General features: G+C 44.6%; 1 protein-coding gene across 1 annotated transcript; it reads right to left on the reverse strand.

The window, feature by feature from the left end:
* Positions 1-6,299: 6,299 nt before the first annotated feature.
* Positions 6,300-114,840, reverse strand: npffr2a (neuropeptide FF receptor 2a). The gene is made up of 4 exons (XM_048526562.2): positions 114,578-114,840; positions 18,727-19,064; positions 12,981-13,080; positions 6,300-7,158 (listed from the first exon to the last, which is right to left on the reverse strand). The coding sequence occupies exons 2-4, from the start codon at positions 19,052-19,054 to the stop codon at positions 6,300-6,302; spliced, it is 1,287 nt and encodes a 428-aa protein (XP_048382519.2). The 5' UTR covers positions 19,055-19,064; positions 114,578-114,840.
* Between the last annotated feature and the right edge of the window lie 29,339 nt (positions 114,841-144,179).

A 144,179-nucleotide genomic window follows, 5' to 3' on the forward strand; every position in this document is an offset into this window, starting at 1 on the left:
TTACAGTGCCTGATAATGAAAACAAAAACAGAAATTGGATAGGTCCAACACATGATGGCCACCAGACAGCAATGCAGAGGGTCATTGGAGCCTCTGTCTAAACACCTAATGACGGTACCTCAAGCCTTAAATTGGCAACAGCCATCACTCTGAAGAAAAGTTGCTCCTCCATACATGGCTTTACATTGGAGGTGATGGAAATGGCATCAAATTATTTGTTGAACAAGGTGGCTGGTGAGTCACTGTTAAGGACATGGGAACCCAATCATGGTTCTGGAGGGCAAGGGAAAGGAATGAAAGCAGGCAATAGAATGGCTGGAGTTCTTCCCCTCCCCCCACCGCATCACACAACCAGCCCAGCTCGTCCCCTCCCCCCACTGCATCCCAAAACCAGTCCAGCCTGTCTCTGCCTCCCTAACCTGTTCTTCCTCTCACCCATCCCTTCCTCCCACCCCACGCTGCAACTCCATTTCCTGCCTACCACCTCATCCCGCCTCCTTGACCTGTCCATCTTCCCTGGACTGACCTATCCCCTCCCTACCTCCCCACCTATACTCTCCTCTCTACCTATCTTCTTTTCTCCCCATCTTTGGTCCGCCTCCCCCCCTCTCCCTATTTATTCCAGTTCCCTCTCCCCATCCCCCTCTCTGATGAAGGGTCTAGGCCCGAAATGTCAGCTTTTGTGCTCCTGAGATGCTGCTTGGCCTGCTGTGTTCATCCAGCTCCACACTTTGTTTTCTTAGAATGGCTGGAGTTAAGGATCCTACAAAAACGTATCTGAAATGTTGGTATGGAAGGTTACATTGTCAAGACAGTTGCAACAGAGATGGAAGTACTTGGAGAATTAAATCAATTCCTTACAGATGTGCCATGTAATTTTTTTTAACTGGAGGCTTTCCTTCTCCTCTGGGCCATTAGAGGTCAATGATACATAATGGACACCTTTAAAATCGGGGAGCAGGGTTTAGGAGTCAAACAGCAAAAAGAGATTTTGTCAGCTGGTGCATTGGCAGTACAGCGTACAGGCTGAGGGTAATTAATAAAAGTGTATGGGGGGGATGGAAGATTATTTTCATGGCTTAATGGAACAAGGAATGATTTAGCACAAGACCTTCCTGGCCTAAATGTGACGCCAGTTCCATGGCAGTGTGAGTGACTTAACAGCCCTCTGAAATGACCGAGTAAGCTGCTCAGTTCACAGGACAATTGAGAATGTACAGCACAAGCTGGCTCTGCCAGGCACAACAATAGCCCATAGAAAAATAAAGAAAAAACCAAACTGAAAGGCAACCACATAATTATTAGAGTCTTTGATCAGTTGATCAAACCTCAATGGAATGTAAAACGATGATGCGTAGTGATGTAATGGAGCTGCTGTGTCTCATGATCATGTCAAGCAATCTGAAAGGGATGAGAAAAATACACCAGGGTTTTGAGAGAACGTGTGCATCTTCTATGCTGAATTCTTATAGTAAGTGCCTTGGATTCAAGAAGCAGTAATTGGAGAATGAATAACAGCGACACCATATCTGTATGATGAAACAAAAATTTGTGGATTAGTAGAATTTAAACAATTGTTCTGGCTGAGTACCAGTTACTAGCATAAATTGCAAGAACTGAATGGATTCCTTCTGTGCTGAGCGTGTCCAGCGGAGATTCACACAGATGATCCCTGGAATGGTAGGCCTAACATATGAAGAATGGCTGAGGATCCTGGGATTGTACTCATTAGAGTTTAGAAGGTTGAGGGGAGATCTAATAGAAACACACAAGATAATGCAAGGCTTAGAAATGGTGGGCGCTGGGAGGTTGTTTCCGCTAGGCGGGGAGACTAGGACCCGTGGGCACAGCCTTAGAATTAGAGTGGGTCAATTTAGAACGGAAATGAGGAGACATTTCTTCAGCCAGAGAGTCGTGGGCCTGTGGAATTCATTGTCTTGGAGCACAGTGGATGCCGGGATGTTAAATGTCTTCAAGGTAGAGATTGATAAGTTCTTGATCTCGCAAGGAATTAAGGGCTATGGGGAGAGTGCAGGGAAGTGGAGTTGAAATGCCCATCAGCCATGATTAAATGGTGGAGTGGACTCGATTGGCTGAGTGGTCTTACTTCCACGCCTATGTTGTATGGTCTTATGGTCTTATAATCTCAATGAACTGATAAATAAATTTGAGTGTATACTGAGTGGATAAATATGTTCAAAACCAAACTGGACTGAGAAAATGAAAAGGGAAAGAAAGAGAAAGAGAGATGGAAGTGAAACAAATAAATGGCTTTTCACTGTTCAAACTCTTGGAGTTCCATCCTTAGGAGCCCTGGGTAAACTATTAATCTACATCATGAAGCATTGCAGTGGTTCAAGAAGGCAGCTCATAAGCATCATTTCAATTTCAACTCCACTTACCTGGACAATAAATGCTCACCAAGCCACTAATGCCCACAACCCATGAAGTGCTAAACACATGTATAAAAAGGGATGACAAAGTGCAGAGCTGGACGAACACAGCAGGCCAAGAAGCATCTTAGGAGCACAGAAGCTGACGTTTTGGGCCAAGACCCTTCTGAAACGTCAGCTTTTGTGCTCCTAAGATGCTGCTTTGCCTGCTGTGATCATCCAGTTCCACACTTTGTTATCTTGGATCCTCCGGCATCTGCAGTTCCCATTATCTCTTATAAAAAGGGACATGTAATGTGCCATGCAGTATGCTTGTCATGCAGTTTTCATAGCTGTCCGCTGCCAGAACCATTGTCAGCTTAGGATGAAGGTTGCTGTAGACATTGTAGGTTGGAGACATAGTGGAATCTTGTCAGGAAGGCACAGCAGTAATTATGGGAGATTTTCATCTACATATAGACTGGAAAAATCAGATGGGCAGAGGAAGCCTAGATAAGAAGTTCACAGAATGTTTTTTAGGATAGTTTCTGAAAATTGCATGGACTGTAATCGATCAGAGACAGGCTGGAATCGTATAATAGGATAAGATTAATGAATGATCTCAGTGAAAGTGTCAGAGGAGCAGCGACCATAATATGATTAAAATTTACATACTGTTTAAGGGAGAGCAGAGTTGGGTGAAGACTCGTTCTTGAAAAAATAACTGAAGTAAGGGCAGTAATGAAAGCAGACTAGACTAAAGTGAATTGACAACCTAGGTTATAGGATAGGTTGAGATGCAGTATTGGATATTTAGGGGATATTTCAGAACACACAGTCTAGATTTATTCCAATTAATAAGAAAAAATTCAAGGCATGGACCCAGTGCCTGTGGTGAATGAAAAAAGTTCAGGATAGTATTAAGCTTGAAGGGAAACCAGATAATTAAGCAAAGACGGCTGATAATAGAAGATTAGACAGAATATTAAAACTAAATCAAAAGAATGACTGAAAATCATCAATAAGGACTGAAAAGTATAAAGGAAATTAGCCTGAAATATAAAAACATAAAAAACAAAGTACCTCATCAAAGTTTATTGCAGCAATAAAAGTTCATTGGGTAGTGGGCAGCGTATTGGCATGAATAGAAGATTTGCTACTAACAGGAAGCAAACAGCTGGCAGATATTGAGTATTTCTCTGGCAAGAAGTTGTGAGTAGCATTCCACAGGGACCAGTGCTTGACCTCAACATATAAGATCCTGAAGGGATTTGACAGTGTAGATGTGGAGAGGTTATTTCCTCTTAAGGAAGAAACTAGAATCAATGGGACACTCTATAACAACAATGTGTCACTCATTTAAAACAGAGATTCTTTTTTTCTCAAAGAAGGTGGTGAGACTTCTGAATCACTCTTCCTGAGTTGTAGAGTCTTTGAACATTTTTCAGACAGTAATGGTCTCCAAGAGGTGCAAGGCTATAATGGATAGGTGGGAATACAGATTTGAGGTTACAGTCAGAGCAACCAAAATCTTACCAAATGGTGGAGGAGTGACAAGGCGTCAAACATCTATTCCTGCTCTTGCTTCATACGGTTATAAATAAATTGTAGAGAAGTACAGAAAATAGAGTCTGAGAGTCATGCTGAGAAAAAGAAGACATAGGAAGATAAAATGTGAGAAAAAAGGTCAAGAATAAGCATCAGGAAAGAGGCTTTCACGCATATGAGTACATTACAGACAGGAAGTCGAACCTCTCTCATAACTATAACAGAAACACCCAGAATAGCTCACCTCACCTTATAATCTGTTAAAGGAAATGTGAAAAGTGGTATAACCCACCTCTCACTTCCCAATCTGCCAAAAAGGAAATGTGAAATAAAATGAACAAAAACCAAAAGAACTGCGGATGCTCTACAACAAGAACAAAAGCTAAGTTGCTGGAAAAGCTCAGCAGGTCTGGCAGCATCTGTGGAGGAGAGAACAATGTTAATGTTTCCGGTCCTCAGTTCTGAGGAAGGGTCTCTCGAAAAGTTAACTCTGTTTTCTCTTCCACAGATGCTGCCAGACCTGCTGAGCTTCTCCAGCAACTTTGTTTTTTTGTTCCTGAAATAAAATGAACTCCTGACAGTCAATCTACAGTCAATAAACAGTCAACAATTTCTTTATCTAACTGGAACAGTGATCAAATTAACTGAACAACTAACAAACTAAAGAATTCCCCCCAAACTACTAACTATTGTTGAATAAAACAAAATTCTAACAGTGTGAGTTCCAATAAATACAAGTCCCACTTATATAAACCTAAGTAATAAGTAAAAAAAATTAAAACTTAGAGTGTCAAAACTACAAGATGATAAAATGTGAGGCTGGATGAACACAGCAGGCCAAGCAGCATCTCAGGAGCACAAAAGCTGACGTTTCGGGCCTAGACCCTTCATTTATCTCTGATACTATTTTAACCTCACTGCGAACATTATCTCTGTGTCAAAACTACAGACAGGATTGGTCTTCAGGAATGTTCTGGGCCTTTTTCACTATTCATCAGTTAGTAATTCTTTCTCTGTCAAATCCTAGTGTCAGGAATATTACCTAAGTGTGCCATGCTACCTTTCAGATTGTGCTTAATCAGAAAGCTTGATGATTTCAATGAGAGCCAGAGTTTTACTCTTCTGATGATGGTTTGCTTTCACACTAATTTTCAAAAACCCTCATCTTGTATACCTTTGAAGGCCTATCAATTTTCCTATGAAAGGATTGGTCCTAGGTTGTGAAAACCATCAGATTTAGATGCAATTGGTTTTCAGTCTCTAAGTGCCTGGTTGAAATTAATATTCAAGCCGGTTGCCTTAGCACAAAAACAAGCTCAGGATGCCAACCACACAGCCAATTGATACATGCTTTTCAATTTCAGAACTGTCTGTGCATCTGCAGCTGTTTGCAGACTTCCTTTTATCCACAAGCTTAGAAAGGCACATCACCTTTTAAAGGGACCACACAATCGTTTCCCCCCTTTCATTTTTACACATAAGTTCTAACATCCTTCCTTCTAATTCACAAGTACTCTACCAAACTTTGCAACAAGCAATATTGAAAGGAATTGACAATCAGGTTACAAATCATAGGATTAATATTCTTCAGGCTTTCTGTATCTTTCCTCAAAATAGGGACTACAGGGATGACTGATCAAATCATTGTGGTGGTACTTTATCCATATTTGGTACTTTATTCTGTCAATTTCTTTCCATTTGATATATAATGTATAAAATCTTGCATTTTTTGCACTTCTGGGGTAAGAAAGGAGATCAAGAGGATGGCGATCATCAAGGGGGTGGAATGTTGGAAGCAAGGGACAAGCAGATGGTGAGCAGGAGAGAGTTAGGCAGAGACAAGTGGGAGGAGAGAGAGGGAGGGAACGTTAACCTCTTTAGTCTTGTTAGATAGGTGAATGTCAACACCTAGAGCGATATTTATCAGATCAAAATCTCAAACATTGGCTTCGTATTGATTCATCTCTAATTCATACAATTGTAACAATATTCCATCCATACCCAACCGTCCACTTATCCACAATGTGGTAGAGGAAAGGTATTTCTCTCTGGTCACTGCAGTCCTCCTTCTATCCTGGTTCTGACGATGCCCATTCACCTGGTCCTTCTTCAATTTGGCCTGTTCTTTCCTCATGTGTCACTTTCAGGGTTTGTCAAATCTAGACTCTCACCCCGACCTTTTCAGTGTTCATACTTTGTAAATAACAATCAGAGCCCCATGAATGTAACAGTGAAGTGCAGTGTTATTATTTAGTTACGCTTAACTCACTGTACACACTTACAAGTTGTGCTTTTTTGCCTAGCAGGGCTTCCTTTGTTCAACAAGGAGGAAAAAACATCATACACTCATAGTAATGATTTTAACTTTGTACAATTGTTTTAGAGTGAAGCTTTATGGGCACTGTTATTTACTCCTTTGTCTAGCACTCGAAGGGCTAGGTTTTCACTGTGCCTGGATGTGTTTTTGTCTGCTCGGCTTGTACTACAATTGTCTCCAGCCTCCGAGTTGATCGTTACTGGATCTTGCCCAATTTTGTTCTGCCCTGTTAAAGTGAACTTGTTGGATTTCCGATGAGAGTAAGTCTCTTGGTGCTTGACTTCGGCAGAGCATAACTGAAACTTGAAGGCTGCCTGAAACCCTCGTCGAAAATTCTTGTTGAAATAACCGTAGATGATGGGGTTGACACTACTATTGCAGAAGGCTAACCAGTGGGCAAAGGGGTAGATATACAAGTTGATTATTCTCAACCGATTGTGGGATAGCTTTGTGTAATCGGACAGCATCATTAGAGTCCAGAGTGGGAGCCATGATAAGGTGAACAGTAGGGCTACCGTCGCCAACATCTTGATCACCCGTTGCTTTCTTTTAGACACAGTGCTGCCATTTTCTTGGTGAGAGCCTTTGCCGATGGGTATGCTGGTTTTAAACAATGCAATTCCTATCCTTGCATACATGATAACCATGAGTGACAGAGGGGCCAAGTAAATGTTGGAAAATAAAACAGTGGTGTAAATCTTTCTCATTTTCAGATTTGGCCAGTCCTCATAACATTGGTAGCAAGGATACATTTTCTCACTACTTTGGATAATCTTTATGTTGTCAGGCAGTTTGATTACTCGTAGCATAATTGCGGAAGGGCAGATTATTGAGATAGCAAGAACCCATATGACAGCGATAATGATGGTTGCAACAGTCATGTTAAGTTTTTGTTTGAAAGGATAGACGATGCATCTGAATCTGCAAAATAAATGACAAAAAATGATTTATCTAATATTCAAATGCTTTCTATGATTTGTACATTTGGGGTAACACAGGTATGTCGAAGAAAGCAAAACAATCGCTATGGCTAATACTAAAGCTGGATTGGGCCACTAGGAGAAGGCTGCACGGTGGCTCAGTGATTAGGACAGCTGCCTCCCAGCAGCAGGGACCTGGGTTCAATTCCATCCTCAGGTTACTGTCTGTGTGGAGTTTGCACGTTCTCCCCGTCTCTGTATGGATTTCCTCCAAGTCCTCCAGTTTCCTCACACACTCCAAAGTTATGAAAGCTGAGTGGATTGGTCATGCTAAAGTATCCATAGTGTACAGGGATGTGCAAACTAGGAGGATTAGCCATAGGAAATGCAGGGTTGCAGGCATAGGGTAGTGGGTCTTGGTGGGATGCTCTTCAGAAGATTGGTGTGGACTCAATAGGCCGAATGGCCTGCTTCTGCACTGTAGGGATTCTATGAGGGTTGCCCCTGTGATAACACAGAGATATCCAATCATTTATAAGGCAACTTATTTATGGCAAGTAATTTTCAGGGTCCATTTTCAGCACAACTATCTAGCATTAGTTTTTATAAGCAGCCCTAGTAATTTCAGAGTAAGCACAACAGTGAACTCAATTAACAATGAATAAAAAGGAGAAACCTTCTAAGGTATTACGAGTTGGTCTGGAATGGAGTTTTGATTGCAAGGAGTGCACAGGAGAAGTCCGATTGTCAGGATTATTAAATTCAAGTAGCATACATAAGTCAGCTCCCAAACTCTGCTCCCCAGGCTCCCCATGTACAGAAAAATACAAAGAACTGTGAATGCTGGAAATCAGAAACAAAAACAGAAATTGCTGGAAAAATTCAGCAGGTCTTGCAGCATCTGTGGACAGAGAAAGCAGAGTTAATATTTTGGCCTGGTGACACTTTTTCAGAACTTCTTCTGTTGTGAAGAAGGGCCACTGGACCCAAAACATTAAATTTGCTTCCTCTGCACAGATGCTGCCAGGTCTGCTGAGATATTTTTACCAATATCTGTTCTCCATGAACAGATGTATGTAAAGCTTCCTCTGTAAGTAAATCCAAACTTATTGGAATCTGAAAAAGCCCAAACTGGAATGGTTCTACTCCAGTTGTTAATTATCAGTCGGGATGATTAAGTTGTCAATCAGAATGACCTAAACTGTCGGTATAAGATTTCCAAAGGACACATTCATTATGTCACAAAATGAAACTTTGTTTTCAAAAATCAAATTCTACAGTCATTTCTTCAGTCTGTGCTAGTCACTCTGGTACCACGGGAGAGACATTTTTGTGCAGACAATACTTTTACAGAGAATTTTATGATCCGCAGTGAAAAAGTGATATTTCAGTAGAGCTTTATGTGGCAGCAATCAGAAGGCACTTTCTTAAAAGACATCTGAAGGGTTGAAATATATTCACCGAAGAATGAAATCTTAAATTGCAGAGGAGAATGATGATAAATTACTGTTTGAACATTGAAAATTGAAGGTGCAGCTCTATTATTCCCAAAAGCTTTTCATGGTTCATTGTGACCCTGCACTTATTTTAAAAACTTTGGACTGAGTTTTCTGTTTTTGATTTAGAGTTAAGGTGTGTTGAGTTCTTTTTTGGAGGGAATCTCACTGTGAGACCCAATGGGTTTCTCACTCTATCTTACCAGACTCACCAGACTAATTGTCAAATCTGTCCCTAAGAACGCCCTCACATCTGATTTCGATCCCATCTTACCGTACACTATTCCTAAAACAACCCACCACTCAGGATATCTAACCTAAGGCCAGATCCCTTGCCTCTGCACTATCTTTGAACAGGAAGAGGGCTGGCACCTGGCAGTGTCCTGGATTTTAGGAGACTACCAGGAGAGCTGGCTTAGGAGGGGAGGTTGGCATTTGATTTCTTTGACAGGGGCATGAAGCTTTTGGTCAATGGGATGGTGCAATAAAGAAGTGTCCTGTTCCTGCAGAACTATTGGATGAGTTTGCACTACTGGGCCATGCCAATCTGGTCAGGGTTGGCTACTTGGGTGAATGTCATTTGACAGTGCGGAGGACTGGGCTACAGTGTTGTCAGTATAAGATTTCCAGCAGAAAAAGTGCTGGGCTCTGCATTCTGCTACTTCACACTTACCCTATCTCTGCCACCACACCCATCTCCCTTCATGGCTCATGCACTGGCATTCTCTCTGTTGAATGCAACTCCTTCTCTTGCCATTAATCCTGCTCCTCCTCTGCTTTGTTTCTTCACTCAAATGGAGCAACTCAACACCTAATTCCCAAAGGCACCACACTAACAGCCACACCATTCACTTGTGTCTTACTCATTCTCCCCTAGGATGAAGACTGATATGAGATGCTGCTATACTAATTCCCCTGAATGTTGGATGTTCCCTTAGCCTTCACTGAGGAGTAGTCTGCCAACACATTGAGGTGCTACAGGAGCAGTGTGTTTGGTGTGAATGTTGCTGCCATGTGGTTCAGATGTGGCACTGATATGGTACAGGTGTGACACTGGCATGGTACACTCCTGTGTGGCAAACTGTATGGGTCCTTGTCTGAGGACTGCTAAACAGCATGGCAAGCTGCTTCTTTGTGTGACTATGCCAATTACCACTGTGATGCATGACAAAGCCAGGCATGTATGCTGCAGGAATGCAACTCTACAAGACCAAACTAGCAGTCCTGGTAGACAGCCCTGTACAAATGTGGGCTGGGTGCCTATCCCTGTGTGGTAACTGTGTAATGCTTACTGCTGCTATGCTCTGTCATGCAAGTTTATGTTTCCAGGGTGCACTGACAGCCCATTGGGAAACTGCCAGAACAGTGGTGGGGGTTACCAATATCTGTGGTAGAAAGCATATGTGCAGCTATTGCCCTAGAATTGCTCCCTGGGCTGCAGTTTGGGTGAAGTCAGCTTGGGGGTTATTTTGACGAAGCTACAAGCTGAATCCATTGGCTACCTGCCCTAGTTTCCATCTCTGGTTGTCCTGATGGCTAGTTTGTCGGGCAAGTTCAGCGAGATTGGGAGTAGAATATCGATGAGGCGAGTCAGGCTGTCAGGAAGGAGATGGCATGCCTTTGCTGTGCTGAACGCTGCCAGTGCATGGCTGCTGTCAATGCCTGAATTCACTGAGGTTAGTGCACCGGAGGGGCACCTAGGGACGGTGATGCCAACATGCTGCTTCAAATCTTTCATAGAACAAATTGTGTGTTGGTTCAGTCCCTGGAACATCTTAGCATTGATCCTGCCATACTGGTTTGAAAGCTTTTGAAACTGTCTCATGCGGGATCACAATATTTCATGAGAAATATCTGCATAAGCTTTCTGGGCAGTTGACGCCCCAGACTTTTTCGAAAAGACATGGCATTTCTGTGAGCTCATTGTTGACATTATTGCTCCAAATGGACAGTTAATGAGCACTATGGACCTGTTCCCTACCCAACTCTTGTGAAGTGCATTAAAACACCTTACTGCTTTAAAAGTGCTGGGAAATGCAACTTGTTGGTCTTGGTAGGGGTATAAGTGAAGGTGTATCACCTTGCAAAAATGGCCTTTATTACATCTTCTTCTGATGTTTTGTAACCTCAGCCATTCCCTTGCAGACTTCTGCAGAACATTTTGGACACAGGAACATCAGAATTAGGAACAGGAGTAGGGAACTCAGCCCTTCGAGCCCTCTCCACCATTTAACAAGATCATGGCTGGTCTTATCCTGGTCTCAACTCCACTTGCCTGCCAACTCGCCACAGCCCTTTATCTGGCTTTTTATCAAAAACATATCCTTTTCTTTCTTGAATCTGTTGATTTATTCTGCCTCCACTGCACTCTTGGTGCAGTGAGCTCTACAGATTCACAATGCTCTGAGAGGAATAGTTTCTCCTCATCTCAATTTTGAACCTACCTCCTCTCACTCTATATCTATGGTCTCTTGTTTGAGGCTGTCCCACAAGAGGGAACATCTGTTCAACATCCACCTTGTCAACCTCCTTTAGCATTTTATACACCTTAATCAGATGCCCCCACATTCTTCTGAACTTCAAGCCCAAGCTATTCAACTGCTCCTCATATGACAATCTTTTCATTCCTGGAATCAACCTGGTGAACCTCCACTGAACTACCTTCAGTGTCACCACATCCTTCCTCATGTAAGGATTTCTGAACTGGACACAATATTCCAGGTGTTGGGTCTCACCACCGCCTCATGTAATTGTAACAACATTTCACACATTGGTATACAATGCAAACTGTACATGCAGCCCACCTCGTTTCTGTCACAAAATCGATTTCCAAGAGCAGAGTGTCCATATTCCTTGTGCACAATCAGGTACGGCTCTGTTGGTAGTGTTTTTAACCCTCAATCAAAACATAAGGGAACAGACCGCTAGGGATTTGAGTTGGGAACATGAGGTGATTCGGACAGGGTGAAGAAGTGAGGTGTGGAAAGTGATGGAGGCAGAAGAAGAGCACATTGTCATCATAAAGGTCCAACATTCTTAATAACTCTATAGAAGATCTGTGCCTCATCTTACTAATGGCACACCTCCTAAGAAAACAAAACACAAGTCTGTTAGGTCTTGTAAATAAGGCTTCTCTCACTTTTTCCATACACCTGTGGGTAGATGATTGACTGGCTTGGCAGGCATTGCTGACAGTAGCTTGGATAGGACACTGGTGAACTTGACAGCCATGGGAGGAGCTGTCTCTGTAACAGGAATTGTTTGCACCAATCCCATTAAGGTATGTCATAGTTCGAAGTCAGCTTCCAATGTAAACCTGAGCTAGTGAAGTGATGGCTGTCTGAGCTGTGCATGCACTGGGTTTTCAAATGTGGTAAATATGAAAGAAAAAGATTATGTTTTTATAACACATTTCACAACTGTGACCCCAAAGACACATCACAGCGCATTAATGACTTTTTCTTGAAGCAAAGCCATTGTTATCATGCTACCATGACTTTACAAAGAGCAAGCTTTCACAAATGGAAATGGGATTGTGATTAGATAACATGCTGTAGTCACACTGATTGAAAATCATGGGGCTGGTGCTCTTACAACGTCGTGGGTTTAAATTTCATTCTGGGGACCTGAGCAGAAATTCTAAGCTGATGGGCCTCTGCAATGCTGAGGGAGAGCTGCCTTACAAATGAGGGAGCAAATTACGGCAGATGCTGGAATCTGTACTGCAAACAACAAATGTTGGCAATCACAGTGGGTCAGACAGCATCCATACAGAGACAGCAAGCTAATGTTTCGAGTCCAGATGGTTGTTCATCAGAGATTTTCATCTCTGCTGAAGAGTAATCTAGACTCAAAACTTGCTGTCTCTCTCCGTGGATGCTGCCTACCTGCTGTGATCTCCAGCATTTGTTGTTTCAAGTGTCTTAAAAATGAGATGTGTAATTGAGGCTCCCTCTGCCTTCTTGGTTGATTTAAAGATCACCTGGTACTATTGGAAGAAGATTATGGAGTTGTTCTCATCAATACTTTATCCGCAATCGACTCTAATTGATTATGTGATCGTTATTTCACTGTTGTGCCCAAACCATTCATCAAATTTCTCCTTCTCCAATGGTAATCACAATTCATAAGTGCTTAATTGGCAGTAAAGGACTTAGGACTTCAAAGGCTAAGATTGGGCCAAAGTGCTAAATCAATGCAAGCACTCCTTTCAACTTCAGGACCCAGTTCTACATTGTGCACACTATTCTCAATGTGCCTCAGTACTGGTGCTAGCAGTAGGTCATAGAAATCAAATTTTCCATGCTACTTTCCCATGTTCACCTACCTGTCCACTGCAATAGCTACTAGGGTAAAAACTGAGGCTGAAACGGAGATTCCTTGAACCAAGCCACTTATCTTGCAGACAAAGCTTCCAAACGGCCATCCTGTAAAACAGAGTACACTTCATGTCATTCATTCTGGTGAAATATAGCAAAGATGATTGAAGGGTTCTGAGGAAGGGCCAGCAGACCCAAAACATTAACTCTGATTTGTCATCACAGAATCTGTCAGAACTGCTGAGCTTTTCCAGCAACTTCTGTTTTTTTGTAGCCAAGATGATCGCTTTCAGATTAGTTTTCTGCGTAAATAAAGCTGCTCTTAATTTACTTTCTGCCCAAAAATGTTATCACAATAAAGACAGAAGTTGCACCAATTCTTTAAAATACTGAATGCTAATCTGAGAAGGATGATTCCTACATGGCCCAGACTTGTACAAGTAAGTGATCCTAGACAGGAGTTGACACCCAATGGTCCAGATTGCCTGGGAATCTACCACCATGACTGCCATAAACTATATCCAGCCTCCTACTCCATAGAACCTACCACTGGGCAGCCACAGCACTGGATGGTGGGTCCATCTAAACAGCAAATTAGAGCCCTTAGGGGAACTCACTTGCCAGGTTTCAATATTACTGATAGGGCCTGTGTAATATATCTTTTGGCAGCTCAGACAAAGGAGTGCTGATCTAGGCTATATTAGGCTAACCCGGGCCATTACTTCATCATCCAGAGATGAGGAATCTCTATTTTCTACTAAAACTACATTACTCAGTCCCTAAAGCAAGCATTCCTGCTTTTTAGCAGGCTACTATTATGAACTCATTCAAATAAGCAATTAAATATTGCGAGGCCCAGCAGTCCTGGACATGTATGGGATATCCTGCCTGGACCATTGGATGTCCAGCCACCCTGACATTACCGCTGTGGAGAAATTACCTTGCAGCATCAGTGAAAGGACAAGGGCACTTGTAAGTAGGAAAACATGCTGGAAATAGCATTGAGCAAATATTGTCACTCATAAAGAATGCTGAATGGGCATTCTAGGGAGTGAGGGTTTAGATAGATTTTAAGCCCAGTATTTCTGATGTTGGCTAATTTGTACACAGTTATAATGTACCTTTGCAATTGGAAATTATTGCAAACAAAAATACCAAAAGCACCAACTGGAACGATTACACATTATTTATAGTGAGTTTTCTGAGGCATTGAAATGAATACATTAGTTCCATGCTTAGTATTCTGTGCCAGGGATCTCAGGATTGAGACTTCTTCAGTAGACCTTACAAGAATGAAACTGCACCACACCATAGTGATCACACTGCATTAGCAGTGGAGACACATTATCAAGGCTGTAGATAGTGATATAAATGTTGAACAATTCGATGGTGCAACATATGTAGGTGAGGCATGATATGCTAGAGGCTCTGCCAATGGGCTATGGAGTGCAGGATGGAGTTAAATTTACATACATGTGAGGTGCTGCATTTTGGAAAGGCAAATCAGGGCAGGACTTCTGCGCTCAGTGGTAAGGTCCTGGAGAGTGTTGCTGAACAGAGACCTTGGAGTGCAGGTTCCTAGTTCCTTGATAGTGGAGTCTCACATACATAGGTTAGTGACGAAGGCATTTAGTATGCTTGCCTTTATTGGTCAGTGCATTGAGTATAGGATTTAGGAGGCCATGTTGAGGCTGGTCAATGGTCAAGTGGCCATTGGTTAGGCCACTTTTGGAACACTGCATTTAATTCTGGCCTCTCTGCTGTAGGAAGGCTGGTGTGAAACTTGAAAGGTTTCAGCAAAGATTTACAAGGATGTTGCCAGTGTTGGAGGATTTGAGCTACAAGGAGATACTGACTAGGCTGGGGCTATTTTCCCTGCAGTGTCAGATGCTGAGGGGTGACCTTGTAGAGGCTTATACAATCATGAGGGGCATAGACAGGGTGAATAGCCAAGGTCTTTTCGCTGGGGTGAGTGAGTCCAAAAGTGGAGGGCATAGGTTTAAGGTGAGGGGTGAAAGGTTTATAAGGGGCCTATGTGGAAACGTTTCCACACAGAGGGTGGTGTGTGCATGGAATGAACTGCCAGAAGAAGGGGTGGAGACTGGTACAATTACGCCATTTAAAAGGCAGCTGGATGGACTTAAGGGAAGGAAGAGTTTAGAGGGGTATGGACCAATAGCTGGAAAACGGGACTAGAGTGATTTAGGATATCTGGTTGGCACAGATGAGTTGGACTGAAGGGTCTGTTTCCATGCTGTAGAGATCCATGACTCCGGAAAGACTTGAATTCATTGTGTAGAAATACTGTTTGGTAACTATCAGAACAGGAGAGCTTTAAGGCTTAAGCTTCACTGAGCTTCTTTCAAAAGGAAAACATTGCAACAGATCAACAATTCACTCGCAGCAAGCTAACCTAGATAACATAAAAGAATCTGCCACTGGGCAGCAGTAAGCAATAAGAGTAGTGAATATAAAGATGACTCGTTTGGCCTGAACACGATTAATAATTACCTGAGTAATTTGTCATTCTGGGAAACCACTTCAGTCTACCTCTTGGTATTGCTGAGTCTGTCGTTATAATGTGTAGTTAATTTTGCAGTGCGTTCAATGGGCTTTGGATTAGTCATAAATTAGTCATTTAATTAGAGACACGAGTGATTTGGTGGTGGAGGAGAAAGGGGAAGAAAAGCTAACATAGATGATTTGGTGGTGCATAAAGATATCTGTGGAAAATCAAAAGCTCTTAACTCACAGGGGCTCTTGTGGCAGAATGGTAATCTCCCTACCTTTGAGCCAGTGTTTCAAAGTTCAAGTCCACCTGCTCTAGATGGCCACCATTGAATCGATGAACAAGCTGCTTAGGAAAGTGTCTATAAATGTGTTAGAACATACTCAAGGCATTTAAATGCTACAGAACAGAGGGATTTTCAAGTCCTCTCCATGAATTGTAAAAAGCTAGTATTCAAGTTCAGCAGGTAATTGAGAAGATAAATGGAGTATTGACATTTATTTCAAAGGTAATGAAATATAAAAGTAGGAGGTTTTGCTAAAATTATACAAGGGACTAGTTAGACCACAGCTGGAATACTGTGAACAATTTTGGATCCTGTATCTAAAGAAAGCTGTATAGGGATTGGATGCAGTCCAGAGAAGGTTTACTAGGCTGATAACATGTATGGAGGGATGGTATCATGAGACGAGGTTGAGTAGATTGAACCTGTACTCACTGGAATATAGAAGAATGCGAGGAACCTTATTATTGAAACATAGGCTTCTTAGAGCGCTTAATGAGTTAGATGCAGAAAGGTTGTTTCTCCTTGCGGGAGGGTCTAGAGCCAGAAGGAGTAATCTCAGAATGATGGGTCACACATGAAAGGTAGCGATGATGAGGAATTTCTTCTCTCAGAGGGTAGTGAATCTATAGAAATCTTTATGATAGAAAGCTGTTGAAGCTGGGTCATACAGTATATTCAAGACTGAGATATTTTGTTTAAATCTGTAAGGAAATCAATAGTTATGAGGAAAATGTAGGAAATTGGAGTTAAGAGCAGTGCTCTGTTGTGGGTCTCTTAGGTGACATTGTTGAACTGAAATTATACATGCCTTCTAAGATGAATGTTTAAGATCCCGAAACCCTGTTTGAAGAAGATCTGGTCATTGTTATGTAGTTCTCTTTGGAACATTTTGTCTGTAAATTGGCTGCTGTTTGCCTACTTTCCAAAACTGACTATACATTGAAAACGTTTCATTGATTGCTAAGTGATTGGGACATCTTCAGAATGAGAACGGGACCACCTGTTTCCTTTCTTAACAGTATGATTATCCCAGCAGAAATGTGCTGCTCACAAAATAATTATTGCTGAAATTGGCTCAGAAAGTTTATCAATCTGCTGGTTATGCTGTTATGAATAAATTTGCCTTTGAAGAACTTAAGAATTTGGAACAATATTATGGGGACTAAATGAAAAGAAATCACAAACATCTCTGAGATTTAAGTTTGCATCCATCTCAGAATGAAGCATTGAATTTGTTTCTTCTTTACAGTATAAAGTGGCAAATGCAATGAATTTGACCAATTACAACACGCCAACATCCTGCTGAAATTGCCACTTTTAGAGTGTTGGCATAGATTATTGGAGTTGAAAACAGCAATTTGTTGCGAATTCAAATAAATTGTCTTGCAATTAGCATTAAGGTTCATTTGGATAGATGTTGATGCTGGGTGACTGATGTTTTTGAATCAGCAACCTGTTCTATATTCTCCTACTCATCTTTAAAGGAAACAAAAAGGCAGGAGAGACATAAAACAGGATGCTGATTTGCTATTGTCTGCTTTGCACTGTCATCCAAAGTGTAGATCTATCCCATTCCGAGGGTGAAGAACAGAAGGTTGTTCTATATATTATCTGGGTTGAGATTTTCCATTTGTCAGACAGTTATTTTTTCAACCTAGGTGGGAATTACACATGCAGACCCTGTGTATTCTCCCTTTCGGCACATTCCAAAGGAAATTACCCAGGAAATTAAATTGTACTCCTCTACATTTGGAACTGTTTGGGATTCTCCATTTAAACTAACTCCTGCGTAATTACCAAACATAACCTATATGTAACCTCACACACCCACAACTCCACCTTGCCCAGACTCCTTACATCTGCCAGAACTTATCGTGACTCCGTTCCGGGACCCGAACCTGCTTAGCTTCAGGCAAGATCTTCCCCACTCTCTCACCCCACCTGCTGCTAGACCTGCCTCAAATCCTCCATTGTTACCTAACCTAATTTCTCTCGCTCAAACCGACTTGCTCAAAAACAATGCATCACTTAGCTTGTGCCATGCATCTTGGCACAATACCCATTTGGCATACCACCCACATCTCACCTGGCACCCTATCCTCTACTCACCAGGTACCCTACTAACCTAAATCCCTAGCCCCGTCACATGTTACATTCTACCCTGGGGCTCTGCCCCTTCCCCAGCTGCCTCCCTTCTTACCTGGCAGCCTACCTCCTCACGCATCTGGCTCACTACCCTCCCAGCACTCTAACATCAGACTTACCTCACAAACTTACAGTTTGTCAGCAGCTGCCTAAGTGGTTATCAGGTCCTTTGCATTTCAGAATACAGCGAGCTGACTGCTGTGAAAAGCGGGAAAGCAGTTTGCCTTCCTCCAACAGCTCTGTGCTACAGAAGAACTTCCAGATGGAAGCACAGTGCTGCATTTTCTGAAGGATCAGAAGTCAGATCCTTTCAAAAATGCACAGCTCCCTCCTTTCGGGTAAAAAAGAATAGAAACGTGTGTGAGATTGCCACTCGTAGGAAAACACAGCCCAAAAAGTTACTTTCGAAAAGTAACACATAATGCCTTTAAGTCAATTTGATAATCACAATTTACCTCCTAAAATTTAAAGAAACATTTCTAACTTTTCTTTCAAAGTTGGAATTTATATGCGCCGCATGATCAATATTACAGAGCTCTATATCAGTTTATACGACACGTACTCTCTCTCTCCCCTGGAATTGCCAAAATGATACTCCCAATAACCTCACACACCCAACAAAAACTAAGTTGCCGGAAAAGCTCAGCAGGTCTGGCAGCCTCTGTAAAGGAAAAGACGGAATTAATGTTTCAGATCCGATGACCCTTCCTCAGAACTGATGGTCACTGGGAAAACATCAGTTTCTATGCAGGGTGTTTATATGTTTTTACTCCCAATAACCTATTGACTAAATACCCAGTACCAATCCACCTACCTGTCAGGATGTTGTCCATAAGAGTTGTAGGCATGCAGAATATCCCAACAAGAAGGTCACTAATGGCAAGGTTAAGAATGAAAAGGTTGGTGACTGTCCTCATGTGTTGGTTCCGCACCACAACGAAACAAACCAACGCATTCCCGAGCATGCATAGCAGGAAGATAAGAAGGTATGATACAATGAAGACCGTGGCAACTGAAGAGGTGTGTTGGTAAAAGGGAAGATATGTAATGTTGCTCTGAAGATGAAAATATGAAGTTGTTCCATTTGTAAAGAGTGAATGATAGTCTTGGTCTGAGATGTTCTGATCCAATTCTTTGTTCATCGTTGTGACTCTATAACATGAGAAGGCAACACAGTTAGAGATATCATTCATAATCTCACAGCTGAATAAATTCATCAACAATTTCAGCATTGTCACTCTAACCTGTGACACAGTAACGTTCAGGACTTTAATAACTGCTCATGGAATAAAAAAAGCAGCCATAACTCTTTCCAGAATAAACGATTTCTTGAGAAGAAAGGGACAAACTATTGTAAAAGAATTGAAGAACAATTAACAATCCCTGAGGAAAAGGAGTTGAAACAACATAAACAACTGTTTTAACATAAGCTTGATAACTAGCTGCCTCGTGACAAATAGTCAATTAAGATTGCCTGCAGAAGAATTTAAGGAGTTAATGACAGGACAGAGGCAACACAGTGTGGAGCTGGGGTAACATAGCAGGCCAGGCTGCTCGGCTCCAGCTCTGCACTGTGTTGTCTCTGACTCCAGCGTTTGCAGTTCTTGCTACCTCCTAACGATGGGACAGGCTGTGTTTTGAGCAGACGGCAAAAGTCCAATCTAATGAGGAACAGAGAAGCGCCACCTGAAAAAGAAGCAAGCTCCAGACATGGTGACTTCAAAGGTGAGGTCACGCTGTTTGTCAACTCCACAGGCATTCAGGCAAAACTACAAAATCACCTTCAAAGAACTGCAGATTTTGTTTGGTTGGCCAGAATATACGTCCCACCAGTTTCTGTTCTCTCAGACCTTCAAAAGTCAATGTTCTAGTGTAGGAAATGTTCTAGCCAATCCAAAACTCTCATTGAAGTGTTGCAGTATTGATATGGATGAATGAGAGGAGCTTGCTGCTGATTGTTCAATGTGACCTGTTCATCAAACTACATCATGATCTGAGTCCAACACTTTACTGATAAGATGAAGAAGTGGTAGGGAAGAGAAAAAAGGAAGAAAATCCTATTCTCCAGATCCTGCCACATGGTGCGATGTCCCTCCTCATGTGTTCTATGAACTATGGGTTCATAGTTGTTTCGTCACATAAAGGAGCCCAGCAGCAACACAGGAGGCACCATCTTTGGATCATGGTACAGCCGACACATTCTGATTCCATTGAGAAAGGCTAACAATCCAATCGCTGGTTTATTACTTTTTGTTTTTGACCAAGTATAGACCTCGAAGTCTATATGTTCCTCCATAATTCCTAGTTACTAAAAGCACCTTTCTTGTACAAAATGAATGACTGTGGACTACCCCAATATTGAACTCAATCTACCTGAGTTATTTCCAGTTTATTTGTCAGCACACCAGTCTTGCCTCTTCCAACCTTCACCTATGATCTCAGGCCATATAGATGTCAATGTAGATTCAAATCTCATTCTGGAGTCTTGAGCACATGATCCAAGTCCACAATTAAGCCCAGAGTAGACACAGATCTCCACTATTCATATCAGTTCTGAAGAGGAGTCATTTAGACTTGCAATGTTAGCATGCTTTGTCTCCATGGATACTGTTTCACCTGCTGTGATCTCCAGCATTTTTTGTCTTCTCCACTGTTTAGATTAGATTAGATTAGATTTCCCTACAGTGTGGAAACAGGCCCTTCAGCCCAACAAGTCTACACTGCCCCCTGGAGCATCCCACCCAGACCCACTCCCCTATAACCCACACACCTCTGAACACTATGGACAATATAGCATGGCCGATCCACCTAGCCTGCACATCTTTGGACTGTGGGAGGAAACCGGAGCACCCGGAGGAAACCCATGCAGACATGGGGAGAACGTGCAAACTGCGTAGACAGTTGCCTGAGGCTGGAATCGAACCTGGGTCCCTGGTGCTGTGAGGCTGCAGTGCTAACCACTAAGCCACCGTGCCATCCCATATGCTGTTTTTCAGACATGGGATTGAGGATGTGTTTGATTTCTCAGGTGATTATAAAAGAATCAAAGCAGAACAATAAATCCCTAATTGCCCAGAGAGTTGTTAAGAGTCAATCACATTGTTGTGGGTCTGGAGTCACATGCAGAGGTCAGACCAGGTAAGGATGGCAACTTTATTTCCCTAAAGGACAGTAGTGAAACTGACGGACTTTTCCTGATAGCTGGCAATAGATTCATGATCATCATTGGATTGTTAAATCCAGATTTTTATTGAATTCACGTTCCACCATCTGCTGTGGCAGGATTTGAACTTGGGTCCCCAGAACATTATCTGGGTCCCTGGATTATCAGTACAGTAATATAACCATTAGGCCACTACCTCCCTGCTTTGTGTAAATTGGGTGTTATTTTCATACAATTACAATATTTCAAAAGTATTTTGTTGGCCTGAAATGCTTTGGGATGTCAGATAATCAGATAATAAATGCAAATCATTTTTTGCACAGTTGCAAGCAAAGTTCCCTGAAGTTCTGAAATTTACAGTATGTGTCAGATGAAGTATGTAAGGCTCATTATCGCAGGAGCTGCTGACAAGTTTGTATCTCTCACATGTTGCCAATTAAACATCGAGTTTGAAATGGACATTTGTGAATCTATTAAATGTTGGAAAATCTTATTTCTCATTTTTTCAAAATGAGGAATATCAGTAAGTGAACCATCATTCGTCATGTAGTGTCAGAGGACAGGGTTGGCAGATCTCATATTAAATTGCAGTTTTTTTTCTGAGGAGCAATTTCATGACAGAATGCAAGGCCTCAGAGACACTACAAAGACAGATGTAGAATCCTAGGTAACAAAGTGTGGGGCTGGATGAACACAGCAGGCCAAGTAGCATCTTAGGAGCACAAAAGCTGATGTTTTGGGCTCCAGCTCCACACTTTGTTATCTAGGATTCTCCAGCATCTGCATGTCCCATTATCTCAGATGTAGAATCCTACTCCTTTCGCTTCTCCATGACAATGGTTTCCAACATCAAGTCCTGGATTTTACTGGTAGACGTTTTATTAAGGTATGGACAGCAGCTGCATGACTCCCTCTTCCCAGGCACTTTGAAATGGCTCCTTTTTGCACTGAGCTGTCATGTTGGCTGCATGCTGGTGATCTTCAAGAGAAGCCTCCTGTAGGAGGTGCTGTTGCATCCATGACCAATGGAGGGGGATCCCTGTTGCCAAGGCTTTCTCCATGACCCCAGTGTCACAGATGGAGGAGTTTTCTAACTAGACTCAGAATCCCTACAGTGTGGGAACAAGCCATTCAGCCCATCAAGTCCATAATGACCTTCTGAAGAGCATGACACCCAGCCTCACACCCCCTACCTTATTCCTGCGGCTTATCCACCTTACCTGAACATCTTCGGACTGTGGGAGAAAACCACAGCACCCAGATGAGAGAGACGTAGAATGTGAAAATTCGAAACCAGCAGTCATCCGAGGCTGGATTCAAACCCAGGTCCCTGGCATTGTGAGGCTATATTGCTAACCATTGAGCCACCATGCCACCCACTGGGAATGGAAGCAATTGTGGATTTGAAATTCCCTGGACTGTATCTCCCCAGATCCCGGAAAGCGCAGGGCATATTAATAAGGTGCGAAAGAAGGCATATGGAATGTCTCCTTTCATTGGCTGAGATACTGAATGCAAGTATCACAAACTTGACCAAACCCTCTCAAAATATATTCATCTTTCCTCATTTTTAAAAAAAGGAAAAAATACACCCATAAATGCCATAGTATCGTCACTAGAGCAGGGATGTAAACATACTGTAAACATACATTGAAATGTTAACACACCTGCAAAACATACTCTGTGCCATTGTGACATTTCATTCTACACAGGCCTTAAAACAAGTTACAAGTTTCTATCATAGTCTTAATGGTTGTAATCTCCAATAATTTGATTCCAAAATCTTTATTGAGCCAAATCATGTCCTAAATTCCCACTGTACAAGACCCTACTGGAGATGCATTTTGTGACAATATGCCTGGCAAGATTTCATCAGTCAAAATATGTCGGTCTAAGAAGTTATAGTTTTGTTCCTTTTGCAAACCATTTTTAATTATTGTTGCATGAAAAATAATTTTGTTATAAGTTTAAAATGATTTTTTTCCAACCAATTTACAAAGTTTTCAACCTTTTGGCTAGAAATTTGACTTACTTTGGCTAAAGGTCTGAAAATGAAGATAGGGATGTGATAATGACAAAGCTTAATCAGAAAAGTTGCAATTGAAGTTTCACATAATTTAGACATATCCTTTAGCCTTAAAGCTGATAACTCACGCGTTACCTCGATGGTCACAGTTAGGTCAAGAAGCTATGTCTGTAGACTGCAGAAGAATTAAGATTTTAGCAACAGTCATTTACTGAACAAGAAAAACATCCTACTTTAAAACTATTCTTACAGGTCCGCATATTGATTGAGAGGCACATGTAGGATCACCTCATCTCAATGCAACACAGATCTACTCACTAAAGGGACAGTATATAGCATTCGTTTCAACATTATCATGTTCACTAAAGGGCCAGTGCAAAGCATCAATTAGAGAGAAATTATTATAATTAATTCTGACACAAACATATTCAGTAAATAATATAATAGAGTCTTTTGAAGAAAGTTCCATAGGCTCTCAGCCTGCTTTGAGAAAAAAAATCTCATCTCTGTCATAATGGAGAGCCTTTTTTTATTATAATGGCCCTTTGTTCTAGAGTCTCCCATAAGAGGAAATATTCTTTGAACATCTGCCCTAGAAAGGCCTGTCAGGATATGTTTCCATCACATCACCTCTGGTCCCTCTAAACCCCAGTATATACAAACCTATCCTGTCCAATCCTTTCTCATGAGACAACCTGCCTATTCCAAGACAAAAACAGAATTTACCAGTGAAACTCAGCAGCAGCTGAGGGAAGAAAGCAGAGTTAATGTTTTAAGCCCACTGACTATTCATCAGAACTGAGGCTAACTGAGAATGGGTAGTTTGTGCTGAAAGTAAACCATATAAAGTAGTAATAGGCCTGAGTATGGGTGAGAACGGGTGGGTTATGTTTAAAGCAAGCCATGTCATGACAGGGCTGGGTGTGGGCATTGGCACAGTACATGGAAGGATGGAATCATGCTCTCAAGTTATTGAACCTGATGTTGAGTGTTTGAGTCTGCAATCTCCCTAAGTGGAAAATGAGATGTTGTTCTTCCAGTTTGTGCTGAACTTCACTGGAGCACTGCAGCAAGCCCAAGACAGAGATCTTGGGCAGGGAGCAAGGTGGTGTGTTGAAGTGGCAGGCAACCAGAAGCTCGATTTATAAAGAAGGGTCCCGAACCGAACCATCAGTTTCCCTGTTACTCTGATGCTGTCTGGCCTGGTGTGTTCCTCCACCTCCACACTGTGTTATATCAGAAGCTCAGGTTCTCTTTTTACAGACAGAATGTAGGCTTTCTGCAAAGTGGTCACCCGGTCTGTGTTTCATATCCCCAGAGTAGAGGGGGCCACATTGTGAATAGTGAATACAGGGGACCAGATTGAGTGCAGTGCAGGTAAATTGTTGCTTCACCTGGAAGGTGTGTTTGGGCCCTTGGATACTGAGGAGGGAGGATGTAAATACATAGGTGTTACACCTTCTGCAATTGTATGGGAAGGTGCTGTTGAGTTCTGGGCTAGTGTTAGGAGTGGAGGAGTGGACCAGGGTATCCTGCAGGGAATGGAGATGGCTGACAATAGAGGGGAGGGGAATATGTGTCTGGTGGTTCCATCCCACTGGAGGTTGTGGAAATGGCAGCTAGTGATGCTTTGGATGAAGATGCTGGTGGGGTGGTAGGTGAGGACCTGGGGAAAACTATTGGTGTTGTGGGTGGGAAGAGATGGGTTAAGGCCAGAAGTAGTCAGAAGTGGGTCAGATACAGCTAACGGCTGTGTTGACTACAGTAGTGGGAATCCTTGGCTGAGGGAAAAGGTGGACATTTCGGATGGCCCCCTGCAGAAGGTGGCATCTTCAGGACAGATGCAATTGGGATGAAGAAACTGGGAGAACTTAATGGTGTTCTTTCATGACCAGGGTGTGAGGATGTACAGTCAAGGTAACTGTCGGAGTCAGTGGGTTTGAAATGGATGTCGGTGGTCAGCCTATTTCCAGAAATGGAAACAAAGATGTTGAGGAAGGGAAGGAAGGAGTTAGAGATGGACCAGGTGAAAGTGAGAGCAGACTGGATTTTGGAAGTGAAATTGCTAAATGTTTACAGTTAAGAATGAGTTAATGAACAGGTCGAGCCCAGGTAAAGTCCAGAGGGACGGGTCCAGATGGACGGAAGGTATGGGAAGTTGGTGAAGGGGTTTGTGAGATTGGGAGAGGACTCCTGTCCAAAGAAATGGGCACAGAGGCAGAGGTGGCCAAAGAAAAGTTCAAAGGCATGCTGTGCCTGAAATTTGTTGTTGTTGGGGCACAGAGGAATAAAATTGCTGAGTTCAGACATTCAGCATCAAAATGTCAAAGGCCAGAAAGGATAGTAAAGGCTTGACAGGAGGTGAGGTCAGGAGAAAGGATGAAGTCATAGAGAAGTGGGAAGGATGGGTTCCAGAGGGCTGTGGGTATCTCTGAGTAGCTGTAGCCTGTGTTCCTTAATGCCTGAAAGGACGAGAATAAAAATTCTTGTTAGAACATTGAGTGAGTCGGAGGATGAATTGGAACTGGGCACAGGAAATCTCTGAGTCGATGTGAGGCAGTGTTGATGGAGAGAGAGAAGTCAAGAGTGCGCATGTAGTGGTGCAGGACACTAAGCGTAGATCTCAGGATGTGGTGAGAACAGCTGTCTGAGGTGCGTTGTACATCACCGAGATACCTGTGATCCCCGGTGGGTTTGAAACACAAAGGATGAAACTTCAGTTGGTATCCACGTGGGGTGAATCTGAACCAGTGGTAGCCATTCAGGAATGTGATATGACTGTGAAAAGGCTGTGGAAAAGATTAAGTCAAATACAAGGGGAGAAAATGAAAGTTATGATGGAGAACAAGAAGAAAGGCTCAAACGGAAATCCCTTTGTAGAGAGCAGCAGAACTCCTTCGAGGAGAGCATACCTTGAAGAGATGTGGCAGTGAGTTAAACACTAAAATTAAAAACAAAAACTGCTGATACTGGAGATCTGAAGCAAAAGCAGAAATCTTTGTGCAAAATTCGATAGGCCTGCAATATCTGTGGGAAGAAAGCTGAGTTAATGTTTTGAGTCTGGTGACTTCATTAGAACAGAACTGCCTACTCTAGATATCAATCCAGTAGAAATATTTACCTTCTTCCTTAAATTAGGAGACCAATAATGTACGCAACACTCCATATGTGGTACTGTCATTATGCCGACAAGTGAAGGGTAAACTCCCTACATTTGCTTCCAATCTGTTTGCAGTAAACAGTAACTTTCTATTAGCTTTCCTAATTACTTTTTGTTCTGAACACAACTGTCTGCAACTCATGCATGAGGCTACCCCGATCATATTATCTCTCAGAGCTTTGTAATCTCTCACTGTTTAGATATTATGGTTTTTTAAAAAAAATGTCTTCTTACGAAATTGGATGATTTCAGATTTTCCAGACCCTACTCCATTTACCACATCTTTGTCCACTTATCTAACCCATGTACATATTTTTGTAACGTCTTATTGTTCTTTTCACAAGCACTTTCTGACCGCTCTTTGTGTCATCAACGGATTTGACAACCGTAACTTTCGTCCCTTTAGTCAGTTGTATGAATGGAAAAATGGTGAGATGCCAGCAGATAGCCCTGTGCCACACCACATGTTACATCTTGCCAAGCAGAAACTCACCCATTTGTATCTATTCTGTTTGCTGTTTGGGCTATTTTACTAGCTGCTTCTTTTAAGACCTTGGATGAAGTCCATTGGGCACCGGGCACTTGTCAGCATGCAGCTCAGCAATTTACCTCAGTAACAGCTCCCTGGGTGATCGCAGCTTTCCTGAGTCCCCCTCACCTTGATTTACAGATCCTGCTGGGGCTGTTACTTGTATCCTCTATTATGAATGCTGAGTACAGGAAGGAGGAGGAGATGGTGTGGCAGCACAGTGATAATATCACTGGACACAAATCTATACGCCAAGGATATTCTCTGTGGCCTTTGGTTCATGGGACTCTGGTTCAAATTTTGGCAGCTTGTAGAATTTGATTTAAATTAAAAATATTAAGCCAGTCAAAAAAATCCATGTGGCTCACCAATGTCCTTTAAGGTAGGAAGCCTGGGGTCTTTAGCTTCACCCAAATGCTATTCCAGATTCACAGCAATGTGATTTATCCTTGACTGAAATGGTCTGCTCTGTGCATGGGCAATTTGGGATGGTCTACAAATGCCGGCCTGCTGCTGACACCCACATCCCGAGAAGGAATTAGAGAAAGCTCCTGACTGAAACATCGGGTTGTGATACATAGATAACAAGATGTACAGCAGGATTAACACAGCAGGCCAAGCAGCATCAGAGGAGCAGGAAGGCTGATGGCTGACGTTTCAGGTCTGGACCCTTCTTCAAGATTTTCTGAAGAAGGACCCAGACCCGAAACGTCAGCCTTCCTGCTCCTCTGATGCTGCTTGGCCTGATGCGTTCATCCAGCTCGACACCTTGTTATCTCAAATTCCTCAGCATCAGCAGTTCCTACTATCTCTGGTTGTCATACATGTTCTTTCCTGACCAGCTTCCTTCTCAAGTCTCCATCTTCAAAAGACAACACTCACACTTATCCTACTGTTCCTTGACACTCATTGTTCATATTCACCATCCTCAGATATTCTCAATCTTTCTGCAAGGCACATCCCACTTCTCCTATTCATAGTCAACAGCTTTTCCCCAGGGTGGGGGAATCCAAAGGCATATGTTTAAGGTGGGAATCTTGAAGGCATAGGTTTAAGGTGAATGGAGGGAGATACAAAAAGGCCTAGAAGGGCATTTTTTATCACTCAGAGGGTGGTGGACATCTGGATGGGCTGTCAGAGGTAGTGGTGGAGGCGAGTACAATGTTGTCATTTAAGAAACATTTGGACACATACATGGATGGGATTGGTATACAGGGATATCGACCAAGCGCAGGCAAATGGGATTAGATCAGTTGTGAAAACTGGGTGACATGGACAAGTTGGCTTGAAGGGCCTATTTCCATGCTGTAAGCTTCTCTGATTCTATAACTTTCCACATTCTCTCACATTCCCAGTGAGAGGCAGTGAATCAGGTTCATCACTGAAAAGGGGGCCTCCAGCTTTGGACAGGCGTCAGAAACATGTCTTGATCAACTCATTTCTTGATCTCCTGTTGCCCTAGTAATAATATGGTTCTTGTTTTAACTGTCATCTGGCTCATTAGTGGGGCTCTTCCTACAAGTCAGAAGCAAGGTCCTCAGAATCATTGTCTACCAGTACCTGTTGATGTGTGTGGAGGAACGAAAGCCCACTGGAAATGTCACAGCCCACAATGAATGAAGCTTGGCTATTTTATGTGAAAGATCACTTGGCAGTGGATGCAAGCTGACTGGACATTAAGGGATTTGAATCCATTCTAATGCATGAGCCTAGCTGATTTTTTGTGAATAAAGCGTGAAGCTGGATGAACACAGCAGGCCAAGCAACATCTCAGGAGCACAGAAGCTGATGTTTCGGGCTTAGACCCTTGTTCCCTTTGATTGTTACATGCTGATAGTCTGTCAGTTCCTGAAGTTTTGGAAGTTCAGTCAACTCAGCAAAGCAGATGATTTTCCAATAAACTCTTTCACAGGCTCAAGAACATTGATCCGAGTTGGTCAGAAGTGTTTATCTGGGCATTGTGCAACTTCCTGCAAGCTGACATGCAGAGAGCCTCAATCAAAGGGACAGAAATTTGAGTGCTAATCAAAGTCACAACAATCCAAGATAACAAAGCGTGAAGCTGGATGAACACAGCAGGCCAAGCAGCATCTCAGGAGCACAAAAGCTGACGTTTCGGGCCTAGACCCTTCATCAGAGAGGAGGATGGGGAGGGGATTCTACAATAAAAGGGAGAGAGGAGTAGGCAGACTGAAGATGGATAGAGGAGAAGATAGGTGGAGAGGAGAGTATGGGTGGGGAGGTAGGGAGGGGATAGGTCAGTCCAGGGAGGACGGATGGGTCAAGGGGGCGGGATGAGGTTAGTAGGTAGGAAATGGAGGTGCAGCTTGAGGTGGGAGGAGGCGATAGGTGAGAGGAAGAACAGGTTAGGCAGGCGGGGACGTGCTGGGCTGGTTTTGGGATGTAGTGGGTGGGGGGGAGATTTTGAAGCTGGTGAAGTCCACATTGGTATCATTGGGCTGCAGGGTTCCCAAGCAGAATATGAGTTGCTGTTCCTGCAACCTTCGGGTGGCATCATTATGGCACTACAGGAGGCCCAGGATGGACATGTCATCTAAAGAATGGGAGGGGGAGTGGAAATGGTTCATGACTGGGAGGTGCAGTTGTTTATTGCCAACCAAGCGGAGGTGTTCTGCAAAGCTGTCCCCAAGCCACCACTTGGTTTCCCCAATGTAGAGGAAGCCAAACCGGGTACAGTGGATACAGTACACCACATTGGCAGATGTGCAGGTGAACATCTGCTTGATGTGGAAAGTCATCTTGGGGCCTGGGATGGGGGTGAGGGAGGAGGTGTGGGGGCAAGTGTAGCACTTCCTGCGGTTGCGGGGGAAGGTGCTGGGTGTGGTGGGGTTGGAGGGGAGTGTGGAGCAGACAAGGGAGTCGCGGAGAGAGTGGTTTCTCTGGAAGGCAGACTAGGGTGGGGTTGGAAAAATGTCTTTAGTGGTGGGATTGGATTGTAGATGGCGGAAGTGTCGGACGATGATGCGTTGTATCCAGAGGTTGGTGGGGTGATATGTGAGGACTAGGGGATTCTCTTTTGACGGTTATTGCGAGGGCGGGGTGTGAGGGATGATGTGCGCGACATGCGAGAGATATGGTCGAGGGCATTCTCGACCACTGCAGGGAGCAAGTTGCGGCCCTTGAAGAACGAGGGCATCTGGGATGTGCCAATGTGGTATACTGCATCCACTGTACCCGGTGTGGCTTCCTCTACATTGGGGAAACCAAGCGGAGGCTTGGGGACCGCTTTGCAGAGCACCTACGCTCGGTTCGCAATAAACAACTGCACCTCCCAGTCGCGAACCATTTTAACAGCCCCTCCCATTCTTTGGACGACATGTCCATCATGGGCCTCCTGCAGTGCCATAATGATGCCACCCATAGGTTGCAGGAACAGCAACTCATATTCCACTTGGGAACCCTGCAGCCCAATGGTATCAATGTGGATTTCACCAGCTTCAAAATCTCCCCTCCCCCCACTGCATCCCAAAACCAGCCCAGCACATCCCCGCCTGCCTAACCTGTTCTTCCTCTCACCTATACCCTCCTCCCACCTCAAGCCGCACCTCCATTTCCTATCTACTAACCTCATCCCGCGCCCTTGATCTCTGTGTTCTCTCCGGACTGACCTATCCCCTCCCTACTCCCCACCCACACTCTCCTCTCCACCTATCTTCTCCTCTATCCATCATCGGTCCGCCTCCCCGTCTCTCCCTATTTATTTCAGTTCCCTCTCCCCATCCCCCTTTTCTGATAAAGGGTGCAGGCCCGAAAGGTCAGCTTTTGTGGTCCTAAGATGCTGCTTGGCCTGCTGTGTTCATCCAGCTCCACACATTGTCATCTTGGATTCTCCAGCATCTGCAGTTCTCATTATCTCTAACCACAACAATCCAGGATGTTTATGCCTGAGTGCTGTGAGGGATATTAAGACTGGAGAATAAAGTAGGTCAGTGTGAAAAGGGTAACAAAGTGTGAAGCTGGATGAACACAGCAGGCCAAGCAGCATCTCAGAAGCACAAAAGCTGACGTTTCGGGCCTAGACCCTTCATCAGAGAGGGGTATGGGGAGAGGGTTCTGGAATAAATAGTGAGAGAGGGGGAGGCAGACCGAAGATGGAGAGAAAAGAAGATAGGTGGAGAGGGGAGTATAGGTGGGGAGATAGGGAGGGGACAGGTCAGTCCAGGGAAGACGGGCAGGTCCAGGAGGCAGGATGAGGTAGTAGGTAGGAAATGGAGGTGCGGCTTAAGGTGGGAGGAAGGGATGGGTGAGAGGAAGAACAGGTTAGGGAAGTGGAGACTGGCTGGGCTGGTTTTGGGATGCGGTGGGGGAAGGGGAGATTGTGAAGCTGGTGAAGTCCACATTGATACCATTGGGCTACAGGGTTCCCAAGTGGAATATGAGTTGCTGTTCCTGCAACCTTCGGGTGGCATCATTGTGGCACTGCAGGAGGCCCATGATGGACATGTCGTCCAAAGAATGGGAGGGGCTGTTAAAATGGTTTGCGACTGGGAGGTGCAGTTGTTTATTGCGAACCGAGCGGAGGTGTTCTGCAAAGCGGTCCCCAAGCCTCCGCTTGGTTTCCCCAATGTAGAGGTAGCCACACCGGGTACAATGGATACAATGTGGTATACTGGCCTTTAGGATACACTGCTGGAATAGGTAGGACCTGAACCAGGCCCTCTTGACTCAGAGGTAGGGACACTACTGCTGCACGGCAAGAGCCCTTGTGGAAGTGAATATGACCTTTTACTAGTTTGAGGTTACTTTCAAAAATGCTTTTTATTAATCAATTTTTCCTAATCAACTGGTTCAGAGATATTAGTACACACCTCCGGAGCATTTGAGATGTGAACCCAACATCTCAGTCCACAGGCAGAGGCACGACCATTGCACCACAAGAGCCCTTAGTACCTGCTATCATTAAATAAACTTTAATCAGAAACCTACTTGTTAGGAATTCAACCCATTTACTGTGCCACTGATTATGCATTGGTCAGTTTCTTAATTTCCCCTTATGTTGGGAGAAATTAATCAATTATCGATTTGATTAAATCATTTATTTTCATGTATATTCAATACAAAATACAGTGAAAAGTGTTAACTGTAGCTATACATAGGTGCCATTCAATTAACTTAAAAAAAAATAAAAAATAAAAATAACTTAAAGAGAGTCCAGTTTTTCTTTTTCCTCTGCTCCAGTCTCACTCCAGTCTTCGCAGTCCATGTTGTGTCACTAGCAGAGTCCCGCTCTGGGCTGCACCAGCCCACTCTGTGCCGCTGCCAGTGTCCTGCTCTGGGATATACCAGCCCACTCTGTTGCTGCCAGTGTACTGCTGTAGGCTATACCAGCCAACACTGTACCGCTGCCAGAGTCCTGCTCTGGGCTACACCAGCCCACTCTGTACTGCTGCCAGAGTCCTGCTCTAGGCTATATCAGCCCACTCTGTGCCGCTGCCAGAGTCCTGCTCTAGGCTATAACAGCCCACAATGTGCCACTGCCAGTGTCCTGCTGTAGGCTATACCAGCCCACACCGTGCCACTGCCAGTGTACTGCTGTAGGCTATACCAGCCCACACTGTACCGCTGCCAGAGTCCTGCTCTGGGCTACACCAGCCCACTCTGTACTGCTGCCAGAGTCCTGCTGTAGGCTATACTAGCCCACTCTGTGCCGCTGCCAGTGTCCCGCTGTACACTATACCAGCCCACTCTGTGCCACTGCCAGTGTCCTGCTGTAGACTATACCAGCCCACTCTGTGCCACTGCCAGTGTCCTGCTGTAGGCTATACCAGCCCCCACTGTGCCACTGCCAGTGTCCTGCTGTAGGCTATACCAGCCTACACCGTGCCACTGCCAGTGTCCTGCTGTAGGCTATACCAGCCCACACCGTGCCACTGCCAGTGTACTGCTGCAGGCTACACCAGCCCACACTGTGCTGCTGCCAGAGTCCTGCTCCAGGCCATACCAGCCTGTACCATGCTGCTGCCAGAGTTCTGCTCTCGGCTATACCAGCCCACTCTGTGTCGCTGCCAGTGCCCTGCTCTCGGCTAAACCAGCCTGTGCTGTGCTGCTGCCAGTGTCCTGCTCTAAGTTCCCAGCCTACACTGTGCAGCCATAATTATCCCGAATAGAGAAGACTGTACATATCATTGGATGAACAAAACCGCTTCTTCCGTAATGAACCTGGACATAGCTTCAGGGTGCCCATCAGTCCATCACTATTTCTCTGCACTGTATTCCCATGTTGCCTCCACATTCCCTGAACAATACAGTCACTTGGGCTGTGTCTCACTCTAGATGTGATCTCTCCTGCCTGACTGCGTGAAGCTTATTGATCTTGTGCTTTCCACTGGCCCTTTCTTAAATACGGTTCTCGTGTACTGCTCAAACAACTAAATAAATGGAGAAATTAAGAAGCTAAGTTTTAACAGGATTAAGATTTCTTTACCACCACTCTGATATAATATTTAGTAATGTTGAAATGCCATTAGTTATGTACCATTGCTAAGGAAGGGGTCAGGCCTATGGAAGGATCTTGAATGGAAGTCAAGAGAACGTGAAAGGAAGAGAGGGCAGAGAACACAATCTCCTGCTCAAGAGTGTATGACTGTAAATCAGGACCATTTTTAGGTAGTAAAATGTGAGGCTGGATGAACACAGCAGGCCCAGCAGCATCTCAGGAGCACAAAAGCTGACGTTTCGGGCCTAGACCCTTCATCAGAGAGGGGGATGGGGTGAGGGCTCTGGAATAAATAGGGAGAGGGGGAGGCGGACCGAAGATGGACAGAAAAGAAGATAGGTGGAGAGGAGAGTATAGGTGGGGAGGTAGGGAGGGGATAGGTCAGTCCAGGGAAGACGGACAGGTCAAGGAGGTGGGATGAGGTTAGTAGGTACGAGATGGAGGTGCGGCTTGGGGTGGGAGGAAGGGATGGGTGAGAGGAAGAACAGGTTAGGGAGGCAGAGACAGGTTGGACTGGCCTCCTGCAGTGCCACAATGATGCCACCTAAAGGTTGCAGGAACAGCAACTCATATTCCACTTGGGAACCCTGCAGCCCAATCGTATCAATGTGGACTTCACCAGCTTCAAAATCTCCCCTTCCCTCACCGCATCCCAAAACCAGCCCAGTTTGTCCCCTCCCCCAACTGCACCACACAACCAGCCCAGTTCTTCCCCTCCACCCACTGCATCCCAAAACCAGTCCAACCTGTCTCTGCCTCCCTAACCTGTTCTTCCTCTCACCCATCCCTTCCTCCCACCCCAGCCGCACCTCCATCACCTACCTACTAACCTCATCCCACCTCCTTGACCTGTCCATCTTCCCTGGACTGACCTATCCCCTCCCTACCTCCCCACCTATACTCTCCTCTCCACCTATCTTCTTTTCTGTCCATCTTCGGTCTGCCTCCCCCACTCTCCCTATTTATTCCAGAACCCTCACCCCATCCCCCTCTCTGATGAAGGGTCTAGGCCCGAAACGTCAGCTTTTGTGCTCCTGAGATGCTGCTGTGATCATCCAGCCTCACATTTCATTATCTCAACTATTCATCAGTCAGGTTACAGCCAATTTGCATTAACAAAACACACATTTATAGAGAAACTATCTGTAATTGCACAAGTGGCCAAGATACATGCCATAAAATGTGAGTAAAGAACGATAGTCTGGTATTTGCACAGCATTTTTCACAACCACTAATGCCTTGTAAGTGCTTTACAACAATTACAGACTTTTCGAAATGAAGGTCCGATTTTCCAGTGGTTTGATAGGGGCTTGTGCACTGCAGATGGGTGTTATACATTTCTGAAGGATTTAGCAAGCAGTCAAAATTTCTCTTAGAAAGTGACTTTAATGACATAGCTATTTCCTCGGAAATTGCATAGTACGCTTTAGCAGCAGGGTCCCCTACATGCTGAGTATTAGAATATAATGATTGCTGCTGTTAAACAATGATGCCATATTGGAAAATCTATATTTACTTTATTTTGCTAGGCATTTATCATACAATTTCTTTCACCTTGTATTTGTATATGACATTCTTTCACCACAGCTACCTGTTGCTTACAACTAAAATTGTAGGCTTGCTACAAAGAAATACAAAATTAATTTTGCTAATTCAAGTGCACACCAGCAGAGAACAGTAAAACATTTGCGTCGGTACATTTCTTCCAACAGTCATTCTGTAAATAAAGGATTTCTAGCTATTCTTTCAGTGAAGATTTTGAACAGAACTTCTCACTTTGGAAAAGTCCACACAAAGCTGTCCATGTGTGAAAACAGACCGAGGAGCATGAGTCATGCAATGAGGGAGTCTACTTAGAAATTGCTCTTTTCTTGGATTGAAAGTGTGGATTTTCATCATCTGAGTGCAATATTATTTGAGGAGCTAACACACTGGGCTGTATTTTATCAGAAATTGGCTGTCATTGTTACTGTCTTTATTCAGGCTGTTGGCCCAAGCTCACTTCATTAACCCTTTACCATGCTCTCATGGCATCACACTCATCTGATCCTAGCATGATTCTCCCACTCACCATAGGTGGAAGTATTCGCCACTCCCCGATATCCCACATCCCTCACCTTCCTGGACCTCTCAGTCTCCATCTCAGGCAACCAGCTTGTAACTGATGTCCATTTCAAGCCCACCGACTCCCACAGCTACCTAGAATACACCTCCTCCCACCCACCCTCCTGCAAAAATTCCATCCCCTATTCCCAATTCCTCTGCCTCCGCCGCATCTGCTCCCACGACAAGACATTCCACTCCCGCACATCCCAGATGTCCAAGTTCTTTAAGGACCGCAACTTTCCCCCCACGGTGATCGAGAACGCCCTTGACCGCGTCTCCCGCATTTCCTGCGACACATCTCTCACACCCCGCCCCCGCCACAACCGCCCCAAGAGGATCCCCCTCGTTCTCACACACCACCCTACCAACCTCCGGATACAACGCATTATCCTCCGACACTTCCGCCATTTACAATCCGACCCCACCACCCAAGACATTTTTCCATCCCCTCCCCTGTCTGCTTTCCGGAGAGACCACTCTCTCCGTGACTCCCTTGTTCGCTCCACACTGCCCTCCAACCCCACAACACCCGGCACCTTCCCCTGCAACCGCAGGAAATGCTACACTTGTCCCCACACCTCCTCCCTCACCCCCATCCCAGGCCCCAAGATGACATTCCACATCAAGCAGAGGTTCACCTGCACATCTGCCAATGTGGTATACTGCATCCACTGTACCCGGTGCGGCTTCCTCTACATTGGGGAAACCAAGCGGAGGCTTGGAGACCGCTTTGCAGAACACCTCCGCTCAGTTCGCAAAAAACAACTGCACCTCCCAGTCGCAAACCATTTCCACTCCCCCTCCCATTCTCTTGATGACATGTCCATCATGGGCCTCCTGCACTGCCACAATGATGCCACCCGAAGGTTGCAGGAACAGCAACTCATATTCCGCCTGGGAACCCTGCAGCCATATGGTATCAATGTGGACTTCACCAGTTTCAAAATCTCCCCTTCCCCTACTGCATCCCTAAACCAGCCCAGTTCGTCCCCTCCCCCCACTGCACCACACAACCAGCCCAGCTCTTCCCCCCCACCCACTGCATCCCAAAACCAGTCCAACCTGTCTCTGCCTCCCCAACCGGTTCTTCCTCTCACCCATCCCTTCCTCCCACCCCAAGCCGCACCCCCCGCTACCTACTAACCTCATCCCACCTCCTTGACCTGTCCGTCTTCCCTGGACTGACCTATCCCCTCCCTACCTCCCCACCTACACTCTCTCCACCTATCTTCTTTACTCTCCATCTTCGGTCCGCCTCCCCCTCTCTCCCTATTTATTCCAGTTCCCTCCCCCCATCCCCCTCTCTGATGAAGGGTCTAGGCCCGAAACGTCAGCTTTTGTGCTCCTGAGATGCTGCTTGGCCTGCTGTGTTCGTCCAGCCTCACATTTTATTACCCTGGTATAGTTGCCATCTTTAAAGAGCTGGTGCACTCCCAGTGAAGTACTGTCAGTCTGGAGTTCCCCTGCACAGATTGTGACATATCCCCCAACAATATAGATCAGGGGAAATTGGCATCCAACTTTGCAGACAGGGACCTGGAGGTCCTGGTGGATGAGGTGCTGCGGAGGACTGCTGTTCTCTTCCCCGAGGACTGGTGGGGGAATTTGCAAGATCATGTCAGCCTAGTCTGAGGTTGCCACCCAGGTCAGTGCAGTCTCAACTGTCTGCAAGAACCCTCAGCAATGAACCAAAAAGGTCGCTGGCTTTCTCCATTCTGCCAGGCTGAGTGCCACCATCTGCTGTCAGCTGCTTCACACACATTCTATCTTTGCGACTGCACTGACCTCCCACACAGGCTCATGTCACTTTCACTATTGCATCCACCCTCACTCACTCTGTCCCACTCAAATCAGAACCCCTTCCTGTCCCAGTAATGTCTGCACCTCCTCCCCACTCACTCACTCAGCCAGCCTTTACCTCATCTGCATCAGCATTAACAAATGTGCCAGATGCTTTTCTTTCACTCCCTTTCTCACATTCCAAGGCAAAGTGAGGCACAAAGGGCCAAGATGGGTGGTGGGTCAACCCTCTTCACACAATATAAGAATGGTATTGACCATGACTGTCCCAAGCAACCAAATGACTGTGGCCATGGACTGATATCTCCCTTGACTGACTGTGCTGGCACTCTCTGACTGAAGGGTGTCTCCCTTGACCTGGCTGACGATTACACCCACTAGACTTTGAGAAACGGCCATTTGGTTTAAGCACATGCAGTATGTTTGGTACATATACAGCTGGAAGGGGCTGTACGTGTGAAACAACACAGCCCATGCCCCACAGCAGCATGTCCACCCCCTTGATTGGTGACTACCGACATTCAGGACAAACTGCTGGTTAAAAAAAACACGGACAATGTTAGAGAAACTCAGCAGGCCCAGCAGTATCTGTGGAGGGGGAAACAGAATTAACGATTCGAGTCCTATATGACTCTTGCACAACTTCTGCAGAATTCTGCTCTCATTGATTGACTGTTCACTCGCAAGCTTTGGCTAAAAGGAGTAAAGCACACAAGTTCAAGGCAAGTGACATCAAAGAAAGGCGGGGCAGGGATATTATGCGCATCCAAGTAGGCACAATGTGAGCGAGTGCCAAAGGAATGAGAGATCAGCCTAAAGTATTCCGAGTCCAACCATGTGAAATGGGTGCCCAGCCCCATGAGAGATAGGTGCCCAGCCCCAGGTGAGATGGGTGCCCAACCCCATGTGAAATGGGTGCCCAGTCGCATGTGAAATGGGTGCCCAGCCCCATGTGAGATAGGTGCCCAGCCCCAGGTGAGATGGGGGCCCAACCCCATGTGAAATGGGTGCCCAGTCCCATGTGAAATGGGTGCCCAGTCCCATGTGAGATGGGTGCCCAGCTCCATGTGAGATTGGTGCCCAACCCAATGTGAGATGGGTGCTCAGCCCCATGTGAAATGGGCACTCAGCCCCATGTGAGTTGGGTGCCCAGCCCCATGTGAGATGGGTGCCCAACTCCATGTGAAATGGGTGCCCAGCCCCATGTGAGATAGGTGCCCAGTCCCATATGAAATGGGCGCTCAGCCCCATGTGAGTTGGGTGCCCAGCCCCATGTGAGATGGGTGCCCAACTCCATGTGAAATGGGCGCTCAGCCCCATGTGAGTTGGGTGCCCAGCCCCATGTGAGATGGGTGCCCAACTCCATGTGAAATGGGTGCTCAGCCCCATGTGAGTTGGGTGCCCAGCCCCATGTGAGATGGGTGCCCAACTCCATGTGAAATGGGTGCACAAGCCCATGTGAGATGGGTGCCCAACCCCATGTGAGATGGGTGCCCAGCCCCATGTGAAATGGGTGCCCAACTCCATGTGAGATAGGTACCCGGCCCCATGTGAGATGGGTGCCCAGCCCCATGTGAAATGGGTGCCCAGCCCCATGTGACATGGGTGCCCAGCCCCATGTGAGATGGGTGCACAACCCCATGTGAGATGGGTGCCCAGCCCCATGTGCAAATTGGCCTTGCAGGAGCATTTTGATAACAGGTGCCAGTGTGCTCCAAAGTGTAGCACTGAAGTAAATGGTTCAGGGATGTGTCATGATGATGTGGTGAGGGGCTGTACGTGTGAAACAACACAGCCCATGCCCCACAGCAGCATGTCCACCCCCTTGATTGGTGACTACCGACATTCAGGACAAACTGCTGGTTAAAAAAAACACGGACAATGTTAGAGAAACTCAGCAGGCCCAGCAGTATCTGTGGAGGGGGACCATCTATAGGATGTCCAGATTTGTGACTATGGGGTGCATATAGTCACTGTCCATAGAGTGCACTCTGAGATGTTGGTGCTGGGTGTCCAAGAAGGGGAGGAGGAACAAGTGGTGAACTGGAGTCACCAGGTTACTGCTCTGACGTTCATGTCAGGAATTCTTGACATCCAGTTTCCATGTGGTGGGTAGAATGGGAGACTGTACATTAATGAGGTGAGATGAGGTAAGAATGAGGGTAATATTGAGTGATAATCCATTCAAATAAACCTTTTGCTACTTACTAGAGAGAATCTCATTTTATCATCCAACACTAGGTTTGGAAAGAGATAATGGGAACTGCAGATGCTGGATAATTCCAAGGCTTGGAGACCGCTTTGCAGAACACCTCCGCTCAGTTCGCAACAAACAACTGCACCTCCAAGTCTCAAACCATTTCCACTCCCCCTCCCATTCTTTAGATGACATGTCCATCATGGGCCTCCTGCACTGCCACAATGATGCCACCCGAAGGTTGCAGGAACAGCAACTCATATTCCGCCTGGGAACCCTGCAGCCTAATGGTATCAATGTGGACTTCACCAGTTTCAAAATCTCCCCTTCCCCAACTGCATCCCTAAACCAGCCCAGTTCGTCCCCTCCCCCCACTGCACCACACAACCAGCCCAGCTCTTCCCCCCCACCCACTGCATCCCAAAACCAGTCCAACCTGTCTCTGCCTCCCTAACCAGTTCTTCCTCTCACCCATCTCTTCCTCCCACCCCAAGCCGCACCCCCATCTACCTACTAACCGCATCCCACCTCCTTGACCTGTCCGTCTTCCCTGGACTGACCTATCCCATCCCTACCTCCCCACCTATACTCTCTCCACCTATCTTCTTTACTCTCCATCTTCGGTCCGCCTCCCCCTCTCTCCCTATTTATTCCAGTTCCCTCTCCCCATCCCCCTCTCTGATGAAGGGTCTAGGCCTGAAACGTCAGCTTTTGTGCTCCGGAGATGCTGCTTGGCCTGCTGTGTTCATCCAGCCTCACATTTTATTAACTTGGTTTGGAAACGTGACTTTTTGGTCTTAGCACCTAGAAGGGCTCGGCTTGACATACTGCCTAATTTCCCCACATTTGTCACCATGGCTCACCTCATTCAGGGGCTGGGAAGATACCACCCCCTCTATCTCTTGGAAATTTTCCTCGAATAATTTCTGCAGATAACATGAAAGCAAACAGCTTCTTATATATTAATCTTGTTCCACTTTTACAGAGTGAGTCATAGAACCACACAGCAAGGAAACAATCCCTTTGATCCAACCAGTCCATGCCAAACATAATCCCAAACCAGAGATAATGGGAACTGCAGATGCTGGAGAATCCAAGACAACAAAATGTTTGGATCCTCTTTGGAGACAGGTTGGACTGGTTTTGGGATGCAGTGGGTGGAGGGGAAGAGCTGGGCTGGTTGTGTGGTGCAGTGGGGGGAGGGGACGAACTGGGCTGGTTTAGGGATGCAGTTGGGGAAGGGGAGATTTTGAAACTGGTGAAGTCCACATTGATACCATTAGGCTGCAGGGTTCCCAGGCGGAATATGAGTTGCTGTTCCTGCAACCTTCGGGTGGCATCATTGTGGCACTGCAGGAGGCCCATGATGGACATGTCATCTAAAGAATGGGAGGGGGAGTGGAAATGGTTTGCGACTGGGAGGTGCAGTAGTTCGTTGCGAACTGAGCGGAGGTGTTCTGCAAAGCGGTCTCCAAGCCTCCGCTTGGTTTCCCCAATGTAGAGGAAGCCACACCGGGTACAGTGGATGCAGTATACCACATTGGCAGATGTGCAGGTGAACCTCTGCTTAATGTGGAAAGTCATCTTGGGGCCTGGGATAGGGGTGAGGGAGGAGGTGTGGGGGCAAGTGTAGCATTTCCTGTGGTTGCAGGGGAAGGTGCCGGGTGTGGTGGGGTTGGAGGGCAGTGTGGAGCGAACAAGGGAGTCACGGAGAGAGTGGTCTCTCCGGAAAGCTGACAGGGGTGGGGATGGAAAAATGTCTTGGGTGGTGGGGTCGGATTGTAGATGGCGGAAGTGTTGGAGGATGATGCGTTGTATCCGGAGGTTGGTGGGGTGGTGTGTGAGAACGAGGGGGATCCTCTTTGGGCAGTTGTGGCGGGGGCGGGGTGTGAGGGACGTGTGGCAGGAAATACGGGAGACGCGGTCGAGGGTGTTCTCGATCACTGTGGGGGGAAAGTTGCGGTCCTTGAAGAACTTGAACATCTGGGATGTGTGGGAGTGGAATGTCTTGTCGTGGGAGCAGATGCGGCGGAGGCGGAGGAATTGGGAATAGGGGATGGAATTTTTGCAGGAGGGTGGGTGGGAGGAGGTGTATTCTAGGTAGCTGTGGGAGTCAGTGGGCTTGAAATGGACATCAGTTACAAGCTGGTTGCCTGAGATGGAGACTGAGAGGTCCAGGAAGGTGAGGGATGTGCTGGAGATGGCCCAGGTGAACTGAAGGTTGGGGTGGAAGGTGTTGGTGAAGTGGATGAACTGTTCGAGCTCCTCTGGGGAGCAAGAGGCGGCGCCGATACAGTCATCAATGTACCGGAGGAAGAGGTGGGGTTTGGGGCCTGTGTAGGTGCGGAAGAGGGACTGTTCCACGTAACCTACAAAGAGGCAGGCATAGCTGGGGCCCATGCGGGTGCCCATGGCCACCCCCTTAGTCTGTAGGAAGTGGGAGGAGTCAAAAGAGACGTTGTTGAGGGTGAGGACGAGTTCAAATCCCAAACCAAACTAGACCCACTTGCCTGCCCATATCCCTCCAACATTTCCCGTTAATGTACTAATCTAAATGTCTTTTGAGAGTTGTAACTGTGCCCACATCTATCACTTCCTCAGAAAGTTCATTCCACATGCGAAGCCCCCTCTGTGTAAAAAATTTGCCCTTTGTATCATTTTAAAATCTCTCTCCTCTCAACCTGAACATATGCCCCCTGATCTTGAAATTCCCCCATCCCAGAGAAAAGGCAACTACCATTAACCTTACCTATACCCCTCATGATTTTATAAACTCCTACAAGGTCGCCTCTCAATCTCCTATGCTCCAGTGAAAAACATCTCAGCCCATCCATGAAGGGCCATTTACAGACTTCATTAATACAATTATTTGTAAGACATAGCAAGACAATAAAGAAAAAATTCTGTACTAAAGAGGCTTTACTTGGGACCTTTGGTGGCACCTGCCAAAGGAAAGAACAGGTTTTGGAGGCTTTGATGAGTTTAAAAGTGGGCAGAACCCTAGGACCAGAAAATTGTATCCCAGGTTACTCTGGGATATGCAGGAGAGAATTACAGGGGCTCTGACCCAAATTTTTAATTCCTTTCTGGTCGCAGGGAAGCTGTTAATGCCGTTCCACTGTTCAAGAAGGACAGTAAAGATAGATGAGGATATTACAGACCAGTTACTCTCACATCAGTGGTATGAAAACTACTGGAGAAAATTCTGAAAGAGTGCCAAGGTTGGAATCAGGGATGGTCAACGTGGCTTTGTAAGAGGGAGGGTATGCCTAACAAATTTGATTGAATTTTTTGAGAAGGTGACCAGGTGTGCAGATGAGGTCAATGCTCTTGACACAGTTCAAATGGATTTCGGCGACGCCTTTGGCGAGATCCCACGCTGGGTAATGATTAGTCAGGTAAAAGCAAGTGGTAACTTGCGAAGTTGGACCAAAATTGGCTTAGGAGACAAAAGGTGGTGGCAGAAGGCTGTTTGTATGACCGGAGACCAGTGTCCACTACACTGGGTCCTTTATTGCTCATGATCTGGCTAAAACAATATTGAAGAAAAGCTGGGAGTGGAGCAAGTTGATAAGGTAATAAGGTAAGATGATTGGCCAGGTGGTTGACATTGAAGAAGAAGGTCTTGGGTTACAGCAGGATGAAGATAGATTGGTCAGATTGGTCAGGCAGCACGGTGGCTCAGTGGTTAGCACTGCTGTCTCTGAGCACCAGGGCTCTGGGTTTAATTCCACCCACTGGGCAACTGTCAGTGTGGAGTTTGCACATTCTCTCCAGTTTCCTCCCACAGCCCGAAGAAGTGCAGATTAGATGGATTGACCATGCTAAATTGCCTGTAGTGTCCAGAGATGTGTAAATTAGGTGGATTAGACATGGGCTGGCAGGGAGAGGTTGGGGGATTGGGTCTGCGTGGGATGCTCTTCTGAGGGCTGGTGTGGACTTGTTGGGCTGAAAGGCCTGTTTCCACAAAGTGGGGATTCTTATGATTCTATGTGCAAATCATGGCAGATAGAATTGGACCCTGATAGGTATGGAATGATGGACTTTAGAAGAAGTAACAACGGAAGCTCAGAGGGACACTGGGCTGCTTATCTACAGATCCCTGAAGGTGGCAAGACAGGTTAATAATGTGAGTAAGAAAGCAACGAGATACTTGCCTTCATCAGTCATGGCATCAATTATAAGAGCAAAGAAGTTCTGTTGGAGCAGTACAGAGCTTTGGTTAGGCCACTTCAGGAATCCTGAATGTGCATTTCTGGTCACGACAATTATAGGAGGGATGTGATCACACTGGAGGGGTGCAGAGGAGATTCACCAGCATGTTGCCTGGGGTGGAGCATTTTATCTATGAAGACAGGCTGGAAAGGCTTGGGTTGTTTTCTTTAGAGCAGTGAAAGCTGAGAGGAGACATGATTAAGGTGCATACAATTAAGAGGGGCATGGACACAGGAAAAGCAAACAGCAGTTTCCCTTGGATGAAGGGTCAATGACAAGAGTTCAAATCTTAAAGTGAAAATCCAGAAGCGTAGAGGGGGTTTCAGGAAAACCTTTTTTTGCTCAGAAGGCTGTGGGAATCTGGAATATGCACACTGCCTGGGAGGTCATTAGAGGTGGCTAACATCACAACCTTCAAAGTGTACTTGGATGTGCACTTGAAATATCATAACATTTAAGGCTATGGGCCTAATGTGGGAAAGTGGGACTCATGTAGATTTTGAGTAGTTTTTATCACTATGGCCTCAGTGGCCTGAAGGACAATTTCAATGCTGTACAGTTCCATGATTCTATGATTTTCTTTTTTCCAAAAGAGCATGTTAATAAATAAAAGTAGCACATGTATAGTTATCACTCCTTTATTGATTTGAACTCTACCAATAGGCAATAACTTATTATATACAAAGGTACATCAAGGAAAGAGAAAATTAAGCAAATAGATCATTTGAAAGCCATAAATAAAAAAACAGTAGCAGCCAACTTCTTCTTTTAGACGTACAATGACAAATGAAGCAGAGAAGGACTATTAATGCCATCACAAATTTAGAAAAATAGAAAAAAAGTTACTTTGCAATAGAGTTTTATTCTGATATTTTAAAGTGCACAGTAAAATAGTCAGTAGATACATAACAATAGATTTGAATTCCACTGTCATTCTGTCAGAATTTCAGTTAATTAAATAAAAAAATAATATTTACTTTACAGATCAGCTGATAACTGGCAAAAAAAAATGACACACAGTCGGGCATTTTCTCACTGTGAGCAATGAAGTGTTCAGAGCAATAAATCCAACTGGTAATGACTGCAAAGATCCCAACATTTCTTTTCAGGTTTTAGAAGGTCAATTTAAAATTTGAGTCAATTCCAGGATACACAACAGCCAGATAGAATGATGGATCAATTCATAGGCAGCTGTTGCTATGGAGATATGTGATTTCACCAAAGCTACCTTAGCTGAAAGACTTAGGGAACTGGCCTTATTACACACCTGTGAAGTCCTTCAGAAAATAATTTCTGGACAAACTCAGATTATATCATTATCATCATTATAGAAGAAGAATGCAAATTCAGAGCAATCAAAACAATGCAATAGCTTCTGGAATTGCTTGAATCAGGAACAATTAATGTCACAGAACTATGGCTCAGTACGACATCCAAATCTTATATGAAGTGTGGCATGTATCATTCAACAAGATTGCTACTTAAGAGGACACTGGGATAAATGTGTAGGAAGTCTAATCTTCAAGAGAAATCCAAAGTACAGCACAACGCTCCACGGCAGCATGTAAAAAAGAACCAATAATAAGCAATGCCAAAGAAGTTTCCACATTTCTGGCCTTCACACATGAAGGTCAACAATATCCAAGAGGTAAATCCAGCATCACAGATTGCAGATCCTCATCAGGCAGTAAATGTGGTAAATGTAACACACCACATAGATGGTGTCAGAAATGCTGAAGCCTTTACTCCCCGTGCAAGTAATATATCCAAAAGGGAATGGACATGTTCTATATCTGAAATGACACTGGTGCCTGCGCAAATATGATATCCTTTTACGCATCTGACACAGTATGGCCCTTTGGATGGGCAACTGAAACCATTTGTATATTTGAAGCCTAGTGACTACTTACCATCAGCCCGCCAGTGTGTGCTGCTCTATGTACTCTCATGATCCTTGAAGGAACAAAGCCATCAGATGCAATGCTAAAGATGTTAGACTGCATCCTGGATCTCACACATTGTCGTCGCAACCAGGCATAGCCAAGTCAGCAAGCTCTGTCAGACGATGACTAACCTCCTTGGAACCGCCTCCAATGTTCTTACAGCCTTCCCTAAATGAGACCACAATTGTGCACAGGCTTTCCCCAGTCCAAAAATTCTTAAAGACCACCCTCTTGCCCTAGTCACAAAATCCAATCTCCTGTACGACTTTGTACCTTTCTGCACCATTTTGTATTTGTCTCTCCTCCACAGACTGGTCCCAAACAGTCTGAGCAGGGCACTGGATCTCTGTTACGACAGGAAGTGGGAAGTGTGGGTTTGGGTAGGTAGTGATAATAATGACAGGGAATGGGCACAAAACCTCAAAATAAATTTCTTCCAGCCATAGTTTCACACACATCAATCAAAGGCAAAGTGTACAGTAGGTCATATGTTTGATGCCCTGGTCCAAGAGAAACTCAGTAGCACTGACTTGAGGGAATTTTCTGTACAGCCTGACAGGATAGCACTTCTTTCTCTTAATTTGTCAGCATCTCAGAAAATTTCCTGTTTCAGATCTGGAGCCATGCAGGTGCTTCCCACTCTCTCCTCCCTTGTTTTTGTGTTGTATACAGCCTCTTGCTGAGTCCATCAGGAAGGATGTGAGCCTGAGAGGGGTGACTATACCAGGCAGTGGGGACCTCCAGGTCAAAGCCTCCCTGTACATGGATGACATCACCATTTTCAGCTCACCTCTGCTGTCAGAATGCAGACTCATGAGCATCTGCGACCAGTTTGAATTCAAGATAAATTGAGGCAAAAATGATGCTATGTTTTTTGGGAACTGGGCTGACCAATCTTTAATACCCTTCACTGTCAGGACAGATTACCTAGTGGTGCTACAAACACGGTTTGGAGAGACCAGGGTGTGTGGAGAAACTTGAGAGGAGTGTATCACCAAGGTGAGGCAGAAACTGGGCTTTTGGGAGCACCACTTCCTCTCCGTTGTGGGTAAACACCTGGTCATCAGATGTTGTTTCTGTTGTTGCATGTGGTGCAGGTCTGGTCCTTTCTAAGAACCTGCGCCGTTGCAGTCACCTGAACCATCTTCCACTTCACCTGGAGGTCTAAGATGGGCCATATCCACAGGGACTCCATCTACAAAGCTCTGGATAAGGGAGGAAAGAAAGCACCCAATGTCACCCACATCCTGATGGCCACGTTTGTGTGTGGCTGCATAAAGCTGTGCATAGACCCTTGGCAGCCACCAAGAGTCACTCTGTACTTAGACTATCACACACATCCATCTGGAATGAGCCTTTGAAAAGGAAGCATGGAGAGAGATGCAGTGGTTTGTCCCAAGCAGCTCTGTGGTGCAGTAGAGTCTATTCCCGCATGCTGAGACAAACATCGACTGTGTCTGGGGGACCATTGTCTCAGTGAAAGGCCTTCTTTGGTCTGTCCAAAATTGTTGGTCTTCCAGAGCGAGGAGTCGATGCTGACTGAATATTGAGGACTGGCACATTCCAAGGTCTGAGATCACCATGTGCTGAGGGATGCACTAAAACTTGGGGCAGCTGCAGTGAAGAAAGACCACGGACTGATGTCTTCCTGCTGAAGGTAAATGTGGGCCTGTTCAGTTATTGGATCCTCCCCTGCTTCAAATATATGCAGGTGTAATCTTATATAGGTAGGAGGTGCCTTGGGTTTGTCTATTGGTGGAAGTAAGGCTCCAATGGTTATTTGTTTCTCTGTGTGCCGCTGTGCAGGGCCGGGCTGCTTTAGTGACTATGTATGTATATAATGATATTTTTATGATTAAAGCATATTTTTGAAAAAAAAAACCCAATGACTAAATATACAAGCTGACAGCAGCATCAGCTGTCTCATGGCTGATCTGGGAGCCCAACACTGAAGGGTAATGTACTGGGAACTTGCACGGTACAGCTAATTTGTGCTAATTCTAGGCTCTGATGCATGCTTGCTTCTCAGCTGGATACGAAACCTTGGCAGAGCAGCAACATCCACACACACATCAGAGCTAATCTAAACCAGATGTATTTTCTGGCAGCATCTGTCGAGAGAAAGCAGAGTTGATGTTTCGGGTCCAGTGAGCCTTCCTTACAGGAAGACTCCAAGACAAACCCACTGACTCCCACAGTTACCTTGACTACGCATCCTCACATCCCACTTCTGGTAAAGACTCTATTCCATTGTCCCACTTTCTCCATCTCCACCACTTCTGTTCCAATGATGCCAACCTCAACAAGGAAGCCCCTAATATGTCCACCTTCTTCTTCCACCAAATATTCCCCAGCAAGTGGTAGACAGGGCCCTCAGCATTGTTCGACACATCTCTTGCACTTTGGCCCTCACCCCTTTCCTTCCCTCCTACAACAGCCATTGGATCCCCTGGTCCTCACTTATGACCTTACTAGCATTCACACCCAAAGGATCATCAGCTGCCATTTCCCCAAGCTCCAAAGGAACACATATTCCCTGCTCCTCCACTGTCAGCCTTCTGTAGGGACCATTCCCTCTGAGAGACTCTGGTCTACATCTCCGTTACTCCCAACGCCTCCTTACAGCCCTATAGTATTTTTGTCTGCAATTACAGATGATGTAACATCTGCCCATTTACTTCCACCTTCCTCAGTCTCCAAGGTCCCAAACACACCTTCCAGGTGAAGCAGCATTTTACCTGCACTGCACACAATGTGGTCCCCTGTATTCACTGCACACAATGTGGTCCCCTGTATTCACTGCACACAATGTGGTCTCCTCTACACTGGGGAGAAAGAAGAAGAGATTGGGTGACTGCTTTGTGGATCATCTTCTTTCTGTCACAAAAATGAGCCCAGAGGAAGAGAACGGCACTTGAACAGACAAAGGAATGAGTAAAAGTCAGCCTTGGAGAATCCATAAATGCTAATCTGGACCATTTGTTGCTAACAATGGTTTGTTTGTGGTAGCGGCCCATGTGATGACATGGCCTGGTGTGTGGGCTGAGCTTCCTGTTGCTTGCAACTTCAACACACCACTCACTGTGCTCCCTGACAACATCTTTGTCTCAGGCTCGCTGCAGAACTCCAGCGAAGCTCAGCACAAGCTGTAAGAACGGCATCTCATTTTCCTCCCCGGGACACTGCAGCCTTCAATACTCAACGTCGAGTTCAACAATTTTAGGACTTGAGCACCTTCGCCCATGACCTTCCCCCAAAGTCCATGCACCAGGCCATGTCATCACATGGACTGCTACCACAAACAAACCATTATCAGCAACAAATGGTCCAGATTAGCAGTTACGGATTCTGCAAGGCTGACTTTTACCCATTCCTTTGTCTGTTCAACTGCCGTTCTCTTCCTCTGGGCTCTATCTCCACCTACTTTTACTTCTCACCCCTCCTCCCAACCCATCTTCAGCAATATATGCCAAGCTTTAATTAGCTACAAGCAGTTCCCTAGGACCAAAGCCTTAACTCTGCTTTCTGTTCACTGATGCTGCCCAAGTTTTTCCAGCAATTTCCATTTTCGTTTCTGATTTCCAGCATCTACCGTCCTCTGTTATTTGACATGTATTTTCTGTTGGCTATTTTAATAGCTTATGAAGTGGTTTTCCAAACTGATGACTATGAAAGGTAATTGTGTGTAATATTGACTGTCAAAGATTTATTTGAACTCTATCAATCTGTCCTGGTAGAAAATAATATCTGCTGCTTCCAGTTATCAGCTACCATCACACCTATTCAACAATAAGATGGCCTGCATTGAATCTGTGTAAGTATTGAGTTTTGTTGCTAGTTATGTGGGGACCAAGCCCCCCTGGACAATGTCTAAATTAGGAGTTAGGGCTGTTATGCAGAAGGGGACGTGACGTTAGTTCATAACCCTCAATGTGGAATTAGTTAAGAATGAAGAGGGCAGATTTCAGGTTTGCTCTACTCAATGACCCTGCTCCTGCCAGTAAACACAATAGAGAATCAGTGACAGCAGTTTGAATAAGTATTGCAAAGGCAGCAGGAGCAAAAGTGATCCCTACCAACTCCAGAATTCTGGCAATCATTCCCCGCAGCCTTATTAAAATCATCTTTCTACCATTGCCAGAAATGATCTGAGGGCCACGGCCTAAAATGTATTTCCCTTAAGGAGCGAGATGCCTGAGGAGGTGTAACAGAGCTGGATAGTTTATCCCAGGTAGTGCTCCAGCCTGTCTCTGTTCTGGCACACAGTCGATAACTATCTGTCTAACTTGTATCATGTGCACATCTACTGAGCTCCATTAACAGCAGAATTCTTTTCATCTTTAAATATACAGTTGTAGGCCAATAAACAGGAGGAAAGAGACACCAGGAACACTGGTTTTTCACTGTTAAAATAATGCCTACATTGTTGATTATTTTCAAAGTCTGCTTAATGCAAGCTGAATTGACATTTTTGGTTTCCTACTTCTCTGCCTCTGATGCAGTTTTCTCCAGGTCCACAGTTAACTTTATCGCTGTTATCTCTTACCTGATAGTTTGTTAACAGGAACGTAGGATTTTGGATCAGGAGTAGATCAAGCAGTCCTTTGAGATCACTCACTATCCAGTTAGGTTGAAACTGATCGAGTAGTGGTCTCTAACTGACCACTTCCACCTTCAGGGAATCACTTAGTTTTCTGTCAATTTACTCACGGAATGTGAGCATTGGCGCCTGGGCCAACATTTATTGCACCAGTTGCCCTTGAGAAGGTGGTGGTGAGCTGCCTTCTTGAACTGCTGCAGTCCATGTGCTGTCAGATGGCCCACAATACCCTTAGGGAAGGGTTTCCAGGATTTTGACCCAGCGACAGTGAGGGAATGACCATATATTTCTCGATCAGATCAGTGAACAGATTCAAGGGCAGCCAGCCAGTTGTTGGCCTCAGTTACCTTCTGCCTTTGCCCTTCCAGTTAGAAATGGCTGCAAGTTTGGAAGATGCTCTCCAATGAATCTTGCTGAATTCCTACAGTGCATCCCGAAGATTGTACACATTGCTGCTACTGAGCATTGATGGTAGAGGTTGTGGATTTTTAAGGATGTGGTGTTAATTGAGCGAGTTACCTTGTCCTTGGTGTCAAACTTCTTGAGTTGTACATGCTTCACTCATCCAAGCAAATGGGGGGTATTCCGTCACACTCCTGGTTTGTGCCTTGCGGATGATGGAAAGGCTCTGGGGAGACTGGAGGTGAGTCCTCATCCCTGGCCTGGTCTTTTAGCCACTATTGTGTTCAGTTTCTGATCAATGATATCCCCCCAAGGTATTGATAGAGTGAAATTTACACTATTGAATGTCAAAGGGTGAAGGCTAGATTTCCTCCTATTTGACATGATCATTGCCTGGCTTTTCTGTGGCACGAATGTTCCTTGCCACTTTTCAACCCAAGTCTGGATTTTGAGGAACAGAATTGCAAACCTCTAAGACTCTTTGCGTGTAGAAGTGTTTTCTAACATCTCTCCTCAAAGGCCTCACACGAATGTTGGCCTGTGTTCCCGGCTCTAAAAGTCAAACCAACAGAAACTTTCCTCCCTGATTCCCATTGACTCCATGTTGTCACGCTGTAGTGGAACAAAAGTAAATGACAGGCATTTCAACAAATTTAAGCATTAAAATGAAAAATAAATAAAACAGTAAGCAGCCAGGTCAACGATGTGGGCCAGAGGCTGGGATTTAGAGGTTTGGAGCTGAGAGTTGGGGGTTATTGCTGAAATTCTGTCACAGGAAAACCTTTGGCTGCACACAAGAAAGAGCCTTTCAGCCAATGTGTGGTGATAACAACATTTAGCCTCTTTTACGAGCCTTTAACAAGGCTCTTAGTGAACCTAACTAGCTGCAGCCCAGAAACCATCCCAGTCAAAATGGCTGTCAGTAGAAACTGTCACCTCTGCCACTTTAGTATTTTCAGCTTCTGTTTGCCTTCATTTCTAACCTTGACAAGATCTTAAAAGCTTGACGATATTGTGAGACTATCTGTATCATCTCCAAGAATAACTGTATGTCAAAAGAAGAACTTTTGATTTCAACTTTCACACCTCATTTCTGACATATAGACCCCAGGAGGAAGAAAACAGTGAAACTTGTGAATTGTACATGCTGGTCCAACTCATCTTGTACAATTCAAAGTGGAACACCGGTTTGCCCCGTGCAGTCATTTCTAAGTATGACAGGTTTTAATGTTTCTTTTCCTCTGTGGATTAGTGCGAGTCTCCCTGTCAATGATCTGACATTTTTCACACTTCCTCCTATCCCAAATACCTCAGAAATGGACAGCAAGGTGTGTACAGTGGAAATTGCACGATACTCACATCTTTACATGTTCCATTGGATCACAGTAAAGTCAGGGAAAGAGCACATGGGGACTTTTTTCAGCAGTGGTACTGTATTCGGGTACATTTTTAGATACAGTCTTTGAGTGTGGAGTAGTGAGTGAGCGGGAGTGTGGGGTGAGTCCGTGGATGAAATGGTTCAATGTCTAGGTGAGTGAGTTGAGTTAGTAAACAACAAGTGATTCGATCGATGAGGTGAACTATTCGATCTCTTCTCACCATCTTTACCTCTGGCGCAATCCAGATCATATCAACTGTGTTTGTTAGGAATAAATGACTTATTCATTCATTGTCTGTTTCATTTGTTCATTATCTTCAATCTTTGCCTTGTGGTCACCAACACACCTACCGACGGAAGCAGTTTTTATTTAATTACTCTACTTTCTCGTCATAAAAGACATATCACTGTTCTTCTCCATCTCTTATCCCTGCCACGCTAAGTTACCACCATACTTTTAAAACTATGACTCTGTTTTGCAAATAGATCTGTTTTGTGAAACTTTAACAATTTTTTTTTGAAACCCATAAAGCACGTACTGCATTACATCAGTCAACCCTCTTTGTTACTTCAATAACTAAAGCAGGTTAATTAAACTCAATTTGCCATTAATAAACCCATCTTAGCTGTCCGTCACATTTCTGCAGTGATATTAATTTTGTCTTTGACCATAGCCTCCAATAGTTATCCCATCACTAATATCAGATTAAGAGATTTATGGTTACTAGGCTTACATTATACCTTGGACAGCACGCAGTGAGTAATGCAATTGGAGCTTAGTTTTTACATACCAGGAGATTTTTATTTACAGAGACATATCAGATATCATGCATCCCCAAACTAACAAGCCAATGTTTCAGCTCACTCATTCAACCCATAAAATGTTGACCACCACAATACAATTCAGCAATTTGTGATCCTCCATTCTTCACATCACTTCTGAGTCCAAAGAGGATTTGAAAAAATTATGGACAGCACTTCCAATTGCTTTTCCTACATTCCTATCCGATGTGGTGGCTTCTTTTCGGTAGAGGTTGGGGATGGACCTAACCCATCACCTGATACCACCCCACCAAACAAGTCATCTGTTGGCATAATGTTAAGTAGAAGTCTGTCAGACGAATGGAGGGCTGCTCCTTTTTTAAGAGAGAGAGAGATGACCAGTCATGAGCTGAACCTGAAGGTGCAGATGTGGAACCCACTAAGACAGAATTATTACCTCTTGGTGGCATTTGAAGAGAAGCCAGATATCTGCATGGGTTAGAAAGACATGGGAGGTAATTTGGATTGGTTTGGATGAAGGTGAATTTGAGGAGGCTTGTGTGGAATATAGCCATTTGGCACGTGTAGCTTGGCACATTGGACTAGATTAAGTTGGGATATCGGCATGGACGAGTTGTAGCAAAGAGTCTGTTCCTGTCCTGTACAACTCTATGGCTCAATGGACATTCAGGTCTAATCGAACATTTCCCTCTCTCAATTTATAGCCACTCAAATAATCTGCCTCCCTACTTTTATTACCAAAGTGGATAACCTCACGTTTATTCACATCTGCCACACATTTGCTCATTCACTCAGTGACACTGCAATGTCTCTGATCCTCCTCACCGGTCCCCCTTCCACCCAGCTCTGTCTCATCTGTAAAATTTGATCAAAATCAGAAACAGTACCATATTTCAGGTAATTGCACAAGAGCCATAACATTATTTGATGAAATTTGTTGGCCTTCTGTCTATCGATGTGTATCCCTCAAGCAATGCCACTGAAAGAGATTCACTGATGATCGTTACAATGCTGATTACGTGAAACTGGCTGCCACTTTTACAACAATGATTACATTTCAAAAGTACTTCATTAATGATAGAATGATTGGGAAGCTCTGAGATCATGAAGTATGTCATTTATAAACAGTTCTTTTTAACATTGTCCTTCAATCTGTTCTAAGCTTAGGCAATTTTCACATTTAAAAGACCTTTCGATATTTTGTTTTTGGAAGCCTTGATGGTCTGAAGAATGTTGTATGTGAATACAAGCACTTTCTTTTAAACACGTGCAATGCTAAGCTTAAGCAACTTCATATTTAAAAGAACTTTAGAGCATTTTGTACAATTTTAGCATTACTGTCAAAATTAATTGGCATATGAGATATGGTCTGAGAAAAGTTGTGGTAAATTCTGAACTTGAAATTAACTGGAAATTGAACTTACTTGCATTGGGAAATAACGTAAGACAGGGAGCATTAAAAACTTCTTTAATTCCAATGAAAGCTATTTGACTTCAACAGCAATCAAAAACACTGACTTTTTGAGCATGCAAAGTGGAACTGAAGACTAATGAGATTTTTTTTACTGCCTCAGGGAAGAGATATGTGCAATTTTATCATAACGTATTGAATCAATTTGATGAACTCCCCTGAAAGCGAGTAATTAGATGTTTGGTTATGTTGAGAAAATAAAGTCTGGAGGGTGGAAATTTAACTTCAGTAGAGAACACTCCCCTCAGAGATCATTATCCAACAAATATAAATTATCAGGAAAATGGCAAATCCAGTGACAAAAACTGAATGAAGCTGCAAAGCATAAATATTTGTTTCATGTGTAGGACACTTCAAAGTCACCGTTTCTGACCTGAAACTTACACTGGACATACAGTATGGATGGGACACTATTTTAATGTCAGGAAGTAGTATTTAGTAACTTGACTTGAGGATTTTGTTATGTTCTGTATTCATTGATGCGATGTGGATACTCTTATGGGGAGAATATTGGGATTGTGAGCCTCAGCACTCTGCCTGTGGTACCTAATGCAAATATCCATTTTTGTAAGGTATATGAGTGATTGCATGAATTGGACTGAACAAAGATTGTATCAGTGATAATGGGAACTGCAGATGCTGGGGAATCCAAGATAATAAAATGTGAGGCTGGATGAACACAGCAGGCCCAGCAGCATCTCAGGAGCACAAAAGCTGATGTTTCGGGCCTAGACCCTTCATCAGAGGTCTAGGCCCGAAACGTCAGCTTTTGTGGTCCTGAGATGCTGCTGGGCCAGCTGTGTTCATCCAGCCTCACATTTTATTATCTTGAACAAAGAATTGCACTGGTTAGCAATAGAAGATTGATAGCCAGGAGGAAAATGAGCAACAATACTCATTAAAACCGCATTACATGTTGATGGCACTTCAAAAAGTCTAAATGGGACACAAGACCGGGAAAACTCTAACTGCTAAGTTATCCATTTCCATATTCCTTCTTTTATGCTACTATGTTAGTGGTACAGCAGAAGAAATCCATGGCTGTCCATGGTGCTTACACATATCATTTGTATTTGAAGAGCTAGGGACCACACATAGCAGTAAATAATAGGTAGATCATGTTGCACAAGTAGCTTCCATGTGTAATGCTGATCTGATCTCTGTTTAAGTCATTCCCTTTGGGGCTTACTGCAAACACAAACTGGCAAAGATGACTCAGTGCCTGTGAGACACCTTAAGATGTCCTGTGGATAGGAAAAGTATTGTCATCCCGCATGCAAACCACCAAGCCCTACAAACAATAACTCTCAGCATTACAGGCAGGATGTCCACTCAGCAGCTATCACTCAGATTGTTCTCCCAAACTATTAATTGTGCAGCTCTCTGCACTTCCTACAAACCCACTGGGGACACCTCATTGGTTCTGCTGCTCATGCATCAATACTAACTGCCCTTGCATCCACATGCATCACATTCAATTCCTTGCTTTGTCTTACTGCAGGAAAATTTTCACCCTACCCACCAGCCCAAATTGACATTTCATTAGAACCTCAGCACACCATCCTAAAAACCCAAAGAGCTCACACTTGACCTGCAGGACTGACCATGGCCCAATAGGAGCTGTGGACTGAGGTGGGACTAAATCCCATGCTGATGAAGCCGCTCCCTTGGGACAGGAACAGGACAAGCCTTTGGCTGACTAAGGCTATTAACCCTGACTGGCTGTAACCCTCTTTCCCTCTACTGAGGATTGCTCCCTTTTGACATTGGCACATTTGCTTGAAGTGTTTTTTCTTCATTCATTTACATGATGAGGGTGTCACTGGCCAGGCAGCATTTATTGCCCATCTCTAATTGACCAGAGGGCTGTTAAGAGTCAACCACATTGCTGTGGGTCTAGAATCAATTGTAGGCCAGACCGGGTAAGGATGGCAGTTTCCTTCTCTAAAGATCATTAGTGAACCTGATGGGTTTTTCCAAAAACTGACAACGGATTTATGGCTATCATGAGTCTCTTAATTTTTTATTGAAGTCAAATTTCATCGTCTACCATGACAGGGTTCAAATCCAGGTCCCCAGAAAATTACCTGGGTCTCTGGACCTAGTGATAACACCGGTAGGTCATCGCTTTCCCCAATCAGTGTGTTGGCTATGTACGTTGCTGGCACAAGCTGCAGGTGTGATGTTTATATAGCATGGTGACATACAGTGACATGTGCTCCCCTTACCCACCTGACAGGTTGAGTGTTCAGTGAACCCCATCATTACAAGATGCCTGCCTCTCACTCTGCTGTGAAAAAGCAATACAAGTCACAGGGCTGCCTGCTGACAAATGTGCACAAAGGATCCTATGTATTAAAATAACACAATGTAAGCCACACAGGGCTGGCAGCATGTAAACCAATGCTAAAGTGAGTATGTGTTAAGAATGCGAGGTAATGCAGACAAAGGTTGGCAGCTTTGAAGGAAGCACTAGAGTGAGTGATTGCCAAAAACAAGTTAAGTCATAAGATATGTATGTGCATGTGAGAGCAAAATCGTCCTGTGTAGGTGCATAAGATTCGTGTGTGTCCCTGTGCACCAAGTAACCTGGCAGGAGTGTGCAAGTCACAGATATTCCTGAGTCCAAAGCAAAGTGTTGAGGTGATGCAGTAGTGTCTGAGTTTCTCTGAGATCAGGCATGGTATTATAGTGAAGCTGATGGCTTGCCACTGCTGAAGGGTTCGAGAGGTGGTGTAGCTGAAGGGTTCGAGAGGTGGTGGCCATGGAGCACACAGAGACGTTGTGACGAAACAAGCTTGGGGAAAGCATTTGGTGAACTGCAGCTGCCAGATATCCCACGCTGATTTACCTCCCAGGGATTTGCACCATCCAGTTTCTCAGTGAAGGAGAGGAGATTTGTAAGTGGCCTATAAATAAAGTGAACTGGGGTTTTATTGAGGTGCAAAGGCATGAAAATAAGTTATTCATTGGCAAGATAATTCATTTCTATTTAAGGCTTGAGGTGAAAAATCAGTAAAATCTTTTTCAACATTAGGGAATTTAACCTTTTTTCACTGACACCAAATGTTGCCACATTCACAATTTTATTCATGCCACACCAAGGGAGCTTAAATTCTGTCCATTATGTGTATTGTATTTTGTGTGTCTCTGGGCTATCCTAGTATACAATATTAGAGCGATCACGTGATAAGTATCTCTGGGTAACTCAGACAAAATTCATTGGAACCTCTCACTCATGCTCATTGGGAAGCAGTCGGGAGAAAATTCTATAAGACTATAAGACCAGAGGTTGGATTAGAAGTAGCTCATTTGGCCAACTGAATCTGCTCAGCCCTTCAATGAAACCATGATTGATTGGATAATCCTCATTTCTATTTTGCTTCCTTTACCCAATAACCCTTGATTTCCTTACTGATCAAAAATCTGTCCGACTCAGTCTTGAATACACTTCATGACGCAACCTCTGCAGCCCTCTGTGGTAAAGAATTCTTCACATTTACTATTGTCTGAGAGACGAAATCCTTCCTTATCTCTACCTTTAAAAAGCAGCCCATTACTCTGTACTATGCTCCTTGACTTTCTCATCTGTTTTTGTGAAAAATGGTCAGGAACTGACTGACTTGTAAAATTTCATTGAAATTGAGCAGGAAACTCTGTTCAATATAATTCAGTACTATTTTGATAATGCTGGCAGGTTTCATCACTGTAGTCCCTCGCAAATATTTCATATGACCACTGATGCCCTCACCATTGATCTGAAATAATATTTATTAAACTTATTTCTTGAGACTCTCCTCAATTTCCTACTGAATATGTTTCATGCATCTGATAGATAGCCATAGATTAATAAAAACACCACTTGCTGCATTTTGAATATGATACCTTTGTACCAAATATCATGGTCACAAAAAATACAAAGTACTTGCAGTCAATTTGTTCCAATCTAATGGTCCCGAGGATCTCCGTAACTGAGCAATTAGATCATCTCTCAATCGTGAACAAGCAAAATCAGGTGATTGAGGCGCATAAAAATTCTCTGGATGATTTCATCAATGTCTTTTCTTGTTAATAATGATACTAGTAGAGCAATAAGGGCATTAAAAAGTCATGAAAACTTTATTTCATCATGTTTCAGCTGAAAAACCTTGTTCGATTTCAAATTGAGATTTTGCCTAAAAGGAAATGAGTTAATTGACAAACTGAGCCTACAATTTCCAACATGCAAGTGTTTGTGCAAGCATATCAGAAACTTAGTGTGAAACAAATAAGTGTTTTATTTGTGGTAGAGGCGTAGCATGAACTTCAGAGGTCTAGGACTAAGGTGTCACTGTTCAAGAATTTTTTGGACCACATTCATCCAAGGAGCAATCCTGTCTCACAGACATGTCGACAAGATGTGGAGCTGGATGAACACAGCACGCCAAGCAGCATCTTAGGAGGAAGGAAGACTGACTTTTCGGGCCTAGACCCTTCAGCACCATCGGACAGATTTTTGATCAGTAAGGAAATCAAGGGTTATTGGGTAAAGGATGCAAAATAGAAATGGGGATTATCCGATCAGTCATGGCATTTCTGATGAAGGGTCTAGGCCTGAAACGTCAGCCTTCCTGCTCCTAAGATGCTGCTTGGCCTGCTGTGTTCATCCAGCTCCACACCTCGTTATCTTGGATTCTCCAGCATCTGCAGTTCCTATTATCACAGACATGTTGAATATAATACATAGGGCACCATACTATATGCCTCTGAGCATACAAATCAGAAGCAGGACAAGGCCATTCAGCCCTTCGAGCCTGGTTTGCCGTTCAATAAGGTTTGATCTGATTGGAACTTCAAATCAACATTCCTGTCTACCCCTGGTAACTTTTCAAACTCATTATTTAACAAGAATTTATCTTCCTCTATATTAAAAATATCTAAGGACTCTAATTCCACCTCTGTCACAAGGAAGAGAATTTGAAAGACCCGCCGAGAGAAAAACAAATTGCATAATCTTGATCTAAAAGGGCGACCCCTGACTTTTAAATAGTAATATCCAGTTCTAGATCTTCACAGAAGAAAATACCTCCTGTCCTCATCTCCCCTGTCAAGACCCCTCAGGACTTTATGTGTTTCAGTCCAATTGCTTCTTACACTCTCAAACTCCAGCAGACACAAGCTGAGCTTGTCCAACATTTCCTCAGAAAATTCCAGGTATTAGACTAATAAACCATTCTTGAATTGGCCACAATTTATCCTTCTTAAGTAAGGAGAACAACACTGTACTCCAGACGTGGCCCTGAATGACTAAAACACGGCCTCTCACTTCTGTCTGTAGCACCCCTCCCTATAAATGATAACACTCTGTTACCTTTCTGAATTCATTGTTGTACCTGCATGCTGGCTTCTTGTGATTCTTATCTGAGGGTACAGATCCCTCTGCACTTCAGAGCTCTGTAGTCTCTCACCACCTGATAATATGGACTGGATCTTACTTTTTTCTGGTTGCCTTATGTTTTCTGGAGGGTTTGTTGTAGTCAAGGGCAATGAATTCTTCTGTCTTATCTTACCAGACTCAGCTCATTAATGACCTACTACACCCAACATTCAATTTCTGCCCAATTTTACTACACACTGTTCCCATGCTCTCACCCACGCTACAAGTAAAAGCCCATTGCGCACCTAGACAATGATGTTCAATCAGTGCTACCCTTCACAGTTACTGACATTTTGCTGCAGGCATGGGGGACAGGGACAAATCAGCATCCTGCTGTGTGGACAGGGACCTGAAGCTCCTGATGGATGGGATAGTGTTGGTACAGGACTTCCTCCTCCTCTAGCACCAACAGTGGAGGCCATGACAATAGCCTGTTCCAGCCTGATCTGTGCTTATTACCTGGGTTAAATTGTTCTCAACCATGTGCAGGAATACTGAGCAGTTTAGGAAGAAGGTGAATTACCCTCTTAAATGAGTGCTTAGCATCACCTCTCTGATACTTCACATTCACTTCATGACTGCCACGGTACCCACATCCTAAACAGGCCTTATTCTTTACCATTCTCACTATTACCTGCAACATCTTCCCTCACTCAGGACAACACCCTACCTCCCAAGAATAACAGCTGCGTCACCCATTTTCAGCTCCCACATTATATGTCCCACGAAGGTTCGTAGAGCCTGGCACACCGATGCTCATAGATGGGAATGCATGGGAACAGTGCTCACAGAGCATGTTGGTGCCCAGGATTCAGTGCGACGCTTGATCAGAGCAAGTGGCAAGATGAAACCACAAGGTGCTCGCTCTGATTTCTATGTTGAGCTCTCACAACATCTAACTTGCTTGGCAGGTTCGGAGGCTGCACATCAGTGAGATGAGGTGTGCATTTACAAAGACAATTAAAATTGTGTTAATCCCCTTCAATTGGTGGCCCGCCGCTGAATAGCCAAACTCGCATCACGTTGCTTGTGAGAAGAGTAAAAGATGGTGTAAGCTGCTCCCAACAGTGAGTTGGGTGCTGAACACTTTGCCAGCCCACAGATCCAACAATTTACTCAGCAACATGTTTTCAGACTTTGTAATTTTCCTGAATTCCTCCCTTCTTTCCATTTGCTGTTTAATCACTGCTTCCAGGATGTTACTTGTATCCTATTTATCCTCTGATTTATATCCTTGACAGAAACTGACCAGCGTTGCTACTCTATCCTTGTGTTAATTAAGTTCATGACCAGGATGAGTAAAGTGAATGTTGTTTGGTCAAGTTTGTACATGATACAAAAATAAGTATGAAGGCAAACAGTGAGGATGACAAAAAGAGTCAGCAGAGGGATATGGCCAGATTGAGGAAATGAACAAAAACTTGACAGATGGAATATAATGTGGCAGAATGTGGCACTATGGCTGGAAAAATACTGGACTGAATATTATTCAAATAGAGAACAATTGCAGAAAGCTGCAGCACAAAATGATTTGTGATTCCTGGTGCATAAATTTCAAAAAGCTAACATCCAGGCTTAGCAGGTGATAGAAAAGGCAAATGGAATGTTGACCTTTATTTCAAAGGGAATGCAGTATAAAAATAAGGAGTTTTTGCTAAAACTATGCAAGACCAGTCGAACCATACCTGTTTGGGCCTGTTGATGTAAGGAATGATACAATGGCATTGAAGGCAGTCAGTGAAGGTTCACTAGATTGATCCCAGATATAGATGGAGGAGCGGTTGAGTAGGTTGGTTCTGTACTCATTAAGGCTGAGAAGAATGAAGCATTCAAGATTCTTAGGGGTCTTAGCAGAATGGACACTGAGAGATTATTTCGCCTTGTGGATGAGTTTAGAACCAGAAGACATAATCTCACGGTAAGGAGTTACCCATATTGGACAGCGATGAGGAAAAATTTCTTTTCTTAGATGATAGTGAACCGATGAAACTCTTTACTGCAGAGGGCTGTTGAGGTTGCGATGTTGTTTTTACTTGACACAGAGATAGACAGATTTGTATTCAATAAGGGAATCAAGGTTTATGTGGTAAAGGTAGGAAAATAGAGTTGTGGGTTATCAGATCAGCCATGCTCACAATGGTGGAGCAGATTCGACAGGCTGAAATGCCCACTTCTGCTCCAATGTTTAATGGTCCTAAATTCAGTGGGAGTACTGACTCCACTATGCTGTCTAAGTTGCCTCCTTGCATTTGAAATCACTATCCATCTCTTCTTCAGAGTCTTTTGGAAAAGCTGCTCTTATTTTTCTTTTGAATACAATCTTTCCTCAAATCCACAATGCAAAGCACTATTCAATCTCCAACAACCAGCAACTCCATTTCTTTTGATGCTTTCTTTTCACTGAATTTATTGGGAGTGCTCTCTCTTAAATTAGTCTTGCCTTGAAATGGATATTAGCCTTAGCTTCTGTCTATCATATCTCCAGCTGAATCAACTACTCTTCATCAATCTGTTTGACCTTGAAACAAATCTTTATTATACCTTTTTATGTATGGGTGCTATGATTTTTTTTAGTACCAGAAGTAACATTCTGTTTAGCTGGGCAAGCACTAGACATATCATGTATGTAAAATCAGTAGAAATGTAGCAATGTTGAATCTACTGAATCAAACGAAATGATATTAAAACATTGTTGGGCATTGCTTTATGAACATTAGATGCTGAAATCTTTGAAATCCAGGTTTCAGTGTCACTCCCATAGTTTGTTTCTGAACAGAACAGTTTGTTCTAATTGATCGAGGGCTTTATTAATCAGAGCATTGTGAAAAGGAGCAAGAAAATAATACTGAACTTGGACAGCCCACTAGTTAGACCTCAGCTGGAGTATTGTGTACAGATCTGAGTGCCACACTTTAGGAAGGAGATGAATACACTGGAGAAAGTATAGAACACAAGTATGAGAATGATTCCAGGTATGAGAAACTTCAGTTAGAGCGATAGATTGGAGAAGTTGGGACTGCTTCCCTGGAGAGCACAAAGCTAAGAGGTAATTTGATAATTTTTTAAAATCATGAGGTGGTTGAACCATGGAGAAAGGGACTCCTGTTAAAGGACCAAGAAACAGAAGGCACATATGTAATAGGAACTGCAGATGCTGGAAAATCTGAGATAACAACGTATAGAGCTGGATAAATACAGCAGGCCAAGCAGCATCAGAGGAGCAGGAAAGCTGACGTTTCGGGCCTAGACCCTTCTTCAGAAAAGGGTCCAGGCCTGAAACATCAGCTTTGCTGCTCCTATGATGCTGCTTGGCCTGCTGTGTTCATCCAGCTCCACACCTTGTTATCCTAGGCACATATGTAAGGTATTTTTCCCTAAGCAACGAAACATAGAAACATAGACATTAGGTGCAGGAGTAGGCCATTCAGCCCTGTGAGCTTGCATCACCATTCACTATGATCATGGCTGATCATGCAATTTCAGTATCCCATTCCCACTTTCTCCCCACATCCCTTGATCCATTTTGCCGTAAGGGCCATGTCCAGCTCCATCTTGAATATAATCTAACAAACTGGGCCCAACATCTTTCTGTGGTACAGAATTCTACAGGCTCACAACTCTGCGTGAGAAATTCTTACTCATCTCGGTCCTGAATGGATTATCCTTTCCTCTTAAACTGTGACTCCTAGTTCTGGACTCCCCCAACATCGGGAATGTTCTTCCTGCAACTAGCCTGTCCAGTCCCATCAGGATTTTATGTTTCCATGAGATCCTCCTCTCCCCTCAAACATTCTTCTAAATCCCAGTGAGCACCTCCGATCCAGATTAAAAGCAAATGCCTGATCTTCTAAATTGAAAAGCTAATGTACAACTGCTTTCCTTATTCAATCCTAAAAATCTCTCAGTGTAAATGAGTCTGTATTACTCTCCAGAATTCTCTCTCTGCTACTATGTTTTAAGTTTCATCATTAACTTCAATTTGAATCATTGAATTCTGTATCACGCTTTGGGTCAGTGTATGAATTCCACATTATTTCAATATCCCATAGGCAAATGATCAATTGTTGAATAAAACATACCTGCCAGCAGTGGTTTAAATGTGGAAATCTGCAAGGCTGTGATCACTGAACAGTGAAAGCCTGGTGCTGACAAACATCGTTCTTTCGGTTAGAGTTCTTCGGGAAGGCTGACTTTTCTCACTTTTGTTTAAATGGTTTGGCTTACATTGACGCAAAAAAGATGTTGATGGTTGAGAATTACAAACTGGCACGATCCAAAATCCAGGACTAAACGTTTCCATTTTAGGGCAGCTATTGCAAAGGCTGAATGGAAAAGGTCACTGTCTACAGTTCTCCTGACATTGCACAGTGAGAGTTTGGAACCTACCCATCAGTCTTTCTGACAATCTCATGCAGCTCCTCAGGATGAAGGGGGTGGATACAAGGGTGCGCCTTGAAGGAGTTAGCAAAGCCAACATGGTGTCTATAGGCTAAAGATGAGTGCCCTTGACATACTGAAGCAACAGTGCCTTGGGTAATGAGGTGTAGAGCTGGATGAACACAGCAGGCCAAGCAGCATCTTAGGAGCAGGAGGGCTCAGCTTTTCATGGCTGGGAGTCTTCTTTATTACCTCTACCATAAAAGGTGGGGATGAAGTCTAGGCCCGAAACGTCAGCTTTCCTGCTTCTCTGATGCTGCTTGGCCTGCTGTGTTCATCCTGCTCTACACCTTGTTATCTTAGCTTTACTTGTTTGTTTGCCTGTTTACCACTTGTTAACTAAACAAAATCTCAAAAATTAAAAGAAGAATTTCAACAAAATAATTTTTGTTCTTCTGATGACAGGTCCCTGGGCCCGAAAGGTTAACTTTGATTTCTCTCCACAGAAGCTGCCAGACCTGCGGAGGTTTTCCAGGAATTTCTGTTTATGTTTCAAAAGACTGATTCACTGATAGGGGATGGTGCAAGGAAAAGCCAATTATCTTTTGGAGAAGGCACAAATCTGAATTTCATGTTTTTGAAAAGATCTAATGCTATTGGAAGATGGACAGTATTGATTTTTTTGGCTTAGAATGAATTGTTTTCGTTAGAATGTTGTTGACTATTCACCCATTCCAGCCCCTCATGAATTTACAAACTATTATCAGGTCACTCTTCAGTATCCATTGCTCCAGGGAAAATAGCCCCCAGCCTATTCAGCCTCCCGCTATAGCTCAAACCCTCCAACCCTGGCAACATCCTTGTAAAGCGTTGCTTGATGCTGGTTGTAGAATAGGCTAAAAATCCAGGGAGATTATTTTGATCTTCTCCAAAATTGAGATTTGATATCATTTCCACTGAGACAATAGGGTAAAAGTGAATTTTCATTTTATGTCCTATACATAGGTGGGTGCTTTGGTATGCCAGCATTCTATTAGAATGCAATATTGTCCATCTTCCAACAGCAACAGATCTTTTCAAAAACGTGAAATTCAGATCTGTGTCTTCTCCAAAAGATAATCAGCTTTTCCTTACACCATCCCCTATCAGTGAATCACAGCTTAAGTTCTGGCTTCAACCCACAACTTTTTAAGTCAAAAGTGAGAATATGACCATTGAGCCCCAGTGACACCTCTTACATACTCCTATCATTCGGTTGAGTATTAAAAGGTCTGTGGCAGTTTTCCAAGAGCTAGGATTTCTCCTTGTATTCTGGCCAACATTCATCCTTCTCCAAAGCCATCAACTGACTGCTAACACACAGCATTGTCACACAGTATTTTCATGATGCATGAATATACAGCCATGCTTCACAGAATAGTCCATTGAGATATTGTCTAACTCAAGTACATTTATCTTGTGGTGCATGGACAGAACGGCGGCTCAGTGGTCAGCACTGCAGCCTCACAGCACCAGGGACTCGGGTTTGATTCCAGCCTTGGGCAACTTGTCTGTGTGGAGTTTGCACATTCTTCTAGTACCTGTGTGGGTTTCCTCCAAGTGTTCCGGCTTCCTCCCACTGTCCAGAGGTGGGCAAGTTACATGGATAAGCCATGCTAGATTGTACTGTGATGTGCAGGCTAAGTGGATTAGCAACGGTAAATATAGGGATAGGATGGGATGCTCTGCAGGGGGTGTGGGGTTGGTGCATACGCAATGGGCTGAATAGCCTCTATATGCACTGTTGGGATACTATGGATGTTACTGACTGAGTGGGGCCAACTTTTATGGGAGGCGGTTTGGCTCAGTGGTTAGCACTGCTGTTTCATAGTACCAGGGACCCAGGTTCAATTCCACCCCTCTGGTGACTGTCTGTATGCAGTCTGCGCATTCTCCCTGAGTGTGCATCGGTTTCCTCCCACAGTCCAAAGATGTGCAGGTTAGGTGGGTTGGCCATGTTAAATTGCCCATAGTGTTCAGGGATGTTTAGATTAGGTGGGTTATAGGAGGATGGGTCTGGGTGGGATGCTCTGAGAGTTGATGTGGATTTGTTGGGCCAAAGGGCCTGCTTCCACACTATAAGGATTCTATTAAAATAATGGTCTTTAAAGCCACATTCTTTACAGTTACATCCTTAAACTTTTTATGTAATTATTTCAAAACATTTCTAAAAGTCCTGATATGCAATATTGATCGTACTTGACCAATGACTAAATGATACCTGCCAGACAATAAATAAATTCCGTCAGATTAATTGAGCCTGATCTCCGTTTCTCTGCCAAGTCTCCAATAGAAAGTCATACTTTCTTCAAGCGTTTATTCACAATTCCTCCAGAGATCAATGCAGAGTCTTTCCCTTCACAGTTATTACACTTTGCCTGGCTGTTGCCAGTATGTCTCAAACCTTCTCTTGACTGATGGAGTTTACTACCTAAGAATGCAAATAATTTAAGAAAAAGTTTGGTTGTTATTCAGCTACTTTCAGAGTTCTTTCTCCAAGGATAAGTGTGTTTAGACCTTGTAGTTTGTCTGGTTTGGGAGCATTTAATGATTTTATAATCATATTGCTTTTTCACTTGCTAATTTCTGTCAATGTGGAAAACATTAGCTGTCGGCAGGTTAGTATTTTGATCTGTCTTAAGTGCTACAACATTTAGTTGATCCATCCCCCTGGGTTGGGCTGCAGCAGGGTTTGGGTTCTGAGTGCCTGCTTCCTAAGACTGTACTTTTCCACCGAAACATAGAAAATTGGAGCAGGATTAGGCCCATACACATGGCATTAATGTTATATTCAACATTCTGTGTGATCATAGTTCGCGCTATGTAAAATAAAAGCTGCATCATTCAAAGAAAAGTAGGGCAGTTTTTCCCACTGTTCTGGTCTAACTATCCCTCCGTTAACGCCAAAAGTATGCACATAACAGCCTGCTTTGTAATTTAATATGACAATGGCTTATCACACATCTCAGCACTGTATTCCTGCTTTCTTTCCACAGCCTTTGGTGTCATTAGCCCTGGAAACTATTCTTAACTCCTTGCTGAAAACATTCTGTGCTTTGGCCTCAACTGCTTGCTGTTCCAGTGGGAACATTCAGAAGGAACAGAAAAGCTCCCCCTCCCACCACAAATGCTTAAAATGTTGCAATCTGGTGTGTACCTTATCTAACAGAGACAATTGTCTGATTCTTAGACACTAAACTATTTTATTTGCACTCTACTGCATATCGTACTGATCTCTGTAATATGCCTTTTGCGTACAGGTTAATCCATTCTTTCTTTCTGGACACTCAGTAGCACGTAATCACTGCTGATGTCAGTGTCTCATCATCTTATACATCATCAAGTCATTCACATACACATCTCCCACCCCCAGCTTTCCCCAGAGTCTTTGTATTGGCAGTTCAGTGACCATACCACGAGATCATCGCCTCTCCTAATAATAGTTTCAACATTGAGCACCTTGTCCCATAATTCCAATGGCTTCCTTTGAAGAGCAATGATTGTGTCCATAAATATGCCAGCAAAATTGTTCACATAAACGGGAAATGAATTTATGACAAGATAGTCTGTTATTGGTCATGTTAACTGAAGGAATAACATTGCTGTTAAAATGGCGAGATCACCACAATATCAAACAATATCCATGGTCTTCTACATTTGGAAATCCAGGTAGTTGGGGAACAGAACATATCTTTGTCACTGCAGCGGTTAATAATTCCTCACTGGGCTCTTGTAAATAATTGGCTTAATTGCTAAAGCAGAGATTGAAATAAACTTGACTGAGAAGTGAGAGTATTGTCAATTCAACCAAATGTGACACTTCATATTGAAATGAACTCACAGAAATGGTTCAATTAATTTTTAGAGAGATCCCTGTGAAGATCAGAATTAAATGTTATACTGAACATTCTGTGTGATCATAGTTTACTATATGTAAAATAAAAACTGCATCATACAAAGAAAAGTAAGGCAGTTTTTCTCAATGCTCTGGTCTATCTACCCCTCAGTTAATGCTACGTATTCGGGCTATAATTTATTCTGATAGGGCATCTAACACCATTAGTTAGACATGCTCGAGCACACTTATGTTTGCAACATTGTCTTGTGTCAAGATGTTGAAATTGCAAAAATATATCATCGCAATGAAGGAAACAGTATGCCTGGAACTTGAATGAAGAAAGGTCACAAAGGTAAAAGAGAAATTACAGGCAGACAATTTAACCTTGGAAGCAGAAAAGATTTCAAAACAACAATCTGAAACTTGTTCCCGGGTTTGAATAAAATCTTCTATTTATACACTATTGTACACAATACTGATCTCTGTCATCCAGCCTTCCAATACATTATTCCACTCTCTCTTCTTAGATTCTCAATAGTATGCAACTTTTTGCATCAGTTTTGCATCATTTTACACACCAACATGCAATTAGCATTTACATTCTCAAGCTCCTGCAGTAAGGAACTGCATTTAAACTGTGCCTTGCATGCCTGTAATTAATAATTGCTGATGCAGGATCAAACAGAACTTTGAGAGACAAGTCTTTGCATCACCATCTGTTGTTACTCAAAATTAAATAAATGATTCTCCCTTCTTGGGATGGAAAGATGATACAAAATATGAAAAATTATTTTTTGCCTGGAATGAATTTCAGATTTAGATGTGGGTTAATTCTTGCTGTGGCTCACGTTCACCTTAGTATGGTTAAGCTCCTGATTGCCTTGTAAAAACATTGGGCCTCCCAGAGAGAGGTGACACAGTGCTGTGCCTGGTTTTCTTGCCTCTGGGTGCACCCCCATGGCCAACACAACATTAAAATTCACAACTGTAACTGCGGAAAGTGATTTTGCATACTTTGGCAAGTTAGGGCCTTTGTAAGAAGCAAGTGTACATCATGATTATAAGACACTGCAAAATTTGAAATTTCAGACTTTAATTTCAAAGCTAATACAAGTGTGAAACATTTAGTAATGAGTACAGACTCCTCTTAAGATATGAAGTCCCATTTATCAACAGATCTTTTAATATGAAATACATCTGCAATATTAGCAAAAAATGCTTGAAATAGACATTTGTCATTCAATTATTCTCACTCTGGTGTTTAAATGGGTTAAAGGTTACGTTTCCACCTCATACAAAAGCAAATATTGCAGAAGCCGAAAATCTGTTATAAAATATAGAAAATTTTGGAGTACTCGGAAGGCTACACAGCATCTGTGGAGAAAGAACGTGTTAGTAGTCAGGACTTTACAGTAGTTGGGCAGAGTACATATGGAGATAATGCTTCTGCTTCTAGGGACAACCCACAATTCATAGCTACAGTTTTTTTTCTTAAAACACTTGATGTTGGCATCACTGACTGGCCAACATTTATTGCCCATCCTTAGTTTCCTGTCAGAAGGTGGTGGTGAGCTGCTTTCTTGAACTGTTGCAGTCCATGTATCATAGGTAGATCTACAATGGATTAGGGAGAATGTTCCAGGATTCTGAGTCAGTGAGATTGAAGAAACAGCAACATGTGTCCAAGTCAGAATGGTCAGTAACTTGGAGGGAGACTTGTAGGTGGTGGTGTTTCTATGTACATGCTCGCTTTGAATTGAAGTGGTCATGGGTTTGGGGGGGTGCTGTCAAAATGACTTGCTGTACAAGCTAAATACCAGCCAGAGAAATAAAAAAAATTACCTCATTCAGAGCATGGTTGAATCTGCAACTGTCTATCACAAAAAGTGGTCAAAGAAAGATAATTTAGATGCTTTTGAGCAAAAGGCAAACAAGTACAAGAGATAAGAGGGATTATAAAGACACATTGTAAGGCTGGGATGAGGTAGATGCAATAAGGAGAAACTCAAAGGAAGCACAGATACCAGCACAGGCTAAGCAAATTAGTTGACCTGACTTTACTCATAAAGGTTGCACATTCTATGTAATAGAAATATACGTTTTAACAGTTAAATTCAAAGTCCCCCTTTATTGAGGTGCAGGTGCAAATTACTGCCTATTAATCTTCTGATGCTGGAAATGAAATAAAGTCTGAAAATTATAGAAAACAACAATCAAAATAAATTACATTAGTTTTAACTTTGATTAATTCTACCTCAGAAGCTGTGGAATTTCAGTCATAAAGTCAATACAAGATAGGACGTAATAGATTTCCAATTACTATTGACATTAAAGATAGCTTGGGAAAATGGCTAAGAGATAAATGATCAACTATGGTCTAGAATTGTGGAACAGGCTCAAGTGGCTGAATGGTTTATGCTTACATTCCCACATCTACTGAATTTTGTTTATCTATTCTCTGTTATTTCCTCAAGCTATTGTTCAAGCTACAATTTTGAAGTCTTTTTCAGATATCGTTCTTCCTTTCCTTAGTTTTATTCTTCTTCTGTACCAGATTTAATATTGAACTCACCCACTCTATTTTCTTTGAATCAGTGAAATGTACAAGACAGTACAGGCCCTTTGGCCCATCAAGGCTGTACTGCCAAAACTACACGAGTCCCATCTTCCAGCACTTATCCCATACCCCTGAATAGCATGACATTTCAAGTGCTCATGCAAATATTTTTTAAGGGTTTGAAGTTTCCTGCCTCAAACACCACCATACTCCACAGGTGCATTCCAGACCCTCACCAACCTCTCATTTAAAATTGTTTTCCTCAAATTCTCTCTAAACCTCCTGTTTTTCAATTTAGAATTGTGCTCCCTTGTTGACCTTTTGATAAAGGGAAACAGCTGCTTTCTATTCAACCTATCCATGCCTCCCATAATCTTATACACCTCTATAGATCCCCTTGCTCAATTTTTTGTGCTCCAAAGAAAACAAACTGAGCTTATCCAGTCTCTCTTCATAGCTGAGATACTCCATGAATGGCAATATTCTGGTGAATCTCCTCACATTATACTTTTAGTGCTCTTCAAATAATATTTCCTTCTCAATCTTTAAGACTGTTAATTTCATAACCCTTCAATTGGTTTTGTTAAGAAGGTGCATAGTTGATTACCTGTTTCATTCAAACCTCAAGTGTACTGTTTCCTTTGTTGCAATGTTATAATTTTGCAATTTCAGCATCTTGACACAAGACAATGTTACAAACCTAAATGGGCATGAGCCCATGGTTTTAGATGCCCTATCATAATAAATTATATCCCAAATATATGGCATTAACTGAGGGATAGATATACCAGAACAATGAAAAAAACTGCCTTGCTTTTCTTTGTGTGATGCAGCTTTTATTTTACATATAGTAAACTATGATCACACAGAATGTTCAATATAACGTTTAATTATGATCTTCACAGGGCTCTCCCTAAAAATTAATTGAACCATTTCTGTGAGTTAATTTCAATATGAAGTGTCACTTCGCTTTAGTTGACAATACTCTCACTTCTCAGTCAATTTTAGTTCAATCTCTGCTTTAGCAATTAAGCCAATTATTTATAACAGCCCAGTGAGGAATTATCGAGTGCTGCAGTGACAAAGATATGTTTTATTCCCTAACTACCTGGATTTCCAAATGTAAAAGACCATGGATGCTATTTGATATTGTGGAGATCTCTCCAATTTAACCTTAATGTTACTCCTTCAGTTAACATGACCAATAATGGACTACCTTGTAGTAAGTTCATTTCTTGTTTATGTGAACATACAGTGTAATTTTGCTGGCATATTTACAGACCCAGTAATTGTTCTTTAAATGAAGCCATCAGAATTATGGGATAAGGTGCTCTATGTTGAATTTGTATATGAATGTTTATATTTTAAAGGTAATCCAATAACTATTTTGATGACAGTAAAAGTGAATACCTTTCTCAGTTCAGAGTTTAAATCACAATTAAAATACTGAGAGATCGTTATGTGATTTCAGGATTTAAAATTTCAGTGTGCGGATGAAGGATCTGATAATCACACAGACACTTCAGTGAGAGATTTTAGGATCTGGAATTAGTCTAACAGGTCAGGGTACAGAATTTGACAATCACTCTGACAGATGAATATGGATGAAAGGAATCTCAAAATTATTACAACTCTGTTAGATTGCGACAGGAGTAGGGGTCTGACAATCATCCTGAAAGCTCATTACCACTATGGATCTGAGAATTACCCTGCCAGGTCAGCATGTGATTTAGAATCCTCAAGATTGCTCTAAGAATTCAGCATCTGACAATCTTACTGGCAGACTAATATGTCGGTTGGAAATCTGAAAACCACTTGAACAGATTGGTATGTGGGTTGTGGATGTTGTTATGAAGTAAGAAGGCATGAGTGGTGAAGTTCCAATCCTCTTAAGATACAGTAGCGTTACCAGAGGACTGGAGAATGGCAAATGCTTAAACATTATTGAAAAAGATCACAAGGATAAAAGAGAAATAGGCTTTTCAAAAGAACAATCTGAAACAAAATAAACAGTCACTTGTAAATGTGTCACTTAAGTATAAGAATCAACCGAGTATTTAATAAGGAAAAATCATACTGAACAAGCTTGATTTGGTGTGGTAAGAGAGGGTTAACGTAAAGTTTTTTTAATGGATATAGTTATTTGAGCAAAGGTCATGTAGATATCATTGGCCAAGAGATCCCTGATTGGGGTTGTTAACCTGGGCTAATAAGGGATCCCTGGCTGACAACTATAAACAGGAGAGTCAGAGTCTCCTCATTCTAGGGACTGGCTTTTAGCTCTGTGCTGTGGACATGTAAATAAAGGGTAACTTGGTGATGGGATACTGGCCTCTGTGCAGTTATCTCAGTGGGTAATGTAGTTGTTGCAAAGTATATTAACTTCTAAAAGTATCATACAATAGGTTCTCCTCCAAATTGAACACAATGGAATATGAAGAATAGTGGAGGCAGGGATATGAACATGGCTCAATGACAGAAAACAGAGAATAGCAGTGAATGATTTTTTTTTGGGATTGTTAGAAAAGAAGCACGGAATGGGTTCCCAGGAGTTGATACCAGGAGCATTATTTTTCTTGATTTCTATTACAGCCTTTCACTTTCAAATATAGGGAACAATTTCAAAATTTGCAGAATTTAGAAATTTTATGAACTATGATAAGGTGAGTAAAAGATGTCATAGCTAGGTTGGTGGAATGGTTTGATACATTACGTAGGAAATTTAATAGACAGAGGTATGAAGTGACATGAAGTGCTGACACAAAATAAAAGATATAGCTCTAAGAGTGTGTAGGAACAGAGAAATCTTGGAGCACTTGGCAAATCACTGAAGGTGTCACTGTAGGTTGAGGAAGTAGTTAATGGTTAATGATATGTACATTCTGCTGGGTTTTACACATACTGGCACGGATTTAAGAAGTCAAGGAAGTAACAATTAACATTTATTAAAAATTCTTTCATTCTCAATGGGAGTATTGTGTTAGATTAGGAATTTTGTGAAGGCCTTTGAAATGGTGCAGGCAAGATTTATGGGAATTTTTCAAAATAAATAACAGTTTCAAGATAGATTGATGAACTGGTGCTCTTTTACTTAGACAAAAGAGGCTTGAGAACAGAAGCTTCTGGTTCTGTTACAAAGGACATACAGTCCTATGTCTCTAGGTTCCTACATGAAGGGAAATATTTTCTTAGTATCTACCTTGTTAAACTCTCTCATAATCTTATGTATATGTCAATCTGAACATCTTTCATTCTTCTAAACTCAACTGAACCAACCCGCTCAACTTCACTTCACTTTTGGGGTCAATCTGGTAAATGTTCCCTAAACTATATCCAAAGCAAATGAGATGCTTGAAGCTGCATGCTATGGCTTGGTGTGGTCTCATCAACGCTTCTTCCATTTGCAGCATGACTTCTACACTTTTTCTCCATCCCCCTTCCAATACAGGCCAACATTACGAAGAAAGGCCACAGGAGCAGAAGTAGGCCATTCTGCCCACGAGCCTGTTCTGCCATTCAATAAGATAACATCAGATTTGTCTGCGTCTCAAATTGCAGATGCCCATCTACCTCTGATAACCCTTAATTTCTCCACCTAACAAAAAGCTGACTTTGAATTAAAATATCAATGACCTTGCCCCTACTGCCTTATGAGACAGAGGTTCCAAAGTCACATAACTCTGAGAAAATATTTCTCCTTGTCTCTGTCTGAAAAAAAATGACACCAAACACCTAATTTTAAAACAGCTCTACCCAGTTGTTGACTGGCTAACATGAAGAACCATCACTTCCTCGCCCAGAGGCCTGAACACAACCCCTCCGCCACCACTCTCCTCCACCTGGTTGAACTTGATCTCTCACTGAACAATTTCTCCTTTAATTCATCTCACTTCTGCCAAATCAAAGGGGTAGCTGTGGGCACCCGCATGGCTCCTAGTTATGCCTGTGTCTTTATGGGGTAAATGGAACAGACCTTATTCCAGTCCTACACTAGCCCCCTCCCACAACTCTTCTCTCCGGACATCAATGATTACTTCGGTGCCACATTATGCTCTCGCCAAAACCTTCAAAAATTTGTTGATTTTGCCTCAAATTTCCACCCCTCTATAACTTCCACATCATCCATTTCTGGCACTTCCTTTCCTCAACCTTTCTGTCCACTGCCATTCATTACAAAGTTGCTGGCTCCCATAGCTACTTTCACCACAGCTCGTCACATCCCACGTCCTCCAAGGGCTCCATCTCATGCTCTCAGTTCTTTCGTCGACATCGTATCTGCATGCATGATGCCATCTTCCAAAACAGTGCTGCTGACATGGTGTGCTTCTTCCATAACCATGGTTTCCCACCCACTGTGATTGACAGGGTCCTCAACCTCATCCAACCTATCACCTGTATTTCTGCCCTTCCCCTTCCCATCACTCACAACAGCGTGATCGATTTCCCTTGACCTCACTTTTCATCCCGCTAGCCTCTGCATTCAAATGATCATTCTCTGCCATTTCAGAGAACCCCAGCAGAACGCCGCTATGAAATGCCTCTTCCTCTCACTTCCCTGTCTGCATTTTGCAGGCATCATTCCCTCTGGGACAGTCTAGTCCATTCTACAACCATCAACACCAACACCCCTTCTCACGGCACCTTCCCATGTAACCATAGAAGGTGTCACACCTGCCCCTTCACCTCCTTCCTGCTCACTATCCAAGGGCCTAAACAGTCTTACCAGGTGAAGCGGCATTTCGCCTGTACCTCCTCCAATCTTGTGTATTGTGCTCCCTGCGTCCTTATGGTCTCAAGGAAATGTTATTAACAAAAATTACTAGACATCAATGCCATGGCAACATACATGGACTCCCTGAAAGAAGCCCTTGGAAGCAAACAAGTACCTTTGACAGGCTCCTGCAAGTGAAACTGCTGTCTCCTCAAAGGAACTGATCCAGTTGCAGACATAGAGTTACAATGGAAACAACTCCAGAGAAAAAGAACCAAGGAGCCAAGAATTTTAAAAATAACTGAAACAAGAGTAAAATAGCTTAATAAGCAATAAACATTAAAATCTTCCTCCTCAAGGATAAGCAAAACCACTCTGAACTCTATATTCTTTTACCTTCCTTTATGGTGCACACTATCAATTTATATGTGTTTGTGTGTATGCCCTAGTACTGCATGAAGGTTATAGGCTTGACATTTTTATTGGGTATAGTGCATAATAAATATGTGTTATCTTTAAATCTGAAAACACTTTTGATTGAATCCTTGTTGTTTCTTTTCATTGCAGATTTTAATAGGAGAGATCTATTGCCTCATGAATCCTTGTTGTGAGCTACATGGAGGGTCAAACTGAAAGAGCTAATTCAGCCTTTCTCAGATGGATGTAATGATTCCAATCCTATGCTTTCTGTTAGATACTCAATCCTGTGTGTGTGCTAAAATCTTACTGCTGACACCATGAGCTCTGATCTTGTGCAGTAACATTTTATGTCATAACATATCAAAAATCTTTGGAAATCCCATGAGAGACACTTAGGTTTCTGTGCAGTTTTCGGAGACACCCGTGCCAATTTCTGACAGCTCATATACTTTTCCAGAATAGGAACGATGACCAATGGAGACTCCCACAAGAGAGGAGCCCAAACCCAGCAGGGTCATTTTCTGAAGACGGGTCTCGACCCAAAACGTCAGCTTTCCTGCTCCTCTGATGCTGCTAGGCCTGCTGTGTTCATCCAGCTTCACACCATGTTATCTCAGGGTCATTTGAACTTAGTGCAACTGGATGCGCTTGGGGAGGCAGGGGTGGGGGGTGAACTGGCAACTGGGTGGAACCCAGTGCTGATGGTCTCACTGCATTCTCTGTCATCATTTGCTGTTCATTCGCTGCGAACTGCAAAAGGGCAACTGGCTGGGACAATGTCTCAGGTGAGCGAAGTCAGTATGAAAAGTGTAGGATCCACATTTGGTCGGATGCTTGGATATTGAAGGGGCAGAAACATGAAGCATACACTTGCAAAACAGAATTTACATTTATTTTGCCAATCATTTCATCATCCATTTGCACCGCATGCAGAGTGAATGTGCTTAGAAGTTAAACTTCAGTCAAGTGTGATTTACACAAAGCCATTGATTCTTGCAGATTGAACATTGGTATTCTCAAAAATACAGTAATTCATGAGAATTAGATTAGATTAGATTCCCTACAGTGTGGAAACAGGCCCTTCGGCCCAAGTCCACACCGCCCTTTGAAGCATCCAACCCAGACCTATCCCCCTATAACCAACACACCCCTGAACACTACGGGCAATTTAGCATGGCCGATCCACCTAGCCTGCGCCTCTTTGGACTGTGGGAGGAAACCGGAGCACCCGAAGGAAACCCACGCAGACACGGGGAGAATGTGCAAACTCCACACAGACAGTCGCCCGTGGCTGGAATTGAACCTGGGTCCCTGGCGCTGCGAGGCTGCAGTGCTGACCACTAAGCCACCGTGCCGCCCTATGGTTTGCAAATGGTTTGCAAAAATGAAATGCTGGCCAATGAAGTTCAAGAACTCTTCTCTACCGAGAGGGTGGTGAATCTGTGGAACACATTACCACAGAGGGCTGAGGAGGACAAGGCATCGAGTGTACTTAAGACAATGATTGATAGATTCTTGCATGGTAAGGGGATCAAGCACCCCCTGGGAAGAAAGCAGGAGAAGGGAATTTAGCTATGATCAAATGGTAGAGCAGACCCAATGGGCAGAATGGCCTAATTCTGCTCCAATATTTTGTGTAGAAGGTGGAGATGATCATTTCATCATCTGCTGCCGAAGTATTATGATGGACTCTGTTGAATTTATTTATAGGTTTCATGGTTGTTGAGAAACCGCTGGCTCTCCCTTTCTGAGGCCGCACCCTGCTCTGCCGGTGTGGTACCTTCACCAAATCGGCACACACACTGAGGCTGAATCTGAATGAATGAAGGAGACGTGGCCCTCATTCTCTGTGTGGAATATGCCTCATACATGGAAAAGTGTGGGCAGCCCTCACGGATGCGCCAGATCCCTCCCACATTCCAAAGATGTGCAGGTTAGTGAATTGACCATGGCTAAAGTGTCCTGTACTATCCGGGAAGGTGCAGGCTGGATGGATTAGCCATGGCAAATACAAGGTTATGAGGATAGGCTGGGAATGTTGGGTCTGGATGCGATGCTCTTTGGAAGGTCAGTGTAGACTCAATGGTCTAAATGACCTGTATCATACTGGAGACATTCTACGACTGGCTGTTCTGAGATCAAAGACTCTGTTTTGCTCTTTATATTCCCAATACCGGTCACTTGCAGCAGGTTTTAGACACCCAGCTTGCTGGTGGGGTGCTGTTCGCTGTAGCTGCCTTCCTAAGATAATGGACACAGGAGGGCTGACAGCAAACCCAGAAGTAGCAGCAGGCTGTCGCAGAGGACAAGGAGCACCCAGCAAAGGGAGAGATTGCAGCCAAACAGCCCTTCAGGATCAGTGGGCACTACAGGAGGAGCAAGGATTTTCATCTCTGACTCCATTTCATGGGGATGGGAGAGGCGTATTATTGATGCAGACTCTGTATGTCTGTCATCTAGAAAGACGGGGACAGTGGACACTCTGGTTCTCAACCAACAGCAAGTACCTCTTGAAGTCACACAACGTCCTAAAGTGGAACAATGTCAACGTTCCTTCACCAGCAGCAGGGGGTGGGTCAAAAGTCTGGGTTTCCTTGCTAACGGCATTGTAGATGCCTCCACACCACATGGATTGCAGCAGTCCAAGGAGATGGCTCACCATCCATCTTTTCCAGACCCATTAGGCATGGACAATAAATACTGGCCCAGCCAACATTGCCCAATGCAGTGATTGTCATGAGGTCAGGAGAGCCAGTTGATCTGCTCACTCTGAGAGCTGGCTCTGAGGGAGCTGGATCAGTGTCAAGGGCTCTCTACGTGTAAGTAAAAGTGTGAGTTGGCGATGGGACACTGGCCTCTGTGGAGTTATTTCAGCCCACATAACAAACGAATGCAAAACAAATCAAATTGCATGAAATTGTAAACCATGGAAGCAGGTCTTTTGCCCATACTCCACATTAGCACATAAACAGATCAATTTTGTAATATTGTTAGTGTAACTATTACTGCTTCTGATTTCTCCTCTCCAGCTATTGTTTTGGAGGCTGGTTGTGAATCATTTCTTTACCTATACACTTCGACGTGTTTTACTGCATTACTGCAACATAAATTTAAGTTACTGCCTGAGAGCAAAGCACAGAAACACATAATGGAACCTTGTCAGAGCCTGAGTGACACAGGCTATGGCAAGAATTGAGGCAGAATCAGGTGAGAAAGACTGGCCAGGCCCATCACAACAGCGAGAGAATCTCACTGCATTTCCAAAGTTTAAGCCAGCGGTGAGATGGCTCTCCTGTTGGGCAGGAGCAAGTTGCAATTTAGGAGGATTATTGCTTGGTAAACACTTCGTTAATGCTACAACTCACTTCATTAACATTCAGCTTCAAATCCTACCGAACGTGCCGAAGAAACTAAATGTAGAAAATCCTCAACGTGGAAGTCAAAGGAGGGTACCTGGAGACTACAGCTCACCACTAGCTTGGAGAGAGCCTTCCTACTGCTTAACACATGCTATCTCAAGGCACAGTGTCTGGGCTCAAGCCACACGTCTACCTTGTCTATGGATATTGGCATTCAGCATTTGTCAACACCTCGTGACCGTCATGGCATGTCACTGAGACACTTTGAAACCTATTTGGAAGCACAGAAACAACATGCAAGTTGCATTGGCAACAGAGATTGCAAGCATTCTTTACATGCATGGACAGGCACTCAGCCTTTGGATTGGACCAGGTTGCATCGAAGGGCTGCATAGTGCTCTCTCAATTAGTGCCTGCCTGTACGACCATTGCATCCATGCCTTGCTTTGCCTGCTAACCCAATGTTCCTTCAGCCAGATTCAAAGGCTATCAGTACTGTCGAATTGACAAGCTGTTTTGCACAAATACACAGACGGGACACTTGTTATGTTTGTTGGTAGGGTCCTTGAGAGGGCAGGGCACTCATATTTCAGCACAGCACCCGGGCAAGTGCTAGCTGCACCCATGGCAAACTCACTGTACATGTATTTAACCGATTGGCCATGTCAGAGAGTCCATAGGACTTGATCATGGCCCATCAATCATTTGGACCACTCACGGACAGGAAACCTGGCTGAATGTAATCCAGGCAGTCAGTCCTGTAGGGCCATCACAAGCAGTCAGGAGAATCATCAGTCGCGGGAGCTACAGTACAGCAGTCAGGGGAAAGCGCGTATCATCAGTCGCGGGAGTTACAGTACAGCAGTCAGGGGAAAGCGCGTATCAGCAGTCGGGGAGTTACAGTACAACAGTCAGGGGAAAGTGCGTATCATCAGTCGGGGAGTTACAGTACAGCAGTCAGGGGAAAGCGCGTATCAGCAGTCGGGGAGCTACAGTACAGCAGTCAGGGGAAAGCGCATATCATCAGTCGGGGAGCTACAGTACAGCAGTCAGGGGAAAGTGTGTTTCATCGGTCAGGGAGCTACAGTACAGCAGTCAGGGGAAAGCGCGTATCATCAGTTGGGGAGTTACAGTACAGCAGTCAGGGGAAAGCGCGTATCATCAGTCGGGGAGTTACAGTACAGCAGTCAGGGGAAAGTGCGTATCATCAGTCGGGGAGCTGCAGTACAGCAGTCAGGGGAAAGCGCGTATCAAAAGTCGGGGAGTTACAGTACAGCAGTCAGGGGAAAGTGCGTATCATCAGTCGGGGAGCTGCAGTACAGCAGTCAGGGGAAAGCGCGTATCAGCAGTCGGGGAGTTACAGTACAGCAGTCAGGGGAAAGCGCGTATCATCAGTCGGGGAGCTGCAGTACAGCAGTCAGGGGAAAGCGCGTATCAGCAGTCGGGGAGTTACAGTACAGCAGTCAGGGGAAAGCGCGTATCATCAGTCGGGGAGTTACAGTACAGCAGTCAGGGGAAAGTGCGTATCATCAGTCGGGGAGTTACAGTACAGCAGTCAGGGGAAAGTGCGTATCATCAGTCGGGGAGCTACAGTACAGCAGTCAGGGGAAAGTGCGTATCAGCAGTCGGGGAGTTACAGTACAGCAGTCAGGGGAAAGCGCGTATCATCAGTCGGGGAGCTGCAGTACAGCAGTCAGGGGAAAGCGCGTATCATCAGTCGGGGAGTTACAGTACAGCAGTCAGGGGAAAGCGCGTATCATCAGTCGGGGAGTTACAGTACAGCAGTCAGGGGAAAGTGCGTATCATCAGTCGGGGAGCTGCAGTACAGCAGTCAGGGGAAAGCGCGTATCAACAGTCGGGGAGTTACAGTACAGCAGTCAGGGGAAAGTGCGTATCATCAGTCGGGGAGCTGCAGTACAGCAGTCAGGGGAAAGCGCGTATCAGCAGTCGGGGAGTTACAGTACAGCAGTCAGGGGAAAGTGCGTATCATCAGTCGGGGAGTTACAGTACAGCAGTCAGGGGAAAGTGGGTATCAGCAGTCGGGGAGTTACAGTACAGCAGTCAGGGGAAAGCGCGTATCAGCAGTCGGGGAGTTACAGTACAGCAGTCAGGGGAAAGTGCGTATCAGCAGTCGGGGAGTTACAGTACAGCAGTCAGGGGAAAGCGCGTATCATCAGTCGGGGAGTTGCAGTACAGCAGTCAGGGGAAAGCGCGTATCATCAGTCGGGGAGTTACAGTACAGCAGTCAGGGGAAAGTGCGTATCATCAGTCGGGGAGCTGCAGTACAGCAGTCAGGGGAAAGCGCGTATCAGCAGTCGGGGAGTTACAGTACAGCAGTCAGGGGAAAGTGCGTATCATCAGTCGGGGAGTTACAGTACAGCAGTCAGGGGAAAGCGCGTATCATCAGTCGGGGAGTTACAGTACAGCAGTCAGGGGAAAGCGTGTATCATCAGTCGGGGAGTTACAGTACAGCAGTCAGGGGAAAGTGCGTATCATCAGTCAGGGAGTTACAGTACAGCAGTCAGGGGAAAGCGCGTATCATCAGTCGGGGAGCTACAGTACAGCAGTCAGGGGAAAGTGCGTATCATCAGTCGGGGAGTTACAGTACAGCTGTCAGGGGTAAGTGTGTATCATCAGTCGGGGAGCTGCAGTACAGCAGTCAGGGGAAAGCGAATATCATTAGTCGGGGAGTTACAGTACAGCTGTCAGGGGTAAGTGTGTATCATCAGTCGGGGAGCTGCAGTACAGCAGTCAGGGGAAAGCGCGTATCATCAGTCGGGGAGCTACAGTACAGCAGTCAGGGGAAAGTGCGTATCATCAGTCGGGGAGTTACAGTACAGCAGTCAGTGGAAAGTGCGTATCATCAGTCGGGGAGCTACAGTACAGCAGTCAGGGGAAAATGTGTATCATCAGTCGGGGAGTTACAGTACAGCAGTCAGTGGAAAGTGCGTATCATCAGTCGGGGAGCTACAGTACAGCAGTCAGAGGAAAGCATGTATCATCAGTCGGGGAGCTACAGTACAGCAGTCAGGGGAAAGCGTGTATCATCAGTCGGGGAGTTACAGTACAGCAGTCAGGGGAAGGCATGTATCATCAGTCGGGGAGCTACAGTACAGCAGTCAGGGGAAAGCATGTATCATCAGTCGGGGAGCTACAGTACAGCAGTCAGGGGAAAGCGTGTATCATCAGTCGGGGAGTTACAGTACAGCAGTCAGGGGAAGGCATGTATCATCAGTCGGGGAGCTACAGTACAGCAGTCAGGGGAAAGTGCGTATCATCAGTCGGGGAGCTACAGTACAGCAGTCAGGGGAAAGCGCGTATCATCAGTCGGGGAGTTACAGTACAGCAGTCAGGGGAAAGTGTGTATCATCAGTCGGGGAGCTGCAGTACAGCAGTCAGGGGAAAGCGTGTATCATCAGTCGGGGAGTTACAGTACAGCAGTCAGGGGAAAGCGCGTATCATCAGTCGGGGAGTTACAGTACAGCAGTCAGGGGAAAGTGTGTATCATCAGTCGGGGAGTTACAGTACAGCTGTCAGGGGAAAATGTGTATCATCAGTCGGGGAGCTACAGTACAGCATTCAGGGGAAAGCGCGTATCATCAGTCGGGGAGCTACAGTGCGGCAGTCAGGGGAAAGCGCGTACCATCAGTCGGGGAGCTACAGCACAGCAGTCAGGGGAAAGTGCGTATCATCAGTCGGGGAGCTACAGTACAGCAGTCAGGGGAAAGTGCGTATCATCAGTCGGGGAGCGACAGTACAGCAGTCAGGGGAAAGCGTGTATCATCAGTCGGGGAGTTACAGTACAGCAGTCAGGGGAAAGTGCGTATCATCAGTCGGGGAGCTACAGTACAGCAGTCAGGGGAAAGCGCGTATCATCAGTCGGGGAGTTACAGTACAGCAGTCAGGGGAAAGTGTGTATCATCAGTCGGGGAGTTACAGTACAGCAGTCAGGGGAAAGTGCGTATCATCAGTCAGGGAGCGACAGTACAGCAGTCAGGGGAAAGCGCATATCATCAGTCGGGGAGTTACAGTACAGCAGTCAGGGGAAAGCGCGTATCAACAGTCGGGGAGTTACAGTACAGCAGTCAGGGGAAAGCGCGTATCATCAGTCGGGGAGCTACAGTACAGCAGTCAGGGGAAAGTGCGTATCATCAGTCGGGGAGCTACAGTACAGCAGTCAGGGGAAAGCGCGTATCATCAGTCGGGGAGTTACAGTACAGCAGTCAGGGGAAAGTGTGTATCATCAGTCGGGGAGCTGCAGTACAGCAGTCAGGGGAAAGCGTGTATCATCAGTCGGGGAGTTACAGTACAGCAGTCAGGGGAAAGCGCGTATCATCAGTCGGGGAGTTACAGAACAGCAGTCAGGGGAAAGTGTGTATCATCAGTCGGGGAGTTACAGTACAGCTGTCAGGGGAAAATGTGTATCATCAGTCGGGGAGCTACAGTACAGCATTCAGGGGAAAGCGCGTATCATCAGTCGGGGAGCTACAGTACAGCAGTCAGGGGAAAGTGCGTATCATCAGCTGGGGAGCTACAGTACAGCAGTCAGGGGAAAGTGTGTATTATCAGTCGGGGAGCTACAGCACAGCAGTCAGGGGAAAGTGCGTATCATCAGTCGGGGAGCTACAGTACAGCAGTCAGGGGAAAGTGCGTATCATCAGTCAGGGAGCTACAGCACAGCAGTCCGGGGAAAGTGCGTATCATCAGTCGGGGAGTTACAGTACAGCAGTCAGGGGAAAGTGCGTATCATCAGTCGGGGAGCTACAGTACAGCAGTCAGGGGAAAGTGCGTATCATCAGTCGGGGAGCTACAGTACAGCAGTCAGGGGAAAGCGCGTATCATCAGTCGGGGAGTTACAGTACAGCTGTCAGGGGAAAGCGCGTATCATCAGTCGGGGAGTTACAGTACAACAGTCAGGGGAAAGTGTGTATCATCAGTCGGGGAGCTGCAGTACAGCAGTCAGGGGAAAGCGCGTATCATCAGTCGGGGAGTTACAGTACAGCAGTCAGGGGAAAGTGCGTATCATCAGTTGGGGAGCTACAGTACAGCAGTCAGGGGAAAGCGGGTATCATCAGTCGGGGAGCTACAGTACAGCCGTCAGGGGAAAGCATGTATCATCAGTCGGGGAGCTACAGTGCGGCAGTCAGGGGAAAGCGCGTACCATCAGTCGGGGAGCTACAGCACAGCAGTCAGGGGAAAGTGCGTATCATCAGTCGGGGAGCTACAGTACAGCAGTCAGGGGAAAGTGCGTATCATCAGTCGGGGAGCTACAGTACAGCAGTCAGGGGAAAGCGCGTATCATCAGTCGGGGAGTTACAGTACAGCAGTCAGGGGAAAGTGTGTATCTTCAGTCGGGGAGTTACAGTACAGCAGTCAGGGGAAAGTGCGTATCATCAGTCGGGGAGTTACAGTAAAACAGTCAGGGGAAAGTGCGTATCATCAGTCGGGGATTTACAGTACAACAGTCAGGGGAAAGTGTGTATCATCAGTCGGGGAGTTACAGTACAGCAGTCAGGGGAAAGCGCGTATCATCAGTCGGGGAGTTACAGTACAACAGTCAGGGGAAAGTGCGTATCATCAGTCGGGGAGTTACAGTACAGCAGTCAGGGGAAAGTGCGTATCATCAGTCGGGGAGTTACAGTAAAACAGTCAGGGGAAAGTGCGTATCATCAGTCGGGGAGTTACAGTACAACAGTCAGGGGAAAGTGTGTATCATCAGTCGGGGAGTTACAGTACAGCAGTCAGGGGAAAGCGCGTATCATCACTCGGGGAGTTACAGTACAACAGTCAGGGGAAAGTGCGTATCATCAGTCGGGGAGTTACAGTACAGCAGTCAGGGGAAAGTGCGTATCATCAGTCGGGGAGCTACAGTACAGCAGTCAGGGGAAAGCGCGTATCATCAGTCGGGGAGTTACAGTACAGCAGTCAGGGGAAAGCGCGTATCATCAGTCGGGGAGTTACAGTACAGCAGTCAGGGGAAAGCGCGTATCATCAGTCGGGGAGCTACAGTACAGCAGTCAGGGGAAAGCGCGTATCAACAGTCGGGAAGTTACAGTACAGCAGTCAGGGGAAAGCGCGTATCATCAGTCGGGGAGCTACAGTACAGCAGTCAGGGGAAAGTGCGTATCATCAGTCGGGGAGCTACAGTACAGCAGTCAGGGGAAAGCGCGTATCATCAGTCGGGGAGTTACAGTACAGCAGTCAGGGGAAAGTGTGTATCATCAGTCGGGGAGCTGCAGTACAGCAGTCAGGGGAAAGCGTGTATCATCAGTCGGGGAGTTACAGTACAGCAGTCAGGGGAAAGCGCGTATCATCAGTCGGGGAGTTACAGTACAGCAGTCAGGGGAAAGTGTGTATCATCAGTCGGGGAGTTACAGTACAGCTGTCAGGGGAAAATGTGTATCATCAGTCGGGGAGCTACAGTACAGCATTCAGGGGAAAGCGCGTATCATCAGTCGGGGAGCTACAGTGCGGCAGTCAGGGGAAAGCGCGTACCATCAGTCGGGGAGCTACAGCACAGCAGTCAGGGGAAAGTGCGTATCATCAGTCGGGGAGATACAGTACAGCAGTCAGGGGAAAGTGCGTATCATCAGTCGGGGAGCGACAGTACAGCAGTCAGGGGAAAGCGTGTATCATCAGTCGGGGAGTTACAGTACAGCAGTCAGGGGAAAGTGCGTATCATCAGTCGGGGAGCTACAGTACAGCAGTCAGGGGAAAGCGCGTATCATCAGTCGGGGAGTTACAGTACAGCAGTCAGGGGAAAGTGTGTATCATCAGTCGGGGAGTTACAGTACAGCAGTCAGGGGAAAGTGCGTATCATCAGTCGGGGAGTTACAGTACAGCAGTCAGGGGAAAGCGCGTATCAACAGTCGGGGAGTTACAGTACTGCAGTCAGGGGAAAGCGCGTATCATCAGTCGGGGAGCTACAGTACAGCAGTCAGGGGAAAGTGCGTATCATCAGTCGGGGAGCTACAGTACAGCAGTCAGGGGAAAGCGCGTATCATCAGTCGGGGAGTTACAGTACAGCAGTCAGGGGAAAGTGTGTATCATCAGTCGGGGAGCTGCAGTACAGCAGTCAGGGGAAAGCGTGTATCATCAGTCGGGGAGTTACAGTACAGCAGTCAGGGGAAAGCGCGTATCATCAGTCGGGGAGTTACAGTACAGCAGTCAGGGGAAAGTGTGTATCATCAGTCGGGGAGTTACAGTACAGCTGTCAGGGGAAAATGTGTATCATCAGTCGGGGAGCTACAGTACAGCATTCAGGGGAAAGCGCGTATCATCAGTCGGGGAGCTACAGTACAGCAGTCAGGGGAAAGTGCGTATCATCAGCCGGGGAGCTACAGTACAGCAGTCAGGGGAAAGTGTGTATTATCAGTCGGGGAGCTACAGCACAGCAGTCAGGGGAAAGTGCGTATCATCAGTCGGGGAGCTACAGTACAGCAGTCAGGGGAAAGTGCGTATCATCAGTCAGGGAGCTACAGCACAGCAGTCCGGGGAAAGTGCGTATCATCAGTCGGGGAGTTACAGTACAGCAGTCAGGGGAAAGTGCGTATCATCAGTCGGGGAGCTACAGTACAGCAGTCAGGGGAAAGTGCGTATCATCAGTCGGGGAGCTACAGTACAGCAGTCAGGGGAAAGCGCGTATCATCAGTCGGGGAGTTACAGTACAGCTGTCAGGGGAAAGCGCGTATCATCAGTCGGGGAGTTACAGTACAACAGTCAGGGGAAAGTGTGTATCATCAGTCGGGGAGCTGCAGTACAGCAGTCAGGGGAAAGCGCGTATCATCAGTCGGGGAGTTACAGTACAGCAGTCGGGGAAAATGTGTATCATCAGTCGGGGCGTTACAGTACAGCAGTCAGGGGAAAGTGCGTATCATCAGTCGGGGAGCTACAGTACAGCAGTCAGGGGAAAGCGCGTATCATCAGTCGGGGAGTTACAGTACAGCAGTCAGGGGAAAGCGTGTATCATCAGTTGGGGAGTTACAGTACAGCAGTCAGCGGAAAGCGTGTATCATCAGTCGGGGAGCTACAGTACAGCAGTCTGGGGAAAGCGCGTATCATCAGTTGGGGAGTTACAGTACAGCAGTCAGGGGAAAGCGCGTACCATCAGTCGGGGAGCTACAGTACAGCAGTCTGGGGAAAGCGTGTATCATCAGTCGGGGAGCTACAGTGCAGCAGTCAGGGGAAAGTGCGTATCATCAGTCGGGGAGTTACAGTACAGCAGTCAGGGGAAAGCGTGTATCATCAGTCGGGGAGCTACAGCATAGCAGTCAGGGGAAAGCGCGTATCATCAGTCGGGGAGCTACAGTACAGCAGTCAGGGGAAAGCGCGTATCATCAGTCGGGGAGTTACAGTACAGCAGTCAGGGGAAAGTGCGTATCATCAGTCGGGGAGTTACAGTACAGCAGTCAGGGGAAAGTGTGTATCATCAGTCGGGGAGTTACAGTACAGCTGTCAGGGGAAAGCGCGTATCATCAGTCGGGGAGTTACAGTACAGCATTCAGGGGAAAGTGCGTATCATCAGTCGGGGAGTTACAGTACAGCAGTCAGGGGAAAGTGTGTATCATCAGTCGGGGAGTTACAGTACAGCAGTTGGGGAAAGCGCGTATCATCAGTCGGGGAGTTACAGTACAGCAGTCAGGGGAAAGTGTGTATCATCAGTCGGGGAGTTACAGTACAGCAGTCAGGGGAAAGTGCGTATCATCAGTCGGGGAGTTACAGTACAGCATTCAGGGGAAAGTGCGTATCATCAGTCGGGGAGTTACAGTACAGCAGTCAGGGGAAAGCGCGTATCATCAGTCGGGGAGTTACAGTACAGCAGTCAGGGGAAAGCGCGTATCATCAGTCGGGGAGTTACAGTACAGCAGTCAGGGGAAAGCGCGTATCATCAGTCGGGGAGTTACAGTACAGCAGTCAGGGGAAAGCGCGTATCATCAGTCGGGGAGTTACAATACAGCAGTCAGGGGAAAGCGCGTATCATCAGTCGGGGAGTTACAGTACAGCAGTCGGGGAAGGCGTGTATCATCAGTTGGGGAGTTACAGTACAGTAGTCAGGGCAAAGTGTGTATCATCAGTCGGGGAGCTACACTACAGCATTCAGGGGAAAGCGCGTATCATTAGTCGGGGAGCTACCGTACAGCAGTCAGGGGAAAGTGCGTATCATCAGCCGGGGAGCTACAGTACAGCAGTCAGGGGAAAGTGTGTATCATCGGTCGGGGAGCTACAGTACAGCTGTCAGGGGAAAATGTGTATCATCAGTCGGGGAGCTACAGTACAGCATTCAGGGGAAAGCGCGTATCATCAGTCGGGGAGCTACAGTACAGCAGTCAGGGGAAAGTGCGTATCATCAGCCGGGGAGTTACAGTACAGCAGTCAGGGGAAAGTGTGTATCATCAGTCGGGGAGTTACAGTACAGCATTCAGGGGAAAGTGCGTATCATCAGTCGGGGAGCTACAGTACAGCAGTCAGAGGAAAGTGCGTATCATCAGCCGGGGAGCTACAGTACAGCAGTCAGGGGAAAGTGTGTATCATCAGTCGGGGAGCTACAGTACAGCAGTCAGGGGTAAGTGTGTATCATCAGTCGGGGAGTTACAGTACAGCTGTCAGGGGTAAGTGTGTATCATCAGTCGGGGAGTTACAGTACAGCTGTCAGGGGTAAGTGTGTATTATCAGTCGGGGAGTTACAGTACAGCCGTCAGGGCAAAGTGTGTATCATCAGTCGGGGAGTTACAGTACAGCAGTCAGGGGAAAGTGCGTATCATTAGTCGGGGAGCTGCAGTACAGCAGTCAGGGGAAAGCGCGTATCATCAGTTCGGGAGTTACAGTACAGCAGTCAGGGGAAAGCGTGTATCATCAGTTGGGGAGTTACAGTACAGCCGTCAGGGGAAAGCGTGTATCATCAGTCGGGGAGCTACAGTGCAGCAGTCAGGGGAAAGTGTGTATCATCAGTCGGGGAGTTACAGTACAGCAGTCAGGGGAAAGCGCGTACCATCAGTCGGGGAGTTACAGTACAGCAGTCAGGGGAAAATGTGCATCATCAGTTGGAGAGTTAATTTACAGCATTCAGGGGAAAATGTGCATCATCAGTCGGGGAGTTACAGTACAGCAATCAGTGGAAAGTGCGTATCATCAGTCGGGGAGCTGCAGTACAGCAGTCAGGGGAAAATGTGTATCATCAGTTGGGGAGCTACAGTACAACAGTCAGGGGAAAGCGTGTATCATCAGTCGGGGAGTTACAGTACAGCAGTCAGGGGAAAGTGTGTATCATCAGTCGGGGAGCTACAGTACAGCATTCAGGGGAAAGCGCGTATCATCAGTCGGGGAGCTACAGTACAGCAGTCAGGGGAAAGTGCGTATCATCAGCCGGGGAGCTACAGTACAGCAGTCAGGGGAAAGCGTGTATCATCAGTCGGGGAGTTACAGTACAGCTGTCAGGGGAAAATGTGTATCATCAGTCGGGGAGCTACAGTACAGCATTCAGGGGAAAGCGCGTATCATCAGTCGGGGAGCTACAGTACAGCAGTCAGGGGAAAGTGCGTATCATCAGCCGGGGAGCTACAGTACAGCAGTCAGGGGAAAGTGTGTATCATCAGTCGGGGAGCTACAGTACAGCAGTCTGGGGAAAGTGCGTATCATCAGTCGGGGAGCTACAGTACAGCAGTCAGGGGAAAGCGCGTATCATCAGTCGGGGAGTTACAGTACAGCTGTCAGGGGAAAGCGCGTATCATCAGTCGGGGAGTTACAGTACAACAGTCAGGGGAAAGTGTGTATCATCAGTCGGGGAGCTGCAGTACAGCAGTCAGGGGAAAGCGCGTATCATCAGTCGGGGAGTTACAGTACAGCAGTCGGGGAAAATGTGTATCATCAGTCGGGGCGTTACAGTACAGCAGTCAGGGGAAAGTGCGTATCATCAGTCGGGGAGCTACAGTACAGCAGTCAGGGGAAAGCGCGTATCATCAGTCGGGGAGTTACAGTACAGCAGTCAGGGGAAAGCGTGTATCATCAGTTGGGGAGTTACAGTACAGCAGTCAGCGGAAAGCGTGTATCATCAGTCGGGGAGCTACAGTACAGCAGTCTGGGGAAAGCGCGTATCATCAGTTGGGGAGTTACAGTACAGCAGTCAGGGGAAAGCGCGTACCATCAGTCGGGGAGCTACAGTACAGCAGTCTGGGGAAAGCGTGTATCATCAGTCGGGGAGCTACAGTGCAGCAGTCAGGGGAAAGCGCGTATCATCAGTCGGGGAGTTACAGTACAGCAGTCAGGGGAAAGCGTGTATCATCAGTCGGGGAGCTACAGCACAGCAGTCAGGGGAAAGCGCGTATCATCAGTCGGGGAGTTACAGTACAGCAGTCAGGGGAAAGCGCGTATCATCAGTCGGGGAGTTACAGTACAGCAGTCAGGGGAAAGTGCGTATCATCAGTCGGGGAGTTACAGTACAGCAGTCAGGGGAAAGTGTGTATCATCAGTCGGGGAGTTACAGTACAGCTGTCAGGGGAAAGCGCGTATCATCAGTCGGGGAGTTACAGTACAGCATTCAGGGGAAAGTGCGTATCATCAGTCGGGGAGTTACAGTACAGCAGTCAGGGGAAAGTGTGTATCATCAGTCGGGGAGTTACAGTACAGCAGTCGGGGAAAGCGCGTATCATCAGTCGGGGAGTTACAGTACAGCAGTCAGGGGAAAGTGTGTATCATCAGTCGGGGAGTTACAGTACAGCAGTCAGGGGAAAGTGCGTATCATCAGTCGGGGAGTTACAGTACAGCATTCAGGGGAAAGTGCGTATCATCAGTCGGGGAGTTACAGTACAGCAGTCAGGGGAAAGCGCGTATCATCAGTCGGGGAGTTACAGTACAGCAGTCAGGGGAAAGCGCGTATCATCAGTCGGGGAGTTACAGTACAGCAGTCAGGGGAAAGCGCGTATCATCAGTCGGGGAGTTACAGTACAGCAGTCAGGGGAAAGCGCGTATCATCAGTCGGGGAGTTACAGTACAGCAGTCAGGGGAAAGCGCGTATCATCAGTCGGGGAGTTACAGTACAGCAGTCGGGGAAGGCGTGTATCATCAGTTGGGGAGTTACAGTACAGTAGTCAGGGCAAAGTGTGTATCATCAGTCGGGGAGCTACACTACAGCATTCAGGGGAAAGCGCGTATCATTAGTCGGGGAGCTACCGTAAGGCAGTCAGGGGAAAGTGCGTATCATCAGCCGGGGAGCTACAGTACAGCAGTCAGGGGAAAGTGTGTATCATCGGTCGGGGAGCTACAGTACAGCTGTCAGGGGAAAATGTGTATCATCAGTCGGGGAGCTACAGTACAGCATTCAGGGGAAAGCGCGTATCATCAGTCGGGGAGCTACAGTACAGCAGTCAGGGGAAAGTGCGTATCATCAGCCGGGGAGTTACAGTACAGCAGTCAGGGGAAAGTGTGTATCATCAGTCGGGGAGTTACAGTACAGCATTCAGGGGAAAGTGCGTATCATCAGTCGGGGAGCTACAGTACAGCAGTCAGGGGAAAGTGCGTATCATCAGCCGGGGAGCTACAGTATAGCAGTCAGGGGAAAGTGTGTATCATCAGTCGGGGAGCTACAGTACAGCAGTCAGGGGTAAGTGTGTATCATCAGTCGGGGAGTTACAGTACAGCTGTCAGGGGTAAGTGTGTATCATCAGTCGGGGAGTTACAGTACAGCTGTCAGGGGTAAGTGTGTATTATCAGTCGGGGAGTTACAGTACAGCCGTCAGGGCAAAGCGTGTATCATCAGTCGGGGAGTTACAGTACAGCAGTCAGGGGAAAGTGCGTATCATTAGTCGGGGAGCTGCAGTACAGCAGTCAGGGGAAAGCGCGTATCATCAGTTCGGGAGTTACAGTACAGCAGTCAGGGGAAAGCGTGTATCATCAGTTGGGGAGTTACAGTACAGCCGTCAGGGGAAAGCATGTATCATCAGTCGGGGAGCTACAGTGCAGCAGTCAGGGGAAAGCGCGTACCATCAGTCGGGGAGTTACAGTACAGCAGTCAGGGGAAAATGTGCATCATCAGTCGGGGAGTTACAGTACAGCAATCAGTGGAAAGTGCGTATCATCAGTCGGGGAGCTGCAGTACAGCAGTCAGGGGAAAATGTGTATCATCAGTTGGGGAGCTACAGTACAACAGTCAGGGGAAAGCGTGTATCATCAGTCGGGGAGTTACAGTACAGCAGTCAGGGGAAAGTGTGTATCATCAGTCGGGGAGCTACAGTACAGCATTCAGGGGAAAGCGCGTATCATCAGTCGGGGAGCTACAGTACAGCAGTCAGGGGAAAGTGCGTATCATCAGCCGGGGAGTACAGTACAGCAGTCAGGGGAAAGCGTGTATCATCAGTCGGGGAGTTACAGTACAGCTGTCAGGGGAAAATGTGTATCATCAGTCGGGGAGCTACAGTACAGCATTCAGGGGAAAGCGCGTATCATCAGTTGGGGAGCTACAGTACAGCAGTCAGGGGAAAGTGCGTATCATCAGCCGGGGAGCTACAGTACAGCAGTCAGGGGAAAGTGTGTATCATCAGTCGGGGAGCTACAGTACAGCAGTCAGGGGAAAGTGCGTATCATCAGCCGGGGAGCTACAGTACAGCAGTCAGGGGAAAGTGTGTATCATCAGTCGGGGAGTTACAGTACAGCTGTCAGGGGTAAGTGTGTATCGTCAGTCGGGGAGTTACAGTACAGCCGTCAGGGCAAAGCGTGTATCATCAGTCGGGGAGTTACAGTACAGCAGTCAGCGAAAGCGCGTATCATCAGTTGGCGAGTTACAGTACAGCAGTCAGGGGAAAGTGCGTATCATCAGTCAGGGAGCTGCAGTACAGCAGTCAGGGGAAAGCGCGTATCAACAGTTGGGGAGTTACAGTACAGCAGTCAGGGGAAAGCGTGTATCATCAGTCGGTGAGTTACAGTACAGCATTCAGGGGAAAGCGCGTATCATCAGTCGGGGAGCTACAGTACAGCAGTCAGCGGAAAGCGCGTATCATCAGTCGGTGAGCTACAGTACAGCAGTCAGGGGAAAGTGCGTATCATCGGTCAGGGAGCTGCAGTACAGCAGTCAGGGGAAAGCGTGTATCAACAGTTGGGGAGTTACAGTACAGCAGTCAGGGGAAAGCGTGTATCATCAGTTGGGGAGTTACAGTACAGCAGTCAGTGGAAAGTGCGTATCATCAGTCGGGGAGCTACAGTACAGCAGTCAGGGGAAAGTGTGTATCATCGGTCGGGGAGCTACAGTACAGCTGTCAGGGGAAAATGTGTATCATCAGCCGGGGAGCTACAGTACAGCAGTCAGGGGAAAGTGTGTATCATCAGTCGGGGAGCTACAGTACAGCTGTCAGGGGTAAGTGTGTATCATCAGTCGGGGAGTTACAGTACAGCCGTCAGGGCAAAGTGTGTATCATCAGTCGGGGAGCTGCAGTACAGCAGTCAGCGAAAGCGCGTATCATCAGTCGGGGAGCTACAGTACAGCAGTCAGGGGAAAGTGCGTATCATCGGTCGGGGAGCTACAGTACAGCTGTCAGGGGAAAATGTGTATCATCAGTCGGGGAGCTACAGTACAGCATTCAGGGGAAAGCGCGTATCATCAGTCGGGGAGCTACAGTACAGCAGTCAGGGGAAAGTGCGTATCATCAGCCGGGGAGTTACAGTACAGCAGTCAGGGGAAAGTGTGTATCATCAGTCGGGGAGTTACAGTACAGCATTCAGGGGAAAGTGCGTATCATCAGTCGGGGAGCTACAGTACAGCAGTCAGGGGAAAGTGCGTATCATCAGCCGGGGAGCTACAGTACAGCAGTCAGGGGAAAGTGTGTATCATCAGTCGGGGAGCTACAGTACAGCAGTCAGGGGTAAGTGTGTATCATCAGTCGGGGAGTTACAGTACAGCTGTCAGGGGTAAGTGTGTATCATCAGTCGGGGAGTTACAGTACAGCTGTCAGGGGTAAGTGTGTATTATCAGTCGGGGAGTTACAGTACAGCCGTCAGGGCAAAGCGTGTATCATCAGTCGGGGAGTTACAGTACAGCAGTCAGGGGAAAGTGCGTATCATTAGTCGGGGAGCTGCAGTACAGCAGTCAGGGGAAAGCGCGTATCATCAGTTGGGGAGTTACAGTACAGCCGTCAGGGGAAAGCATGTATCATCAGTCGGGGAGCTACAGTGCAGCAGTCAGGGGAAAGCGCGTACCATCAGTCGGGGAGTTACAGTACAGCAGTCAGGGGAAAATGTGCATCATCAGTTGGAGAGTTAATTTACAGCATTCAGGGGAAAATGTGCATCATCAGTCGGGGAGTTATAGTACAGCAATCAGTGGAAAGTGCGTATCATCAGTCGGGGAGCTGCAGTACAGCAGTCAGGGGAAAATGTGTATCATCAGTCGGGGAGTTACAGTACAGCATTCAGGGGAAAGCGCGTATCATCAGTCGGGGAGCTACAGTACAGCAGTCAGGGGAAAGTGCGTATCATCAGCCGGGGAGCTACAGTACAGCAGTCAGGGGAAAGCGTGTATCATCAGTCGGGGAGTTACAGTACAGCTGTCAGGGGAAAATGTGTATCATCAGTCGGGGAGCTACAGTACAGCATTCAGGGGAAAGCGCGTATCATCAGTCGGGGAGCTACAGTACAGCAGTCAGGGGAAAGTGCGTATCATCAGCCGGGGAGCTACAGTACAGCAGTCAGGGGAAAGTGTGTATCATCAGTCGGGGAGCTACAGTACAGCAGTCTGGGGAAAGTGCGTATCATCAGTCGGGGAGTTACAGTACAGCTGTCAGGGGTAAGTGTGTATCGTCAGTCGGGGAGTTACAGTACAGCCGTCAGGGCAAAGCGTGTATCATCAGTCGGGGAGTTACAGTACAGCAGTCAGCGAAAGCGCGTATCATCAGTTGGCGAGTTACAGTACAGCAGTCAGGGGAAAGTGCGTATCATCAGTCAGGGAGCTGCAGTACAGCAGTCAGGGGAAAGCGCGTATCAACAGTTGGGGAGTTACAGTACAGCAGTCAGGGGAAAGCGTGTATCATCAGTCGGTGAGTTACAGTACAGCATTCAGGGGAAAGCGCGTATCATCAGTCGGGGAGCTACAGTACAGCAGTCAGCGGAAAGCGCGTATCATCAGTCGGTGAGCTACAGTACAGCAGTCAGGGGAAAGTGCGTATCATCGGTCAGGGAGCTGCAGTACAGCAGTCAGGGGAAAGCGTGTATCAACAGTTGGGGAGTTACAGTACAGCAGTCAGGGGAAAGCGTGTATCATCAGTTGGGGAGTTACAGTACAGCAGTCAGTGGAAAGTGCGTATCATCAGTCGGGGAGCTACAGTACAGCAGTCAGGGGAAAGTGTGTATCATCGGTCGGGGAGCTACAGTACAGCTGTCAGGGGAAAATGTGTATCATCAGCCGGGGAGCTACAGTACAGCAGTCAGGGGAAAGTGTGTATCATCAGTCGGGGAGCTACAGTACAGCTGTCAGGGGTAAGTGTGTATCATCAGTCGGGGAGTTACAGTACAGCCGTCAGGGCAAAGTGTGTATCATCAGTCGGGGAGCTGCAGTACAGCAGTCAGCGAAAGCGCGTATCATCAGTCGGGGAGCTACAGTACAGCAGTCAGGGGAAAGCGTGTATCATTAGTTGGGGAGCTACAGTACAACAGTCAGGGGAAAGCGCGTATTATCAGTCAGGGATTTACAGTACAGCAGTCAGGGAAAAATGTGTATCATCAGTTGGGGAGCTACAGTACAACAGTCAGGGGAAAGCGCGTATTATCAGTCAGGGAGCTACAGTACAGCAGTCAGGGGAAAATGTGTATCATCATTCGGGGAGCTACAGTACAACAGTCAGGGGAAAGTGTGTATCATCAGTCAGGGAGCTACAGTACAGCAGTCAGGGGAAAGCATGTATCATCAGTCGGGGAGTTACAGTACAGCAGTCAGGGGAAAGCGCGTATCATCAGTCGGGGAGTTACAGTACAGCAGTCAGGGGAAAGTGCGTATCATCAGTCGGGGAGCTACAGTACAGCAGTCAGGGGAAAGTGCGTATCATCAGTCGGGGAGTTACAGTACAGCAGTCAGGGGAAAGTGCGTATCATCAGTCGGGGAGTTACAGTACAGCAGTCAGGGGAAAGTGCGTATCATCAGTCGGGGAGCTGCAGTACAGCCGTCAGGGGAAAATGTGTATCATCAGTTGGGGAGCTACAGTACAACAGTCAGGGGATAGCGTGTATCATCAGTCGGGGAGTTACAGTACAGCAGTCAGGGGAAAGTGTGTATCATCAGTCGGTGAGCTACAGTACAGCATTCAGGGGAAAGCGCGTATCATCAGTCGGGGAGCTACAGTACAGCAGTCAGGGGAAAGTGCGTATCATCAGCCGGGGAGCTACAGTACAGCAGTCAGGGGAAAGCGTGTATCATCAGTCGGGGAGTTACAGTACAGCTGTCAGGGGAAAATGTGTATCATCAGTCGGGGAGCTACAGTACAGCATTCAGGGGAAAGCGCGTATCATCAGTCGGGGAGCTACAGTACAGCAGTCAGGGGAAAGTGCGTATCATCAGCCGGGGAGCTACAGTACAGCAGTCAGGGGAAAGTGTGTATCATCAGTCGGGGAGCAACAGTACAGCAGTCTGGGGAAAGTGCGTATCATCAGTCGGGGAGTTACAGTACAGCTGTCAGGGGTAAGTGTGTATCGTCAGTCGGGGAGTTACAGTACAGCCGTCAGGGCAAAGCGTGTATCATCAGTCGGGGAGTTACAGTACAGCAGTCAGCGAAAGCGCGTATCATCAGTTGGCGAGTTACAGTACAGCAGTCAGGGGAAAGTGCGTATCATCAGTCAGGGAGCTGCAGTACAGCAGTCAGGGGAAAGCGCGTATCAACAGTTGGGGAGTTACAGTACAGCAGTCAGGGGAAAGCGTGTATCATCAGTCGGTGAGTTACAGTACAGCATTCAGGGGAAAGCGCGTATCATCAGTCGGGGAGCTACAGTACAGCAGTCAGCGGAAAGCGCGTATCATCAGTCGGTGAGCTACAGTACAGCAGTCAGGGGAAAGTGCGTATCATCGGTCAGGGAGCTGCAGTACAGCAGTCAGGGGAAAGCGTGTATCAACAGTTGGGGAGTTACAGTACAGCAGTCAGGGGAAAGCGTGTATCATCAGTTGGGGAGTTACAGTACAGCAGTCAGTGGAAAGTGCGTATCATCAGTCGGGGAGCTACAGTACAGCAGTCAGGGGAAAGTGTGTATCATCGGTCGGGGAGCTACAGTACAGCTGTCAGGGGAAAATGTGTATCATCAGCCGGGGAGCTACAGTACAGCAGTCAGGGGAAAGTGTGTATCATCAGTCGGGGAGCTACAGTACAGCTGTCAGGGGTAAGTGTGTATCATCAGTCGGGGAGTTACAGTACAGCCGTCAGGGCAAAGTGTGTATCATCAGTCGGGGAGCTGCAGTACAGCAGTCAGCGAAAGCGCGTATCATCAGTCGGGGAGCTACAGTACAGCAGTCAGGGGAAAGCGTGTATCATTAGTTGGGGAGCTACAGTACAACAGTCAGGGGAAAGCGCGTATTATCAGTCAGGGATTTACAGTACAGCAGTCAGGGAAAAATGTGTATCATCAGTTGGGGAGCTACAGTACAACAGTCAGGGGAAAGCGCGTATTATCAGTCAGGGAGCTACAGTACAGCAGTCAGGGGAAAATGTGTATCATCATTCGGGGAGCTACAGTACAACAGTCAGGGGAAAGTGTGTATCATCAGTCAGGGAGCTACAGTACAGCAGTCAGGGGAAAGCATGTATCATCAGTCGGGGAGTTACAGTACAGCAGTCAGGGGAAAGTGTGTATCATCAGTCGGGGAGTTACAGTACTGCAGTCAGGGGAAAGTGTGTATCATCAGTCGGGGAGTTACAGTACAGCAGTCAGGGGAAAGCGCGTATCATCAGTCGGGGAGCTACAGTACAGCAGTCAGGGGAAAGCATGTATCATCAGTCGGCGAGTTACAGTACAGCAGTCAGCGGAAAGTGCGTATCATCAGTCGGGGAGTTACAGTACAGCAGTCAGGGGAAAGCGCGTATCATCAGTCGGGGAGTTACAGTACAGCAGTCAGGGGAAAGCATGTATCATCAGTCGGCGAGTTACAGTACAGCAGTCAGCGGAAAGTGCGTATCATCAGTCGGTGAGCTACAGTACAGCAGTCAGGGGAAAGTGCGTATCATCAGTCGGGGAGCTACAGTACAGCAGTCAGCGGAAAGCGCGTATCATCAGTCGGTGAGCTACAGTACAGCAGTCAGGGGAAAGTGCGTATCATCGGTCAGGGAGCTGCAGTACAGCAGTCAGGGGAAAGCGCGTATCATCAGTCGGGGAGTTACAGTACAGCAGTCAGGGGAAAGTGCGTATCATCAGTCGGGGAGCTACAGTACAGCAGTCAGGGGAAAGCGCGTATCATCAGTCGGGGAGTTACAGTACAGCAGTCAGGGGAAAGCATGTGTCATCAGTCAGCGAGTTACAGTACAGCAGTCAGCGGAAAGCGCGTATCATCAGTCGGTGAGCTACAGTACAGCAGTCAGGGGAAAGCGCGTATCATCAGTCGGGGAGCTACAGTACAGCAGTCAGCGGAAAGCGCGTATCATCAGTCGGTGAGCTACAGTACAGCAGTCAGGGGAAAGTGCGTATCATCGGTCAGGGAGCTGCAGTACAGCAGTCAGGGGAAAGCGCGTATCATCAGTCGGGGAGTTACAGTACAGCAGTCAGGGGAAAGTGCGTATCATCAGTCGGGGAGCTACAGTACAGCAGTCAGGGGAAAGTGCGTATCATCAGTCGGGGAGTTACAGTACAGCAGTCAGGGGAAAGTGCGTATCATCAGTCCGGGAGTTACAGTACAGCAGTCAGGGGAAAATGTGTATCATCAGTCGGGGAGTTACAGTACAGCAGTCAGGGGAAAGCGTGTATCATCAGTCGGGGAGTTACAGTACAGCAGTCAGGGGAAAGTGCGTATCATCAGTCGGGGAGTTACAGTACAGCAGTCAGGGGAAAATGTGTATCATCAGTTGGGGAGCTACAGTACAACAGTCAGGGGAAAGCGCGTATTATCAGTCAGGGATTTACAGTACAGCAGTCAGGGGAAAATGTGTATCATCAGTCGGGGAGTTACAGTACAACAGTCAGGGGAAAGTGTGTATCATCAGTCAGGGAGCTACAGTACAGCAGTCAGGGGAAAGCGTGTATCATCAGTCGGGGAGCTACAGTACAGCAGTCAGGGGAAAGTGTGTATCATCAGTCGGGGAGTTACAGTACAGCAGTCAGGGGAAAGCGTGTATCATCAGTCGGGGAGTTACAGTACAGCAGTCAGGGGAAAGCGTGTATCATCAGTCGGGGAGCTACAGTTCAGCAGTCAGAGGAAAGCGTGTATCATCAGTCGGGGAGCTACAGTACAGCAGTCAGGGGAAAGCGTGTATCATCAGTCGGGGAGTTACAGTACAGCAGTCAGGGGAAAGCATGTATCATCAGTCGGCGAGTTACAGTACAGCAGTCAGCGGAAAGCGCGTATCATCAGTCGGTGAGCTACAGTACAGCAGTCAGGGGAAAGCGCGTATCATCAGTCGGGGAGCTACAGTACAGCAGTCAGCGGAAAGCGCGTATCATCAGTCGGTGAGCTACAGTACAGCAGTCAGGGGAAAGTGCGTATCATCGGTCAGGGAGCTGCAGTACAGCAGTCAGGGGAAAGTGCGTATCATCAGTCAGGGAGTTACAGTACAGCAGTCAGGGGAAAGCGTGTATCATGAGTCGGGGGGAGTTACAGTACAGCAGTCAGGGGAAAGCGTGTATCGTGAGTCGGGGGAGTTACAGTACAGCAGTCAGGGGAAAGCGTGTATCGTGAGTCGGGGGAGTTACAGTACAGCAGTCAGGGGTCTGCTCGGTGATGTCTATTTTTGCTTGTTGAACTTCAATGTGACTGGCTCGTTCCAGGGAACAAGGGCTGGCCTGTGCGGGATCGCTCTGTTGTGTACCCATAAAAAACAGCATGACAGTGTCTCATGTCATTTGTTCAAAATCACACTGGTTCATTTCTCTCGCCCATGATGAAGTCTGTGTTACAGCCTGAGCAGCATGATTTAGAAGCATAGCTGGCTTCCCCCAGGTGCAGGGTGCCATTGACCGTACACACATGGCACTGAGAGGGCAGTGCCACAACGCTCGGGAATTCAGTAACAGGAAGTAATTCCATTCCATTCATGTTCTGGTGATCATCACCACCACTTTATGGAGGTGTGTGCCCACTACCCTGGCAGCTGCCATGGCTCCTACATAACTCTCATATATTTGGTGTGTTTGAGGGTCTAGGTTCCTTCGAAGGCCGGTTACTTGGGGACAAGGGCTACGTACTATGATCAGGGATCATGCCACCATTACACAAACCCCTAGCGGATGTGGAGTGCAGGTAAATGCTGTCCATGCTTTGATCAGGACACGGGTGGAGTGGATGATGGATCTGCTGAACATGTGGGTCTACTGCTTGGCCTGGTCTAGGGGTCCCCCCCATTATAGTCCTGATAGGGTGTGCCTCTTCACCCTGGCATGCTATACTTTGTACATCTGGAGCCAGAAATGAGACAATGTGATAGTTGCTGAAGAACCGGGGTAATGGGAGCAGCCTTCTGAGGAGGTCAGGAAGCTGCGGAAGAGGAAACTCTCCTTGTGCCTGCCAGAGCTCAGGTGCCTCAGGCATTGCATCCCAAACAGGATCTAATTGACACCCTGTTCCAGTTAACAGGAGCTGGGTACAGCAGATCATTATAAACCGCTAAATATTCACTGATCATGATGCTGGCATTTGGTCTACTTTGTGGGAGGTGAAATGTGATCACTATTGATTTTGATTGTATTCCCCATTGTTGGCTAGAAATAAAAGCTTTGAAATTTACATCTTTAACACTGTCCGGTTGCTTGCTTGTATGTCTGGGCAATGACCAGTGACCTGCTCTACACTGGGCAGTGAGGACACAGTAATGGTGACACGGAGAGGGTGTTTAGATGAGGTGTAACCAAGGACATGTGGTTGTCACACAATGACTAGGGTGTGTCAATCATGCCAGTTACATGCCATGGGAAGCTTGGCTTTGTGGCTGATGTGCCGTTATGTTGGCAGTGAGGAGCAATGCTGGATTGTTAACATTTGCTTGATGCATGACGGCCTTTCAAAGATTACACGAGCGTAAGGGATGCTGGCCTTTCAGTGGCTATCTCCTGTGTGGCCATAAGACCATAAGACATAGGAGTGGAAGTAAGGCCATTCGGCCCATCGAGTCCACTCCGCCATTTAAATCATGGCTGATGGGCATTTCAACACCACTTCCCTGCACTCTCCCCGTAGCCCTTGATTCCTTCTCAGATCCAGTTGGTCCACGAAGGGCATGCGATAAAATTGAGAAAGAATCAGTAATGAGGAATGGCAGATAGTTAATGCATGAGTTTGGTAAGAGCTGGCAAGAAATCTCACTCATCTTCAACAATCCCTCCAAAATTCTCAAAGCAATTCACATGTAGCCAAAATAGTGCATGATTCAGCCCAAAGTTTCATTATCCAGGTCATTTATGGAGATCAGAAACGCAGTATGTTCAAACAATGAGTGTAGAAAATATCAACTTTATACCTCTCCTTCCTGAGTGACCTACTGCCAGCATTAGTTCCATTGGAAACTCCAGTCAAAATCTTCACCTCCAGCTTCACTTTATATCTAGTATGAGCATTATCTTTGCTGGGATTCCAGTCAAAATTCTCACCTCTGGTCTGACAATTCATCTCTTACAGGACTCTCTATTGCTGATTTTGGCTTTGCCTATTTTTCCTCATCCCCTTCTGGAGTGACCATCTTTCCTGGCGGAAATGTTCCATCCTCATCTCTTCCCCTCCTGTTTATGTTAGCAGATCATTGAAAGACAAAGGGTACTACATTATTCCATCCTACCCAAATGTGATGAATTGTCTCCTCTTCATCCAACAAATTGCCAATTAGGTTCAGATCAAATAAATTATGTTAGGATTGAAGGTGAGTGTGTGCTGAGATGCGTACGCTTCTCTCAGTCACTGGATAAATTCACTAAACCATGAGGAAACTGAAGTACCATCCGTGACTCCTCAGATACTGAAGCAGTCCATGTTCAAATGCAACAAGATCTGGTCAATGTCCAAGTTTGGGGTGACAAATAACGTTAGTGCCAAACAAATGCTAAACAATGACCATCTACAATAAGAGACAATCTAATCACCATTCTGTGGTGTTACCATAGTTGAGTCCCGCACTATCAACATCCTGGAGTTTATCATTGGCAACAAACTCAAATGGGACTTTTACTTAAATAAGTGCTCCAAAATCAGGTCAGAGACTAGGAATACTGCAGTATGTGACTCATCTCCTAACTCTTCCATCTACAAGGCTTAAGTCAGGAATGTGAGGGAATACTCCCCGCTTGCCTGGATAGGGACATCTCAAGAAGCATCCAGGACAACGGAGCCTGCTTAATTGGCACCACATTCACAAGCATCCAGCCCTTCCACCACCAAAGTCCAGCCACAGCAGTGTGTACAATCTACAAGGTGCTCTGCACAAATCCACCGTAGATCCTGAGACAGCACCTTCAAAGTCCACAACCACTTTGGTCTAGAAGGACAGGGCAATAGATACACAGGAACAGCACCGCCTGTAAGATTCCCTCCAAGACACACACCATCCCTATTTGGAAATATATCACCATTCGTTCATTTTCACTGAGTTAAAATCCTGGAATTCTCTCTCTAAAGGCATTTTGGGTCTATCTACAGCACATACACTGTATCGGTCCAAGAAGACAGCTCACCACCACTTTCTTAACGGCAACTAGAGACAGGCCATAAATATCGGTTCAGCCAGTGATGCCCATATCCCATGAATGATTAAATAAAAACAAAGTTCTGCGAGCTGGATGTTTCTTGAGGTGGCAGGTGATTTCAGGAAACTTGGCAGATCCAACACATTTCAAAATATCTTGCTGTATTTCATTCCAGAGAGGAGGGAACAGATTTAAGTCAGGTATCTGCCATTATGACAATGGATACGGGCACATGATTGGTCTGGAAGGCTGGAATGCCCACCTCCCTTTACCGGGCTCTGACAATAAGCTTCAGTGATCTTAAGACAAGGAGAAGGAAAAAAGACATCATCCAAGGTTCTCAGTCATGACTACTATATAAGACCTTTGTAAAACCTTTGTGTACTGAGTGAGGATGAGGAAAGATTTGCACCAACTGATATTTTAACCTCCTATCTCACTCTTGATGCACGTTCCCTGATTTACAATCCTCTGATGGATAGTGCAAACATGCACCTCTACCTTCGCTTCCCTAATCTTTATCATATGCTATTTTGTGTCTTTTCCCTTTTTGGATGCCCGAGCGATTTCATCAGTCAGAAGAGGAACACCAGTAAGTGTGAACACAGCACAGTCGTAACACCAGGTCAGGCACTCAAACTGCACATAATGTAGACTATAGCAATAAAGACATGATCTGCACGTAGTGACATACAGACCATCAGTGGACTGCAGTCGGGCCGGGGACAAATTATAGCCAAAGTGCCAGCTCCCCAGAGGTTGGAACTGCATGCCAAGGGAACACAGATGGAGACTTTGTCGGAGGGACCTTACAGGAAAACAAAGATGGGTGCACACGTGAAGAATTGGTGCAATGGCAAGCCTGCTGGAAAGTTTGAAGGCAACATAAAGCAAAAATGGAGAACTCTAGAGCCACCAATGGTGCAGGACTTTGCGCAGAGCAATCTGCGGTTTGTCCTTCCACACGTGAAGGAGGTGGTGAACTCTGTCATCAAACTTCACTCCCTGCCCAAAAACAAAACATGATGCAATGTCAAATGGCTGATACAAGAGCCTGCATGGCAACAATAAGAACAGCTAACCAACATCTGGGTGCCACTCTGACTGTGTCCTTGCTGGAACCATCCAACATTGCCTGGTGAGGCCATTCTGATGTAGAGCCTCTTGGCCTAATTCTGGTCAAGGTAATCCTTTAATGTCATCAGGCATCTCCTCCAGCTTTCAAACAGCCACACCATAGCCACTGAAGGAGCTCTACTTTGGAACACTAACATCGGCAAAGACACATGAAAGGTAGGCACTGAGTGAACACACAATGTTGATTAGTTGACTTTGTATGCATCATGGCATCACCTCTACTTTTCTCGTGCAACCTCAAGGCAGAGCTGACATGTGCAGTCAATAACACTCTGTGCCATGGGGAAACTTCATGAAGCTACTGTGTCTGCTTGTCTTTGGCCAGAGAGAAGAATATCTGTTTAGATCTCCCTGAGCAGGGAATTTCAGCTATTTGCCTTATGCAGCAATAGATGGCAAACGTTGAGATGTAAGTATCCCCAGTTTAACCTGGAAGGACTCATAAATGTTCATTGCCATAGTCACCTACATAGCTGCAGCCACTGTTGTCTTTGCTCTGCTCTGAGCTTGTGGCTGCAGAATGAGGCAGAGAACATTGAGCTTGGCCTTAACGATGCACAGATGTCCCACACAATGTTCCTCACTGTGTTTCAAGTTGGAGGATTGTACCCAGAACATCCTGGGACTATATGGCCTCCTGCTAAGAACCCACCTCTCCCTCTCCTCCTCTTTGTCCACGCTGGCTCATTGTCCAACTCACGCTTTCTTTCAAACAGAATGCTCTGCAGTATCCGGGAATTGTGACATCGAGAAAAATAGTTCAGCACCTCTCACATCAATGCCTTGTAGATTTTATCCGAACTGAAACTGCAGAATGCTCTAAACACTTGTAGGTTTGCAGAATCAGCCAAAAGAAATGACTAGCCTGTAAGTTAGCCAATGATGCCTCAATGAGGATCTGGGAGATCTTTCCTGCTGCTGCGTATATATTTAGCTGTGCAAGGTTAAAAGTGGGTATCAACTAGAACCCTAAATATTACCAATAATGTCAAATCTACCTTCCATTCATGGTTTTGACCCTGACAGTCTATTATCTTTGGTGTATGAGCACCAATTTGTCCCTTTCAATTCACCCTGAAGATGGACCAGTGTACTGCGGAGCTTCAAGTCCCAAACAGCTGGCATTTTCAAGCCCAATCTCTTGCACAGCCAGAGATAAAGTGAGTGATCCATTTAATGCAATGCAAAGGAGTAAATAACAATGAGGAAATTCCAGATATGCTAGATATAAGAAGAAGGAGCACCACTAGCGATTGAGAATCCAGTCATGGAGAGATACCTAAATGGATAAGAAACAACCATTTAATTAATGTGCCACTATAACCAAAACTGTGACAACAGTTAAAATAATGAATGGAGTTTTAAATAAGGTGCAAAACAAACAAGGCTGGCAGGGGAAAATGGGAAAAATGTTGTGGAAGTGCTGGTGTTGGACTGGGGTGGACAAGGTCAGAAATCGCACAACACCAATTTATAGTCCAACTGGTTTAGTTGAAATCACAAATTTTTGTTTCTTCTTCATGTGTTGGTGAGAGGCTTAGTATCAGACACAGAACTTTTAAGTAAAAGATCAAAGGGTCACACTGCTGATGAGGGTGTATTAAACAAACCTAAGATGCTGTTACATCTTTAATCACTTAGAAGGTTTTAATTGATAAGTACGAATAATTAAATCCCAAATTCCTTCCACGTCGTCGCCCTGACAGTACTAAAGGTTTTATCAATGTAAAGAAGAGGTGACATTTTAGGTCTGACATTGTATGCTAGGTCTTGTTTAGAATCTGTTTGTGTTTTGGTTTGGAGTCAAATAAAGCAAACAAGCATGGGAAAATCAAACAAAATTTTCCATCTTTTATACATTGGATCAAAATCTCATGCGTCTAAAAACTGCTGCATATGATGAGTGATTAACATTATCCTGTCTTTTATTCAACAGAGGTACAATACCATTTCATTTAAAACCACTTAACATCTCCACTAAAATAGCAGAGAAATGTCATACCATTATATTAAATGGCTGTTGGTTGATGCTGCCAGTAGCATTATGTATTTATGTTAATAATGTGCATTTATGGAAAAATGTACAGTATTACGAGACAGAGGAAATAAATACTGCGGGTTATCAATATCAGAACAGAAAACAGTCTCAGCGGCAGCTCGTCTGAGTACGGGAAGTTGCTGGTTTTCAGACTCCACAGTGACAGTTCCTACTCCTCATTTCAAACCAGTTGTATACATTTATAGGGGAGTGCTGGCAAATTTAAAGTTGTTGCTCACTTGATCTTTGAAAGCAAGTAATTAGGAGAAGGATGTTTCAAAATGTTTTGTTACCGTTTGATTTGAAGGTTTAAATTAGCAACTTTGAAAAGATTTCACTGATGTCTAATAATTTAACGAGGTTTAGTACTTAATTTTAGCGAAATGCGAAATTTGTAAGGCTGCATCTGCTGATACCCAAGACACTTCTAAAAATATGCAATGGATAAGTAGCAAACAGATAGGAATAAAAAGAATTGAATGGAAGTATTAATTGGTAAATGTTAACAAAAGGGTCAAGCAATGTGGATTTTTTCATCAATTAAAAAAAAAATCAGCTTTTTATATTGCCAAGCATGCACAGAACTAGAAAAATCAAAACTGAACATGGGTAGTCGGAAGTTATCAGTGGATTATCAAGTCAGAAAAGTCTATTGCGCAGAAAAAAGCTTTTTGGTGAATTGAGTTAATGTCAGTCAAAAACAATCGCCTAACTGTTCTAAGATAACAAAGTGTGGAGCTGGACGAACACAGCAGGCCAAGCAGCATCTCAGGAGCACAAAAGCTGACGTTTCGGGCCTAGACCCTTCATCAGAGAGGGGAATGGGGAGAGGGAACTGGAATAAATAGGGAGAGAGGGGGAGGCGGATCGAAGATGGAGAGAAAATAAGATAGGTGGAGAGGAGAGTATAGGTGGGGAGGTAGGGAGGGGATAGGTCAGTCCAGGGAAGATGGGCAAGTCAAGGAGGCAGGATGAGGTGGTAGGTAGGAGGCCTAACTGTTCTAATCCTGTTTTCCAGCACATAGCCTTGCATGCCTTGGAACTTGGTCCACCTAAATGCTTCTTAAATGTTATGTAGGTTTCTACCTCTACCACCCTTACTGGCAGTGAGCTCTAGAGTCCTGCTCTGAGTGAAAATCAATTTCCTCACATCTGCTCTAGACATCGCATCCTTGTCTTAAATCTGTGCCCTCGGTCTTTGAGCTCTTCACCAAGGGGAATGTTTCTTCCTGTCTACCCTGTCCATGCCCCTCATAATTTTACACATTTCAATTATGCTCACCCCTCTGTCTCCTCTGCTCCATGGAAAACAGCTCGGTCTATCCAATCTCTCTTCATAGCTAGGCTAGGCAACATCCTAGTAAATTTTCTATGCACCTTCTAGAGAACAATTGCATCCCTGCTATATTGTGGATTCCAAAACTGAACGCAATACTCTAGCTATGGCATAACCAACACTTAATTAGTTTCAGCATAACTTCCTTGGTCATAAACTCTATGCCTTGGCCAATAAAGTCAGGTGTCCCAAGTGAAGACTTCAAAACCAATATTTAAGAGATTGGTGGACACGCAGTCCAAGGTTTCTCTGATAGTGCTTCCCAGGGTCCTACCATTCATCAAGTATTTCCTTGTCTTGTTTGTCCTGCCCAGGTACATGGCCTCACACTTTTATCCACATTAATTTTCATTTGTCACTGGTTAGCCCATCTGTCCACATCTTCCTGTAGTCTTTGGGTATCCTTCCTACTATTTACCACCCTTGAATTTTTAGATCATCTGCAAACTTACTGATAAGCCCTTTTACATTCAAGTCTAAGTTGTTCATTTATGCTGCAAACAGTAAGGGCCCCAACACTGTTTCCTGTGGAACGTAATTGGGTATAGGCTTCTGGTTACAAAAATACCCCTCTGCTTCCTATCTCACAGCTAGTTCTCTGTACAATTTGCCAAACTTTCCTTGGATCCTATGGGTTCTTGCTTTCACTATCAGTCTCCATGCGGGATCTTATCAAAAACCATGCCGAGTCATCAAATGTATTGCCCTCATCCATACACCTGGTCATCTCTTTGAAAAATTCAATGAAGTTGGCCAGACAATGACCTCCCTTTAACAAAGCCATGCTGACTATTCTTGATTTGTCCCTGCCTTTGTAAGTGCTTGTTTGTTGGTGTTAGAAAACATTTTGAACTCAAAAACAAATCCATACATTCTCATACTCAATAGCTAAGACAACAACAATTACAAAGTTTCACTTTCACACCCTATACTCACATCAATATCCACTCACATCAATATCCACTCCACAAAGTAATATTCAATACTAACACTGTTATCAAATGGCTATTTTGTAGCCAACTCCTTCAGCTGTATATCAATGACTTTACCATCATTACAAGCTCAGAACTATGCTGCTGGTGAGAATGCACAATGAGGAGATATATTTGCAATTCTTTAAATATTAAGCAGTCCATGAGTGTATGCAGAAAGATATGGGCAAGAGCTAGCACTGGGCTGATAAGAAGGAAGCAATTTGCCTGTATCACAGACTCATCATCAACATTTGTTGACAACTGTGGTTGGATTGCCCGCTGTCAAATTCCATGGGGTTTCACCTGAGATCTAATGCTCGAGGTGCAGTGAATTTGGCTCTTGTAAATGCCCTGTTTACAAGAGTGGGCCAGAGGCTGGTAATTTTGCAATAATTGGCCGACCTCCTGTCTCCCCAATGCCTGCTTACCACCTGCAAGGGTGCAAGTCAGGAGTGTGGTGGAATATTCTCAACTTGCCTGGATGACATTAGGAATTCAATATCTGCCAGGACCATTACCTACAACATTTACTCCTTTCACCACTGGCGCACCATGGCCACAGTATATAACATTCACAATATGCACTGCAGCAACACACTTCTCAAACTTGCAAGCTTTCAAACACCACTAAGGAAAGAGTCTTGATCTTCAAGCTTAATTCTACATTACATACATCAGAACAGATATACAGATATATTCCTTTCACTTCCTTAATTGTCACAAGGTCAAAATTTTGGGTAGCACAGTGAAAGCATGTTCTTCAAATGGTTTGCAGCAACTAATATAAAAAAACTCACATCAATTAGTACAATTAGAATTCAGCAATAAACACCAGTATTAAGAGCAGTGGCCATACACTCAGAATGTAAAACGAGGCAAGAGGGACAGAATCTGAGCATTTATAATTTCACATGGCAGGAAGCTGGGAAGGAATGTTTATGAGCCACCTGTTTTTGTTTTGAGAATATGGTCAGGAGATCGAGAAACTTTCTTCATCAATACAAGAACTTAGAAAAGACACAAGGAGAGGTTGGGCCTAAATTGAGGAAAGGGATTCTGACAGGGAAGTCTAGGTTAGCTTTGGTTTGACATTCTCTGAAAATACGAAATAAAGAGTCAGTTAATTAGATCATCTCAATCCCTGTGATAAAGAATAGTACCTTTGTAACTGCTTTTGGAGGTAAAGGCGATGGTGGAAGAAGAGGGCTTCATTGAGACAGTTAGTCATAGAACAGATGCATGACTCAAAACAAGACCATTTCAACGAACATTTTTAATGCCCTAAAAATTCTAAACTCCAGAGATAATGGGAACTGCAGATGCTGGAGAATTCCAAGATAATAAAATGTGAGGCTGGATGAACACAGCAGGCCAAGCAGCATCTCAGGAGCACAAAAGCTGACGTTTCGGGCCTAGACCCTAACTCCACATGGTCACACTCAATACTCATATAAGTACTAGCTCAGTACAGTCATACCCACAACACGTACTAACACCAATGTGGAGGTGCCGGTATTGAACTGAAAGGTCACCTGAGGAAGGAGCAGTGCGATGAAAGCTTGTGGTTGCGAATAAACCTGTCAGACTATAACCTAGTTTTGTGTGACGTCTGACTTCATACTAAGACCAGCATCAAATGGGCTCAATACCAAGATCAGTCTGAATCCATACACTTAAACTCAGTGCAATTTCCACATCCATGAAGAAAAAGAACGCTATACTGATTTATTTCAGTGGCTAACTTCATCAACTTATTTGACAAAGTCTCAAACCAACTGATGTGGTGTTGCTAGATTTCCAACATTTCATTTTTACAATAAGATTATTCCTTAAACTCAAACTTTGGGGTTTCATGGTAGGCATCATACAAAGAGTGCTTATTAGTAGGAACTGAGAGTGTAGAGATGGACTAAGTTGGATGCTCCCGAACTTTGCTGGGGGATGACTGTTTCTGACTTAGGTAAATGACTAGGACTGAGAAATTTAATGAAACTTTAATGATGACGTCAAGCTCAGAGGGAAAATAAAATCAGAAGAAGCAGCTCATGAATTACTAAATTAATTGGACAGTGGTAAGTGTGGAACATATCAGATGAATTTTAATAGAATTAAGTGTAAAGTAAACACATGTTAGAGTCATTTGGTCCGAGAGAACAGAAAGAGATTATTCAGCTCAACGTACCTGGGCTAGTTCTCTGAGGAGTCAGTATAGAATTCCACTCCATTATAAAAGAATTCTCCTCATCTCCAATTCGCACCCCCAACCCCCACCTGCCTAACATTTTATGTTATTAATTTTAAATCTACATCCTTTGCTTGCCAACCCTCTTATCAGTGGAAGCAATTTCTCCCTATCTACCTTGTAAAACTTCTAACTTATGAACAATTCTAGTAAATCTTCCCTTAGTCTTTTCTTCTCTAAGGAAAAAAATGTGGAAGGGAATTTGGAGTATTTCCATGGCCCAACTGTTCTTGTATTTTTTTTATTAATAGCCTTCGCAACTTTATTTGGGACACTCAAATGTTTGTTTATGTGCAGCTCCAGGTCTCTTTATTCCTTGGCTCCTTTTAAACCCATACCATTCATTTTATGTTGGCCCTGTTAATTTTCTCTTCTGAATTCATCACTTCACATTGTTGTATTCAATTTAATCTGTCATGCTATTGCCCATTATACCAGCTGCATCCTCCCAAAATCTATTCGTACACTTTTTTTTCGATTCATATATTTTGAAACTTTCTTCATTTTTAATCTTTGAAAATCCATATCTAGATTTTAGATCTTTCAGCATTATCTGGCATTTAAGTTGCCCTGTATCAAGTTTTACATTTTCTAATTTTGACATCCTGCTCCCCTCCCCCGCAACACCTTTACTGTAACATTGCCCAATGACATTAAACTCTCCTCTTGTGAAGATCAATTAAAAAAATACCTTGGCAATTACCTCTATCTGCAGAAGATTTTTGTTTAATTTCGTCATTGGTGCTACCTTTCCTTTGATTACTCACACATTTATAAAAGGTATCAGCATTTATATTTCATATTATTCACTGATATCTAGATTTCCAGTACTTAGTGTGTTTGATTCTCTAGCAGATTATTAACCTGACATTTGTTGTGAGCCTCATTTTGTTGTTTGACTATCATTTCTTTAATCATCCAGTGAGCTTTAGATTTGGAGGTACTTTCTTTTCAAATCATAGGATTTTTATTTAACCAAATTTAACTCCTTTCTGAAGACTTCCTCATTTTCATTTACTGTTTTACCAGATAATCCTTATTTTCAAACTAGCTGTATCTGTTATTGTTTCAACTCACTGAAATTAACCATCTTCCAGAGGACCATTTGCACGTTTGATTTTTCAATCTTCCTTTTCTGTGGCTATTCTAAACCATATGACCATAAGACATAGGAGTGGAAGTAAGGCCATTCGGCCCATCAAGTCCACTCCGCCATTTAAATCATGGCCGATGGGCATTTCAACACCACTTCCCTGCACTCCCCCCGTGGCCCTTGACTCCTTTTGAGATCAAGAATTTGTCAATCTCTGCCTTGAAGGCATCCAACGTCCTGGCCGCCACTGCACTCCGCGGCAATGAATTCCACAAGCCCACCACTCTCTGGCTGAAGGAATGTTGTCTCATTTCAGTTTTAAATTTACCCCCTCTAATTCTAAGGCTATGCCCACGGGTCCTAGTCTCCCCGCCTAACGGAAACAACTTCCTAGCGTCCACCCTTTCTAAACCATACATTATCTTGTAAGTTTCTATTAGATCTCCCCTCAACCTTCTAAACTCTAATGAGTATAATCCCAGGATCCTTAGCCGTTCATCATATGTTAAACCTACCATTCCAGGAATCATCCGTGTGAATCTCTGCTGGACACGCTCCAGGGCTAGTATGTCCTTCCTGAGGTGTGGGGCCCAAAATTGGACACAGTATTCTAAATGGGGCCTAACTAGAGCCTTATAAAGCCTCAGAAGCACATCGCTGCTTTTATATTCCAACCCTCTTGAGTTAAACGACAACATTACATTTGCTTTCTTAATTACGGACGCTACCTGCAAGTTAACCTTTAGAGAATCCTGGACCAACACTCCCAGATCCCTTTGTACTTCTGCTTTGCGAATTTTCTCACCGTTTAGAAAATAGTCCACGCCTGTATTCTTTTTCCCAAAGTGCAAGTCCAAACCAAATGATATAATGATCAATGTTTCCCAAATGGTTTCCCAATTGATGCTGGCACCATTTGGCCCACTTAACCCCCTAGATCCGGATCTAGAACCGCTACTTTCCTGCGCACACTCCAAACATTTCTTCCCCTGCATATTTTTCTACCCCAGCCTATACAGGGATAACATAATTCCGCATTCTGTTGGGTTGACAGCCTTCTGAAATGCACTCCTTCCTCACCTTTCCAATATTTGGTGGTTTATTATTGTCACTCAACTGCATAACATTTCTTCTTTTGCTTTTTAACCTTAATGGAATATATCCTTTCTTTTGAACCTTTACCCAAACCACCTGTTTCTAGGGTTGTAGCAATTGATAAATTCTGCCACTGGCCTTGACCCTAACTTTCTTTTCTGACCTTATTTCTCCTGTGGGCATTGACGTGTGTCAAGTTCCCATTTCCACCTCTGTATGAATGCTGCTACATCATCATTTAGAATTGGTAGTGAAGCTGTCTAACTGACGTAGCAGAAATTGTTGAAGCCAGGGGATTTACTACAGTCCTGAAACATTAGTACGCCAATCAGCTGCAGTTAAGCTCAAACTTTTAAATGCTGTGACCAGACTGCATCTTAAATGCTGTATCCACTTTCAGATGCCAAGAAGCAGATAATGAATCAAATGAGGTTGCGTGTATTCACAAGTCTGATCCCAAGAATTTTGAGGAAAAAAGAGATGAAAGAATTTGAACGAACACAGTGTGGAGCTGGATGAACACAGCAGGCCAGGCAACATCAGAGGAGCAAGAATACTGATGTTTCGGGTTGGGGCCCTTCTTCAGAAATGGGCTTCGCAGTGGGGTTATGACTCACTCAGATATAGTAAGGACTGCTGATCCTGGAGTCAGAGATAACACAGTGTGGAGCTTCAGGAACACAGCAGGCCAGCAGCATCAAAAGAGCAAGAAATCTCCATTTCTGAAGAAGGGTCCCAGCCTGAAACATCAGCTTCCTGCTCCTCTGATACTGCCTGGCCTGCCGTGTTCATCCAGTTCCACACTGCGCAATCTCTGACTCCAGCATCGGCAGTTCTTACTATCTCTGAAAGAATTTGAAACTTTTCAGTTCTGATAGGTAAAGTCACTTAAAATCACAAAATGGTTAAGCACAGATTGAAAGTGAATCTGGAATATTACCATGAACTGCAGGAGGAAACTACAGGACAGAGTTTCAAACATAAAGTATCATTTGGAACTAATAGTAGAATTCTTTTCTTTAGACAGAATAATCAACATCTGCAAAAATAAACTTGCTGATGGAATTGTGAAGGTCAAATTCCTGGTGTCATCTCAGGAACAATTAGATACTACAAACGGAGAAAATTACCATTACTCCAGATGGATTTGTGAATGACCTTTGCATCAGCAATAATCTATAAGCTTTTGGATGATGTATAGCACATTAGCGCTGAAAGTTTCAGAGTAAGATAACTAAGGACAGGTGATTACGAGAGAATGAGTTGATAGGACTGATTTATCAAGGGATGTGCTACAGGGGAGTTATCCAGAAATGTGTTCCAGGACAATTGTGACAAACTGTTTGTTAAGAAGTGGGTTACCAGGGGAATTAATTACAGGATGGCCCTACGGCAATGGTGAACACCATCCAAGTTTCTGTAAAAACACAAGTCAGGTGAAACAGAAAAGACAAGTTAAGAATGTCAAACACAAATATTTTTCAAATCCTAAGTTGTGGAAACAATTTCTGGGATGTTGGTTTGCCATTTTCAGGTATCTGTTCTGCATTTCTAGTAGTTTTTGAATTATCATCGTAGGCACAGAAGGGAACAGCACAGCTTGTTTTAACACAGCTTGTTTTGAACTGCCAGACCAAATGCTGGGTATTTAATGAAGTGACTGAAAGCTACAATTATCCAGGTGCCAAAAAAAACCTAAGAACTTTCTGACTTGAAATAAATGAATCTTACACACATGATGAGGTGTTATACTTTAATTATATCAGTAATTTCTATTCAACAGACAATGCAGTCTTGATAAAACAATGAATTGCATTCCAAGCGGTTGGTTAACTCATGAAATACTTCACTTACCTTAGGTTAAACTTGAAAAAACAATAAGCTAATGGGAGGATTAAGCAAAGCTTTATTACAGAAAGGTATTATTTAATCATTTATTTCATAAAATATCAGAAGAAGTGAATTTCTTACCTTTGGCAGAATTGATCTGAAGCAAAAAAATTCTTCAGTTCCTCCGATCTTGTTTCTAAAGGTAAGCGTATTAGATCTGAATTCTTCCTCACTGTGAAGACTATCAAAATATTCTTATATCACTTCGATCACCACTAAAATGAACACTCGTATATGTTCAGTTTCTTATATTTACTCCTAGCATCACAACCCAATAGCGTACCAACAGTCGCATCTGTAACACAATGAGGCAGTAATGCTCATAGCCCTTCGCTGTGATTACATCTAGCTCCTCCAATTCTAATATCTCGAACACGCGCAACCAATGCTAAGCCACACAGCACAAGCTGGAGGACGATGAACAAGTTCCGCCCAGTTTAGACCCCTCGTAGCTTTCCTCAGGAACACCATGTGGGGCTCAATAATAGGCGGGGTACGTCACACAGCCTGTACCATTCCCGTCCGGAGACAGAAAAGGAGTTAGAACAGTGGGAAAAAAAGGCAAATTAGTCGTATAGAGAAGAGCCGAGGGCACACAAACTGAAATAAAGAGAACGGGGGTGAACTTGTTAAAGGAAAGAAAAATGAAAATGGCACACAGAGAGAGAGAGAGAGAGAGATAGGAATCAAGAAACTGGAACGGATGGCGACAGAAAACAATTAAACTGGAAAGAGAGGGAGGTTATTTCGGGGAAAAGGGAAAGGCTTTTGATTGAGGAAGGAAAAATTGGGCAGGACGGCAGAAGGACCGAAAACGGGCAAGGAAAACCAATACAAAAATACACACACATGAAAAAATACACACGCAAGAAAAAATACACACACAAGAAAAAATACACACGCAAGAAAAAAATACACACAAGAAAAAATACACACACAAGAAAAATACACACACAAGAAAAAATACACACACAAGAAAAAATACATAAAAATACACACATCAAAAATACACGCATAAAAATACACACAAGAAATACACACGAAAAAATACACGCACATAAAAATACACACATACAAAAATGCACACAAAAAGGGGATAGGCTGAAGGAAAGAAACAAGTTTGGAGAGAACATGAATGCAAGGCTGAAGGGGAAGAGGAGAGCTGTGAGTGTTATGATGTAGCCTCTGATGTAACTAACAGCCATAAAGTTAGCGCTGGTGTTCTTTTACTGCGGTTCATGCCTTCACGGGGGTGCACACTCCTGGCTGGTTAAACTAGTCTATACAATTCCAAGGCAGCACCTTTATAAAGACGATTAGCTTTTGTCTTGCTGTTGGAAGGTATTGCAAAAGCGAGCTCCCCTGAGATCGCGTCAGATATGCACAATATTGCAGGGAGTTGGATGAAGGGTCGAGGCCCGAAACGTCAGCTTTTGTGCTCCTGAGATGCTACTGGGCCTGCTGTGTTCATCTAGCTTCACATTTCATTATCTTGGATCCCAGATTGACTGGTTTGGCACAGGAAGTCTTGGGCAGGATTATGTGGTAGAGTGGAGAATTCATCTCTCCACAGGGAGCCGGGAGGAACTCCAGATCAACTCTCAGAGCATTGCATCCAGTACCAGGAACCTAGTCTCTGATGGTCTGAACTCAATGCTGCAAAAGGTTCATGACATCACAGAAGTGACCAAGGCGGTCACGCAATTTCAGATGACATATTCTGTCAACTGAAGTATTAATCTTGCACACTGCTCACTGCACACTCTCATCATTCAGTTACCTGTCAATTACAATGCATATCACCTCATTGTCAAAGATTTAGCACTGTTGCTACCCTCACACCCTTAACTCCCAGCTTCCAGTTACTCAACCTTGAGAGCCACATCACCCCAAAATAAGTTGCAACACACTCTCTGATAGAGTTACCTGTCTCCCTCAGGACAAGGCAGTGCATAGCCTGAAACAGCAGCTCGGTAATGCCAGAGAGTGAGTAAGGCAAGTGTTCTTGTTCCGGGGGATGAGGCAGACAAATATGGCAATTGTTGCCCATCCCAGCCAGGAAATTGCCTGCCATAGAAAGGTTCATGGCCAGAGTCTCCTCTGCAGCCATCTCTCAGCTCTGAGGTCGTAGCTGTGACACCAGCAGTGGCAGACTTCAGGGCAAGCATACTTTCTGGAGGAGTCACTGACACACATTCATTTTCACAAAAGTTCAAATAGGGGCTTTGCTCCCTATACACCCTGGGTGAATATGGCCTCCTGCTGAAAGACGCTCTTTCTCCCCTCTCCACCCATCCTGCAGCTTGGCTTCTTTGTGTTACCCTTTTCTGGCATATGCTTCCTGCCCAATTGTATTTCAAGCAGAAATGTGCACATCAATCACTCCCTCTCAACTTTACCAACTTTAAACAACTTTAGAAACTACCAAACACTTTTGCAATGACAGAAACAGCTAGTAAAAATCAATCAGAATTCAAAGAACAAAAAAACATTAGTGGGGTGTCCAGCTGCTGAATGTAGTTAAGTGACCATCTAAAGTGTAGTATTGACTCAACATGCCAGCAGCAAATCGTTGTTAGACACTGAAACTCATTAGAATCTGCTCACGCAGAATGTGTCTCTTGTATATCCCTGTTCATTCACTCATATCCATACCTAGATGACAATCAATGTGGCTCATACTGCAAGTATGTGTTTTTCCCATGGATGCTGATTAGACAGCAAAATGCAAAACAGGCACTGAAAACAACTGACCTGAGACAAGAGCCCTCTCCCCATCACACAGGCCCCTTTGACCAGCTCCAAAACTCTCCCTCCACCTGGACCCCTCCTTCTGGTCTTTTACCAGCACTCAATCTGTTTAGATTAGGTTAGATTCCCTACAGTTTGGAAACAGGCACTTTGGCTCAACAAGTCCACACCGCCCCTTGGAGCATCCCACCCAGACCCATCCCCTATAACCTACACACCCCTGAACACAACGGGCAATTTAGCATGGCCGATCCACCTAGCCTGCACATCTTTGGACTGTGGGAGGAAGCTGTTGACATGAGATGAAGGGTCTAGGCCCGAAACATCAGCTTTTGTGCTTCTGAGATGCTGCTTGGCCTGCTGTGTTCATCCAGCTTCACACTTTGTTATGTTGGATTCTCCAGCATCAGCAGTTCTAATTATCTCTGATTCCTTGTTCCAGTCCTATTCTGACCTCCACCCAAACTGCCTGTCCAATACATCGATAATATCATCGGTGCTGCTTCCGTCTCATCTGGAACTGTAAAAGTTCATCAATTTCGTTTTCAATTTCCATCCTGCCCTCACTTTCACCTGGTCTATCTCTGACTCCTCATTTCCCTTCCTCAATATCTCTGTTTCTATTTCTGGGGATTGACTGGCCACTAATATCCACTCTATACCCACTGATTCCCACAGCTTTCTGGACTATACATCCTCACACACTGCTTCCTGTAAAGATTCCATCCCATTCTCTCAGTTCCTCCATCTTGATCACATTTGTTCAGATGAGGCCAATTTCAATAAGGGAGCCTCTGAAATGCCCAGCTTTTTCGTCAACTGAGGATTCCCCAGCATGTTGTCATCAGGGCCCTCAACTGGGTCCGACCTATCTCCTGCACTTCCGCCCTCACTCTCTCTTCCCTCCGGCAACAGCGACAGGGTTCCGCTTGTCCTTACCTATCATCCCACCAGCATCCACATCCAGACTCCATTTCCGCCACCTCCAGAGAGATGTTACCACCAGACACGTATTTCCCTCCCCTCCCTTGTATGCCTACTGCAGGGACTGTTCTTTCTGGAACACCCTGGTCCACATTTCCTTTACTCTGAACATCCCCTCAACAGCCCCATAGCACCGTCCCCTGCAACAGCTGAAAGTGTAACACCTGCCCCTTTACCTCCTCCCTCCTCAGTATCCAAGGGCCCAAACACACCTCCTAGGTGAAGCAGCACTTCACCTTCACTTCGCACAATCTAGTCTATTGTACTCGCTGCTCACAATGTGGTTTTCTCTGCACTGAAGAAACAAAGAGTGGACTGGGTGATCGCTTCACAGAACATCTACGTTTTGCTTGCAAAGAAGACCCTGAGCTTTCTGTTTCATGCCACTTTAACACACCATCCTATTCCCAGGCCATATATCTCGGTCTCAGCCTTGCTGCAGTGTTCCAGTGAAGCTCAATGCAAGCTGTAAGGACAACACCTCATTTTTTGCTTGGAGACCCTGTAGCCTTCTGGACTCAGTATTGAATTCAATAATTTTAGGGCCTAAACTCTCCCACGTCCCAGCCCCCTACCCCACACACCAGACCTTGTTATCACATAACCTGCCGTTACACACTACCTATTGTTAGTCACTAACAGTCTCCATTAGCGGCTAATCACCCTCCTAGCCAGATCATTATCCACTCCTTTGTCTGTCCAACTGCTCTCCTCTCTCTGGGCTTCATCCCCGCCTGCCATTTACTCTTTATCCTCTCCTCTCACTCTATCTTCTGCAAATAAACCGAAATTTTCCTAGCTATCATCAGTTTTAAGGGTGCTCACTGGACCTCAAACATTAACTCTGATTGCTCTTCAAAGATGCTGCCAGACCTACTGAGCTTTTCCAGCGACTTCTGTTTTTGTACTGAAAACAACAGGTTCTACAAATCTGAATTTTATGCTCATTGAGAGAGAAAAGTAAGGAAACAGGAATAGAGAAATCTTGGAAAGTCTGTGAATCAGTAAAAAGATTGAAATAGATGAAGAGAACAAGTAGGGTGATAGATAGCAGGAAGACAAACTGGTAGGAGATTAAATAAAACCCCAGTGTATTCAGAATAAATTATCAAGTCATAGTGGTAGAGTTATACAGCGCAGAAAGAGACCCTTTGGTCCAAATTATTCATAGTGACCAGACATCCCAATTTAACCTAGTCCCATTTGGTCCACATCCTTCTAACACCTTCCTATTCATATGCCCATCCAGGTGCCTTTTAAATTTTGTAATTGTGCCCGCTTCGACCACTTCCTGTGGTAGGTTGTTCTATCAATACTCCAACCTCGGTATGAAGATGTTATCCCTCAGGTCCTTTTTAAATCTTTCCCCACTCAGCTTAAACCAAGCCCTCTAGTTTGGACTCCCCCACGTTGGCTAGGTAAAAGACCTCAATTATTAACTCTATCCATGCTCCTCACGATTTTATAAACCTCTATAATGTCACCCCTCAGCCTTTGACACGGTAAAAAAGCCCAGCCTCTCCCTGTAGTGTAGAATAAGTCCGCACCAACCTTCTGAAGAGCATCCCACCCAAGCCCATCCCTATCCTTTTTCCTGTAACCCCACAGTTAACACACCCAACCTACACACCCCTGAAGAGTAATGCCAATTTAGCATGGCCAATCCACCCAATTTGCAAATCTTTGGACAGTGGAAGGAAACCAGACCACTCAGAGGAAACCCACGCAGGCTCAGGGAGAATATACAAACTCCACACAGACAGTTATCTGAGGGTGGAATTGAACCCTGGTCCCTGGCGCCATGAGGAAGCAGTGCTAACCACTGAGCCACCATGCAACTCAAATGCTCAACCCTGGAAACATTCTAGAACATAGAATATTACAGTGCAGTACAGGCCCTTTGGCCCTCGATGTTGTGCTGACCTGTGAAACCAATCTGAAGCCCACCTAGCTTACACTATTCCATTATCATCCATATGTTTATCCAATGACCATTTAAATGCCTTTAATGTTGGTGAGTCTGCTACTGTTGCAGGCGGGGCATTCCAGGCCCTTACTACTCGATGAGCAAAGCATCTACCTCTGACATCTGTCCTATATCTATCACCCCTCAATTTAAAGCTATGTCCCCTTGTGCTAGCCATCACCATCTGAGGAAAAAGGCACTCACTGTCCACCCTGTCTAATCCCCTGATCATCTTGTATGTCTCTATTAAGTCACCTTTCAACCTTCTTCTCTCTCACGAAAACAGCCTCAAGTCCCTCAGCCTTTCCTCATAAGACCTTCCCTCCATACCAGACAACATCTTGTAAATCTTTCCTGCGAGTCTATTGGTTTATTTTATACTTCTTTTTGACACCAGAATCATCCACCTTTGATTTCACTGTTATTTATTGGAATGCTTGTAGATAACGAGGCAAATTATTTCTCAATCACTTTGTGACATGCTCATTGTACTAAGTGGGATAAGCCTAAAAGCAGGTCTAGCAAATGCAGCCCTGAGGCAATGAAGAGTGCAGGAAGGCATTGCCAGGGGTAGCACCGAGCATATCTAAAAATGTGGTGTCAAGCGAGTGAAGCTACCACACAGACTGCTTGCGTGTCAAATAGGAGAAGTAATATGTAACAGACAGAGTTATATGATCCCACAACCAACAGATGGAATCCCGGCTATGCAATCCTGCCACATCCAGTTGTGAGGGATGGTGTTCAATTAATTAACAGGAGGAGGAGGAGGCTTCACCAACATCTCGATCCTCAGGAGAGGCTATCCCAACACAACAATGCAGAAAACAAGGCTAAAGCAATTATTCCCATCCGTCTGATATCAGAAAATGACTGAACTCGATTGATATTGCACAAGCTACGGGCTGACAACATTCCAAGATTTGAACTGAAGAGTTGTGCTGTTTCCTCACCGAGCTGTTTCAGTACAGCCTCAAAACTTGCATCTACCCAACCATACAGAAAAAATTGCCTATGTATGTCCTGTGTTCAAGAAAGCTAGATTAATTTCATATGGTCACCAGTCTATTTTGAATCACTAGTGAAATGTATAAAAATGTCATTGACAATATTATCAATTGGCATTTATGCAGAAATGACCTGCTCATTGACATTGTTTACATTCCAACTGAGCTATTAAGTTCCTGACCTCATTAGAACCTGGGTCCAAAATAGGGCAGAGCTCCAGGTGTGCGGTGAGAGCTACTGCCTTGATATCAAGCAGCACCTGATTGTAGGTGGCATTAAAAAGTCTTCGCAACACTGCAGAAAATTGGATTTAAATCAAAACTCTTGGCCTTTTGGAGTCATACCGAGTTCAAAGGTTGCAGCTATTGGTGGTCAATCTCAACTCCAAGCAATTACTACAGGTTTCTTAGAGTAGTATCCTAGGCCCAACCATCTTCAGCCGCTACATCAACTATCCTCCTTCCACCATAAGTGTAGAAGTAGAGACATTCACAAATGATTACACAATGTTCAGCACCATTTGCAGTTTCTCAGTTGGAGAGGGATGTGGGTCTTCTCATACATGATTCACAAAATGTTAGTCAGGAGGTACAGCGCACAATCAAGAAGGTTAATTTTATTGTGAGCAAAATAAAGGCATTATGCTTCAATTAAAAAGTATTTTTGAGACCACATCTCAAATACTGTGTGTTAGTTGCTTTATTTAAAGAAGGATGCAAATGCATTGAAAGTGGTTCAGAGGAAGTTTACAGGAGTGCTACTTTGACTGATCCAGTGGTCTTGTGAGGATAGACAGGACAGACTGGGCTTGTTTCCACTGCGGCTTGGAAGAGAAGCATGTAAGATTCTGAAAGGTCTTAACAAGGTGGACTTTGAAAGGATGTCCCTTTTTGTCCAGAATGACAGACACTATTTTAAATTAGGTGTAATACTTTTCAGATGGAGGTGAGTTCTTTTCCTTTTTTCAGCATGTGTGGCTTTAGAACTCTCTGCCTCAGAATGGAGGTGGAAGCGGGGTCATTGAACACTTTTAAGTCAAAGTTAGGCATCCTCTGTTCGGCACACCAATCAAAGGTTATTGGGGATAGTTGGAAATATGGCATTCAAGACATGAGCCAATTAACTATGATCTTATTGAATGTGAACAAACCAAGTAGCTGAGCTTGCACTCCCATTTTGTAGGTTTATCTGTGCAGATACTGGTCTGTGTCCAGATGCAGTAAGATTTGGACAATGTACAGACTTTGGATGATGTGAGGAAAATAACATTCACGCCATGGATGTGCCAAGCAATGACTCATCTCTGACAAGAGAGCATCTAGCTGTCTCCCCTTCACGTATGCACGGGCGCACACACACACACACACACACACACACACACACACACACACACACACACACACACACACACACACACACACACAAACTAACATGCCCAACATGAGCAAAGTTGCTGAAAAGGTTCCGCAGGTCTGGCAACATCTGCGAAGAAACAAATCAGAGTTAATATTTTGGAACCCCAGGTGATTCCTGAGGAAGGGCCACCAGACCCGAAAAATTAACTCTGATTTTTTTTTCTTCACAGATGCTACCAGACCTGCTGAGCTTTTCCGGTAACTTATGTTTTTATTCCCAATCAACATCCTGGTAGTTACCCTCGACAAAAAATGAAACTGGACCAGCCTTGACTACAAGAGCAAGTCACAGAGTGGGAGTTTAGAGGTGCGTAACTCATCTCCTTCTCTCCAAAGAGTATCTACCATCTACAAGGCAGAAATTAGATGATGGAATACGCCTCACTTGCCTGAATGGATCAAATTCCAAGAACAACCCCATACAGGATGAAGCAGTTTACTGATTGTCAGACCATTCATGAGCTTCAACATTCACTATCTTCACCTCAACTACACAGTGTGTGCCATCTACATGATGCACTGCAGTAACATACCAAGCGTTTCTCAACGGCATCTTCTATAACCATGATGCCCACCATTTAAAAGGACAAGGCCAGAAGGTGCATGAGAACTCCACCATCTCCAGTTCCCGTTCCAGCTTGACTTGGAACAAAATCACTATTCCTTTATTGTCGCGGCATCAAAATCCTGGAACTGCCTTTCAACCAACACCATGAGCATCCCGACACCTCAAGGACTTCAACGGTTCAGGAAGGCATCATATTCTTAATGGCAATCAATGCTTGTCTAGCCAGTGAAGCACACGTCCCATGAATGAAACACCTTGTATTACACCTGGCCCTTCTGCTACCCAAGCTAGTCTCCACATGGAGGACCCAGGCTAGGTTGCAGAAGAGCACTATTTGCAACATAGGTTCTGATGTTTTAAACTCATCTCAGGGTTGTCGCACAAGGCTGACAAGGAATAGGCAAGCTTGTTCTTATGTATAGTGTTAAACTGTGCTGGCAATACATTGACTAGATAAGAGATCTCTGAGGATTCAGCAGCACAGGACCAAGTGGGCTTTTGATGAATATTTTGAAATTAGAAGGACAATCATGATTGGTTGTGTTATATCAGGCTTCCTGCAATCTGGAGAGGAGTTTGCATTGTCAAAACAACTTTCAGCTCATGCTGCAGTAACAGAACAAGTACCGAGCTGGAGGGGAGCAAGCTTCATCTGACCAGCTTATGAAATTGGTACAGTTTGTTAACTGAAACAACTTCAACTTGCCCCAGCTTTTAAACATGAATTCATGGGATGTGGGCTATTTTTCCCATCCATAGTTGACCTTGAGAATACATAGCTAGGACCATAAGAAGGCTGTTGTTTGAACAGCCCTTCTAATTCTAGCATAAGCTCCCAGTAGTAATGAGGAGGACTTCGTGGGGTGTGAGGGCTGGTTTTCCCATTGTATTTCTGGTGCCAGTGTTGATGTCATTGATCAGTTTTCCTTCATCGCTTTTAGATTTGTAGCACTTTGATACAACTCAGTAACTTGCTGGACCAAGATAATAAAATGTGAGGCTGGATGAACACAGCAGGCCAAGCAGCATCGCAGGAGCACAAAAGCTGACGTTTCGGGCCTAGACCCTTCATCAGAGAGGCTGCTGGACTTGCTGGACCATTTCAGAGTGATTTAAGAACCAACAACATTGTTCTGGGTCTGGAGTCACATGTAGGCCGGACCAAGTTCAGACTGTTCTCCTCCAATGGGCGGCAGTGGTTCAAGAGGGCAGTTTGTTGCGACCTTCTCAAGAGTAGGTAGGAAGGAGCAATAAATATCCCATTAATTAATTAAAAAATCACGTAGGATGACAGATTTCCTTTCTAAAGGACATTAGAGAGCCTGAACTTACTTCATTTCACAATCACCAATGGAGTAGCATTTTAATTTCAGTTTTATGACTGAGTTTATATTCTACCAGGCACCTGTCTCAATAGCCTGCTGTGAAATCATGGTGATGAATGACTGATTTTCATTGGTTATTATACACGTGTGTAACTTAGACAATAGACAATAGGTGCTGGAGTAGGCTATTCGGCCCTTCGAGCCAGCACCGCCATTCATTATGATCATGGCTGATCATCCACAATCAGTATCCTGTTCCTGCCCTATCACCATAACCCTTGATTCCACTATCTATAAGAGCTCTATCCATCTCTTTCTTGAAAGTATCCAGAGAGTTGGCTTCCACTGCCTTCTGGGGCAGAGCATTCCATATATCCACCACTCTCTGGGTGAAGAAGTTTTTCCTCAACTCTGTTCTAAATGGCCTACCCCTTATTTTTAAACTGTGTCCCCTGGTCCCAGACTCACCCATCGACGGAAACATGCTTCCTGCCTCCACAGTGTCCAATCACTTAATAATCTTATGTGTCTCAACTTCTGAATATGATCATGAAACAGGTCTTTCTGATTGAAAAACAGAACTTAAGAATCATGATTTTGGGCCATCACAGCTCTAGGGACAACTCCAGTGCTCTGCTGACTGACATTCCTTTCATTGTTTTCTATAAACTTGAACTCATGCATACTGAATCCTAATTCGCACAAAGCTTTGTTCAGTCACCACTTTGGAGCTTATTGACCTCAAGTGGTTTCTGGCTCACAAACTCTTCAGTTTATAAATTCTCATGCTTGCTTTCAAACTCTTTCATGATCTTTCCTCTCCCTGTCTCTGCAATATCCTCCAACGCTGCAACCTCCCCAACACTCCATGTTCTTCACAATGTTGGCCAGTGTTATTTGCTACAATGTTGGCTGAGTTGCCTTCAGCCCAACGCTTTTGAAACCTCACCCAAACCTCTTCTTAAATTTACTCATGGAGTGTATGGGTCTTTGATCAAATGTTTGCTCATGCGTTCTAATGTCTCTTTAATTAACTTGGAGTCAATTTTTGTCTGATTTATTTCCCGTGTAGCTTTGCAATGTTAATGGCATTAAATTGAAAATAAGCTGTTGTTGTTGTTGTTGTAAAACATGAAGACCCCAGTGGGCTAGAAGTGACCGTAGGTCACCAAACACAGTGCAGATTGGTGAACAGATGTGAGTTAGGATGTGGGAGCAGAGTTGTGGATGAGGTCAGACTTATGGAGCATGAAAACATGGAGGCCAGCCAGGGGAATGTTGCCATTGTCAACGAGTTGTGTAGTACTGAACTCTTTGAAGAGGAACCTTCTGCATTTAATTCAGCTCAGCATGGAGTGAACTGAAGTGGACGGCAACAATTGAACTCAATGACATAAGGGAGTGAAGCTTCGTGATGGCTCCTACTTCCAATGCCAAGCCTCCTTAAAGTGTTTTATCTATCTTGTTATGATAAAGTGATGAAGACTCATTGTTGACCTCACACTTGAATAGTAATATCTTAGCAAAGAGGTGAGCTGCTCAATTTTATAAATGTACCGCAGGAACATCAACACATTTACCCGTTGAGAAAAACGAGCATCAAATGGTTTTAAGAAGACCCATTTGTGAAAGTTGAGAAAATAATTTGATTGGTCGCAGTATAAAATGCATTAATGGCTCATGCTGGGATATTTGGGAATAAAAATTATGCGGGCAATTAGGTTGTTGTTTTAATTATTTTCATGCTGAGCATTTCTAACAGCTTTATCAGCATTATAATGAAGCTAGGCAAATTATATTACTATCACCACCAATACCAAAGTGAATTAAATTGTTTACGTCGAAAGAATATCTGAGCAGATGCTCTCAGGCAAAGCTATTTCTGCTTGTTCGTGTTGAAAAGTAATTACCAGGGAGGAATTAATTATGTGCCTTTCTCAGGAAATGCCTGCAGGTGATGCTATGGAGCAATCCTACAAGTCTGGATAAAGAAATCACAGGTTAATGTGAGATAATGGGAACAGCAGATGCGGGAGAATCCAAGATAACGAAGTGTGAAACTGGATGAACACAGCAGGCCAAGCAGCATCATAGGAGCACAAAAGCTGATGTTTCGGGCCTAGACCCTTCATCAGAAATCTCTCGGCCCAAAACATCAGCTTTTGTGCTCCTAAGGTGCTGCTTGGCCTGCTGTGTTCATCCAGCTCTACACTTTGTTATCACAGGTTAATGTGAGATAGTAGGAACTGCAGATGCTGGAGTCTGAGATAACAAGGTGTGGAGCTGGATAAGCACAGCAGGCCAAGCAGCGTCAGAGGAGCAGGAAGCTGACGTTTCAGGTCTGGAGCCTTCTTCAGAAATAGTGGAGGGGAAGGGTGCTCTGAAATAAGTGGGGGGGGGGGGGTGGAAGCAATGTAGAAGGTGGACAGTGGAGCAGATAAGTGGTGAGAAGACTGACAGGTCAAGGTGGCGGGGATGAAGCCAGTACAGGTGAGTGTAAGTAGGGAGTTGGGATGGCGGTTGGCCAGTGAGGAGGGAGGAGCAGATAGGTAGGAGAAAAGATGGACAGGTCAAGGAAGCGGGGATGGGGGCATCTAGTCTTGGGATGAGGCTGGGGTTGGGGAGATTTTGAAGCTTGTAAAGTCCACATTGAGACCATTGGGTTGTAGCGTTTCAAGGAGGAATATCAGGTGCTGTTCCTCCAGCTTTCAGGTGGCATCGCTGTGGCACTGGAGGAGGCCCATGATGGACATTTCGGCAAAAGAGTGGGAGGGGGAGTTGAAGTGGTTCGCGAATGGACGGTGTTCTCATTTGTTGTGAACCGAGCGTAGGTGCTCCACAAAGTGGTCCCTGAGCCTCCTCTTGGCCTTCCCAATGTAGAGGTGGCCACATCGGGAACAGCAGACACAATTGACCGCATTAGCGGATGTGCAGGTGAACTTCTGTCTAATGTGGAAGGTTTTCTTGGTGCCTGGGATGGAGGTGAGGGGGAAGGTGTAGGGATAGGTGTAGCACTTCCTGCAGTTGCAGGGAAAGGTGCTGGGGGTAGTGGGACTAGTGGGGAGTGTGGAGCGGATGAGGAAGTTGCAGAGAGAGTGATCTCTCTGGAAGGCAGATAGGAGTGGGGAGGGAAATATATCCTTGGTACTGGGGTCAGATTGCAGGTGGCAGGAGTGGTGGAGAATGATGCGTTGAATCCGGAGGTTATTGGGGTTGTACGTGAGGGCAAGGGGAGTTCTGTCTTTGTATTTATTGCAGGGAGGGGATGTGAGGGTTGAGGTGTGGGAAACGCAAGAGATGTGGTCGAGGGAGTTTTTGACAGCTCTTGGGGGGCAAAATGTGGGCTTTGAAAAATGAGATCATCTGGGATGTCTGGGAGTGAAATTCCTCATCTTGGGAGCAGATGCAGCAGAGGCAGAGGAATTGCGAATAGAGGATTTCATCCTTGCAGGAAAATGCATGAGAGGAAGTGTAATCTAGGTAGTTGTGGGAGTCGGAGGGCTTGAAATAGATGTCAATTTCCAGATTGTTACCAGAGACGGAGAGAGAGAGGTCCAGGAAGGAGAAAGAAGTTTCAGAGATGGTCCAGATGAACTTAAGGTCGGGGTGGAAGGTGTTAGTGAAGTGGATGAACTGTTTGAGGTCCTTGTGGGAGCATGAAGCGGCACCGATACAGTCATCAATGTAACAGAGGAAGAGGTGGGGTTTAGAGCCAGTGTAGCTGTGGCAGAGGGATTGTTCCCTGCAACCTACAAAGAGGCAGGCATAGCTTGGGCCCATGCGGGTACCCATGGCCACCCCTTTCGTCTGTACAAAGTGGGAGGAGTTGAAGGAGAATCAAAACATCAGCTTTCCTGCTCCTCTGATGCTGCCTGACCTGCTGTGTTCATCCAGCTCCGCACCTTGTTATCTTAATGTGAACTGTGTTCCAATATTACTAATCTTTGCAGATTTAAAACAAGTGGCTCTAAAATACATGGTTAACATTCTGCATTGGTTATGTTGCTGATCTGGCAGCCCAGAGATGCAGACTAATAATTTGAGGGTGACTCCATCCCAACATAACAATTTGAGAACATGAAGGCAGTTGTACAAATTCTGGAAATTACAAACTGTGGCTAGATTGTCATAAAAGCCCAAATGGTTTGATGGCCAGAATTTTACGTTTCCACAAAAAAGGTGATGGTGAAGGTTCATTACACAAAATCAAGTGGGAATCGGATTGATTTCCACATATTTTACGAGGTGGTGAGGTAGGCAGTGGTTAGGCTTGCTGCGCTTAGTAAAACTGAAGCCCTTAGATGAATTTGCCAACACTCGTCCAGGTGCACAAAGACCTTTCGAAGATGACACAGGCACAAGGGATACCAGTCTTTCAGGGGGGTTGTGCTAAGTGATAAGAGTTTCTGGGAACTGCATGCTGTAAGATGATGCAGAAATCACACACGAGAGAAGCCATAGGGATGTGGTAGGTATTCAGTGCAGAGAATATAGTAAGGTACAGCAAGAGAATGCATTGGTTCTTCTGGCTACAAACCCTTCCAGAAAACTTGGCACAACTTGAACTTAGCCAAAGAAATGTGAGTATCAGCTCCATATCTCTACCAGGTTTAAAGCAACAAGATCTATCAACCAATATTCTTAATAAATCCAATTATTGGTTTATTATTAAAATAAAACACACTCCACTAAGTTTTAGTCTACACTGTCAGTAATGTAGAAGTATCAATTCTTATAATTTAAATATTGCCAAGACATACATGCAAACATACATATGCACAGATAAAAAATATAGGAAATTAACGAAAATAGGTTTTTCTACAGACAATGGCTTTTTGAAAAGAAAACATTTTGGGCCATACCTTATTCTTGAAGGAAAAAGGACAAAGCATAGAATGTTTCAGAATATGTTGCTTTGATGTTTTGGCCAGTGAGGTGGACTCACTAATTATATAAGATAGGCTTCAGAGCCAGTCAGATTCAGCATGTTCAGCAAATACAACAATGGGAAGTTCCCCAAATAACTCCACAGAGGTCGGTATCCTATCACCAAGTCACCAAGTGCGTAGTACCTGGAACTGGTTTGGATCCCTCAGAGCCAGCTTTCTGAGTGAATCGAACCTCCTACACTCTTGTTTATGTCTGTCAGCCAGTGCTCCTGATTGGACCAGATCAACAGCCCCATTCAGGGATCTCATATTCTTTGAGGTCCATGTGACTGACCTCGTTACAATCACTACATCCCATCACTTCTAAGTTCAGGGAAATAGGCCTGTTCTTTTCCTTGACTGGGACATTATTATAGCAGGTCCGGTTCCTTTGACTCGGCTTTGGAAATGTGCAGCGTGTACGAACATCCACATTTGCTACTTGGCCTCCCGGACAGTTTTCCAACTTGGAATTGTATACATTTAGAATGAGAGCCCACCGCTGAATTTGACCTGCAGCTAAGGGTGACATGGTTTTGCCTTCTTTGTTTAGCCCTAGCAAGGGTCTGTGATCTGTTACTATTACAAATCTCACACAAAAGTTGACCCTCACATCTTCCTTCCCTATCTGGGCATATTGGTGATTGCATCAGCTAAGGTCTGGGAAGCAAATGTTACCGGGCGTTCCTCTCCATTGAGTCCTCAGTGAGTCAACACTACCCTGGCACTGTATGGGGAGGCATCGCATGTCAGCACCAGATCTCAGTATGCCAGCACCTTAGACAATGATAGCTGCTGCTAAAAGCTCCGGCTTAGCTACAAGACCATCTCTAATGCTGCCCCTTTTTCAATAGCAGATGTAAGGGTCCCAGAATGGAGGCCAGACTGTGTATGAACTTACCAAAATAATTCACTAGTGCAAGGAAAGGCGTAAGCTCTGGTAGAGACGTAGGAACTGGGACACTTTTCATTGTTCTCAGTTTATTGTCCACGAGTGTAACTCTGTAGCCCAAGTAAGTCACTTGGGGTACCTGGAACACACAGTTTTCCATTCTAAGGCAGAGGCATAACTTGGGGAAACATCTAAGGATTATGTTCAAGTTCTCTAAGTGGTCTTTATTCACCTTCCCTGTTATTAGCACATCATCCAGATAAATGGCAACCTGGGGTAGACCTTGTATAGCTTTCTCCATGGTCCACTGAAAAATAGCACAGGCAGTCTCGTATATTGGTACAAACCCTTATGGGTATTAATTGTAGCATACGTCTGGGAATCCTCATCTGACCACGATTGCTAGTCCACATGGCTCATATCGGGCTTTGTGAAAGACAGCCCATTCCAGCTTTGTGTACAAGTCCTCTGTGCAGAGGATTGCGTATTTATCCAGCTGTGAGAAACAGTTTACAGTGTGTTTGACATTCCCAAAAAGACAGAATGACCTATCTGGCTTCACAATCAGTATGTCCGGTGTTGCCGTTCCACAAACTGGACTGGTTTGATGATTCCTTCATTTTCCAGTCTCCTGATTCCTGACTCTACTTCTGCTCGTCCTGGAAAGGGCACTGGACGGGTCTTGCAGAATGTGGGATTGCTTCCTGGTCAACATACAGGGTGGCCTTGGCTCCCCAGGCCTTCCTGAAAAACTCCTGGATATTTAGTTAGGACTTCACTCAGGCAGCCACTTTCTAATCGAATAATGTTGAGCCAGTCGAGATGAATCTTTCTCAACCAATTACACCCCATCAGGCTTGGGCCCGAACCTTTTACTGTAGTTACTGCTTCTCACACAAAACTGGAAGCGAAGTTGTACCCTTATTTTGTAAAGGTTCCCTGGTGTAGATTTTCAATCTAGCCGAGGTAGTAAGGATTGGAGTCTAGATTAAATTCTGTTAAAGACTGGCTCTGCAATCACTGATACAATTATGCCAGCATCAACCTCCATTAGAACTGAGTGCTCTGATGAAAAGTCATCTAGACTCAAAACATTAGCTTGCTTTCTCTACCTGGATGCTGCCTGAACCTGTTATGATCCCCAGCATTTTTTGTTTTCAGTGGCCATTTAATTAGTTTATGCTTGCTGACTCTGATTTGGATGCTGCTAAGTAAGTTAAATTTTCCAAAAAGATGTAGGTGGGCTTTCCAGCGTGTGCATTCTTGAGGATACCAGCCGGAGTTTTCTTACTCAATTCAGGCCTAATGGGACTCTTGTTGTCCAGAGTCTGCAAACCAGCAACTAATACAATGGCTTGGTGGCCCGGATCCTGAAGAAAATTTTAACCGTATGGCTGAGGATTGGCTTTGTTTTGGTGTATTTCTTTGACCTGTTGCATCTCTGTTCAGAATGTGCCCTGACTGAGGCTATGCAATTGCATTTACTCAGGTGATGTTCCCCAAGCTCAGTAAGTAGGCGAGGGTGTCCACTTCCATTGATACATCCTGTAACTCTTATGCTCCACTTGCTATACTTTCTAATGATAAAGCCAGTTTTCATGCCTGTTTGAAACCCAATTGGGCTTCAGCTAGTAGGCGCTTTTGCATGTTTACATCATTAGTCCCACGTTGCATAAGGTCTCTCAGCATCTCGTTAAGGGTTAAACCAATCTCACATGTCTTCGGTAGCTATCTTAACCTTGCCAAAAATCCTAACGCAAATTCCCCTGGTTCTAGAATTGCCGAGTTAAACTGGTAGCTTCTCAGAACTAAAGGAGGTTTGGGGTTCGAATAATCCTTACTAAATCTGTCAACTCTTGAAAGGTTTTAGTATCTAATGTCTCAGGAAATGTTAAGCTCCTAATAACCAAAAAAGCTGCAGGTCCACAAGCCGTCAGGAGAATTACTTGTTGGTTTTCATTTACTTGAATGTCATTGGCAGAAAATATTATGCATTCTTTCCACATACTGGGCCCAATCTTCAACAGAAAGATCAAATGAGTCAAGCTTCCCAAATAATGGCATGATGCCAGAAATGCTTATCTCAACTCAACGACAACTGCAGTGACCAAGTTTTTTCAAGAATGTATTTTTGTCTCATCACACTGAAATAACTCCACAGACGCCAATATCCCATCACCAATCTTCCCTTTATTTATCAGTGCATGCTACTTGACACTGGTCTGGCTTCCTCAGAGTGAACAGAAAAGATTTTGTTTTATTCATTCATGTGTTGAGGGTGTTGCTTATCAGGCACCATTTATTGTGTATCCCTAATTGCCTAGAGGGTTGTTCAGAGTCAACTACATTGCTGTGGGTCTAAAATCAACATGTAGGCCGGACCAGATAAGGATGGTAGGTTCCTTCCCTAAAGGACATTAGTGAACCAGAAGGGTTTTCCTGACAATTGACAATGGGTACATGGCCATCATTAGATTCTTAATTCCAGATATTTTATTTCCACCATCTGCTGTAGTGGGATTTGAACTTGGGTCCCCAGAATGTTAGAGATAATGGGAACTGCAGATCCTGAGATGCTGCTTGGCCTGCTGTGTTCATCCAGCTTCACACTTTATTATCCCCAGAATATTATCTGGGTTATTAGCCCAGCAATAATATCACTAGGCCATTGCCTCCCCATGTATACCTGTCAGATAGGGTTCCTTGATTAAACCAGGTTAACAACCCCAGTAGGGGAATTTATGTTCTATGAGGTCCACCTGACTGACCTTGTTACAATCATTACATATTCCTTCATTACACTTTCAGAAGAACAGATACATTTCACACTGAAGTGCGCAAGAAAGATCTTGCAGGAAAACAAGAGATCAGTTGAGCAGTACATCCTCACAGGCTGAAGGTCAGATTCCAAAGCACTCCAAGTCCTGCCTCAGTTCAAACAGGACACCTCAGCAGGTGTCTTCTTCAAAGTAAGCAATTATTACCACATCATCTGATTTCTAAAAGGCCTTGTGGGAATTTTCTCTTCCCTACGGTTACACTGATGTTTTGATGAATTCTTCTAAATAAGCCATTCCTTGTATATCCACAAAATAAATCTATTTTTCCATAAAATCAAGTCCTCCAAAAATATGAACTATGAGCATCTTTTTAGCAAGCCAAAATTACAATATTGCTCGTGCTTCGTAGACTAGGCCTACAAACTATTTGGCCAGCAGAGATACTGCCTACTAAAGATACCTGAATCATTATGCTTGAACCACATGCTAAGATCAAATCTCCCTATTTTTGAATCTTACATGTTGGCATTTTGATGTAGGCCACTTAAAGTGGTCAAATTGTTGATTTTATGTCAGAACTTCTAGAGAAGGGTGACTGGACTCGAAACATTAATTCTGTTTTCTCTCCATAGATGCTGTCTGATCTGCTGAGTTTCTCCAACAATTTCTGCTTCTGTACCTGACATTGACCTTGTTTGGTAAGTTTAGTAAGAAAGGAGGCTGAATATTAATGTGGTGAGTACTATTGCCTGGTGTGGTACCAGCAATTGGCAAATAAATGTAAGAAACTAAAACAAATTTCTTGTGCATAATTAGATCAAAATAGCTTTGGCAGTGCTGAGACTTTTTGAAAGTCGAGGATTTATCTCTGAAATGTTTGCAAAGAAGAATCAAGGTTAGGCTGAATGAATTTGTTCAAGAACAGTATCGTCTTTCTGCCAAAGAATGACAAAGTATTAGTGAGTACAATTAGCAGGGATTATAAATTCATATTGCACTTGGATCATTCATAGATTGGAATCCCTACAGTTTGGAAACAGACCATTTAGCCCAGCATGTCCATATCGACTATCTGAAGAGCATCCAACCCAGACTCACCCCTCTAGCCCATCCCTGTAGCCCCACATTTCCCCTGGCCAGTCCATCTAATCTACATATGCCGAGACACTATGGGCAATTTAGCATGGCCAATCCATCTAACTTTCACATCATTGGACTGTGGGAGGAAACCGGAGCACCCGAAGGAAACCCATGCAGACGCGGGGAGAATGTGCAAACTCCACACAGACTGTTGACCAAGGAATTGTACCCAGGTCCCTGACACTGTGGGCAGCAGTACTAATCACTAAGTCTCCATGTGATTGAATGTCTAGAATAGTACTTGACTCTATTATCCATTGTTTATCTATAGATGGACTTCACTTACTTCAAGGGAATTATTTGGCAGCACTGAAGATAATCCCATCAGCAACAGTCATAGAAAGGCCAAATGAGCTCAATGAGACAGAGTAGTTATAGGACAACATGTTTTCTCTGTGTTAATGATGTGAACAATGGTTAAGCAAAATCCATTGTCAGGGATTGAATTGTCAGCACAGACAGATATTTGGTTATCTGAAACTTTCTCAAGTTATTTCACAATCTGAAAGAAGTCTTCGATAAGTCTTCTCAGATCAATGCTCAGCAAGCCAATTTAGATTTAATGAAAATAGCCCACGTGGCTCCAGACTCTAAAATTATTAATTGTCTTGCGCCTTTTCCAGGTGCAAGCTTTTTTTTCCACCAATGTGGTAAAGCCACAGGTCAAATAGGACCAGATGACAAAACACATGGAGGGGGGGTGAACCACAATGTGCTTGTTCCTGTTTACAATGATGCAGGCAGCAGTTCGAGTTAATGCTGCTTCCTGTTTTAAATGATAATTTGCACACAGTAACTTAAGATTTGCGGGGTGAGCTGAAATTTAGTTAGAATGAAATGAGAAGGAAATGCGTTTGAAACTTGGTGCTAACCCTAATAGTTAGAAAAGTCAAGGGTTTGTACAGGTTTGTGTTAGGATAACAGAATGTGTGAAATATGTTCATGGCAAACATTGAATTTAACGACAATGGACTGAATTGTCACAGTAACTCTGGAAAAGCTGAAGCTTTGTTTAAAACCGTCACAATGAATCAGATGTGATCATGTGGATAATTTATCAGCTGAATATGCAATTGTCATGGTGTATGTGCTGTGTAATAATCAGGTAGTTAATTGGATGACGTATAAATCATGTACAGCAAGCCAAAATCTTTTTGTCAATGCTCATTAAGGGCAAGAGATAAGTGCTTTTCCAAGGAGACACAAGTAAGTCTTAATGAGTAAATTGATCAACCTGACATGGAAAACAAAACTGCTTGCCAGTGATCAAACTGATCATTTTCTGGAGACGGGATTATGTCAAAGATTTGAAATGTGCAGCTTCTTTGTATGGAAAGCTGGCCTCACACTAAAACAATTAGTGAGCCTAGCAGGGGCAGATCAATTGATTAAAAGCAAGAAGTCACCTGTTCTGGTCTGATACTGGGAGAAATCCCTGTAAAAGGGTTCACTTGTGGTGGGGCCATTCTATGGATAAGATTGTTGCAGTATTTTTTGTATTATGTTTTGCTTTAATAAAGACTATTGTGTATATTCTGATGTTAAGACTGTCTTGGGTTGTTAATAACCAGAGTAAATCCAACAGACCAGGCTGAGTGGGAATAAAAGCCTGCAAATTGCATGCATCAAACATTACTTGCGCTGTTCAATGGTTGTACACTTCAGCAGAGACCTGAAAACACAAAAGGTGCTATTATGTGTTATCATATACATTGCCTTTTTGCTTTCTTTGGATATTCAGCAATGTCATGACTGACACGATTGTATCTTCCACTTCATGATCCCCCCTCTTTCCAATAACTCTTGACTCACTTGTTGGTCAAAACCTTCTGCCTTAGACATATTTAGTGACCTGCCTTCCTTGCGTCTGGGAGAAAGACTCTGAAAGAAAAAGATACCTTCCTCGTCTCTATCTTTATTGCAAGATCCCTATAATGTGCCCCTCATTTCTAGATTCTCCTACAAGTGGAAACACCCTTTCAGGATCCACTCTGTCAAGTTCCCTCAGGATGTTCTGTGTTTCAATTAAACAAACTCTTGATCTTCTAATCTCCAATGGATATAGGCCCAGTTGTCCAGACTTTCTTCACAAAGAGACCACAGTCACACATACGTCTTACCAATGGTCTATGCAACTGGCACATCCTACTTAATGTTGCAATTCTTGTGGTATACTCAACAATTTTTATTTATCTACCTAATCACTTCCTGAAACTGTATCCTAATGTTTTGAGATTTTTCTAGTCGTGAACTCTCCCTCTGTCCTCAAGCAGTCTCAACCTCTCTCAATTTAATTTTTTTTTCTTACAATGATCAGGGGTGTCAATAATGTGAAGTGAACTCTTATCCCCTGGATCTCCTGCGCCATGATATATAGTGGTGCATTAGAGAACCTGTGTGAGTTTTCTTCCTATCCCTGAGCTATCCTACATGTTCATGTTTAGTCCAGCTCATTCATTCTACATCTTCAGTGAAAGTAAGTAAAAGCTACCTATATACAGAGCTCTAGGAAAAAGTAATTTGAAAATACACAACTTAAATTTTGCTGAAAAGAGATAAATATTTCTGTAGACTTTCATCTAACATTCATCAGGACAAAAGGAAGAATATAAAATTTGAAATGATCACAACAATTTGTATAATTTATACTACTGGAGATAATGATACTGATTGTTTGGTAAGCTATGATTGGCCAAGATGTTGCCGGGAAAAAGTCACATGATGTGTTCAACTAAGTATCATAAATTAGTTGCTAGTGTAGCTAATAATGCACTCATTTTAGGTCAGGAATTTTTGCCCCTTGGCAAAATTGGTGGGTTTTTTTTCTCCGTTAGGCTTTGCTGTTCCAAAGCTGAAAATTTCCAAACATTTATGTGAGTGAACCTACATCAGAGGGATTGAGTGGTTCAAGAGAGTGGCTCACCATTTCCACTTCTAATGCAATTATTGAAGTGGAACAAATCTAGGCCTTGCCAGTAACATCCAGTTCCCAGGAAAAACTAAAATAGAGAAAAATACCTTATGGTGACACCAAAGTCTGGAAACAAATTACTTCAGTTCAACCCTTTAAAACATGAAAAATGGACTATCCTGTGAGCCAGATCATGCTTACCTGTCTGAGATTGAGACTGGACATGTGAAAATTGTAGCATTGGCATTAAGACTTGTATTGCACACTGCCAGCTTCCCTAATTGTGCATGCTGGCAGGCTTGTTGTATGCTTTTATACTCTTTAGCCTAGGTTGGTGCTGGTAATCTTCCCATCAGATGTGTCGCTATGATTATCAGAGATCATTCATGAGCAAAGGTAGATTCTGTAGCACATAAAAACCTGGTGCTACAGAGCACATGTTCTCCTTCCTTTCCCCCCTGAGTTGACTGTTTGTTGTATATTTGCTTACCTTTGTTTCGTTCTTCCTCTTTGCTGAGCAAGAAGCTACTGAAAGAAAATGCTCCTTAAGTATTGAAGAGACGGCTTCCAACTTGTGTTTCTCTTGCTAGAGTGGGACTTGAATCCACAAGATTAGCTCAGAACCACCACGAAGCTCTGACTCAGAGACGGCATTGCCAGCACTGAACCTTAGCTGACACTCTTACAGTTCGCTCTGTCTCATCATCGTTCACTCAAGCTAATCGTTGTTGTTCTTATTTCACGCTGCAAGTAAATCTGTCTTAGTCAGCCCCTTGAAGCTTTCGTATGTGCAAATTTAACATCAAAAGACCTCAACTTGTTCGTTAACACACATACCTTATCTCAGCTCTAACTCATGCTAATACTCTCTGCCTTTAGTTGGTTTGTGCAAACCAATAAATTATTGTGAGGGCTAATTCTAAACTTCTGCCTGTTTCGCATCTTATTAGATTTCTCAGAAGCATCTGAAAGTGCCGAATGTACTATGTGTATTGTTAAATTGCTGTGAAAATAATGATACTCGCCAGTCCTTAAAATCCCACAGCTATTTGTTTCCAGTTCCATTTGGATTTTCCTTGTGCAACAATTTTGAACCATCTTTGTAAGTTTTCTTTGTTATGTTTGCATCAGTTCACTGGATTTGTGGGATAAGTTAATTAACACAACCAAGGAAATGAATTTGACTCCTGAAGCTGCCTCTGCATGGACAAGATAACAAAGTGTGGAGCTGGATGAACACAGCAGACCAAGCAGCATCTCAGGAGCACAAAAGCTGACGTTTCGGGCCTAGACCCTTCTGAAGGGTCTAGGCCCGAAACGTCAGCTTTTGTGCTCCTGAGATGCTGCTTGGTCTGCTGTGTTCATCCAGCTCCACACTTTGTTATCTCGGATTCTCCAGCATCTGCAGTTCCCTTTATCTCTGCTTGGACAAGCTAGTTCATTCCACATCTTCAGTGAAAGTAAGTAAAAGATGTCTATACACACAGCTCCAGGAAAACATAACTTCAAAATATAGAACTTGGATTTTGCTGAAAAGAGATAGACATTTGTATGTATTTTCATCTAGCATTCACAGGGCAAAAGGAAGAATATAAAATTTAAAATGATGGTAACAAATTTGTATAATTTATACTACAGGGATTAAGATGCTGATTGTTTGGCAAGTTGACTCTCATTGACTAAGATGTTGCTGGGGCGAACCCACATGATGTGTTCGATTGATTGTCATAAATCAGTTGTTAGCATAGCTATTAATGCACAGAGGATTGTTCAGTAATTGTGCCCACTTGCAAAATTGGTAGTTATTTTGTTTTGAGCTTCGCTGTTCCAAAGCTTGAAACTTCCTAACAATTACGAGAGTGTACCTACATCCGAGGGATTGCAGTGTTTCTTTGCAGTGCTCGGCATATTGGCTGCTGTATGGCTGATAGTGGGTGTAACCGTAGATGGAAACTTGGGACCTTACAGACCCAGGTCTGGACTGCACCACTTTGGCATGAATGGTAACAGTCTTGGTTGACCGAGCGAACGGGAACAACAAGGACACTGATGGAGTGCTGGAGTTGGGAATGCATATGCTATCATCCTGATAAAGGGCAGTCATTTGTGCAATGCACAGCCATTGGAATATCTCAGTTGGGCCTCAGCAATCCCAGTAATCTTCATCATCAGAGATTACTCAACTGTTCATTCATTATTAATCTACTTCTGCTCACCACCTTCATCTTGAGGCTGCAGTAACTGTCTGGAATCTGAAAGCAAACATGCAAAAGGGAAAAGTTTGAATGAGGAAAGGGAGAGTTGGGTGGAAAGTTCATAGCCACTGCATCTAAAGCTGCATTTCATTCCATGTAGCAGGATAAGGATGAAAAATGATTTAATAAGCTGCATAATGCAGGAACATACCATTCCCCTGAAAATTCTCAGTGATTGTGAAAGCAGTAATCTCATTCACAGCCAACAAATTGACATCTGCTGCAGAGAGCTCTGAGGAGGCAGGCATATCTGTCCCTGTCGGATCACCATTGCTTTTTGTGGTTTACGTGAAATCCTGTCCTGCAAAAGACTCAGAAAAATTTGCAAAGCAATTGGGTCTTTAGTTTTCTAAAACTGAAAAGCTGAAGTTTGAGGAGCTTGCATAATGTGGTGTGAGACTAGCAGTTCAGGTAAATTTATGAGGCTGAGGTTGAGTATGTGGATGTAATGGCATTGCAGACTCAGGGTGAGGGTGAAGTAGATGTCACTGGCAAATCCATAGACACACCTTGATCATATATTTAAAGGTTATTGATCTTTTTTCTGGCAAGTCTTGCAGAAATTCATTCTCACGACCAGCTTCCTCCATTTCCTTGATAGCGTATGCCTTGGTGCTTTGAACACTCCCTCGTTCCACATTGGAACACTGCTTGTCTTTTCCTTTTCACCTCCTGGATTAAGTCCTGCAGTGTTACAACTAAGAATCTAACACCAACACTAGTTAAAAAAGATAATAGTTGGCTGCAGGATCATACCTTCTGACTTGTGGTGTAAGTGGTGGGAATGTCTACAACTGGGAATCCTGTCTCCAGTCTTTGCTGCCAGGCTTCTTTCTTCCATTGCTCTTCCTTTCTGAGGCTGCTCTGCAGGCTGTGATATCCAAAGTCCAGTTCTCCTGAGGGTGGTAAAGTGATGTATTCTTGCTCATTAATCTTACAAAGGGCAAAAGCAAGAAAACAACTTTATTGTGGATATGTGAGTCAAATGGTTTATTCCAGTAAATGTTATCCCAAACATACCACAATATCAGGAGTATATCGTGTTGGATGATTGGTGTTTATCACCCACTTTGATCTTGTAAGCCCTTTTATGTATACAGCCTTAGTGCTGATATTACTTCTACAAAGGAAAACGATACATTCCACAAAGATCTCTGGCTCCCAAACTGATCTTTATCTAAAAGATTTTTCTCCCCTACTGTGAGTGGGGTGAGTGGATATTTTTGGGGGCCATTTTGCTGTGACAATGACCTCTTCCATTTCTTAATTATATTACAGGATGGTGGCTGCCTTGTATCATTGCTGTGGTGTTCTAAATTCCAGCACTTTTTAGGAATATCAGGCCTGTGCAGGCAGCACCGTGATTCTAACACAGATAGAGTAGCATATAAACTGCGTGAAGCTCTGCATTATTGAAGGAGGCTCACAGTTTAGCAGCAGAGATTTTCTTCCCACTGCTGTAAAGGATGCTTGATGTTACAATAAACAACTCTTCATTGGCTGTTGGATATAATTCCTCCACAGGGCAGGCTGCCAACAGATAGTGAAAGCTATGTTGTGTCATGCTAGCCATGCAAGTGCTGGTTCCCCGTCCTGAGTAAGCAGCTAGCCAGGAACACAATTTGCTTGGATCTGCACGCTACAGTCTTGTTGATGAGCATAGACTATGGGGACAATTCAGATTTGTGACTGTCAAAAATATACCATTGTGCAACAAATGTGGTATCTCCACCCCCATGCCTCTAGCAGGCCCAATCCACTCTCCCCAACCCTATTACTGACTATTCATTTCTATCAGATTGGCTTTTAGCATTTTGAATCTCCATTTCACCTCACCAGTATGGTTACTATGCTCCTGATTCACATCGTTAATCCTAATTTTATCTTTCTTTTCAATTTGTTTAGATTAAATGTTTCATTTTCACTGTGGAACTCTACTCTTTGCTCACACCTTTTTGTACTTCTTTGGAGCATAGTTATCCTGTCTTCTATCAGCTTCCTATTTAGTGATTTCCCACTGTTGATCCATTGACCAGTTTTTTGAGCTTATTAAGCAGTTAATGTCAGCCACTGGAATTTGATCCAACTAGCCACTTATCTTTGATGACGATCAAAGAGTGTGTTTCTGTTATAATTATTCAATAAAGTTGAAGTATCTTTATCTAACAGCTTTATTAATTCTATCCTCCCACTGCAGGCTCAAACCTGATATTGCTGTCACCCAACAACCCCACAGCACATAATGCTAATTTATATTCAAACGCACTGGATCATGGTGAGAGAAGTCTGAACGTTTTGAAAGCCCATCTCTGGCTGTATCCCAAACTGAAGCCCCCAGGGAATCACCAGGAATACCTGGGTTACCACCAGCTCCCCCATCACTGTAATTGGAGTGGTATTCAAAGAACTAAGAACAAAGAAAATTACAGCTCAGGAACAGGCCCTTCGGCCCTCCAAGCCTGCGCCAATCGAGATCCTCTGTCTAACCTGTCATGTATTTTCTAAGGATCTGTGTCCATTTGCTCCCTGCCCATCCATGTACCTGTCCAAATATATCTTAAAAGACGCTAACGTGTCTGCATCTACCACCTCCGCTGGCAACATGTTCCAGGCACCCACCACCCTCTGTAAAGAATTCACGGCAACCAAGCAGGAAAGTTGCTTCCACCTTCATCTTCCATGGGCGGCACGGTGGCTCAGTGGTTAGCACTGCAGCCTCACAGCACCAGGGACCTGGGTTCGATTCCAGCCTCCGGTAATTGTCTGTGTGGAGTTTGCACATTCTCCCCGTGTCTGCGTGGGATTCCTCCGGGTGCTCCGGTTTCCTCCCACAGTCCAAAGATGCGCAGGTTAGGTGGATTGGCCATGCTAAATTGCCTGTAGTGCTCAGGGGTGTGTGGGATGCTTCAAGGGGCGGTGTGGACTTGTTGGGCCGAAGGGCCTGTTTCCACACTGTAGGTAATCTAATCTAATCTAATGTTTCTTGATCCCAGCCTGAACATCCATGTGACCCCGCCTCTACAGTACTCAGGAAGTTTTGCCTTGTGATAGTGAAGTAACTAGGAGCAAAAGGTCAGCTCACAAATGAAGGCTCACATGGTGCAGGCTTAGGGAGGTCCTGGCCTCCCCTGGGTCAATGCTTTTGTTGGGATGATTGAAAATTCTGCCCATTCTTACATCTCAACAAAGCTATCCCTGTGCCAGCAATGCAAAGTCCGTCTACCCACACACCAACTGCATTTGTAACTGTTGTGATAGATTTCAGCTGCATTTGTGGCTGCAGTCCTCTAGAATAGCTGCAAGATTCCTTCATCCTATCCCATAATTCTCCTAATTGATCAACTCACAATTACTGATTTTAGTCAGATTATCATTAGTCACTAGCGAGGCCTCCTCCAGAATATTGTGTCCAGTTCTGGTTACCCAGTGATAGGAAGGATGTTAATAAGCTGGAGAGGGTTCGGTAGAGGTTTACTGAGATGCTGCTGGGTATGGAAGGTTTGTGTTACGAAGAAAGGTTGGATCGGTTGGGACTTTTTTCATTGGAGTGTAGGAGGTTGAGAGGTGACCTTATACAGGTTTACAAAATGATACGGTTAATGGTAGGCGTCCTTTCCCTCGGATGGGGCATTCCAAGTCTCGGGGGCACATTTTAAAGTCCAGGGAAGAGAGATTTAAAAAAGGCATGGGAGCGACTTGTCGTGGTTCGCATGTAGAATGACTTTTTAATGAGATAGTGTGGGCACAGTTACAACATTTAGAAGACACTTAGATTAACACATGAGTAGGAAAAGTTTGGAGGGATATGGGCCAGGAGCAAGCAGGTGGGACTTTGTAAATAGACTAATCCATGAAAACAGTTATGCTGAAGGACAGCTTTCAAAATTAACTTTGGCAAAAGAAATATAACCACATATTTAGGAAGTGACTGGCATTTAAATAATGCCTATAAGATGCCGATGCTTGATTTGAATGAAATGATTTTGTTATGAAATGTGGCAGTACAACATTTTAACAGTGCACACAGGGGAATATTTGCCTATTTATTTCTAAATGCCACACCCTTCAAAAAGAAATTTCACCCTCCGGCGTTTGATCAGATAATTAAGATCTGACAGGCTGTGCAAAGGCATGTTACCCAGCCTACCATAGGCTTTAACACTGGCCACCTTGGGGCTGTCAGAAGCTGCCAGCCAATCAGAGAACAGTTAACAGTGAGCAGGTAAGTGATATTTTTGCACTTCTCATGGGGCAGGCTAAGCGTAGAGCGGGAGGAGGGGTGGGGTGTCTCATGGGGGCCACCTCCCCGTGCTAGCAATTCCCAAACTTTTTATAACAGGCTGGCACAGTGGTTAGCACTACAGCTTAATAGTGTAAGTGACCTGGGTTCAGTTCCAGCCTGTGTGGAGTTTATACATTCTCCTTGTGCCTGTGTCCCAGTTACCTCCCACAGCCATCACCACATGGTGATTTACAGGCTTTTAACTGAAAATGCACCAGGAATCGCTTTACTGGCTGCACAATTTTATAAACTGCTCTCCTGTTCTCCAGCAAAACAACTGAATTTAATAAACCAGTTGTTGTTTCTTTTGTTTTAAAGCCTTCCAGCTGCATGTTGCCTAGTTGAGTGCATTCAGCAAGGCTAATAAAGCTCAGCATTGAGCTGTATGGGGAATGCATCACAATTTTCAGTCAGGGAAGCCAAAGTAAATTCAAACAACACACAATGCCAATTTGGATAGTGCCAAATGACCTCCCAA

Source organism: Stegostoma tigrinum, chromosome 3 (genome assembly GCF_030684315.1).
Source record: "Stegostoma tigrinum isolate sSteTig4 chromosome 3, sSteTig4.hap1, whole genome shotgun sequence".
Classification (NCBI taxonomy): Eukaryota; Metazoa; Chordata; class Chondrichthyes; order Orectolobiformes; family Stegostomatidae; genus Stegostoma; species Stegostoma tigrinum.

Excerpts from the sequence above, each read along its gene's own strand:
- npffr2a (XM_048526562.2), bottom strand. The coding sequence starts at position 19,054 with ATGAACAAAGAATTGGATCAGAACATCTCAGACCAAGACTATCATTCA. Across the intron at positions 13,081-18,726 it reads TATGGACAACATCCTGACAG|GATGGCCGTTTGGAAGCTTT; the intron begins GTAGGTGGATTG and ends TCTGTTTTACAG. Across the intron at positions 7,159-12,980 it reads GTAGCTATTGCAGTGGACAG|ATTCAGATGCATCGTCTATC; the intron begins GTAGGTGAACAT and ends TTTATTTTGCAG.